General features: G+C 35.8%; 5 protein-coding genes, 1 long non-coding RNA gene and 1 pseudogene across 6 annotated transcripts; 3 read left to right on the top strand and 4 right to left on the bottom strand.

The window, feature by feature from the left end:
• The first annotated feature begins 755 nt into the window (after positions 1–755).
• On the top strand, positions 756–2,810 carry LOC113769356. The gene is made up of 2 exons (XM_027313812.1): positions 756–1,673; positions 1,950–2,810. Exons 1-2 carry the CDS (start codon positions 756–758, stop codon positions 2,808–2,810), a joined length of 1,779 nt encoding a protein of 592 aa, XP_027169613.1.
• A 10,654-nt stretch (positions 2,811–13,464) lies between these two features.
• Positions 13,465–14,238, top strand: LOC113769357. Its single transcript, XM_027313813.1, has one exon. It carries the CDS (start codon positions 13,465–13,467, stop codon positions 14,236–14,238), a length of 774 nt encoding a protein of 257 aa, XP_027169614.1.
• An 8,975-nt stretch (positions 14,239–23,213) lies between these two features.
• Positions 23,214–26,931, bottom strand: LOC113769358 ((-)-germacrene D synthase-like). Its single transcript, XM_027313814.1, has 7 exons — positions 26,854–26,931; positions 26,360–26,630; positions 25,868–26,240; positions 25,536–25,754; positions 25,308–25,446; positions 24,508–24,756; positions 23,214–23,818 (listed from the first exon to the last, which is right to left on the bottom strand). Exons 1-7 carry the CDS (start codon positions 26,929–26,931, stop codon positions 23,501–23,503), a joined length of 1,647 nt encoding a protein of 548 aa, XP_027169615.1. The 3' UTR covers positions 23,214–23,500.
• Positions 26,932–32,916: 5,985 nt separating this feature from the next.
• On the bottom strand, positions 32,917–36,522 carry LOC113768488 ((-)-germacrene D synthase-like). The gene is made up of 7 exons (XM_027312868.1): positions 36,382–36,522; positions 35,860–36,130; positions 35,305–35,671; positions 34,967–35,185; positions 34,730–34,871; positions 34,380–34,628; positions 32,917–33,388 (listed from the first exon to the last, which is right to left on the bottom strand). The coding sequence occupies exons 1-7, from the start codon at positions 36,520–36,522 to the stop codon at positions 33,068–33,070; spliced, it is 1,710 nt and encodes a 569-aa protein (XP_027168669.1). The 3' UTR covers positions 32,917–33,067.
• A 7,914-nt stretch (positions 36,523–44,436) lies between these two features.
• Positions 44,437–110,835, bottom strand: LOC113768226 ((-)-germacrene D synthase-like). The gene is made up of 8 exons (XM_027312498.1): positions 110,378–110,835; positions 109,861–110,131; positions 109,310–109,676; positions 108,972–109,190; positions 108,738–108,876; positions 108,388–108,636; positions 107,651–107,980; positions 44,437–44,669 (listed from the first exon to the last, which is right to left on the bottom strand). Exons 2-7 carry the CDS (start codon positions 109,958–109,960, stop codon positions 107,660–107,662), a joined length of 1,395 nt encoding a protein of 464 aa, XP_027168299.1. The 5' UTR covers positions 109,961–110,131; positions 110,378–110,835; the 3' UTR covers positions 44,437–44,669; positions 107,651–107,659.
• LOC113769359 lies at positions 79,157–82,839 on the bottom strand (annotated as a pseudogene).
• Positions 102,982–105,711, top strand: LOC113768227. Its single transcript, XR_003468063.1, has 3 exons — positions 102,982–103,107; positions 105,345–105,413; positions 105,505–105,711. It is a non-coding gene; the product is annotated as an uncharacterized LOC113768227 (long non-coding RNA).
• Positions 110,836–124,597: the final 13,762 nt, after the last annotated feature.

Here is a 124,597-nt window from a genome sequence, read left to right on the forward strand (position 1 = left end):
TGTTTATAAAAAAGGATGGGTTTTATAAATTTTTTCCTTTTTTCTTCTTAGTCGTTTCTCCATCACTAAATCCGAAGAACTATCAATGTTATCCCTAATCTCTATCCTAATCAAATGTCAAACTGGTAACAATTTTTTAGACAACTTTTAATGTCACTCAATTGTTTTGTAACTCTTTTTTGGTATCAAAATCAATAATAAATCAACAACAACCTAAAAGCAAATGGCCCAAAATCACTTTCAAACTATGGTAGTTCCACTGCTAAACTAATGCACAAATATTTTAAAAAATCATATTAATACTTTCTTCTCTATCTTAAAAGAATTTATATCCCCAATAAAGTACTATAAAATAGCTTATTATAGCGATAGATGTATTGTTATAGTTGATTATCAAACAACAAAATATTAGCATGAAAAACTTGACACTTATTCTGTAATATCCCAATTAGAAAACATTACAAGATTGTTGAGTCGGTGGTTAGTCAGGGAGTATTTCCACGTAAGCAATTGTATAGATATGGAGAATCTCATTAGTAACCGCGATTTGCTTTGTATAAATAAGGGAAATTAGAGAAGTGTCAGATAGTTGATTTTTGTTGTAAACAATTCTCATCCTCTCAATAAAATTCTCTCTCTTCTCTCCCAGTTTCTTCTTCTTTCCCTTTTCTCTTTCTTCAACCCTACACCGAGTCATTACAAGGTGGTATCAGAGCTACCTTTGCTCGGCCTGATCTGAGGTAGGTAGTTCCACCATGGCGGAAGGAACAAGATTTAAAGGTCTAGAGGAACAGCTTAAAAGACAGGAAATCAGAACCCAAGGAATAATGGACAACTGGACAGCGACGGAGAAGCAATTGAGGGACGTGATGGCGGCTGATCGGCAACATTTGGAAGAGAAAATCGAATCTTCCAACAATGAATTGAAGAACTTAATTGCAGCTCTATCCAATCAATTCAGAGCTGCGATGAGGACGGTTCATGGTGATAGAGGAATTTTGCAGACACCTACAGGGCATTCGGACAGGCAAAATCACTTGGGGCGTACGGAAGAAAATTTCGGAGGAAATAGGCAGTTTTTGCAATTGGCCATTCCAAGGATGGAATTCCCAGTCTTTGATGGAGGAAACCCGAGGGAATGGATCCGAAAAAGTCAAAAATATTTCCATACATTCCATATTCCTGATTCTCAGAAGATGGATATGGTGGAGATATTCTTGGAAGGAAAGGCAGACATTTGGTATCAGGGGTTCAAAATCAGCAGGGGAGTGACCATTTGGGAAAATTTTACTGTGGAACTCATTAAAAGGTTCGGGAACGTGAAGCAATTGGATCCTGTGGAAGAATTTAGCAAGCTGCAACAAACTTCGACCGTCCAAACATATCAAGAGAAGTTTGAGGAATTGATGGTCGAAGTGGCGATTGTGGTACCATCCCTTCCAGAATCTTTTTACATTTCCTGTTTTCTTAGCGGATTGAACGATGAGATCAGGTCGATGGTAAAGATGCATGACATAGGTTCTTTGAGTGAAGTCTTTAAAAAAGCTAAACTCCAAGAATCTGCAAATGAGGCTTACGCCAATAAGTATAGCCCAGTAGCAAAATTGCTACTTTCCCATCAACGAGCAGTGGGGGAGGGAATTTCAAAGGCGGTGGAGCCTCTACTCTATCGGGTGACCCAAATAGGAAATTGGAACCATTTACTTTTAAGAAAATCACCCCAGTAGAGATTCAACATAGGAGGGGCAAAAGGGTTATGTTTCAGGTATGGCGAGAAGTACACTCCTAATCATAAATGTAGGAATAAAGAGGTGCACATACTGGTGGTGGATGAGGTTGTTGAGGCAGTAGAGGAGGAAATGATTGAGGAAGAGATTGAATACCAAGGAAGGAAAACTGAAAATCATGTTAAACTCACCCTACACTCCATTTCTGGAATTATGGTGTAGAACACCATCAAGGTACGAGGAGACTGGTTGGGCAGTAAGGTTTCAATCCTGGTAGATGGGAGTAGTTCCCATAGTTTTATTAAGGCTTCAGTAGCCTTTCAACATCCTGAGTTGATCAGGAAAATTAAGCCCTTTAGGGTGAAGGTAGCTAATGGAGATAGTTTATTGTGTAATAAACGGATACCACAGTTGCAATGGGAAATGCAGGAACATAAATTCTTACATGATTTCTACATACTAGATATAGAGCCTTATGATATGATCATTGGTGTTGATTGGATGAAAGCATACAGCCCTCTTACTTTTGATTTCAAGAAATTACAATTAGTCTTTGACAAGGAACAGGAGTTGGTTACCCTGCAAGGAGATTCAGAGACTGTTGGTGTGAAATTACATAAGGGGTACAGAGCATCCAGGATCCATAACAGGCATAGGAGGCAACTTTATGATCCACGCATCTTTCTACTGAGTATTGGCAGTGAGGTAGCTAACAATCATCAGGTAATTCCTGAGGCCATTACTACTCTCTTGACTCAATTTGATGATGTGTTTAAAGAACCCCACTCCTTACCTCCCTCCCGAGAATTTGATCATCATATTACACTAATCCCTGATTCTAAACCCTTTAAATTAGCCCCCTATAGATATCCCCACATGCAAAAATCTGAGATAGAAAAACAAACAACCTCCATGATAGAATCTCGGATTATTAGAGCCAGCTACAACCCTTGCGCTTCCCTAGTGCTATTAGTTCGGAAAAAAGATGGCACTTGGAGATTATGCATTGACTATAGACAGCTCAACAACATCACAGTGAAAGACAAGTTTCCTATACCTATTATAGATGACCTCTTGAATTAATTGTTTGGAGCCAATTTTTTTACAAAAATTGATCTTCACGCCGGTTATCACCAAATACAAATGAAACCAAAAGACATTCCTAAAACAGCTTTTCGTACTCACCAAGGGCATTATGAATTCTTGGTAATGCCCTTTGGGCTTACCAATGCTCCAGCCACCTTTCAAGCTCTCATGAACTCCATTTTTGCTCCCTATTCTCAGAAAATTCATATAGTCTTTTTTGAAACCTTGAACACCTCAGACACAGCCTTAGAAATTTAACAACTCACCAACTTTATGCTAAACTCTCCAAAATGCTCATTCGGTTTGTACTCAAGTAGAGTATCTTGCCACATAGTTTTATGTCAGAGAGGAGTCGTAGAAAGGTCATAGGGAGACTGGTAACTGTTGAGCCTAGGGAAGGAGAAAGATACTACTTAAGGCTTTTACTCACACATATTTCGGGACCAACATCGTTCGATGACTTACTGATGGTTAGAGGTCACAAAACAGCCTCTTTTAGAGAAGCCTGTTTGCAGTTAGGATTGCTGGAATCTGATTCGTATATAGAAGAAGCATTACAAGAAGCTACTCATTTCCAGATGCCTTATTTGTTAAGGTCTTTATTCACAATGCTTCTATTTTATTGCTCTCCGAAAAATCACAAACATCTTTGGCAATCATTCGAAGAGCACCTATCTTCTGATTATAAACGAAGTTTCACGCATCGCCACTGCACACCGATAGAGATTAAAAGAAAAGTTCTTCAGGATATTAATGCAACATTGGAGCACATGGGAAAAAACCTTGATGATTATCATTTCCTTGAAGATTCCTTTACATCCTGTTATGGTGAGCGGCTGACCAAAGAAATTCAAAGTGAAACAGCCATACCGAATGATCCAGAAGATCTGCTTCTTCCTCAAAAATTGAATTTTGGCCAGAGGTATGCATTTGATTTAATTCTGGATTCAATATCTAGCTCAAAAGGTCAAGCTTTCTTTATAGATGGTCCAGGTGGAACGGGTAAAACTTTTTTATATCGCGCGCTTCTCGTTTTTCTTCGTTCACAAGGATATGTCGCAATTGCAGTTGCCACATCTGGTGTCGCAGCATCTCTCCTCCCTGGTGATAGAACTGCATACTCATGGTTTAAGATTCCTTTGGATTTTTCAAAACAAAACTTGTCAACTAAGTAAGCAGAGCAGTGTTGCAAGGTTGATTGTTGATGATAAATTAATGTTGTGGGCTGAGGCTTCAATGGCAAAAAGAGAATCAATTGAGGCATTTCATTGTCTTCTTATGGATATAATGGAATCTGATGTACCATTTAGAGGAAAAACTATTGTTTTTTGCGACGATTTTTGCCTAACCCTGCCAGTTATTGAACACCTACCTGCAGTAGATTTGATCGAATCAACTGTTCTATATTCACATTTATGGTCTCATATGCGTAAGCTACAATTAGGAACAAATATGAGAGCTGCCTTAAATCCAGCGTTTTCGGCTTTTCTGTTTAGAGAAGGAGAAGGTGTTGAACCTGTTGATGAACATGGTCAGATATCTCTACTACCTCATATGGTTATTCCTTATCATAACAAAGAAGAATCGCTTGACAGGTTATAACCATATAGTGCACTATTAGTAGTTCATTCTGTCTATGTATTTTGACTGCTTGTCCTAATTACATGTAAAATCTTCCAGATTACTTGGGACCGTATTTCTTGATCTAAATCTGTATTCATGTGATCCTTATAGAATGATAAATAGATGTGTACTTTGTCCAAAAAATAGTTCAATTGCTGAAATTAATGAGATGATGATTGCAAAATTTCCTAGAAATCTTCACAGATATATAAGCTGTGATAAAACTGTTGATAGGAGATACCAGGCAGATTATGAGGACTTTCTAAATTCTTTGAATCCAAAAGGTCTGTCTCCTCATGAACTTTTAATCAAAGAAAACTGTCCTATAATGCTTTTGAGAAATGTGAATCCCACGGATGGTGTTTGCAATAGCACACGGTTAATCTGTAGAAAATTGGCTGAACACACAATTTGTGCCGAAATTATCTCTGGTCCTCCTAAAGGGAAAAAGTTTTTCATTCCAAAAATTCCTTTGCAGACTTCTGATATCGAAAAGAATGGTATTCCATTTATACGGACACAGTTTCCTGTCCATTTATGCTTCGCAATGACAATCAATAAATCTCAGGGTCAAACTCTTGACTATGTTGGAATTTACCTCCGTGAACCTGTCTTTTCTCACGGTCAACTTTATGTTGCTCTCTCTAGAGTTAGAAATTCTTCTACAGTTAAAGTTTTAATTGCTCCGGGTACTTCTGATGACGTCAAAGTTGATTGTAAAACAAGAAATGTTGTCTTTCATGATATCTTTCGATTCACTAACATATGATAAATGAGGTCTGATTACCCAAACCATTGATTACTTATTAGTTTATCATTTAGAGAATCAAATACTGTTGCTGATTTCCAATTGTACTTCTATTTTTTTTAAAAAAAATTGTAGGATGCAAGATGTTATCCCAATCAAAGACGTCCTGCTTGGTCTCAAGGTTGGACCTGCAAAGTCATTGTGCAAGAGAAGCAGCAGATAACTGGATCAGCAATGACGCTAAAAAAAATAAAAGTTTATTTTGCTGGATTCAGAGGTCTTCTCTCTGCTGCTATGATATATACTTCTTCATACTACATGGTTAAATATTTCATTGCTAAAAGAGCACATTAATATGCTCCATATATTTCCGTTGTAATTAAGGGATCTTCTGTTTTTATCAACAGTTCAATGCATGCATAACTGCTTACTTCGTGAATATTTTCTATGTGCATAGAGATCGCAGGTAGAGGGGATTATGTTCAATAATGACATTCCAAAGATCAGCTCTCATCTTCAGATTTATAAAAAGTATCTGATTTCAAATGCCATAGTAAGGCTAATTCCAGAAAAATAACAAACTTCTGAACTGTAGATCCAGTGGGTTATCACCAGCGGAACAGTCATCGAACTAGTCAATGATGACGACGATATTCTGCCTGTGAAGTTTGACTGTACAGAATTCAGTGATCTTGTGAACTTCATGGATGACAAAGAAAAATCAGTTGGTGAGCTTCAGCATTGTAATTTTTTCATTTACTCACCAGTTATGTTCATTTTTGCTGATTGATATTGTATTATTCTGCACCAGATGTTCTTGCTATAGTTGTTAAAGCACTGGATGTTAAACATATCAACAGAAATGAAAAAAATTCAGTTGTTTAGAAATTCGTCATTGTTAACAAAGAGTAGGTTTTTCCTTACAGATTTCATGTTTATTAAATCATAACTTTTATTTTTCTACTTTTTTCAAAATTGATCTTTTCCCTGTATTAGTGCGCAGACTATTTGTCTTGTCATTGTGGGATGATTTTGTAACTAACGAAGGTCAGCAAATGACACGTAACATCCAGAATCAACCCGTTGTTGTTTGTCGCAGGTTAAAAGTTAGCTTTTACACTGGTATGCAGTTTAACATTTGTATAATATGTCTCTTACATTTAAACGCTCAGTGTTCATCTTTTTCCTTTGATCTCCATATATCTTCTTCTTTGCAATCTTTCCCTGACAACTGACCATCTTTTCCCCCAGGAGTCGCGCTGTCTACCTGGTTTGACTCTGCAATTCTTATAGATCCTCCTATAGAAGAAACTAGAAACCTAAAGAAATGGTTACTAATTACTCCTTTTACTTTGTCCCTGTCTTAAACATGCTCGTCGTATGCACTTGTAATTATTAATAAATTTCTGTCCTTTTACACATGGTTAGGAAAAATGCTCAGCTCCTTAATGACCTTGTTACTGATGGAGCTTACATGAAATACAATCCTGATATGCCTCTTAAACCAGATCAGAAGATAACTAAAATTATGCTTTTAAAATCTACACAAAAGGTCGGACTTTTCTGCATTATGCGATTTACTACCATTTTCACATACATTTACCAAAGCTGCCTCTTTTTTCTCTTCCATTGTTATTTTTATACCAGAGCTCCTGGGTCAAAGTATCTTTCTCGTTTGAGCACATCTTCCAAAAATTCTGGTATATGGGATGCAAAAAATGCTTCCGCTCTACAGCAGCTCCACATGAAGTGGTTTTTACATGCAATTCCTGCAAAGAAAGGCATCTAGCTTAACCAAGGTCTTTGGTTATACACTCCATCAGTTTTTTTTTCCTTTTTTTTTATCTCCCTCCCTTTTCATACTAAGATTTCTTCTTACTCGTTCTTCGTCTTGTTCCTATATTTCTTCTACTTAGCTTTTGTTAATATATACAGATGTCGATTCAACATTGATTTGACTGATACAACAGGCACAGTCACTGCTTCCATTTTTGGTGAATTAGCTAAAAATTTGCTTACTTTCACCGGATTGGAAGCAATGGAGCACTTCACTCTGGTTAACATCTGTATATATTATAGTGTGTATATCTTTACATATTTTCCCTTCACGTACTATTCTATACTTATAATTCTGATACTGTATTTCTTCTGTGTTTTAACTACCAGAATATTGAACTTCCCTTAGAAAAGATTCATGTTGAACTAAAACAGAAGATTTTTCTGGCTCATATTAGACCGGTTCAGTCTCAGCTGGCTGATGCAAAGTAACATTATACAGTTATATATTATTGTGAAAGTACTGACCAACTAGAAGCTCAATTGCTAGATATCCAAGAAAGTCCTGATCATGTGTTAACCTATAACGAAGTTGCAAACAGTGATTCAATAGCTTCAGGTCCTATTACTAAATTTGTGCATTCCACCTTTCACATTACATATCACAGTTCATTATAATCTAAATAATCCGTGTTACCCTTTTTTTATATAGCAGTAAACAATATTTGGTTCTTCTTCAAGAGTTAAATCATGCCTTGCTAAAAGATTTGAAGAGTCAGAAGGTGACTATTCATTTGCATCGCCGCTTGAAGATGCCAATTCACCTAACAGAGCCAAATTATCTTAGACCTGCACGGCCACTGCCCCCTTAATCCCGTTGGCCTGTTATTTTGTTCACCGTTCCAGATGAACGATGCTGCTTGTTTTGTGTTACCCTCGAGATAACTCGTTCCATGTTAAACTTGTCTTGGCACTCTACTTTTATTACAGCTGTATTTAACTGCCTCTGATTACATGTTATCTCATTTCAGATGAATGATCCTGCTTCTTTTGTCTTAGACTGCACATAACCCATTGCATGTTGAACCTCTCTTCGCACTCTGCTTTTGTTACAACTGTTTTTTACTACCTCTGATTAAATGTTATCTTCTTATATTTTAAGCATTGATACTTAGCTAATACTTTCATGCCGCTTCTATGCATTATCATGCCTTTTGCTATGCCCCGTATATTGCTTTCAAATAACATCTTATACTTCTTGTCTCCCAGACAGGATTAATTTCCACGTTCAATAGTTACTGTGATTTCACTTACCTTGGAATATATCATCTTCATTTAATTAAATACTCATGTATATAAATCAAACATCACGTTAAATGTGACAAGGCATTCTTTATTTAATCTACAGTATACATTAAATAAAAAATCAAAATTTTCTCCCTATTTAACTTTAACATACACGCTTTTTTTTAGCCTTCGCCCTCAAACAAATTTTATCTTCCCCAGTAGCATAGTCCGACTACAAAAATCCAATTGTCTCTTTCCCTAGGCCTTTATCCACGACAAATTGATTATAAGGAGCTTTGACTGTTTCTTTTCTCTCTTTTTGTCATTTTGCTTATGAAAACTCATAGATAATTCATTGTGACAAGTTATTAGTGTCAGTCTGGACAGACTTCAATTCAGTTGTCTTTCACAAATAAGTCAGTACACCTACTATTACTGTCAGTCTGCACAAACTTCAATTCTATTGTCTTTCAAGAAACGTGTGTTCCACACATTATTCTATGTTTCTCTTTCATAACTTTCCTGCACTGCATGTTGACAACATCTATTTCTTAATATATATCACTACCAAGTTCGTTCACTTTCAAGCACATTCGAATGAACACACCTCATATAAGTGATAAGTTTCCTCTTTGATATGTTCATTGACTCATAAAACCATCTTAACTGGTTCTTCCTTTTTTCTACATTCTGTCAACTAAACTCTTTGCTATTTATAACACCAATCCTGCAATATTTTTCTTTAGACTGGATCAAAATCGATGGCAATAAACATTCACAGCGGGAATTCCTCCAACCAGTCACCTAATATTTGCAATGTTACTGAAGGTTGTTTTTTGTTCAAATGCAACCAGCATAGAAAGGTAAAATTTTTTTCCCATATGTAAATGTATGAACCAGCAAATAAACTTCTATTCCTTAACTTCATTGTTTACACTTTCAACTTGCAGATTCTGGCCTCCAACTTTCACTATATGCTGAAACTGCATAACAAAAGTAGCACAACTATCATTTAAGGAAATGAGAGTTGGACTGTTCAAGTTACAGGCCAAAAATTTGGAGTTAGATGGACAAAATTCCAAAAAAATAATTTACTTAACAGAGAGAGCTATATACTATTGCGTCACATCGAAAACTTAAAATTTGATGTTATTCAATTCACTGAACTTAAAATGCACACTTATCTTAGTTGGACAATTCCTCTTGCTAATATTCTCTAATTGCAGTATTCTGTAAATATTCATGGTCAGTAGAAACAATATGCTTTTTCCTACCCAAGCTACCTAAAAATTTATTCTGGCTTTTTTACTCGCCGGTTCTCATCTCAGGTGATATCAAGCCTACATATATTCCATATCAACATATATGCTCTTCCATCAAACCAGATATAACTCATGATATTATGAATTCCATATCTTTTTACCAAGTTTATAATGAAAAGAACAGAGACAAATTTGTGAGTATCATTCTTCTCTATTTTTTGTTTGTATATTTTTATTACGTATTTTTACTATTGTCGTTTTCCTTCCATATTAGAAAATACCAAAGTTCGTTAGCATTTTCCTAAATAAAACAACAACGCCGGTAATTACTCTCAGAGCTGGATATAGACTTTTTCAAGTAAAGATAAACGGTCGGGCGTTCACCGACAACTGGCCTTCATTTGTTCTGCAACATGATTTGCAGTTCAACGAAAAGTTCATACCAGAGACTGTTAATTCATTTACCGTGCAGATTTACAGGATAGACGGAGCCGAAAAAATTTTCCCCTGGTATCATAACTACTATGTACATTCTTATCTTTGATGTGTAGTTTGTAAAATATATTCAACTAAAAGTCCAAATGTTATTTATAATCTCTTCTTGCAGTTTGATCTTCAACCTTATTTTGATTGATAATGTCAGTGCCATCTTCTCTCACTTTTTGGCAGTTCATTAATTCAATATTCACTCCCCATAAAATTCTCGCCTGATCCCCGCTAAATAATTACAAATCTTGACTGCTTCCCAACTGCTGTACTTTATGGCTTACATAATTAAGTAAGTGAATTTCAATTAGCACTGAAAACACGAACTGTGCTGTCAACTTCAATTCCGCTTGGGAATGAAAAAAGGTAAGCTAGAAATGCAATTTAGGCTCATTTTCCAAACTAAACTTGAGCATATCTATCTCGGTTGAGCTCAATAACACTCTAAATTTAAAATGTGTTTTACCTTTAATTTTAGTTTTCTAAATAATGTATGTAAAATGAAGTGCATTGTGCAGAATGTTGCTTTTAGCCTAATCAATTGGACTATGCATAATTTTCAATTTCCTGAATTACATCTCAACTTTTCTTTGCGATTAGCCGGTGTGATTTCACCGTTGCGTTCTTTAAGGGTGTATACCAATAATGTTGCCATAGAGACAATACTTACTAAGAAATATAAAACACTGTCCACAGCTGCATTGAAAGAAAACAAGGAATTGAGAGAGGATCTCATGGAAAGAGATATAAACAAGACTATTACACTCCAAATAGTCTATCGAAAATTAAACATCCAGTCTATACGTGCTGCTTTCCAAGAATCTGTTGGGAACAGATTAAAAAAATTTGGACGGCCCAATAATAAAAAAACTTCTTCGGTAGCTTCCAAAATAAATTGTAAGACTTTAGACAGTCCACTTTGTCTTGTTCGCACCACAAAATAAATACTCATTAAAGGCCTCCATCAACCCCTACTTACTGGAACATATATTGCCTTCCCCTCGCTTGACCATTTGCTGTCACTATCCTCTCCAATCCTTCACCAGTCAAAAGCTTCCCAAGGGTGAAAACACAACAAATTTCCTCTTTCTGACGAACAACAGGTAACTTTCCATGAATCTTTAATATATTTTTCACTAATAGATGAATCCTCTACTTGCAAACTATCCAATCCTTTGATTGTTTCCACACTGCTTCTCCATATTGTGCACAGCTTTTTGCTTCTTCAACATTTTGAATGTTCAGATTTAACCCTTCCAGAAAATTCACATTGTTACTTTCTACAACCATATATGAAGCCCAGCTTATATCCTTTAATAGATCGTCCTTGTAAATATATAGCATGTGTACTCAAATATAACATATATCATTGCATGATCAGTTATACTTAAACCAATATTATGCTTACTTACAGACCACCACTTTACCGCTTTTATCACTTTGTGCTAACACCTTAAATTCTTTTCAGTTACATGGACAATGATGTGTTTCTTTCATGGACACTGACGGTCCATATTCACCACAAAGACAAAGATTGTACAAATACGACTTACTTACTCCTACTGACCATAAAATGCTCGCCGCTACAGCTTTACAGCGAGATCCCAAATACTATACCTATAAATATGATGATGCATTCATCGAACAACATTCGACCTTGATTGAAGATGTTGGACTTCTTGATGTTAAGAATACTATTTCCATTCCTAAGTGGTTAGAACATGTCCTGATATTTGTTTTCCCATATCCACCAGGTAATTATAAATTCAAGCCATTTAATACTTGTTTTACAAAAATGCTATTTTCTGACAAACTGCTATTTCGATGACTGTTATTTCAGATGCTGCTCTTCCTGAGTTTATACCTGATATCTATGGTCCACAACCATGCTGTTTTACAATTTATTTTACAAAAAATAAGCGACTGGTACTTCTCTGATGCATACTAATCACTTTTTTCCTTTCACAATATTCTAACAACTATAGCTAGCGATATTGTTAATTGCACAGCATGTTCCGCATGACCGTATTCCAGTGATACAGCAGTGCAGACAACCATTCCTAACCGTCAAAGCAAGAGATGCACATTGGATTATCTCCTTGACAAATTTTCAATTTGGTGAAGGCTGGAACGACTTTGCAGCAGACCATGAACTTAACATAGGTGACATCGTTCTGTTTAAGCATTTAGGAAACATGAAGTTCAACGTAGCCATCTTTACCAAAAATTGTCAACAACAAACGTTTCCCTGGACTACACAACTAACAAAAAAAAAACAGTCAGATCCCTTCTTAGGGATGCACTTTGATAAGGCTAACTGCGTTTATCAACAAGTTATCACCGGCTTATCAGATGACTTCACACAAGATTTAACTTTTTCGGCATTTTACCACCGTCTGGCTCTTACAGATGTTCTTCATCCGGTGTATTTTGTCTTTATATTATTGCTATCATAAATTATTATCCAACGAGTCTAACCTATAGTATATTTTCGCAGAAATTGCCCTTTAAAATCAGCAAGCCGGATCGGCACAAGAGCTCCACTTTAGTCATTCATCTACATCGACAAAAAATCCATGCTCACCTACAATGCAATAGCAACTGTGTTATGGAAGCCTGGATGGAATTTCTGCAACAAATTCATGCAAGACTAAATGAACTCTTATTCTCCTCCCAACAGGAATGCTCATTCTTCCTCCTAGCGGTGCAATTGATAAGACCTCATCTCTCTAAAGTGAGAGCATCTCTCTCTAAAAATGAGAGTTCCCCTCCTCGGTGTAGGAGCAAACATTTTTCTTTTTAACTTTTCGCACCACTTTCCACCATCCGTACCAAAGCCCGCCTAGTTTTTGAAACTTTTCGAAATTCAAGAACGCAATTTGTAAAAAGCATCCGAGCCAAATTAGGGGAAATCCTGGAAAGAGTTAGGCTGGGATCACCAAGGAAGATAGAAAGCATCGGGGAAGCTTCAGTCTAATAGTTGCGTAGTTGCTCCTTCCTGTTCTTTTGTTTCTTTTTTTTTCCACGACCTTCGATTTCCTTTTGGCTATTTCTGTTGGTTTCCACCTGATACAAAGGAGTAGGAAGCTCATATGGTCAGCATCTAACCCATAGAAGTCCAAAACTCTAATTAAGGGAAGTGGACGACTTTCTCTATTTTTTTTGCTTCTCAGTCCGGCAAATTTTGCTCTGTTTTTTCAGCTTTGTCTGTTTTACTTGCTTTAGTCTAACGTCTTTTTTAGTTTTTGTGCTCCTGTATATCATCTTGTAAACTCAGGTGAAAGGGTCGTTTGTTCATACGGATATAGTACTGGGAACTCAGTGTGGTTTTGGGAAGATGGAGGAAGCATTAGCAAAGGCCCTACAAAGATTTGAGCTATCGGAAAAGGAAGTGGGGGGAATAGACTTGAGCAATGATGATGTATAACAGAGTGTGTAGGATTGTAGAGGAAGCTTGGTAGGAAGACTTATGGGAGACAAGATAGCAAACTTTACTGGGGTGAAAAATTTCACTAACCACGTTTGGGGTTATCCCAAAAACTTACGAGTTACTGAGATAGGCCCAAACGTGTTCCAGTTTCAGTTTGAAAGGGAGGAGGATAGGGAAAAAGTGTTGGCAGGAGATCCTTGGATTTTGGACAACCAGGTTCTAGTGGTACGAGAGTGGTGTGCAAGCTTTGAAAAAAAAGTTGAGAGCTTTAGATACACCAATTTTTGGGTTCAAATATGGAACTTACCGGTACATTGGATGAGTAATGCAGCAGGAAAGAAAATAGGGGGAGTGTTTAGGAAGGTGAAGGAGATTATGCTACCACCAGGGGGTGGAAAGGAAGGGAGACACATGAAGATATTTGCAGAGATAGATTTACTACAGCCACTGGTTAGAGGGACAGCAGTGAAGCTCAATGGAGAGATGGTTTGGATAGAATTTAAGTACGAAAGATGCCCTGACTTCTGTTACAAGTGTGGTATTATAGGTCATGGAGATAAGAATTGCAGAATGGAAATGAGGTCTATTTCATCTCACAAGGAGGCACAATTTGGACCATGGATAAGAGCAGGAAACATAATGGTGTCTCCTCTCAGGGGTGAGTATGGAAGGGAACTAAATCTTAAGGGGCAAGCTAATATACAAGAAGGGGTAGGCGTAGGAGGAAAAAAGGGGAATGGGTTAAGGGAGAGAATGTTACAGAAAGAGACAATGGGACCAAGAGAAGAGGGTGGAGGAAAGGAAGGGAAGTAAAAAGAGGAAACAAGTAGACAAGAGGGAGTGGGGGGAAAGGCACTAGTTATAAGTGACTTGGTAAGGAAAGAGAGGGAGGCAAGCAGAACTGAGGAGAGGAAGGGCATTCAGGTTAAGGGAAAGGGAAGACAGGTTCAGGAGACGGAGGATAAGATAGGGGAGATGAACGGTTACATGGATACTAAAATGCAGGTAGGCGAGATTGAACATGCAATGCTGGAAAGGCCAGAAAATAGAGCGACTTTACAACAGGCAAGCATAAAGGAATGCCAGGAAAACAAGAGTCAGCAAATTTCTGTGAAGGTGGAAGACAAAAGGCAACAACAAAGAGGCTTCCACAAGATCAAAAGAATCCCATTGGGATAGATAAAAGATAACACTCAGGTGGGGGAACAAGGAAGTAAAAGGAAGAAGTCTATAGTAAATGAGAAGAGCGAGCCAATGGAAGAGGATGAAGAGAATGAACACTACAGAAACAAGGGAAAAGGAAAACCCAGAAAGTGACTAAAATAAGGGAACTGGAGGCAATCCCGTCAAAGCCTCCACAGTGCAAATGAAGGTTTTGGTGTGGAATTGTCGAGGTGTGGGAGGACCCTTGACAATTCCCTAACTAAAGGAGGTGATAAATCTCCACTTTCTAAGTGTTATCTTTCTGGCTGAGACAAAAAACCCGAAGAAAATTATAGAAAGGGTACAAAAACGGCTAAAGTTCGACCACTGCTGTGTGGTAGACTCAAATGGAAGGGCAGGACGGTTGGCAATGCTATGGAAGGAAGAAGTAGAAGTGGTGAGCATTAAACAGGAGAGTTTCCTCATAGAGATGAAACTAAATGATAAGGAGTCAGGTAGCGAATGGTGGCTGGTGGGAATCTATGCTAGCACAGACGAGAAAACAAGAAAAGAACAGTGGAAAAAGATAGAGGAAAAAAAGAGGGAGTAGGGGGAATATTGGGTACTGGTAGGGGACTTTAACGATATAAGAGGTGGAGAAGAAAAATGGGGAGGGAGAGGGAGACAAGAAAGTAGTTTTAAGGAGTTTAACAGATTCATTAAGGAAAATGAGTTGTTAGATATAGGCTTTGAAAGGAAACCATGGACATGGTGTAATCAATGGGAAGGAGAGGGGGAAGTAAAAGAGAGATTGGATAGATGCCTTGCAAGTGTTAACTGGTACCAAATGTTTATAAGAGCTGTGTGTAACCACATAGAAAATGAAGCATCAGATCATAGCATGCTTCTAATGGATACCAATACCAATCAGAGAAAAGTGAAAAAAAAGTTCTACTTCGACCAGCGGTGGGTCAGGAATGGGGAAATCAGAGGGGTGATAGAAAGAGCTTGGGGTTCGGAGCATCAACGTTCGAGAATGTTTAAGGTGACAAGAAAGATAAGAGAGTGCAGAATGGCTTTGTTAACATGGAAGAGGAATAACAGCTTGAACTCAGGAAGGCAGATTACGGGGATAAAAGAGAAAATTCAGGAGTTAAAGGTTAGCAACAATTTAGGAAAGAGGGGTCAAATAGCAGAATTGAAGTTGCAACTTAGTAAAGCATACCGAGAGGAGGAACTATATTGGAGTCAAAAGGCTAGGACACGGTGGCTACAGGAAGGAGACAAAAACACTGCTTTCTTCCATGCTAGTGTCATGACGGTGAGAAAACATAGGAAAATCACATGCTTGCAGAAGGATAATGGAGAATGGTGTAAGACGGAACAGGAGCTGAGGGAGGAGATGTGTGGATATTACAAACAGCTGCTTACTATTGGGAATGCAGATCAAATAGAGGAAACACTGCATGGGGTTCCCACTACTATATTAAGACAGATGAATGAACACCTGATCCGACCTGTGGGGGAACAAGAGATACACAAAGCACTCTTCTCTATGCATCCAAATAAATCACCTGGGACAGATGGTATGTCTCCTCTTTTTTTCCAAAAATACTGGCACATTGTTAGGATAGATGTGGTGAATGCAGTGGCGAGTTTTTTTTCATACGGGAAACATGCTGAAGGTTGTGAATGAAACTTTGATAACTTTGATTCCTAAGGTAGAAAATCCCATCAATTTGACCCAATACAGACCTATTAGCTTGTGCAATACTCTTTATAAAATCATTTCAAAAGTGCTAGCTAATAGACTTAAAGTTGTGTTGAACAAATGCATTAGTGAGACCCAGTCTAGCTGAGTAGTGAGACCCTCAAAATGCTCTTGGATTTGGCAAAGCCTAGCTGAGGTGCGAAAAGAAGTACAGAATGGTATCAAAAGAAAGATAGGAAATGGCAAGGCTACGAGTATCTGGGAAGACTGTTGGATTCCAGACAGCAAAAGTGGGAAACCAACAACACCAAGACCACCAGGTTGTCATTTAAAGCATGTGTCAGATCTTATCATCAACAACAGATGGAATGCTGTCTTGATATTCAGAATATTCAGCCAACAAGATGCTGAAAGGATACTGAGGATACCCATAAGCTTTACAGGGAAAGAAGATGGGCATTACTGGATACACTCTCAAACTGGTCAATATACTACTCAATCTGGATATAAGAATTGGATGAAGGAAAAGGAGCTGGAGAGTATAGGAAGGAGGGATGAAGCTGGGACAAGCTATGAAGGAGCTATAAAGAGAGCTTGGAAATCACTTTGGAAGCAGAAAGTGTGCCAAAAAATGAAAGTATTTATATGGAAATGTCTGCATGGAGGTCTCCCAGTGAGAGGTGAAATTTACAGACGAACGAAGCAAGGAGATCCTAAATGTGCAGCGTGTGGTGAAGAGGATGAAACAGTAGAACACCTGTTGCTACAATGCAACAAAGTAAAGGAAGTTTGGAAGCTAGCGCCTGTACAATGGGATGGAATACAGCATGTATCAAACTGCTTCATCAAATGGTGGACTGCAATCATGGAAGCTCAAGAAGAGAGAGGAGGAGAGGACCATGCGAACCTCACCATAAATATTCTCTGGCAGATTTGGAAGGCCAGAAACGAGAGGGAGTTTGAATGCAAGGAAAAGGAACCTCATAAAGTAATACAAAAAGCTGTGAAGGGTTGGATGGAATTTGATGAGGCCAACATAGGGAAGGAGACAAGGAAGAACACTCAGGGAACAGAAATTCTGGAATGTGCTGAGCAAGATCAAAGGTAGAGTGAGAACCAAGCCAGGCTGATAATCAAGGTCCACACTCACCAAGACAGAAGGCAACAAATGGTGGGAATTGGAGTCACTGCTACTGACTTGGCAGGTTGTCTACAAGCGAGCTGGGCATTAAGGGAAAGAATGTCAGGAGACACAAAGCAGGACCTAGCTGGTGCGGTGAGACTTGCACTATTGAACGCAATCAATCAAGGCTGGATATGTATTAAAGTGGAGCTGGAGGATAGTGAGCTGGTAGAGTGCATAAAACAAACAAGGACAAGTAATCAACAGATGGCTACTCTGCTGGAGGATATACAATCCATAAGTAATCTGTTCCAAAAGTGTACTTTCTCTTTTGTTGAATCAGGATTCGTAGGAAGTATCAAGTTGAGCATGTATGCTCTAAACATCTTTGTTGATGAGGAATGGGTGAATCCCAATTTGAAGTGCTAGGCACTAATGTTTTGGTAGGACTTTTGTCCTGGTGAATGGACCTTTGTCCAAATATGTACATGTTTGAGTAATTTATAAAGCTATCGTTTCGACAAAAAAAAAAGAGACCCAGTCTGCCTTTGTTCCGGGTAGACAAATTGTTGATAACGTTCTCATTGCACATGAAATGATGCATTTTTTGAAAAATAAACGAAAAGCAAAGGTTGGATTCATGGCTATTAAGTTTGATATGTCTAAAGCCTATGACAGGGTTGAATGGAAATTCATAGGAAGAATAATGATGCATATGGGCTTCTGTCCTATTTTTGTTAGGTGGATCATATCTTGCATATCCTCAGTTTCTTATTCTTTCAATCTTAATGGAGCTAAGGTGGGTTACATAAAATCTAGTAGAGGATTAAGACAAGGGTATCCCCTTTCCTCTTACCTTTTCCTTATTTGTGCGGAAGGTTTGTCCCATTTGATAAACACAAAGATTGACAAAAAAACAATGACAGGAATCAAGGTGAGCACGAATAGTCCACAAATATCACATTTGTTTTTTGCAGACGATTCTCTGATTTGCAGCAAAGCTACGGTCCAAAAGGCTAAACAGGTACAAGAGGTGCTAAAGAGCTATTCAGTGGCTTCTGGACAGTTAGTGAACTTTGAGAAATCAGCCGTGTACTACAGTAGGAACACCCCAAGGACTAGGAGAGCAGCAATCTGTGAAGTAATGGGGAACTTAAAAGAGGCAACTAATGGCAGATATCTGGGACTACCAATAGCGATAGGAAGGACAAAGAACCAAGTGTTTGGCTATATCAAAAGTGCAGTCACCAAAAAGCTGAAAGTTAGGCAAACAAAATGTTGAGCATGGCTGGGAAAGAGGTACTTATAAAGTCAGTCATATTAGTGATGCCAAACTATGCCAGTGTGCCAAAAGGACTGTATTTGCAAGAGTATAGCAGTAATGAGCAGGAAAAGAAACTTCACTGGATCAGTTGGAAGAAACTAGCCAATGTCAAAGGAAAGGGGGGCTGGGATTCAGGGATTTAGAAGCTTTTAATAAAGCTTTACTTGCTAAGAAACTTTGGAGAATCATTTGCTCTCCAAATTTGCTTATGAGTAAAGTAATAAGAGGCAAATACTTAAAGGATAAATCCCTGGACAACCACCCTCCCAACTCAGCGTCCTGGGCTTGGAAAAGTATACACAGTGCATGGAAATTATTGGAAGGAGGACTATGGAAGAGAGTGGGAGAGGGAACACAGGTCAATATATGGGAGGATAGATGGGTGATAGGGTCAGAGACAGGACGAACTTCAACAACTTGTCCTCCAAATTGCCACTTACAAATAGTCAGCCAGCTCATAAGTGAAGGAAGTTGGAATGAGGAGATTTTATAGCAAGTTTTCAACCGAGAAGAGAGGGAACACATAGCTAGTATACCTCTTAGTATGTTTAAAAGACAACATGGATATTTCTGGAATTTTGCGAAATCTGGAATCTATACAGTCAAGACAGGTTATGCGAGAGTTATGCAGGCTAGCAGTACAGTAAAGAGTAGACAAAAACTGGAGGGGGAAACAAGCTGGGAGATAAGGAAGCATAGTGTTTGGAAACAACTTTGGAACCTGAACCTAAAGCACAAAATCAAACACTCCATCTGGAAGTGTTTGCAGAATGGTATAGCTGTGAATGATGCTATCTACAAAAGAACTGGAAAAGGGGATAAGGTCTGTACAGTTTGTGGGGAAGGTGAAGAAACAGCTGAACACATGTTTTTCAACTGCCCAAAAGCACAACTTGTGTGGAAGATAGCACCGGTCAGATGGGAGGATCTGAGAGACTTACAGAGCAACTTGTGGAGATGGTGGGAGGCTGTTGCTCAGACAGGTTCAAAGGAGCTAGGGATGGAACATATAGTTTTGATAGTGAATATTCTATGGCAGATCCGGAAAGCACGGAACAAGGTGGTTTTTGAACAGCAAAGGAGTGGAGCAAATGATATAGTCCAGAGAGCACAACAAGAATGGCTCGAGTACGAGGACGTGCTGCAGCAAGAAGGGGCGATCAAAAAGAATGAACGGGTTGGGAGTCAGATGGAACAGGTGATGGTACCACGAGTTGAAGGAGTCATCCGAATCAGTACAGATGCAGCACTCAACGCAAGGATGATTAGAACAGGAAAAGGAATCGTGGCACGGCATTGGACAGGAAAGATAATAAGAGCTAAAGGAGTAGTAGAATGGAAGAAAGGTGAAGCTCTAGTAGAAGAAACATTAACCTTTAGATTAGCTCTCCAAATGGCACGTGAAGCAGGCTGGAGGAAGATAGCTATCCTATCAGATTGCAAGACGGCCACAGATCACATTAGATGCAACAATGTATAAGATGGGACTCTGGCAAACATCTTGGAAGACATTGCGGATCTAATATAGGTTTTTGACTATTGCACAATATCTTGGGTGCCTAGAACATTGAATATAGCAAGTCATAGGCAAGCACTTTTTGCATCAAAACTAGTTAATGACATAAATTGGGAAGGTGACTTTCCATGTTGGCTGATAGAAGCCAATAGATTAGATGAAAGGGTTGTTGCCCCTTTTGTAAGTAATCCTTGTAGTATCGAGTGTTAATAGCTATAAAAGCTAATATCGTTTGTAGAAAAACAGGAATGCTCAGCTATCAAGTCATCATCTGTGCTCAAAACGGAAGCGAAAAATACGCTGCCAAAAGCACAAGGACGGTGCTTCAATCATATGAATTTGAGACAACACTCCTACTTTAATCCATCCCCTTGCAGAAACTCTTTTATCCTTCTTTTGTATCCGCCTATATATGTTCTATATTTGTTTTTGTCTAAAGAACTCCGCAGTCATTTACCTATAGCAGTACCCATCTTCCTAAGTTAAATCTATAAATTTTCCGCTTTACAAGACACGACCGACGGTAACTATGAAATAGCAAAGAGGTGACATTACTAGAAAGATAATTTAGTCCTGATATATAGTTTAGTTTACTCTTTGTACAGCAAAATAAAAAAACAATCGCAAAACAAAAATTTTTTTACACTAACTATGAATTAGCTTAATTCCAAAACCAATGTCAAGTAAATAATGAATTTTTACCAACAAATTTACCAGCCATCGCTGCTCTCCTTTGGTAAGCTTTCTGATAATGTGATGAAAACAGTTCCAGAACCCGGCCCGCTATTCAGCTACCAGTCCTCAACAGGGAAGGCCTAAACATCTACATAAAGCCCCCTGCTGTACAATTTCAGGTTTCCCATGTAGACGCTCACGGGATTCTCAAACACCAGTGGTCTATTGTTTATCCGTTCCCAATATAGACACATGTAAATACATGAACCACTTTGTAAAGCCTGACACCACACACTCTATCTTAGCTATCTCCTATACCACGCTGCATCTCTGTCAATCACTTTAGAACCCAATTCATAAATTTCTTCTCTTTCCAACTGTTTAAGGCTGATTTTCACAGACAACATCTCCTGCTCCAACTTTCTCCCTACCACCACAGCGCCCTTACTCTTAAGGTAATCTTCTTTCCCCTCTTTTTCCTTATTTTTCATTTTCCTATCCTCTTGCACTTTTTGATACCATATCTGTTGATTTTTTCCCTTCAAATTATTCTTCTTCTACTTTTGCTATCTTTTTTTTTACCTTACTCCATGTACTTACTGAAAGAATCTGCATGCTTATCAACTTATCTAATTTTTACTTTCTTTGTGATATTTTAATATATACATTTTAATGATAATTCTCTACTGATATCCCCGCCGGAGAATACCCATACTATTGGGTTGCCATAAAAAAAACACATATTCAGCGAATACAGGAACTACAACGACCTTCTCTTCCACTTTCTTTCCAGTTGCACCCCTTTGCCATGTTGGACGCAATTGCTAATACAAATCATTTGATAAGTACACAGACCACTTCCCTTTTATTTAATTAATTTTTTGCCGAACAAGATAAACCTTGTTTTGTCAATTATTTTAAATTATTTCTTATATATAACTGCAATAGATATCATGGGAAAAGTATTGCATGTCCTACCTAAAAGAGAAACAAGTGTTCGAGGAAAACTGACCATCAGTGGAGATTATGTAATTGCTGATCAGAGATTACGATCCATTTTTTTTATTCACATTTTCATAATGCCTTTCAACCATACTATAGAATAACAATTACCATTCTTTTTTTTTATATACTTGTAAAGTCTCCGTCCATTACTTCTCACTCTCTCCAATCAAATTGAAGAGGAACATGGACCTATTATTGCTTCCCAACATAAAGCCTTTCCAGTTCTTATTGCTATTAGGATCAAAGTCACAACGAAAAAGTGTAAGCAAACATATTTCTCTCTTTCGTAAATATTTTTATACATTTCATTTCACACAACAATTTTTTTGCAGAACACCAGATCTTAGCTTATCAACTCAGCCATCATCTATGATCCTCATAAATCCAGACGTTCAAGAGGCAATAGACCTACATGACTGGTACTAATTGCAATTTTCTATCATCTACTTTTACTATTGAAATCCCTAACTAATTTTTCTATATATGAATCAGGTTTTGTGCTAATTCTACCCAATCAACACAACTGCTAACCAACACAAGTTATACTAATCCCAATGTCCTTCTTCCGTCTCCCAGTGATAATCAAATCATGGATATTGCTGCTACAAAACAAATTGTGAGACTCCAGACTCCTCTTTTATTCAATGCTATTGTGTCCACATTTAATTCAACAATAATTATATTTTACACCGTTCCTATGCCTGCTTAATAGGAAGTTGGCACAGCATGGATTAGAGGTTCTGCTGAGATAGACTATAGAGATAATAAAATGTACCATATGACATGTCCTAATTGTCAAGAACCTCATTATTCTACACATACAATGCAAACATTCTGTCAGCATTGTGAACACGGTGTCCAACTATTGCCCAGGTTCTTTACAACCTCTTGCATTATTCGTAATTCCTCAAATTCATAATTGAACCAATTTCATCTTTCTATAACTATTATCACTTTTCCCTTTGCAGAGCATGTATTTCAATTTCACTTTCTGATCGAACTAGTTCGCCATATGCAACCGCCATGGATATTGAAGCTGAAAAATTACTTGGATATTCAACAGCTGAACTTTATCATGCAAACCAACAAGTAATTATTTATTCCCTTTATTTACACACAAAATTTTTACCCCTCCTTTTTCATTCTAACGATTAACATTATTCTTTCTTCTTTGACTGTCAAACAGAATATTAACATTGTCAGCCTCGTTGCACCAAAATTACATGGAAGAACAATTATTTGCTGCATTCAACCTCCTTCTTCAACAATCAGGCCGTCTCAAGCAACTGCGTTCAACATTATCACTTCATACTTTTTGGATGATCTTCTAGGCGTTCATCAACTCAACTTCCACAACCTAAACATTCAAGATGAAAACTAAACTTGTTTGATTTTCATATTTACAACGTCTGTATAATTACAACCTCTTTCCAGTACTACTAATTTTAGCTAATATTCTTGTATAATATAGTTCCACTTTATAGCACTAATTTTCATTCTCGCCAACATTACTAACTAAACATTAACTGGACATATATACCACGGTGCACAGCGCGGTGATACCACCTAGTATACTACTTATTGTAAGGGAATGGGCTCAATGAACAGAGAATTAATGTAACCACACATGGTTTCTCCCACGTGTGTGTATTCGTCTTTATGCTTATAGAAAACATTAATCACACGTGCCAAGTTGATAACTCGAAAGAGAATAGGTTTGCTAGGTACAAATTCGGCTGCTGTAGAACTACTAGTTTTAAGCAGTTGTTGGTTCAAGATCTTCCATGCATTCTCAATTTGTTCATAAAGTTCATTGCATGTTTGTTGCTCCGTTATGCCTTGCTGTGTCATATAGCATTCCACCGCTGAAGCAATGTGTTCCCTTTTCTGTTCAAACTGCAAGTATCACTAATTACATTTTCACATTTGACATCGCATAACAAAAAAATTAGTGGTTTTCTTGCAACCCTAGTAAGAAAGATTTTTACTTTTTACTTTTAGCCGATTGAGGAATCTCATGGCTATCTACTGAGTTGAGCCACAGCTGCTACTGTGTTATTATGGGTCAAAATCTGCTAAATTCAAGCTCAACTAAGGGGGAACTAGCCCCAAAATTGGATGGAGATGAAGATGAGACTGGCTGCTCTAGGATCAGACTTTGATTGTCTCCATGTATCTATAGGCCTGTAACATATTCTTCTATATCCTTCCTTACCAATTGAAGACTATGGAGTCCATCTTAGCCATATATCTATAGGTGCTTTTAAACTGAGTTTTGTTTGATCCCAACCTTTACAAGATATATACAAATGTACCCTTTTATTATTTCAACAATGTAAGCAAAATTCTATAGACAATGCTTAAAAAAAAAAAAGAAAAATCTACAGACAATGAATTTGTACAAGTAATTTGAAAAATGAGAAATCTTTTACATGAATATAAAGTTGTTATTACAAAAATTCAGATGGATCATTTGAACAATTCTTTTTCTTTTAGAGTAAAATAGCTCAGAAATTGTAAACAATTAAATATCATTAATGTGTAAACTATTATATCTTATGGATATTAATTAGATTGGATTGTACCTTGTACCCAACAATGTCATCCCTTAGTCTGGCAATAATTGATGCAGCTCTCACGAACTTAGGAACATTGAGTGCCCAATCAAAAGCCTCCTTCTTGACAATATCCCCCATGCCTAGGAAAGATATTATTGTAAGTGTAGGGTATCCTGAGCTTGGTACTCCATTTTTCATATACTCCTCTAGTGTCGGTATGTAACCTTGGTGCAGCCACTTAGCCTCAACAAAGTAGGCACGAACCAGCATCTTCATCTGCAAATTAGTAAGAAGCAACTAAATCAGCTATTTCAATTACAAGAAAGACAAACTATTGCATGATTGTCGAATTTGGACAATATATTCTATTTGTATTTTTTTGTGCTGATCTCTTGCCCAATCTCTCTCTCTCTCTCTCTATATATAGTTATGTGTAATTCATATGGAACGCTATTATTAATTGAGTAAATCTTATATATATTGACCGTGTATACACTATCACGGTTGGATATACGACACATATACAAACTTTGAGTTTCAAATTCAAATTTAAATTATATATCATGCATCTAATGGTAAAGTATATACACTGTCAGTGTATAGAAGATTAATTCTTATTAATTTATATCTCACTCTCTGGTTTCTGGTCACATGTAATTTCACGTGCAACATTATTGCACCCATGGTAAATTTAAGGTGCGCTGGTATTAATTCATTGAGAAAATAGAAAGTGAATGAGCATTGACAGAGGAAGCCATGTATAAAACAATTATTGTCCCGTGACGAAAGGAGTTTGATATGTAGCAACAATTTGTGGAGGTTCATACTGCTTCCTTCGTATAATATGATTGATATGATCTTCCTTTTTTGGCCATCTCTTGCTCAATTTCTGCAAACACATCTAAGAGTGTTTGGTAACAAATCTTCATGTAATCTGGGAGTTGTTTTATGCAGCCAACATCCCATCTGCAGAAGTTGTTAGACATCAATTAAAACAAATTTCACTGGAAAAGTATTATATCTAAGTCAAGTTTAATGTTTTTAACAAATCAAACCTTTCGATTGCTTCTGTGAAGATTTCAAGTTCTTTGTAAGTCCCGTAAGCATCATAGACATCATCAATTACGGTTGCCATTGCTATTACTTTTGATAGAATCTTTCTAGCAAGACCATATTGAGGCTCAAAATACACCCCCACGATCCAGAAATAGCCCTCAACAATTCGATCTCTAGCAAATGGAAGCTTTCTTGCAAAGTCCACTTCTTTCCACCACCTGAATTACGCTTGCTTCAATTAATTGATTACAGATTTACATAATCTGCAGAACAGAATGAGTCTCACTACTCATTTATTTTTTTGAGAAACAATTATTTTGAAGAGACTTACAAGGATAATTCATGTAGCTCCTCCTTGTGCAGAGATTGTAGCATGTTGAAATCCAACTTAGCCAACTTTAGTAAAGTTATATTAGGTGAATGATCTTTTCCATACATGGATATGTAATTTCTGGCCTCCAATCTTGGTAAACCCCTCCAATTAGGTTGCATTAGTGCGTGACTTACTAGCTCGTCAAGTGGACTGTTTAACTTGTTTGATATTGACTGAAGATGATTACTACTAAAAGCCAAAGCATGATCTAATATGTCGTCGCCGTGCAATCTGAGATGAGTTGCTTCATAAAGTGCAAGAATGCCCGGCACATCATTAACCAAACCTTCTCCAAATTTACCTTCATCATCCACGAATTTCTTGAATATGTCTGCATAGAAGAAAAATGTTTCTCTTTCTTGCGTTTTGTGATAAAAGACGAGGAAAGAAAGTCAGCATTTGAGGATCTTGTGATTTAAGGTTTAAATCTTTTAGCTTATAACCCCTTACCTGATGAAACTCTGAATCCTTCTTGTCGTAGAATACGAAAATAGAGAGCAGCAGTATAAATGTGGTCAATGTTCTCCCAGTTCTGATGTTTCTCATGCATTTTGCGTAAAGCATGATTGATCTCCTCTTGAAAATGATATTCTACACCTAGTCGTTGAATCGCATCAATCAATTGCAGCTGTTGTGAAGGATTACTGGCAGTTGCACAAATTTCTGTTCTGACATCTTCCTTCAGCTGCTCAAGCTGCCATTTCTTAGAAGCCCATGTTGCCTGCAGAAAACAAAAATGTATAATTGATGAAGTTAAGGTTTCTTTAAATCATGTACGTAGTTGCTTATCTGCAGAATAAAATTATAATAATGATGAGGAAAAAAAATCAGCTTAAAACATGCAAGAAAATTTCTTAGAAGCATAGTATATTTGATAAGTCGCCAAGTTTGCTTTCCTTGACTAGGCTTTTTGTGTTTTAGCTCTGGCTAAACTATAGTAGTACCTTGTCGGAATCAGGGGAGTCGACGAGGAATTGATTTCCCCAGATATTGGGATGAAAATTTGCCAAAGGTTCAGTCATTTTGAAATGGAATAATCTAATTCATGACCTTCAACTTCCATTTTTAAACTTTTTCGGTTCAGTCAAAGACTATATTAGCTCGGATTATAGAACTGGTGACTATTCGAATTGCTTGGTTGCTTAGTTTTTTTTTTTTTTTTTTGAAGAGAATACTTTCAAAGGCAGGTTGCTTAGTGTGATGGTGTCTCAAATTGCATATTTATAGGCAAACCAGACTCTCAAATCAGAAGTATTTGTGCTCCCGTTTTTCTTAGTGTGATGGGTAGAAGAATAACTCAGTACTCCTGTGCTGCCCTGTCTACGCTAAAATAAGGCAGCCATGAACAGCCACAAAAGAATTCTAGGAATCTTGCATTGTACGTTTTCCACGTGACGTTTACAAATTGATGACATCAGATGATTACGTGTTGAAAAATGGTGCAGCCAAGCTTTATGGACTACGTGGCATTTTTTCTTCATGCAGCTAGAAATATCAATGAATCGAGTCTTATTTAAATCTAATCCAGACCTAATGTACTTAGATAGAATTTGAATTTAATTTCTCAAATTAAATGCTATCCAGATCTAGACCCTGTAAAAGAGTTATGATAGGGTCTGATTTTTTATGATTTATATCTGAATCCAAACCCTATTCAGCCTCAACCAAATCTATGTGTGTGTATATATATATATATATATATATATTAGTAAATTTATAAAATATTCTAATATTCTATAATTATTACAGTAAGATTTCATTATTTTTTTAATCTCATTCTAGTTGTCATTGTAATTAGTACAATTTTTTTTAGAAAAAAAAAAGAAAAAGTAAAGGCCAATAAATGAAGGATTTGACGTAGATACAGTTGAAGTTTTAAAAATAAATAGAAGTAGTCGATAGTAGTTATTTTCTTGAGTTTATAATATTGCATTCAACTTCTTGAATATTAATTTTATTATTTAAAAATAAAAATTGGATGGTGTTTATATTTTTTTTGAAGTTTATATATTTTTAATATATTTTTATTTTAGTGCGTTTACAAAAATACAATGGATACCCATTAGATACCCAAATCCAGGAGGGTCCGTGTTTGGACTTATTTTCACGTAGTGCAATGTTGCACTACTAATGTATCAGTGGACTTAGTCCAACTTGTATATACTTTGATAACTATGAATAAAAACTCCTATCGTTTTGTTAAAAAAAAAAAAAGATAATTACGTGTTGAAAAATGGTGCTACCAAACTTTGTCGGATACGTGGCCATTGTTTCTTCACCCATTTACTGTCTTATTTGTTATTTGTAGCAAGGCATGTTAATCGATCAGATCTTATTCAGATCCAACCTAGACCCAATGTAAGGGTAAAATTTGGATTTAATTTCTCAAATCTAGATATTACCTAGACATAGATCCTGTAAAAGAGTTATAAGTTTGAGTAGGGTCTAATTTTCTATGATACATATTCAAATTCAAATCTATACCAAACCCACCCAGATCCATGTGTGTGTCTATATATATATTAGTACATTTATAAAATATTCTAATATTCTATGGTTATTGGATTGAATACAGTAAGATTTCATGATTATATTCTTTTTTCAACCTCATCCTAGTTGTCATTGTAATTAATACAATTTTTTTCGAAAAACAAGAAGAAAATGTGAAGGCAAATAAATGAAAGATTTGACGTAGATACAGTTGAAGTTTTAAAAATAAATAGAAACAGTCGATTGTAGTTATTTTCTTGAGTTCATAATATTGCATTCAATTTCTTGAATATTAATTTTATTATTTAAAAATAAAAATTGGATGGTGTTTGTATAACTTTTTTGAAATCTATATATTTTTAATATATTTTTATTTTAATGCGTTTACAAAAATACAATGGATATCCATTCGATACCCAGATTCAGGAGGGTCTGGGTTTGGACTTATTTTTTCAGGCCTGTAAGGATTTGGGTCTAGATTTGAGTTTGGGTCTAACTAAATTTAATGGGTTTGATTCTGAATCAAAGAGATCCAATTCAGATGATTTTGAATCAAAGAGATCCGATTCAAATCCTACCCATTGACATACCTACTTGTAGCTCTACTATTGTTTTGAAGGCTTTAGCAGTCAAAAAATTCAGCAACAACTCCTGTACAAATGGTGCTTTCATGTGACAGAATTTTTCTAATAAATAGGGAGCTTTTCTAAGGATTTTAACAGCCCACTGTCACATTTCTTTCCAAAGCCATCCGAGAGAATTGAGAGCTCAAGTTAGAAATCTTTCTTGATTGTTCAATCTTGAGTTTCTCTTTTGTATTTGTCTCTCATTTGTTTTAGGCTAGAAATTTATCATAAGCTTTATATTCTTCTTCATTATAGTAGATTTTGCTCACTTCCTCTTGTGAATGTAGATCTAATTGACTGACTCATGTAAAATTTCAGGGTTAATTCCACTTTGACCCTCCAAATTTTGGACGATTACCCACTTAAGTCCCTAAACTTCAAAATGAGACACTTAAATCCCTAAACTTATAAATACCTCTCACTTAAGGAAAATTGTTAACAAATCCTGAATGCCGTTGGTGGTCGAAGTGTCCCATTTTATAAGGGTTTAGGGATTTAAGTGTTCCATTTTATAAGTTGAGGGACTTAAGTGGGAGGTATTTATAAGTTTAGGGACTTAAGTGTCCCATTTTGAAGTTTAGGGACTTAAGTGGATAATCGTCCAAAGTTTGGGGGGACAAAGTGGAATTAACCAAAAATTTCATGTTATTGTCTTTCATTATTTTTCTCCACATCTTGTTATAGCCTTTGTTTTCACTGTTTGTGAGTTGTCAAATTAACTTTTCATAATTACCTGGAAATAGATCCTAACAAACTCAAAACAAGGTTATTCCGAGCTAAGTTTTCTAACAACCATTATGACAATAATGAAAACATCCTACCTATTAAAAGCGACCAAGGCTGAGGAACAATGCCGTGTTGTCCCTCCCTGGTGTTCTGCTGGTTGCTTCGTGATTTCCTCCAATTTTAGGGGCAATTTGTGCGTGTCGTTTTTCTTGCTGTCTGCTTTCTATTTTTTCACCGTTTTTTTTAACGGACGCATGTGTGTGTTGGGTCGATTGTTAATGGCCAATTGAATCTCTTATGACCAATTGATTATTGGTCTGCTAGAATTTGTGCGAGGAAACAATATGCATCTGGAGTGTCACAAAATTGGCAGAAAAAATGGAGGATTTTAGGTGATGGTTTATCAAATCCGTTGATGTTCACTTCATGATCACTTGGGGACAATTTTACTTAACAAAATTTGCATTGACTTTATAAAATTTTGATGAAAAACTTGAAGAATGATCAACTTCTATGATGATTTTTTTAGTTTTTTCATAGTTTGAGTCAAATTAAAGGCTGTGCTTAATCATTTGAAACATGGAATATTGCTATTGACAAGAACATATAAAGAAAAACACAAAGACAAAGGTCAAACTGGGCTGCTCTAGAAATGCCTAACGAATCCGCTAATGCACTATCGCCTTCAATTAGGACTCTTAGAACTTTTCTCGCTGTCAAGTTCAGAATTCAAATCTTGTGCTTAGCAGTTAGGGACAAAAAAAAATGTGGGGAGAGATGAGAGTGTTAAAAAAATAAAAATACAAATAAAAATAATTGTACTATTGCCCTAATAAATATTGTATTTGTTAAAAATTTCTGTTATCACAATTAGCAAGAACCAAGACTCTGGCGTAACATTTTGATATCTCAAGAACAAAGTGAAATTTTTTGAAAATCCGATATTTACAAAGCACAATCTTAACCCTTTTCCCAACTTTTTTTTTTCCTTCTCTTAGCCAAGGGATTCATATTATGAATCCACTTCGCATCAATTCTAAATTTGAGATCTTGGGTTACTCAACAGAATCCATCATTAAAGTCGAGGATAAGTGTAAATGTTGATGGAATTTATTTGTAGAAAAATAAAGGAAGCCTTCATTTGTGCAGGATAAAGAATTTTGACAAAATATAACTTATGGATTATCCAAAATGTCACAAGTTATGCTGCAGATTCATATTGGACAGGTCAAAACTTATACCTACAATCATCCTTTGAGACCAAAGGAGTTGCATTTCTGTTATCGCTACCCAACCATAAAACTGCTCCAGCCCAGAAGAACATTACAGAATCTAGGTCCACGAAATAATAGCGACCAAAGGGTGTCCTGCATACTTAGAAACAACAAGATTTATCTCTAACTTGGCCCTTTGAAGAGAAAATCTGGCTGACAAGCAATAAAATCAGAAGTTGAACTCTCCCGTTGCCTGAAGAAATAAGGGAAGATCCACCAAGATTTGTTGATGTTCAGTAAAGGTAAGAAACAAAAGGGTAAGAGATCTTAAGAATGTGATAAGATGGATATAACACATAGTGAACGTGATAATGTATATAGTTTTGTCAAGGATAGCAAAAAGATTGTCCTAATGCCATTGAAGTCAGGATCAAAATCTAAGTCTAATCAATTGAATGGGACTAATTTGTTATTTGTTGTTCCTAAAGATTTTAATTTAAATACGCATGCGGAAAAACCGAAGATGTCAATACTATTGAAGAGATTCCTGTCTTGGCTGTGAAATCTTGTGTGATGTAAGAGACATGAATGCTTACCACCTATTGCTTGATAGACCGTGACAATATAATATGAATATAGCATGCAGTGGACGTGATAATGTTTATCGTTTTGTCAAGTGTAGCAAGAACATGGTCCTAACATCATTGAAGCGGGGTTCAAAATCTAAGTTTAATAAATTGAATGGGACTAATTTGTTACTCATTGTACCTATAGATTTTGATTTAAATACATGTGCCCTTAGATTTTGATTTAAATTGAATGGGACTAATTTGTTACTTTGGCTTGGTGTCCCTTTATCCATGGCGATGTTGGACACATTTTGTAGTGGGATTGGTTCCGTTAAAGAAATCCATTGGGAAAACGTAGTTAAATCTCTGAGTGGCTTCCATACCAGCTGTGGTCGATCACGCATCTGCATCACTTCTGCAATGGCTCTTTTCAACTTTAACAAGTGTCCCGATTTTATTACATGCAGCACGGCAACAGCAACAGGCATCTCCTGGTTCTTGTATAAAACTCCAAGGTACTTATTTAACATCCCACACTCCATATTGACGGCTATGGATCTGGGGAAGGGGACGGAAGACTAGCCTGGGAGGGAGGTGGACGGGGATGACTCAGACGGGTGGAAGGCCGAGGCGTAGGAGTACTGGCTCTTGTTCACTGCCTGATCATTCCTTAGATTATCGGATGATGCTCAGATGCCAACCAATCGACCTGAAACCGATTGATGGTCGTCTCACCCCACTTGCTGCCCAGAAAACAGACGGCAGAGAGTCTGTAAAATTTGGTGGTGTTGTTGTCGCAGAAGCCTCTTGGCCAAAAATTTGATGATTCCGAATTTCATACTTGAAGGGGATGCATTATCGATTATCCGGCTTCTTAGAGATAAAGACGATGATTTTTCTATATTCAATCTTTAATTCCAATTCATTCCTATATTCAAGGCAGAAAGCCTTTTTTTTTTTTTAAATTTGTCTTTACATAATAAAGTTTCTCCATGAAACAAATAAGGGTCATGTTAATCAATAACAAGGTATTAAACTAAAATCATTATTGGGATACCCCAAGAAAACAAGATTAAGTGATGCTCAATCAAGTAAATTTGTAACTGCAAATGATTTGAGAGTAAAATGAAAAGATTAATAAACAAAGAGAAACCAAACATGAAGAATTTCTTTATTTCTTCTAGGCTCATACAAGATTATGTGTCTATTGACTTCAATAGGCTCGTCAAGATCTACTAATATAGAATACAATCCCTTGTTTAACATAAGAAGACATGATAGAAAAGAAAATCCTCAAAATACAATCATGCAATCTATTAATCAAATAAATAACAACTTTGAAATTCACACATGTACTCTACTGACCAACTCACAAAACTAACTACTACAAATAAGGGAATGTCAATGCATTCCACTTTTATTCCAATAAAACTTCATCTTTTTCTTCCCCTCAAAAGAGATTGTATGCTCAGAGTGCCATTAACGACTTCCTTAGGATCAATTTTATTATATCTTACAATGGATATTAATTACTTATACGGGAACGGGCTTAATGAACATCGAAGTAACGTAACTTCGCATGACTTCTCCCACGTGTGTATACTCATCATTGTGCTTATAAGCAACATCTATCACACGTGCCAAGTTGGCAACTCGAAGGAGGACAGCCCTGGGAGGAACAAATTCTGCTGCATCAAAACCAGTAGCACTAGGTTTAAGGAGTTGTTGGTTTAGGAGCTTCCACGAATCCTCGATTTGTCGGTAAAGTTCCTCGGATGCTTGCTGCTCTGTTACACCGTGTTGCTTCATGTAGCATTCCACCGCTGAAGCAATGTGCGGCCTTTCTTGTTCAAACTGCAAGTGTCCAGCATCCAAATATTCGTAGTTGACGTTATAAAATGGAGAAGGAAAGAGGGTTTTATGCAATTCTAGTACAATTTTTTGTTTATAAGTTTAAAGGAGACCTATAAGAAAAGGAATAGGGAAAGAAAAGAGTTTAAAAGTCGAACAAGATACGTTATAAATATATGGTTGTTGCAAATATATAAATTGTGGATACTACTTTATTGTTTCTTTTTGTATTCTAAGCAAAACAGTTTAAAATTCTAAGCAATTACAAATAACCAATGTCGAAATGGTTATATAGATGTACTGTTAGTAGCTTGTTAATTAAGGCCTTAAATTCATATTGGGTTGTATATCAAATTAGCCCAGAATTTTCTATAGTTGATCCATATTTTTAGCAGGTCAGAAGGGTCTAAATCACAATTACATTATTGCATAGATGCCATGGTTCGAAGACTCGGCCGAGACTGAGACAACTCGGCCGAGTCGTTACCGTCTCCGCTCTCACCGATATCATACTGTGACGAAACGATACCGAGATACTCAACTTGCCGAGACGTCACCGTGAAGGGTTGAAACGGCCGAGTCACACCGAATCATCTCGAGTCAATTCGAATTTTTATTACTTTTACTAATTTTTTAATTATTTTTGTTTATCATATTTTTTACAATTTTTAAAATATAAAATATTTCAAAAATTCGCGTCTCGCCGAGACAGCGACCGATATGCCGAGACCGATGTGGAACGGTCCAGGCTGCGACCGCGACTTTGAACCATGATAGATGGTGGTCTGTGATACCATCTTCAAGATTCTATTCAAGATTATTGACCAGGTGATTGTAGAGGTTGATACTTGAAACATTGCTTTCCCTTCCCTATTTCGAGATTCAGATATTTTTTAACCAAAAAAAGTAGCAAAAGAAAGGAAAGAGACCACACTCTTTAAGGGCGCGATTTGCTGTGGGTTTGCTTTCCAATAGATAAGAATTTGGTTTGTACCTTGTGCCCCACAATGTCATCCCGAAGCCTGCAAATGATTGATGCAGCTCTTATGATATCAGGGTCATTTGATGCCCAATCGAAGCTCTCCTTCGTGACAATATCCCCCATGCCTAGGAAGGATATTATCGAAAGAGTGGTGTATCCACTGGTTGCCAATCCAATTCGCATATATTCCTCCACTGTTGGTATGTACCCTTGATGCAGCCACTTGGCCTCAACAAAATAGGCACGAGCCAACAACTTCAGCTGCAAATTAGTGCAACAATATCAACTATTTCAATTTTAATAATAACCTAGGACGAAATCAATTAAGGAGTTTGAATGTATGAATTTGAGTATGCTCATACTGCTTCCTTGGCGTAATATGTTCGATATGAACTTCCTTTCTTGGCCATTTCTTCCTCAATTTCTTCAAACAAATCTAAGAGTGCTCGGTAACAAATCTTCATATAATCTGGGAGTTGTTTCATGCAGCAGCCAATGTCCCATCTATAAATGTTGTAACACATTATATTACAGCAAATTTTGCTGCATACCTAGTGTGTGTATCATTACAGCCAAGTTTAAGAGTAAACATTTCAAACCTCTCGATTGCTTCTGTGAAGATTTGAATTTCTTCGTATGTCCCATAAGCATCATAAATATCATCTATTATGGATGTAATGGCAATAACCTTGGACATAATCTTTCTAGCGAGAGCATATTGAGGCTCAAAATATACTCCCACGATCCAGAAATAGCCCTCAACGATTCGATCTCTAGCGAATGGAAGCTTTCTTGCAAAGTCTAGTTCTTTCCACCACCTGAGGTACACTAGCCAGCAGTCGTACATTAATTCAATAATGTTCAAGCTAATCCAAACAATAACATAATTTTTTAAGTTACCTATTATTAGAGGCACAACTATCTTCAAGAAACTTACAAGGAAATTTCTTGTAGCTCTTCCTTGTGCTGAGATTGTAGCATGTTAAAGTCCAGCTTAGCCAGCATTAGTAAAGTTGTATTATGTGAAGGAAAATTTTCATACACGTCTATGTAATGCTTGGCCTCTAGTCTTGGTAAACCCCTCCAATAAGGCTGCATTAGTGCGTGGCTTAGTAGCTCAGCAACTGGACTCCTTAACTTGCAAGACCGAAGATGATTACTGGTAAAGGCCAGGGCATCATCTAAAATATTATCCTCGTGCGTTCTGAGATGAGCAGCTTCATAAAGTGCAAGCATGCCCGGTACATCATTAACCAAACATTCTCCAAACTTACCTTCAGCATTCAGGAATTTCTTGAATATTTCTGCAAATATAATGGGAAAACGATAGATGGTCTAATGTTGTGACCAAAATATATATATATATATATATATAGAAACTATTCAATTTTGTGGTTTTCGTGATATGGGACAAGGAGAAAAATGTCAATTGCTTTGATGTTTCTATGATTTAAGGTTTGATAGTATAACCTTGTTGTTCTTTGACTCTTACCTGATGAAATTCTGAAACCTTCTTGTCTTAGAATTCGAAAACAGAGAGCAGCAGTGTAAATGTGGTCATTGCCCTCCCAATTCTGATGTTTCTCATGCATCTTTTGCAGAGCTTGACCAATTTCCTCTTCAAAATGATATGCTATGCCTAGTCGTTGAATCGCATCGATCAATTGCAGCTGTTGTGAAGGATTACTAGCAGTTGCATGAAGCTCTTTCCTGACTCTTTCCTTTAGCTGTTCAAGCTGCCCCTTCTTAGAAGCCCATGTTGCCTGCCAAAAACAAGTATATGCTCCCCTCGATAAAGTCAAGGTTTCTATAAATAGTGCGTAAAGCTGCTTGTCACCACAATAATAATCATTATTTATTTTGGCGACATTGGTAAAAGGGCTGCATAAAACATTCGTGAAATTTTCTTAGAAGTTCGAGTATGTTTGATGTATAATGGGGGTATGTTCGAGTATGTTTGCTAACTTTTGAATATGATTTTAGTACTATAGTTCTGGCTAAAATATAATACTACCTTGTCAGAATCAGGGGAATAGACGAGGAATTGATTTCCCCAGATATCGGGATGAAAATTGGCCACAGGACGATGAACATCACGAGGAAAATCACTTTGGATTGAAATGGAATTAGCCAAGTCAAGACCTTCAACTGCCATTGTTTTTGTTAATCGAAGACTTGAGGAAGCTAGCTCAGACTGGGGAACTGGAAGATAATTGAGCTGCTAGCTTTGAACGACGTTGTTGAAGATCGCATATTAATTTATAGCCACGACCATTTCTCAAATCAGAGATCTCTTCCGCACACTTATTTTTGAAATTGACAAGGGCTGTTTGGTTATGTGCTAAAGCCGGCCAGACATGCACAGCCACAGAAATTCAAGTAGGAACCATGCATTTGACAAATTGACGGCACCAGATGATTTTCTGATAGATGGATTCATAATTGTAAATGTGCATTTTGTCACTTCAATCGCTAAAGGGGAGTTTGTACTGTAAAATATACATTATACTCTATTTCTTTGATTACCTACCATTCAATTGAATACACTGTAATTATACTCCATCTTTGGGGGGGGGGGGGGGGGGTCTGTTCTGCGGGATTGGATTTATTTGGGGATATGGGAAAACTGATTTTGTCGTTTTGATGTCAGTGGATATCAATTCCGATAGAGGATTTGTGGTGAGCAGTCCACGAGGGGAAGAGTAGGTAATTGTTGTTTTCTTCTAATAGATGTCTATTTAAATATTTTGAACAATTTATTTCTTAAAGATCTAACTCAACTCCGGTAAAGGCGAAAGAACTCCTATCTGTTGGCGAATAATTGAAATAATTATTGCATCGATGATCAGTTGTTTGAACCACCGTCAGAATTATTTCCTTGGTTAGAGCTCATTTATTCTTGAATTAAGTTTAATTTGCTTTAGTTTAATTGTTTTTAATTTGCATTGATTGTTTATTTTTATTTTCAATTGTCCAAACTCTCTCGATTAATTTTCACTTGGAAAGAAATAAATTCTCCTCCTAATTCCTGCGGAGACGACCTCACTTAGTCATTATACTTGTTTACATCTTCGAGAGTAGTAATTTATTATTGCATATGCGCGACATCTATCAATTCTATTAACACCTCTTTTCTTTTCCAAAAGAGATTATTCACTAACGATTATGCTTTGAGTACCATTTTTTTTCCCTTACAATCAATTATGTGGAGGACAGCCTTGGGGGATTACAAGATTGGAATATTGAATTGACGTAACTTCGCATGAATTCTCCCACGTGATATTGTAAAATAACACGGTGCTCTTTGTTTCCCAACTCGAAATTAACTTTTCACCCTCTTTGTTTTTTTCAAATAAATTAGGGGCTGGCTCTCCCACCCCTTTTTTTTAAAAAAAAAAAAAAAAACTTTTCAAAAATTTTAGCTGCTCCAATAATGGTCCAACAATAGTAAATTACACCAACTCATTTGACAGAAATACAACCAGTAATATTCCAAGGAAACTAATTCAAATGGTTTGAAAACTAAGAAAATTGGAAGACGGATGGCTTACTTGAAGGGAAGAAATATATAACTGAAATCTATGCAGTCAAATGAAAACTCATACACAAGTAATGAAGAAACGGTGACAATTTTTCTCCAGTGGGAGGATAAATTTGGTACACTGTATTTACCCTCTGGGACCAAAAGACTGAAATCATCAAAGGGTAAAAATTTTAGTTGTATAATTATCGTTTCATAACTAACAAAGACAGGAATTTAGTTTATGCCAAATAGGCATGACACTTCAGGGGGTATTTTGTTTAATTTGTGAATATAGGTGAATTGAAAATTTTGTTTAATTTTAAGTATATTTACCCTTTTGTATACATAATTAAAAATAAAAAAAATTGGAATGGTTATTCTTCCTTTTTTTCACTTTAAGAGATCGAAAATCATAAAAATAAAGGAGTTTTCTCAAATTTCTTTTTTTCACACTTATCAATGCTAGGAAAAAAAAAAGAGATAGGAAAGAAGAAGACAAAAAATTAGATTTTGCAAAAAAACGAAATAAAGAAAAGTCTAACATTATCGTATTACTTTAATGTTGTCGGGATTAGAATTGGAATTTGGTGGTAAACAAAAAAATGAAATAATTTTAAAATAATACAAGTATTTAATTCTTTCTTATTTGTAATTTTTAAAAAAAGAATTGACCCCTCCCCCTCCCCCTCCCCTTCCCCCTCTCCATCTTTCTATTTTTTTTCAATATTAATAAGATTGCCAAGAAGAAAGAAATTAATATTTTGACTTTTTTTCTTGATACTAAAAAGGAGAAGAGTCACTCTAAATTTTTTATTATTTTTATTATGCAAAGAGGAGGGTATTTTCTTTTAAAATTTTTTAACTTGCTAAGTTGGTTTAATGGTAGGATAAATTGTCTAAAAAATAACTCTAGGGGGTAAATTGATAATGAGACTATATTTTATGGGGATAAAGTGATAATAATTTTAAGAATTAAACATGTCTTTTCACTTTAATTAACAAACTCCGTTAAGTTTAACCGTTAGTTTTTGGAGTAAAGTGACTAAAAGATAACGTTAAGGGAAAAATTGATAGTAGCATCAAATGTTAAGGGGTAAAGTGATAATAACCCTCTTGATAATTCTAGTTATTAAAGGCTGTGCTTAATCATTTGAAACATGGAATATTGCTATTGACAAGAACATATAAAGAAAAACACAAAGGCCAAACTGGGCTGCTCTAGAAATGCCTAACAAATCTGCTAATGCACTATCGCCTTCAATTAGGACTCTTAGAGCTTTTCTCGTTGTCAAGTTCAGAATTCAAATCTTGTGCTTGATAGTTAGAAACAAAAAAAAATGTGGGGAGAGGTGAGAGTGTTTAAAAAATAAAAATAATTGTACTATTGTCCTAATAAATATTGTATTTGCTAAAAATTTCTGTTATCACAATTTGCAAAATTTAAGACTGGCGTAACATTTTGATATCTCAAGAACAAAGTAAAATTTTTTGAAAATCCGATATTTACAAAGCACAATCTTAACCCTTTTCCCAACTTTTTTTTTCTTCTCTCGTCCAAGGGATTCATATGATGAATCTAGTTCGCATCAATTCTAAATCTGAGATCTTGGGTTACTCAACAGAATCCATCATTAAAGTCGAGGATAAGTGTAAATGTTGACGGAATTTATTTGTAGAGAAATAAAGGAAGCCTTCATTTGTGCAGGATAAAGAATTTTGACAAAATATAACTTATGGATTATTCAAAATGTCACGAGCTATGCTGCAGATTCATATTGGACAGGTCAAAACTTCAACCTACAATCATCCTTTGAGAGTTGAGACCAAAGGAGTTGCCTTTCTTTTATAGCTACGGTCTGTCAACGGGCCGGGTCTGGGTCAGAATTCATTATTTCGGACCCGGACTTGGCATGCTATCTTGGATCCAAATTCGATGGGTCTACCTGAAAAAAAAAATCTATCAAAGCTTATAATTTCTAACAAAAATGAGAAAAAAATATATTTGTAAACTAATTTCTAACTAATACAAAAAAAACCAAATAAGAAAAGAAATCAAATTGACCTTACTCAAATATATCACTCTAATCAAATTATATTGATAAATATATATATTTCAAATTATTAATCCATTTATATCCGGATCCGGGTCAGAATACTATATTCCGTATCCGACTCCTTTTTTTGTTTGACAAAACGGATCCGGGTCTAGATCTGGGTAACGGAATTAAATTCCTATCCGTATCCGCCATAATTTGACAGATCCGGTCGTCCGGATCTAGACCCGAACCGTTGACAGGCCTATAGCTACCCAACCATAAAACTGCTCCAGCCCAGAAGAAGAATCTAGGTCCACGAAATAATAGCGACCAAAGGGTGCCCTGCACACTTAGAAACAACAAGATTTATCTCTAACTTGGCCCTTTGAAGAGAAAATCCGGCTCACAAGCAATAAAATCAGAAGTTGAACTCTCCCGTTGCCTGAAGAAATAAGGGAAGATCCACCAAGATTTGTTGATGTTCAGTAAAGGTAAGAAACAAAAGGGTAAGAGATCTTAAGAATGTGATAAGATGGATATAACACATAGTGAACGTGATAATGTATATAGTTTTGTCAAGGATAGCAAAAAGATTGTCCTAATGCTATTGAAGTCAGGATCAAAATCTAAGTCTAATCAATTGAATGGGACTAACTTGTTATTTATTGTACCTAAAGATTTTAATTTAAAGACGCATGCGGAAAAACCGAAGATGTCAATACTATTGAAGAGATTCCTGTCTTGGCTGTGAAATCTTGTGTGATGTAAGAGACATGAATGCTTACCACCTATTGCTTGATAGACCGTGACAATATAATATGAATATAGCATGCAGTGGACGTGATAATGTTTATCGTTTTGTCAAGTGTAGCAAGAACATGGTCCCAATATCATTGAAGCGGGGTTCAAAATCTAAGTTTAATAAATTGAATGGGACTAATTTGTTACTTTGGCTTGGTGTCTCTTTATCTATGGCAATGTTGGACACATTTTGTAGTGGGATTGGTTCCGTTAAAGAAATCCATGGGAAAACGTAGTTAAATCTCTGAGTGGGTTCCATGTGGTCAATCACGTGTCTGCATCATTTCTGCAATGGCTCTTTTCAACTTTAACAAGTGTCCCGATTTTATTACTTGCAGCGCGGCAACAGCAACAGGCATCTTCTGATTTCGTTTTCCTTCTTGCATAAAACTCCAAGGTACTTATTTAACATCCCACACTCAGAAGTCGGACCTCCATATTGACGGCTATGGATCTGGGGAAGGAGACGGAAGACTAGCCTGGGAGGGAGGTGGACGGGGATGACTCAGATGGGTGGAAGGCCGAGGCGTAAGGGTACTGGCTCTTGTTCACTGCCTGATCATTCCTAAGATTATCAGATGATGCTTAGATCCCAACCAATCGACCTGAAACCGATTGATGGTCGTCCCACCCCACTTGCTGCCCCAGAAAACGGACGGCAGAAAGTCTGTAAAATTTGGTGGTGTTGTCGCAGAAGTCTCTTGGCCAAAAATTTGATGATTCCGAATTTCATACTTGAAGGGGATGCATTATCGATTATCCGGCTTCTTAGAGATAAAAGACGATGATTTTTCTGATAGAGGCCCTATAATTGATGATATCTATATGTCTTTGCTAGGCCAAAATTGCATTGATGTAAGTTGGTTTCCAAGAGAGGCAAACAAATTGGCGCATAATTTTAGTTTCTTTTGCAAAATCTGCCGATTGTTGTGACCCTTTATAGAATGTTCCTCCTGATTTTATTAAGCAAATCGTATAGCACGATTTCCAACCACTTCATTAATAAATATATATTCTATTTATAAAAAAAAAGGAAAAAATTAATTTTAGTATAAAAGTTCAGACTTCAAATTCACGAATTCCCAATACCTGATCTTACTATCATATTTTATTTATTGGTCTCAATCTTTATATCTCAACTAAACAGCCTTAATAAAAAAATATAAAATGTCATTTAAAAAATATGAATTAATATACCACATTCCAAAAAAGAAAATTGTACTATTCCCCTGATCTTAAAGGACAAGAGTTGGGGATAATTTCAGAAACCTCCCTTGAGGTTTCTAACAATTACAAACAATACCCTCTAATTTCAATAATTACATCTACACCCCTTATTTTCATGTTTCTAGTAACAGAAAAATCCACTCTGCTTATGTAAGCAAAAATATGCAATAAATATCCTAAAATGCCTCTATTATACTTAGGGGTGGCAATGGGGTGGGGGTGGATCCCTCATCCCCCGCCCCATTGCCTATTAATTCCCCCCATCCCCAGCCCCTGCCCTGCCCCCGCCCCACTTCCCCCGCGAGGTTAAAAAAATTTTATTATATAATTTATTATAATTAAATTTGAGCAAATAATCAAGTACTAAAATATCAACACATCATCAAATTATTATTCATTGTAATTTCACAATTGAAACTCATAAAAATAATTAAACAAAAGTATTTGAATACAATCTAATATGATAAAAAATATATAACTAAAATAATCAAGTTTTCACTTTTGATACAAATACAATCACTAAATTATTATTGTGTTTTTTTTTTTAAATTATTATTGTATTAAGTGTAGTTAGGAATTTAATATAAATGTATTAATAAATTTAGTATAAATAATTAATTTTAAAATTATTATTGTATTAAGTGTAGTTAGGAATTTAATATAAATGTATTCATAAATTTAGTATAAATAATTAATAATTTTTATTAATAAACATGTATAATTAGTAATATAATTGATAATATTATTATATATATAATTATGTACATATATATATATTTTGTTTCAAACGGGTAGCGGGGCGGGGGAATATACCCCCGTCCCCCGCCCCAGCCCCCGCCCCAATAATCCCCCGTGGGGCGGGTGACCGGCATTGCCACCCCTAATTATACTTTTTTTTTTAGGAATTTAATATAAATGTATTAATAAATTTAGTATAAATAATTAATAATTTTTATTAATAAACATATATAATTAGTAATATAATTGATAATATTATTATATATATAATTATGTACATATATATATATATTTTGTTTCAAACGGGTGGCGGGGCGGGCCCCGTCCCCCGCCCCAGCCCCCGCTCCAATAATCCCCCGTGGGGCGGGTGACCGGCATTGCCACCCCTAATTATACTTTTTTTTTTGGGTTGGTACAGTCGAACCAATCCTGACACCAATCTCTAATACCAATTGATTCCTATATTCAATCACCTCTGCCACTAGCTTTGGAGTTCCTCTTCTCTAATACCACTACCACATTCAATCACCACAACAGCATCAACCAAAACTCCTTTGACTTTCGCTGCCATTGCCACTATCCTTTAAACCCACATCAAGAACCAAGTACTCTACCAATGGATCCACCATTCTTTCATTCTTCACCATCCAATTAGTCCCAAAATAGATCATCCTTCACTAACACTCACAAAGCATAGGAACCATAACCAACAAATTACTCCAAAAAATAGAGAACTATTAGTAGTGCAATGTATCAGTGCACTAACCTAAATAGAAAATTAAAGAAATTAAACCTTTGAACGTCATCATGGAAGCAAGAATGAAGAGAATTATTAGCGACTACAACCTTCCACACTGACCATGGCCCTCAAATTCCCTACTTTATAATTCTCTTACCGGTGCCTGTTTTAAGCAATTTATAGTTATGATATATTAAACATGGCCTCTAATTTTGCATGAAATTCTTCTCTAGTTTCTTAGCAATAACACAAAAGCCACAAGTAATTGCAAAGGAACTTCAAAATCAAAACCAATATCTACAACTTAGTTGTCACTATCCGGGAACAGTGCGTATGTGTAAAGAATAAAAGAAGGACACAGCAATTGGTTCTAAATAATACAAGGGTTTACGGATTAGATGGAGGTAGAAATAATAGTGGCAATTGGTTGTTGGTCTATGAAGGAGAAGGGAAAAAAAATAGATGTCAAAACGGGGGAGCATGTCTTTGTAGTCATTAGGTAGCAGCATGTCTTTGTGATCCCAAATGGTAAATAGTTTGTTCTTAGGAGACAAACTACGTATTTAGATTGATATATCCAAATATATGTTAGTATGTTAACTCATCTACGTTTCGGTTAGTAAGTAAGAACTAAGGTTGAAAGAGAAATTTAGTTTTGAATACCTAAACAAACAAATATATATGTTAAGAAGAGAGAACATAACAAGGCAGAAAGCCTTTTTTTTTAAAAAAAAAATTGTCTTTACATAATAAAGTTTCTCCATGAAACAAATAAGGGTCATGTTATAATTCTATTAGTATATTCAGTGATTAAGTCTAATCAATAACAAGGTATTAAACTAAAATCATTTTGGGATACCCCAAGAAAACAAGATTAAGTAAAGCGCAATCAAGTAAATTTGTAACTATAAATTTCTTTATTTCTTTTTTGGCTCATACAAGATTATGTGCCTATTGACTTCAATAGGCTAGTCAAGATCTACTAATATAGAATACAATCCCATGTTTAACATAAGAAGACATGAAAGAAAAGAAAATCCTCAAAATGCAATTATGCAACCTATTAATCAAATAAATAACAACTTTGAACTTCACACATGTCCTGACCAACTCACAAAACTAACTACTACAAATAGGGGAAGGTCAATGCATTCCACTTTTATTCCAATAAAACTTCATCTTTTTCTTCCCCTCAAAAGAGATTATATGCTTAGAGTGCCATTAACGACTTCCTTAGGCACTACAACAAAAATGACCTTTCCTGACATGTTTATAAGGACACTTGCTGGTTTGTGTAATTATAGCACTCCTATCATGACACTTATTATCAACTCAATAATATATACTCTAAATTTTTTTTATTTTATCAGATACAAAAATAATAATGTGCTTTTAGACTACCTAACATGACACTTGAGAAAATGTGAGATGTATAAAAAAAAGAAACATACAAAACGGCATCGTTTGATTTTGGCGGAAGATTCATTTGCTGTAAAATACTCAAAATTTTCATTCTCCCGGCCAAAACACTTGGTTAAAACACTTGGTGAAAATTTTCATTTTCCGGCTCCACTATTTCCAGCCCCTCCTCCCCTTCTCTCTGTCTCTCTATTGTCAGATTCCGACTTAGTTGGTGGGAAAAATGGGTAGCAGCCAGGCAGCAGTTTCGTTCCTGACCAACATAGCCCGTGCCGCCTTTGGTTTGGGTATCGGCGCCACCATCCTAAACTCCTCCTTCTACATTGTCGACGGAGGGCAGCGGGCTGTCCTCTTCGACCAGTTCCGCGGTGTCATCGATGACACCATTGGAGAGGGTACTCACTTCCTCATCCCTTGGCTCCAGAAGCCCTTCATCTTTGACATCCGTACCCTTCTCCACACTTTCTCCTCCATCTCCGGCACCAAGGATCTGTAGATGGTCAACCTCACTCTCCGGGTCCTCTCCTGACCCGAGGTCTCCCGCCCCCTATTTTTTGAGTACGTTTAACAACTGATTTGGAAAATACTAAATGCATAGCAGAGATGACATCAATTGCTATATATCGAGCTTATAATCACCTATCATCAGTTGAGGTAGATTGGTGGAAGTTAACAATTGGAAAATATTCCAATGGGAGTGTACCTTTATATCATACTTCATTTGGCACACGCAATCATGAGTGAATTAGAAACTGATCATATCATCCGAGTTACTCATTTAAACTACGTAATTGATTAATCCAACTCTCAAATTCTTCATTTTCTCCTCTTTTTTTTAGGATTTAGGGGCATCAATTCAAGCACCACTTTCGTTTTTGGGTTGAATCCAGACAATACTTGTATGTGTGAATGTCATAATGTCTCTTTCTTTGTTTTTCCATGTTTTTTCTTTTTTTCGTTCTATAGAATATAGCTTATCAAACATTAACTCCAAGAAATTTTTTTTGAGGCAATTCATCGAACACTAAAAGCATAAGTGTAACTAACTGGTCCAAGTAGTCCACCGTCCTTTTGTGCATTAGCTTTATTCATCTCGGTTGTCTACTTGTGGAATGTGACTATTTTGTTATGGATTTGTTGTCCATAACTTGTTCGATAAAATGTCAAGTAGAAAGCAAACCTTTGGTGAGGTGCATAAAATGTTATGATTTCTTAGTAAATATCATCATAAATTGTTGTCTGGGTGTTATTGTTGCAGTATTCTAAATCATAATAATCTCAATGGAGAAATTTCTAATCAACTAACCAGTTGTTTAAGCCTTGCCACATTGTGAGTCCATCCTACCTTTGTTTTCTTTCATTTGAAGCATATGCAGTTATTGATAAATCTCTTCCACATGAATGTTTCTTATAACAATTTTGTTGGGGTTATCCCCGTAGGCAGAAACTTCTCAAGGTTTCCACCTGACAAGTATGTGGCAAGTTGGGCTTCATATAGGTGATGTCTACTTCTTTGCTTACCAAGAAGGAATATAGGTGATCTTTTGACATTTATTCCTTTTTCTTCCCTTTTCAGTTTCATTGGAAATCCACTGTTAAGAGGGAACTGGCTAGGTTCAGTAAGCAGTCTTGGTACTTCAAAATTCAAAGGTATGTTCCACGGTTTTAAAGCCAATTCAGAGTAACTTTTCTGCAGTGAAAAAGATGCCAGAGACAAGGTACTCTGGTTGTAATATTGGTGTTTTTGAGGTGCAGCAATATTCTCCAGGACTGCTGTGGTTTGCTTAATACTAGGCTTCATGACGCTACTGTCCATAGCCACCTTGGAACTAGGAAAACTCTTCTTGCAAAAGCTATAGCTGGTGAAGCAGGTCTTCCATTTTTTGCAGCTAATGGGAATGACTTTTTGGAGGCAAAAGATGTCCTGTTTCTATTTTTTTTCTCTGGTGCTTGACAGCGTTTTAACTTTCTTTATGAATTTGATTACTGGATTTATATAAGTATTTTGTACTATATGCATTGGAAGTTTGGCAATATTCGTTAGCCCAATGTCTGTTATAAATTTGGGATCTAGGGGTGGGCGGTGTGGGAGATGAGGAATTAAACATAACATTTATCTTGGATATGTCAGGTTTCCATTTAGCTGCAAAGTTAATATCCTGTGAAATTTGTTCTCAGTTATGTTTATTCTTGGTATATGCTACAGGCTAATTATGAATCGAATGCTCGGCTTATAATTAGTCATAGCATAGCTGTATGTCATATAAACATCAAACAAACTATGGATTGCTAGTTTACATTTTTTATTGTGAAGGGAAAATTGACTCTAGATGGATAACGAAAATACGTTGTAGTTAGAATTTTGCAAGTATGTAAGAAAGAAGGTGATTAACTCTAGTAAGCTAGTAAAAACAGAGACTTTGGCTGGGATAAAGGTGGGTGCTAGATGAGTAGATGTTCGAAATATATACTGACTCACAACCTCAAAACAAGATTTTTTATTGACCTCTTTGAGTGATGTTATTGGCTGCGGCTGGCTTAATTTCGTCCATCTCTTCACCACTCCCTTCTTTTTTCTCTGTATGTATCTTTCCTTTAGCTGCTCTAATGACCTTAATTGTAAAGGTGGTTCACGTAGTTCGGATTCAGCAATCTAATTGATTGTACTATGAGGAATAATTCTATACCGCATTTCTTAAACCTTTTATGCAGCCATCTCAGTTATATAATGATCGTATGTCTGATTTTTAGAACATCTGGACTGACTATTGTCAATGTTGTCAATTTGCATTCTAAATGAGGTGATCTCTTGAAGGGAAGTACTAGATTTTAGGCCACCAGAATGAAGCTTGAAAAAATGTAGAATCATAGTAGGCATCAGGATTCTTTGTTATTTGATTGTTGCCTATGAACATTTTGTGTGGGGCGTCCATCAGTTAATGTGGATACAAATTTTAGGAGAGTCTCTCTTAGACCTTTTATTGTTTCCCCATAACCAAAATCTTTTTTAAAAAGCCCCTTTTTTATAACAATATTTAAATATTTTTATTTTATTACATAAACCCTTTTACGTTTATCGTTTAAATATTGAGTTGGTCATACCACCACTTTCTTGGATTACCGAGCTCAGAAAAAGAAAGTATAAGAGAATACTCTGATTATGTTAATTGCCAATGTTCACAATTGAGAGGTACATTATTTGTCCAATAGCCATTATCGATTTGAATTGACTTCCACAACATTAAAGATATCGGCTATTCTGTCTTATGTTATGATACTTGAATAGCTGGGAACTAAATCTTAGACAACCTACTGTAGGTGGTAGCATCTGAAGTAGGTGGAATTACTCAAGGCATGGGGGCATACAAGGTACAAGTACCTTTTGATGGCAAGCCACAGACTTGTGTTTTCCTTGACACCCCTGGACATGAGGTAATTAATGATGTAGCACTGGTTCTAACTTTTAACTGCTTATTCATGCAAGTGTTTTTTTTTCTTTTTTTAAAATTTTTATGTCAAATGCTCTTCTTGGAGATTTTGCAGACATATCTTAAAAGGCCTTTGTCAAGATGAATTATCTAACATAACTGTAAAAATGGTTGGATAGGGATTTCGAGCAATGAGAGCTCGTGGAGCCAGAGTAATAGACATTGCTGTTATTGTAGTTGCTACTGATGATGGAATTCGACCTCAAACAGAAGAGGCCATTGCTCATGCCAAAGCAGCTGGAGTGCGAATTGTTATTGCTATAGACAAAGTGCGCTTGCATTCCACTGTGTGTTGGCTTGTATATCATTTAGTTTCATTTGCATTCTGCTTTTGATGTATGAAACATGATGACAAATCTCCTCTTGCTTATGGGAATTGGCATTTTCAGTTCTCATAATCACAGTACTGCTAAAGTTTGATGTTTTTAGATTTTTGCATCATAGCATATATAGTATCTTATATGCATTCTGTTCTTTGGGATAATTTTAAAAGTCCTTTGGGTTTCTGATTGACGGAATGTATAGCAGAGAGCATTACCTGCAGGTTGCTTCTATCTCAAAAAAAAGAAAAACTCCTGACAATTAAAAGTGTCAGCATAGAATTCGATATTCTAATGTTGTACTATACCTATCCTGACACTTTCAATTATCAAGAAAAGGGATTTTTGTTGGCAGATAGGATGTTATAACAGCATAGTTTTCCTGACATGTTGAATAGTATGAGTCTATCCCCACATTGGAAGGGACAACACTCGCCCTAGGTGTGAGGATAGATAAAGTGTCAGGTTAGATTATCTATACTGACACTTTTAAATGCCGTTAAAGGCCATTTTTGTTGTAGTGAGGATCAATTATCGTTTCGTCGCGGTCTCGTCTCGAACTAGGCCGAGACGGTGATGACTCGGCCGAGTCTTCGAATCATGGTCCCAATATACTACTTGTCATAGGGTCTTCCAGTGAACAACAACTGGAGCATCATTTTGATGTTCAGTTGGGGCAAAGGAGTTATGTCTTTCAGAGATGATAATACTTAGATCACAGAAAATGGGACCAATGGCTCTTTTGCATATATGATATTGTGATGAATAAAGAGTTACTGATGAAATCAAGTTGACTTGAAACCACGTATGAATAAAGAGTAACTAATGAAGCATCGATACAACTCGAGCACAAGCTGTGCTCAAATGAAGTATCAAAATTTTCATCTACAATTATGTAGGTTTGCCAAAAAGGATTATCAAATGCAACTGGAGAAATAGGAATGAAGTATCAATAGAAAGTTTTCATCAGCTTTGACTAAGAAATAGGATTATCACTTGTTAAATAGAAAGTTTATCAAACTCAATAAAAAGGATTATCAATTAATCCTGCAGAACCTGTTACAGTAAAGCTTTCGCTAGAGGAAGGGCTTGAACCTTCGACCTTGTGGTTAACAGCCTCACGCTCTAACCAACTGAGCTACTCCGGCAGGGGCATCACTTGGGAAATTAAAACTTATATGAATCTGACCTGTGGTTGTTGGCCGGTCCGTTTTCGAGGATGGAGGGTTATAAGAAGCTTAATTTGGTTGTTTTGATGTAAGTGGATAGCGGATTTTTGGTGAGCGGAATAATTGAACATAGTACAATATCACTACCGACAAGACCAAAACCACGACTATGAAACCTTGAACCAAGTTCTTTAATTCGTGGGGCTAAATCCTCAAAATATTGTCAATTGCTAAAAAAATCAACCAAATGCGGGTTTGCAAAAGCATAGCACCAAACTAACGGGCTCTAAATTTTTTTTTTTAAAGCTTAACGCAATTGGCCCACAAATTTTTTTTTTAAGAACCTGTCAAGCCGTTGTGCCATGGTAGCGCGATGATTGACAAGATTTTCCTTTTTTTTTCTTAAGAAACATTGTGTATAGAAATTCGTGAAATAAGAATTAGGGTCGGTAAAATCATTTTAACATGTTAAGGGCAAAGCAATTGTTAGGGTCGTGAATATGTTAAGGACAAAGATAAAGGCAAACAACAAACGAGGCGTTGATATTGTTCTTTTTTCAACAATGTTTTAAACTTCATCCATCTTGACATTGATTTTTGTGTTTAATCCAGTCGCTTTATGATTGAACAACATTAAATATTTTCAAAATTGAAAAGTACACGGTATTTTATGAAACCTTACAATACCAGAGAAGGGTACATTAATTTAATAGATAAAAAGGCATAAGTAACTCTATGATCAATTTGATTTTTTTAATCGTTAAATATGAGTATCGTATATCAAATAATGACCTATAAGAGCACATTTACTCTCTGTGCATTTTATAGAAACATTCTTTATTTCTACAAAGATACTATTAATTTTTTAACACAATTACATTTTATATAAATTTCTAAATATAAAAAATTGCAATTCAAGTAGTAATTTTTCTACTTCTATACAATTATAGTTGGTTTTGTAAACCCTAAACCCTAATTTGTAAATTGTAAACCCTAAACCATAAACCCTAATTTGATACAACTAAGTGATAGAAGACTATATGAACAAAGTTAATATTAACAAACCGTCACTTTGCTAATTTGTAAATCGTACAAATATTTATAATGTGTAAACCCTAAACACTTCTACGCTTGATAAAATGGTTTTACCGACCCTAATTCTTATTTTATAAATTTCTATACACAATTTTTCTCAAGAAAAACAAAAAAAAATGCGTACACGACGGGACAGACAAGCACGAAAAATCCTGTTAGCCGTCGTGCCATGGTGGCGCGATGGCTTGACAAGTTCTTAAAAAAAATTTTGTGGGGCCATCACGCCATGTAGCTTTTTTTTTTTGTGAAAATCTAGAGCCCATGGTGCGACGGGCATAGTTTGATGACTCGCATTTGGTTGATTTTTTCAGAAATTGACAATATTTTGAGGATTTAGCCTACCTAATTGACAATTTTTTTTTGTTATAGATCTAGCACGACTCTTGTAAACTACAACTCATGTATTTGAAGGCCTTTCTCAAATCTTAAAAATCAAAGAGGCAATCTTTTGTGATTGGTGATGATGGGTGAGCACCGTTGCATGTTGGCAATGAATCATTTTCTTGTAGTTCAAGCAGAGTTTGATTTACACTTCAAATTGAGGTTCCGGTGAAACATTGGGGAAGATTTGTCATAGAGGTCACATGAGATTAAGGTCTCTCAATTTCTAAAAGTTGAAATACAAGCATATACCTATTGAAAATTGAACCCACTTGTTGTAGTTCTCAAGTCCAAGCTACTCTAGCGTTTGTTAACAGAAAAATTAGGAGAATTGACGGTCATGAATTAAGTGATTCCATTTCAGTCCAAAATAATTTCCCTCGTGACATTCATCATACTTTGGTAAATTTTCATCCCATTATATGGGGAATCAATTCCTAGTCTAATCCCCGGATTCCGACATGTAATAATTTAGCCAAAATTAATACACAATGAACACTTGTTTTTATTATTTTAATTTTTTTCTCGAATGAGGAGGCAAGAAATCGTTTTCTAGTCTACTCTCCTGATTCCCAAAGTATGTTTGGCAAGACTAGCTACAAATGAACCATTGTCATCCCATACAACCACCCCAACGCCCAAAGAACCACAACAGTACTGAGTTATTCTACTCATCAAACAACACAACATTGTCAGTTAGAAAAAATGGTTTGCCATCCCAATACTAAGAAAACATGCGTGCCACAAATAAAGATCTTTGTCTATCAATCCTTTGTTTTGATGATCAATCAGTTAAAATGATGATTTGAACTAATATAGTACAGATAAAAGGTAGTAAAGGGGCATAGACACATCAATTAGGGGTGTATGGATATTATTGCCCTCACAAATAATACTAGCTTCATTATATCCTTCAAAGGGTATTCATTAACCATATAGACTAAGGATGAATGCCCGGGATCCACGTCGGATGTGGTCGTCCTCCGCGTGGTGAGATGGGATAGGCTTGATGGTGACGTGGCGCGAATTGATTGGTTGCCAAGTGTGCTCGTTGCACCTGATCTTTCCTTCGGCCACGGTCTTGCTTCTGTCTCTTTCCTTGGCAGTGTTTAACTCTACTGTGATTTTCTGCAGGCGGTTGGTTGAGGTCGTCAGCAACCTCTCTCAGTTTTAGCTTCCTCTACATCCTGAAGCTGCTCCCGCTCACACATTACTGTTTACTTTCCGCCCTTGCAGGTCTTCCCACTTGGAAACCCCGTCTTTCCTTGATACTATTTCTGTACTGCGGTTTTTTGCAGCCGTTTGGTTGAGGTCGTCAGCACCCTCTCTGCCCGCTCATCAGGCTCCTCTCTACCGGCTCCATCCTGCCACAAATTGATGCTCCTCTCTATCGACTCCTCTCTACGTTCTTTTCCTTCCTTCCTCCGCCACAAATTGATGTTCTACAAAATTTATCTTCCCCACACCTCATTTTTCCTCTCACCTCTTCTTCCTCCGTCTTTTCTTCTCCTTCTTTTTGCTACTATTTTGCTTTCTCCACGCTTCTTTTCCCCTCTTTCTCCACACCCTGCAGCTACTTCCGCTCAGAAATTACTGTGTCTTTCAATCCCTTACACGTCTTCTCCACCTGCTCTCTCCTCTTGCCTTCTGGACGATTAGGTGGTTGCCATCATGAACCATGTTGTTTCTTCTCATTACTTCTCCCCACAAAATCTGAAATTTGCTCTTTTGTTCCTGTTTTGCTGTTGTTGCTGCTCCTCATCGTTGCCCATTCCACTGCGCCAGGTGACCTCCCCTGCTCTTTTATTGATCTATTTTTATCTCCTTTGTACGTTTCCCCACCTTTCCTCCTCTGCGCCGCCCTCTGCTCGTTGGCTTCTGGTTTGCATTTTCTTTTCCCACCGACTGTTGTCCATTACAGCTCCAACCAATTAAATCCTCTTGGTTAGAAATAGTTCACCTCCGCTTTTCTTTGCACAGGCACCCCCCTCCCCTCTGAATTTTTGCTAAACCAAGCTGTATTTCCCTTTTGTTTCTCTTTTTTTTTTCCAGTTGCCTTTTATATGCTGCTCTTACACTCTTTCTTGCTTTCTTTTCCCATAATTTATTTATTGTTACTTGTGCCTTTGTACAGCTACTTCTCATTCTATCATAAGGTTTCTTTTCGACATCTTTTTTACTTTCGATTCGTTTTACTTATGTAGACCTGTTTCAGCTGCGTCCTCTAGCTTGTTCTTCTGTTATCCTCTGTTTATTACTTCAGGTATTTTCTCTTCTGCTTACTTTCACATCAAGCTAGTGTATTTTTTTCTATTCTTGTTGTTATTGTTATCGCTTGCTTCTCCATTTCCTTCCCCCCTTTTTACTGCTTGAGTTGTGCCATTGGATTACATGCTATGTTTTCTTCCCTTTTATACGCTTAACTTGAACTGTGTATTCTTGTGCTCCCTTCTGTTCGCCTTTTTACTGTCTTCTACGTGTTTTCTTACAAAGAAATTTTTTCGTGCTTTCTATTTTGATACCTTTCCAATGCACATTATCTAAGGATGGATAAAAATGCTAAGAGGCGTAAAAGGTATGTGAAAATTTCACATAGTCAGAAAGCTGACCTCCTTCGTCGCCGGTGAGAACACAACACTGCAAAAAGGAGAGGCACCACTGTGCCTTCTTCTGTTGAAGCAGTTCGATTTCAGAGGCCTAGCCAAAATAGCCGAGAGTATTTGTCTAGGACTCCATTAGGTTATACTCAAACTGGTGTTCTTTTGGTTGATGATGTGGATAGTTCCCTGCCGAGTTCGGTCTCTTTAAATGATAACAAGAATGATTTGCTGATTAATCAGTTAGAATATGTTACTTCAGATTCTTGTGTTACATCAACTTGTGTTCCATCGCTACTTTTTCAAGGTATAATTATAATTTGCATGCCCCTCATTTTTATATTCCCCAGCTTTTTCCCTGCCTCCTTCTATGTCATCTGTTTATATTTACTTTCTGTTAGTGGCCTATTAAGAACTCATTTCTTTTGCCTCCTGTTTTGGCTTATCAGACTTTTCTTGTATGGAATACAAATGCGTGTGCATTTCTACTCCATACCAGCCGCCCATTTGTACTCCGTACCAGCTATTTTATTCGGGTTTCTTAGTGATGCCTAGTTTGACTGTTTTCTTTATGTCCTTTGACAATTTTTCTGCTATTCACTTTCAGCAGAAACCTTTTATATTCTCAGCTATCAAAATAATGGATTTGGTATTTGTACTGGTGTCCACCATGTTTTATTCTGTATCACGCTGAATTCAAGCTTGTCAGTTTTAAGAAAAGATCCTAGCTGTTCAGTGTTACAAAGAAACCACCTACCTACTTCTGTTTATAATCATGCCCATTAGCCATATCTGTATACTTCTGTCATAATGTTCAGATCTTTCCAGGAAGCAATCTTCAGCATCCGCCTTCCGGATTAGCTCATCTAGAAAGTATTCCGACTCATTCTATTATTCTTCCTGTTGCTCCAAATTGTGAACATTGTGGTGCTAAATGCTTTCCTTCAGAACCTCTTTCTTTTTGTTGCTTTGAGGGTGAAATCTCTGGTGTTGCTCCTGCTATGCCTTATGCTCTTAAACGCCTATTCATTGGTAATGATGAGGAATGTGAGCACTTTAGGAAGAACTCCCGTACATATAATAATAATGTAGCATTCAAGTCTTATGGTGCTAGATATGATCGTGAATTGACAAAAAAAAAATAGAAGGGGTTTATACGTTTCGGGTCCAAGGCCAAGTGTATCACTTCTTGGATGATCTAATCTCTCCGTCTGATAAATCATCAGGAGCTCGCAAATAGAGTTTAGAATTCTGATAGGCTTTGGCCGACCACTCTCAAGCTGCTGGTGACAATCCTGCAAAAAAATCCTTATACCAGATTTTTTAAAGATCTTAGGGATGTTCCAGCCCTTGAAAGCCATACTATAGTTCTTAAGTGTTATTTTGGTCTAGATCAGCGTGTCTTTAATCTTCCTATTGCCTCTCAAGTGGCCGCTATATAGACCGAGATAAATGATGAGTTAGTTGAGAAGAGCTCCCACATTTAGGTTTATTGCCATTCAAACGCAAGTTATAGGGTCCAATCATAATATGCATGTTACGATCCGCTTCAATATCCTCTTTTGTTCCCTAGAGATGAATCTGGTTGGCATCATGGGATCAAGAGGGTATACTCAAAAAGGAAAAAACTATATACTTATGACCCGGATGTTCATGTTGATTTCTCTTCTGCCCAGAATCCTTCAGACTTATTCAGTATTGAAGATATAGGCATGTCTATTTCTTATATTTATACATTATTTCTGTTGAGGAGAAGATATCTTGATGCAATGATCTTAGTTCAGAAGTATGACAAACCTGACATGTTCCTTACCATGACTTGCAATCTGATGTGGAAAGAAATTCAGCAGAATCTTCAGTACCATGAAAAATCACAGGATAGGCTTGATTTGCTGGCTAGAGTTGTTAGTGCTAAGTTTGAAATGTTAAAGGTCAAGCTTCTTAAGAAACAGATTTTCGGAGAGGTTGCAGCCTGTATCTATGTTATTGAATTCTAAAAACGAGGCTTTCCACATGCTCATTTGCTATTTATTCTTAAATCAGGCAACAAACTATTGAATCCCGAATCATACAACAGAATTGTTTCTACCTAAATACCGGACCCTGAGAAGGATAGGCATTTATATTTCCTTATCATTAAGCATATGATTCATGGACCGTGTGATGACAAGGATAAGCAGAGCTCCTGCATGAGAGACGGTAGATGCAGAAATCATTATCCTAAGAATTTTGCACCTTATACAGTTCATAGCGAGGACACCTATGCATGTTATAAAAGAAGAGAGGCAACCCTAGGGGAAGACCCTCCTAGAACCTCCCAACCTTGTAATTATCAGAGTTGGATCTTTTCTCCCAACAGAAATTGAACTCGATTGTTCTCATGAACTCAAGACCTCTGACACACAAAGGTAATCAGCAACCTTAAGCAAATAAGGATGGATGAAGCGACACCACGATTAGGGAACAAGCTAATCGATAAAGTCAGATTTGAATCCTAAGCCATGAACTCAAGAATTCAGGAGTAAGTTCGATTAAGAACTTGAAGGAAAATTCCTCACGATTTCTGGTTGTAATAAATCTCCCCTTTACTCTTACAAGAGGTGCCTTTTTATAGGCTAAAATTAGGGCAAAATCCGGCCCACATAAACCTGGAAGAGATTCGGTCCGCATAAAAGAGCTTAAAGAGCTAGCTCTTTAAGGCTTTCCGATAAGGCCCGATAAGTAATAAAATACTCAACGCCTAACAACTACTAAACTAGACAGTCTTAAAACAACTACCAACTAAGCTAACAAGTATGAGATCATTCCTTCACTTCAAACGTACAAGTGAACAAAGTAACTTCATGGTCCATCAAATCTTCAAACCTAGCTTGCTCCTTGCTTGTATGGTGAATGATCAAGGCTCGTAAAGCTTCCTTCACCTTCTTGGATCTTGATCTTGTCATCGGACCGCCAATGTGGACCAAAGGATCCTTGACCCAAGGTTGAAGTTAATTATTGCACATCCGTATCCGCATCATTCCCTCTTTCCTCGAAAAGATTCGTCCTCGAATCTTCAAAGTCTCCTCTTGAAAGTGAGTTGTCCACAAATCGATGGTGCGCTTAAAGGACAGCAGTGTTGGAAGTAGACGAATGACTACGAGCCATGTTGCATGTCGTTTGGTCAGCTTCGGGAAGCGCTCAAACAAGGACATGCGCCAAGGTAGGAAAGAGCTTGTGTAAGGCGTGTGAAAATCCCAAGTGGCAATCCAAAACTCTCTAATTAGTCTTTGGTCATGGATCTTCACATTGACAGCTTGATTGTGCAAAGGTGTAAAATCCAGCACTAGTTGACATTGATTTGAATCATCTTGCTTGGATAAAATGGGAGTAACTTGTTGCATGGATGAGGCACTAAACAACTTGTGAAGGACAGCTTTGGGATCTTGCGTGACACACAATTTCTCATCTTCCAACATATAAGGTAGCAAACAATTGAATTTCACTTCATGAGGGTTACTCGAACTAGCACAAGTTGAAGTTGACAAATTGAGCACTTGGCCACCAGCTTTTAGTTGTGTGACTAAGCATGAAAGATCACCACCTTTAGTTGGAATAAGCACGAAATCAGGTTGTAAGTCTTTAATCAAAACTGAAAAATTTTGGACAGCTTTACAACCTACAAAAACAAAATAACCTTCAACTTGAAACAAATTAGAAATCGGGTAAAGAAGTAATGGTACATTATCAACTAAATGGTAAGAAGGTATAGAACAAGTTTTAAATGTGAATACTCCCTTTGCCACTTCATTATTCCTTCCACCAATTGATTCAACTTGAGGAGGCATTGCTAGCCTTTTACACTTTCCTTCAAAATCTGCATCAGAAATACAAGTGTTAGGATGGAAATTATACTCAAAAGAAGGTAAAGATGAAGAATGAACCATAGGTAGTAAATGAGAGTCAAAGTTTGGAATTCTCCCTTCATGGTTGGTTTGAATTGATTCCCCTTTGGTATGGACAGATTTGAATTGAAATTGTTCCATGAGGTGATCCCAAATAGATTTAATTCCTAAAAGACAAACTCCATGGAAACTAGTGAATTGTACAAGTGACTTTGGAATGGAGCATGGCATGACTAACTTCACTTGACTTTGCTTAATCTGCACAAATGAAGAAACACTAAATAAAGCAAAGGTAAGTTCGTTAGAAAAACAATAAGCCCTCACATTTTTGCTCAAAATCGTCTCACTTTCTCTCTTTTCTTCCTTTTTACCACTCATCTCATCAGATTTTTCCATCTCTTTATCTAGTTTAACGCCCTCGATTGTTTTCTCATCATCAACCTCCTCAACAAATGGTTCAATAGGATGAGATACTCCTTTGTTGGGAATAGGGTCAGCTATCTCCTTCTTAGAAAACTCACTTTGATAGCATCCATTTGACTCCATTTGTTTTTGGTGTAGAAGACGTTGATATGTCTCCCAAAATGACTCCGCATGAGGTGGTTCAACTCTAGGTTTAGTCCTAGAAAATGTTGAATGAACCTTCTTGTCATCTCTTGTATAAACTGGCTTTAAAGAGGTAGATTGCATGGAACCCATTCTCTTGAGAGATTCGTTCTCTCGTTGGAGCCGATTGTACAAGTCCGCAGTATAATGGGAGGGTACAAATCGTTTCCTCATCACTTGCTTCATTTCAGTCCAAGTGTCAATTGGTTGTTCCCTATTTCTCCTCCTTGTGGCACATACTTGCCCCCACCAAATAGATGCATAATCTTGAAATTCAATAGCTGCAAGTTTCACCTTTTTCTCTTCAGAGTAGTTGTGGACTTCAAACACTTGCTCAACTCGTCTAACCCAATCCAAGTAAGCTTCAGGATCATTTTTCCCATGAAAGGTAGGCATCTTGGTCTTGATCGAACCAAGATTGTCATCGGTTCTCCTGGGTCGGCCTCGACCTTCCCTCGCTCCCTCTTGGCTTCTCCTTGATCGAAATGAGGTGTGAGAATGATACCCCTCATCATCCGCATCATGATCAGCACTCTGAACACTCGAAACCCTATGGTGGGTATCTCCGGCACCTCGCATCTCAATGGCAGCCAACCTGTCGGATATTTGTGCCATCGCAAATTCATGTTTCTCCATCGCAAATTCATGTCTCTCCGCTTGTTTTTGAAGAGTTTGGAGCACCAGTTTGAGTGACACGTCGGTCTCAGACGGCTCAGGCATGTTCCCCTCTTGAGACATATTGTCTAACCTGCAAAACAAGTGTATCCTAGTCTACCTTGCAAGCACTCGTGTATCACTCAAGGAAACACACTCACTCTCAATTTTCCTTCTCGAAGTTCTTAAAACAACTCAAACTCTCAAAAATTCCAGAATTAATGACTCTATAAGCAAGTAACAAGACACCAAGCAGAATTTTGCAAATCTTAGAAAAAACTCTACCCGAAGCTGAAACTTTTTTTTTCTCTTTGAGCTGTTGCTTTGCTGAATTTCTGGTCAGTATTTTGGAGTATAAATGGTGCTTTTGGGGTGCTCAAATAATGTACGAACCAGTCCTCAAATTTCAGTCAAATCGGATTGCAAAACTAGCTCAACCGATTTTAGAAACTCAAGAACTCCCAAGGCGGTTTGGGCTAAGGTGTTTGGTTTGGTTTTGAAAACGGAATTGGGTGTGTTTGGGGCTGGTGAGGTCGTTTGGGGTCTTTGGAATTCAATCAAGATTGGAACTCAAGAGTTGGAAACCAATCAAGATTAGGAAACTCAAGTTTTGGGAAATCAACCAAGATTTGGAGATTAACCAAGATTTGGGAACCCACCAAGAATTGGAAACTCACGATTTTTTTGGAAACTTGATTTCCTTTGTATGAGAGCCAATTCCTTCTCTTCTTCCTTTTTTTTTTCTTTTTTTTTCCGGCTCTTCAAGGAACACAAATTCAGATCACACCAACAAGTTCAAGAAAACGGATGAAAGGTTATGCCAATTCCAAGAAATCCCTAGTTCTTGGTTTATTGTTCAAGAATTTTCAAAATAAGACTTGGTGGTCCAAGAACTTCAAGAATTTGTTCAAGAAGCTCAAGAACTTCCCCAAATTGCGTTGTGGTATTTAGGGTTTGCAAGAACAACAACCAATTCTCAAGAAATAGGCAAAACAGAATTTCAGCAATACTCAAAAGAAAATTCCAGCAATACTCTAGCAACTTGAATACTAAAACAAGATAAGATACGTGACTCTTTTTTTTTTCTTTTTTTGTCTTTAAACCCTAACAACCCAAACACAAATATAACAAACCCAAGAACTTGGACAGAAAACACAAAAAGACAACACCCAAACAGTTTTTTTTTTGACTCGGATGAACAGTAACGTGAACAGTACGCTACAGTATGATGAACAGTATTTCGGAATAGTAACGATGAACAGTAATCGCTACAGTTTTTTTTTTTTGACAAAAAGACAACTAACAAGATATGAACAACTTCAATTAAAAGAGAATTAACCTGATGCTCTGATTACCAACTGATATAGGCAACCCTAGGGGAAGACCCTCCTAGAACCTCCCAACCTTGTAATTATCAGAGTTGGATCTTTTCTCCCAACAGAAATTGAACTCGATTGTTCTCATGAACTCAAGACCTCTGACACACAAAGGTAATCAGCAACCTTAAGCAAATAAGGATGGATGAAGCGACACCACGATTAGGGAACAAGCTAATCGATAAAGTCAGATTTGAATCCTAAGCCATGAACTCAAGAATTCAGGAGTAAGTTCGATTAAGAACTTGAAGGAAAATTCCTCACGATTTCTGGTTGTAATAATCTCCCCTTTACTCTTACAAGAGGTGCCTTTTTATAGGCTAAAATTAGGGCAAAATCCGGCCCACATAAACCTGGAAGAGATTCGGTCCGCATAAAAGAGCTTAAAGAGCTAGCTCTTTAAGGCTTTCCGATAAGGCCCGATAAGTAATAAAATACTCAACGCCTAACAACTACTAAACTAGACAGTCTTAAAACAACTACCAACTAAGCTAACAAGTATGAGATCATTCCTTCACTTCAAACGTACAAGTGAACAAAGTAACTTCATGGTCCATCAAATCTTCAAACCTAGCTTGCTCCTTGCTTGTATGGTGAATGATCAAGGCTCGTAAAGCTTCCTTCACCTTCTTGGATCTTGATCTTGTCATCGGACCGCCAATGTGGACCAAAGGATCCTTGACCCAAGGTTGAAGTTAATTATTGCACATCCGTATCCGCATCATGATGGCCGAAAAATAAAGGTGCGCAAGCATGAGCTCGACAACAGATGGGTTATACCTTCAGCCCACACTTATTAGCTTTATTTGATTACCACATGAATGTTGAAATCTGCTCCATTGTTAAGCTTGTTAAGTACCTTTATAAATATATTTTTAAAGGTCATGATCTTATCAGCTTTAATCTTCTTGATCAAGAATCTGTTGGTAACATTGATGAAATTAATCGCTTCCAACAAGGACGTTGGGTTTCACCTCCTGAAACTTTGTGACACATATATGAATTTCGCCTAACAGAAATAAATCCAGCAGTTTATACCCTGCAGGTTCATCTTCTTGACCAGCAATTTGTTTCTTTTGATAAAAGTTCATATTTGTGGTATCTTTTGAGGAAAATTGATTTTTCAAAGATTATGCTGACTGAGTTTTTCAAAATGAACAAAATAAATGCTACAGCTCAGAATTTGAAGTGTTTATATAGAGATTTTCCTCAGCATTTTGTATGGACACCAAAAACAAAGACATGGTCAGAGAGAAGTCGTAGAAAGGTCATAGGGAGACTGGTAACTGTTGAGCCTAGGGAAGGAAAAAGATACTACTTAAGGCTTATACTCACACATATTTCATGACCAACATCGTTCGATGACTTACTTATGGTTAGAGGTCACAAAATAGTCTCTTTTAGAGAAATCTGTTTGCAGTTAGGATTGCTGGAATCTGATTCGTATATAGAAGAAGCATTACAAGAAGCTGCTCATTTCCAGATGCCTTATTTTTTAAGGTCTTTATTCGCAATGCTTCTATTTTATTGCTCTCCGAAAAATCCCAAACATCTTTGGCAATCATTCGAAGAGCACCTATCTTCTGATTATAAACGAAGTTCCGCGCATCGCCACTGCACACCGATAGAGATTAAAAGAAAAGTTCTTCAGGATATTAATGCAACATTGGAGCACATGGGAAAGAAACCTTGATAATTATCATTTCCTTGAAGATTCCTTTACATCCTATTATGGTGAGCGGCTGACCAAAGAAATTCAAAGTGAAATAGCCATACCGAATGATCCAGAAGATCTGCTTCTTCCTCAAAAATTGAATTCTGGCCAGAGGCATGCATTTGATTTAATTCTGGATTCAATATCTAGCTCAAAAGGTCAAGCTTTCTTTATAGATGGTCCAGGTGGAACAGGTAAAACTTTCTTATATCGTGCGCTTCTCGCTTTTCTTCGTTCACAAGGATATGTGGCAATTGCAGTTGCCACATCTGGTGTCGCAGCATCTCTCCTTCTTGGTGATAGAACTGCACACTCAAGGTTTAAGATTCCTTTGGATTTTTCAAAACAAAAAAACTTGTCAATTAAGTAAGCAGGGCAGTGTTGCAAGGTTGATTGTTGATGATAAATTAATGTTGTGAGATGAGGCTTCAATGGAAAAAAGAGAAACAATTGAGGCGTTTCATTGTCTTCTTATGGATATAATGGAATCTGATGTACCATTTGGAGGAAAAACTATTGTTTTGGCAGCGATTTTCGCCTAACCCTACCAGTTATTGAACACCTACCTGCAGCAGATTTGATCGAATCAACTGTTCTATATTCATATTTATGGTCTCATATGTGTAAGCTACAATTAGGAACAAATATGAGAGCTGCCTTAGATTCAGCATTTTCGACTTTTCTGCTTAGAGAAGGAGAAGGTGTTGAACCTGTTGATGAACATGGTCAGATATCTCTACCACCTCATATGGTTATTCCTTATCATAACAAAGAAGAATCGCTTGACAGGTTATAACCATATAGTGCACTATTAGTAGTTCATTCTGTCCATGTATTTTGACTGCTTATCCTAATTACATGTAAAATCTTCCAGATTACTTGGGATCGTATTTCCTGATCTAAATCTGTACTCATGTGATCTTTATCGAATGATAAATAGATGTGTACTTTGTCCAAAAAATAGTTCAGTTGCTGAAATTAATGAGATGATGATTCCAAAATTTCCTGGAAATCTTCACAGATATATATAAGCTGTGATAAAACTATTGATAGGAGATACTAGGCAGATTATGAGGACTTTCTAAATTCTTTGAACCCAAAAGGTCTGTCTCCTCATGAACTTTTACTCAAAGAAAACTGTCCTATAATGCTTCTGAGAAATGTGAATCCAACGGATGGTGTTTGTAATGGCACACGGTTAATCTGTAGAGAATTGGCTGAACACACAATTTGTGTCGAAATTATCTCTGGTCCTCATAAAGGGAAAAAGGTTTTCATTCCAAAAATTCCTTTGCTGACTTCTGATATCGAAAAGAATGGTATTCCATTTATACGAACACAGTTTCTTGTCCGTTTATGCTTCGTAATGACAATCAATAAATCTCAGGGTCAAACTCTTGACTATGTTGGAATTTACCTCCGTGAACCTGTCTTTTCTCACGGCCAACTTTATGTTGCTCTCTCCAGAGCTAGAAATTCTTCTGCAGTTAAAGTTTTAATTGCTCCAGGTACTTCTGATGACGTCAAAGTTGATTGTAAAACAAGAAATGTTACCTTTCATGATATCTTTCGATTCACTAACATATGATAAATGAGGTCTGATTACCCATACCATTGATTACTTATTAGTTTATCATTTAGAGAATCAAATACTGTTGCTGATTTCCCATTGTATTTCTATGTTTTTTTTTTAAATTGTAGGATGCAAGATGTTATCCCAATCAAAGACGTCCTGCTTGGTCTCAAGGTTGGACCTGCAAAGTCACTGTGCAAGAGAAACAGCAGATAACTGGATTAGCAATGATGCCAACAAAAAAATAAAAGTTTATGTTGCTGGATTCAGAGGTCTTTTCTCTGCTGCTATGATATATACTTCTTCATACTACATGGTTAAACATTTCATTGCAAAAAGAGCACATTAATATGCTCCATATATTTCCGTTGTAATTAATGCATCTTCTGTTTTTATCAACAGTTCAATGCATGCATAACTGTTTACTTCGTGAATATTTTCTATGTGCATAGAGATCGCAGGTAGAGGGGATTATATTCAATAATGACATTCCAAAGATCAGCCCTCGTCTTCAGATTTATAAAAAGTATCTGATTTCAAATGCCATAGTAAGGCTAATTCTAAAAAAAATAATAAACTTCTGAGCTGAAGATCCAGTGGGTTATCACCAGCGGAACAGTCATCGAACCAGTCAATGATGACCACGATATTCTGCCTATGAAGTTTGACTGTACAGAATTCAATGATCTTATGAACTTCATGGATGACAAAGAAAAATCAGTTGGTGAGCTTCAGCATTGTAATTTTTTCATTTACTCACCGGTTATGTTCATTTTTGCTGATTGATATTGTATTATTCTGCACCAGATGTTCTTGCTATAGTTGTTAAAGCACTGGATGTGAAACATATCAACAGAAATGGAAAAAATTCAGTTGTTCAGAAATTCGTCATTGTTAACAAAGAGTAGGTTTTTCCTTACAGATTTCATGTTTATTATATCATAACTTTTATTTTTCTATTTTTTTCAAAATTGATCTTTTCCCTGTATTAGTGCGCAGACTGTTGTCTTGTCATTGTGGGATGATTTTGTAACTAACGAAGGTCAGCAGATGACACGTAACATCCAGAATCAGCCCGTTGTTGTTTGTCGCAGGTTAAAAGTTAGCTTTTACGATGGTATGCAGTTTAGCATTTGTATAATATGTCTCTTACATTTAAACGCTCAGTGTTCATCTTTTTGCTTTGATCTCCATATATCTTCTTCTTTGTAATCTTTCCCTGACAACTGACCATCTTTTCCCCCAGGAGTCGCGCTGTCTACCTGGTTTGACTCTGTAATTCTTATAGATCCTCCTATAGAAGAAACTGGAAACCTAAAGAAATGGTTACTAATTACTCCTTTTACTTTGTCCCTATCTTAAACATGCTCGTCGTATGCACTTGTAATTATTAATAAATTTCTGTCCTTTTACACAGGGTTAGAAAAAATGCTCAGCTCTTTAATGACCTTGTTACTGATGGAGCTTACATGAAATACAATCCTGATATGCCTCTTAAACCAAATCAGAAGATAACTAAAATTATGCTTTTAAAATCTACACAAAAGGTCGGACTTTTCTGCATTAAGCAATTTACTACCATTTTCACATACATTTACCAAAGCTGCCTCTTTTCTCTCTTCCATTGCTATTTTTATGCCAGAGTTCTTGGGTCAAAGTGTCTTTCTCATTTGAGCACATCTTCCAAAAATTCTGGTATATGGGATGCAAAAAATGCTTCCGCTCTACAGCAGCTCCACATGGAGTGGTTTTTACATGCAATTCCTGCAAAAAAAGGCATCTAGCTTAACCAAGGTCTTTGGTTATACACTCCATCAGTTTTTTTTCCTTTTTTTTTATTTCCCTCCCTTTTTCATATTAAGATTTCTTCTTACTCGTTCTTCGTCTTGTTCCTCTATTTCTTCTGCTTAGCTTTTGTTAATATATACAGATGTCAATTCGACATTGATTTGACTGATACAACAGGCACAGTCACTGCTTCCATTTTTGGTGAATTAGCTGAAAATTTGCTTACTTTCACCGGATTGGAAGCAATGGAGCACTTCACTCAGGTTAACATCTGTATATATTATAGTGTGTATATCTTTACATATTTTCCCTTCACGTACTATTCTATACTTATAATTCTGATACTGTATTTCTTCTGTGTTTTAACTACCAGAATATTGAACTTCCCTTAGAAAAGATTCATGCTAAACTAAAACAGAAGATTTTTTGGCTCATATTAGACCTGTTCAGTCTCAGCTGGCTGTTACAAAGCAACGTTACACAGTTATATATTATTGTAAAAGTACTGACCAACTGGAAGCTCAATTGCAAGATATCCAAGAAAGGCTTGATCATGTGTTAACCTATAACGAAGCTGCAAACAGTGATTCAACAGCTTCAGGTCCTATTACTAAATTTGTGCATTCCACCTTTCACATTACATATCACAGTTCATTATAATCTAAATAATCCGTATTACCCTTTTTTTATATAGCAGTAAACAATATTTGGTTCTTCTTCAAGAGTTAAATCATGCATTGCTAAAAGATTTGAAGAGTCAGAAGGTGACTGTTCATTTGCATCACCGCTTGAAGATGCTAATTCACCTAACAGAGCCAAATTATCTTAGACCTACATGGCCACTGCCCCCTTAATCCCGTTGGCCTGTTATTTTGTTCACCGTTCCAGATGAACGATGCTGCTTGTTTTGTGTTACCCTAGAGATAACTCGTTCCATGTTAAACTTGTCTTGGCACTCTGCTTTTGTTACAACTGTATTTAACTGCCTCTGATTACATGTTATCTCATTTCAGATGAATGATCCTGCTTCTTTTGTCTTAGACTGCACATAACCCATTGCATGTTGAACCTCTCTTCGCACTCTGCTTTTGTTACAACTGTTTTTTACTACCTCTGATTAGATGTTATCTTCTTATATTTTAAGCATGATACTTAGTTGATACTTTCATGCCGCTTCTATGCATTATCATGCTTTTTGCTATGCCCTGTATATTGCTTTCAAATAACATCTTATACTTCTTGTCTCCTAGACAGGATTAATTTCCACGTTCAATAGTTACTGTGATTTCACTTACCTGGGAATATATCATCTTCATTTAATTAAATACTCATGTATATAAATTAAACATCCTTACGTTAAATGTGACAAGGCATTCTTTATTTAATCTACAGTATACATTAAATAAAAAATAAAAATTTTCCCTCTCTTTAACTTTAACATACACGTTTTTTTTTAGCCTTCGCCCTCAAACAAATTTTATCTCCCCCAGTAGCATAGTCTGACTACAAAAATCCACTTGTCTCTTTCCCCAGGCCTTTATCCACGACCAAATTGATTATAAGGCGCTTTGACTGTTTCTTTTCTCTCTTTTTGTCACTTTGCTTATGAAAACTCATTGATAATTCAATGTGACAAGTCATTAGTGTCAGTCTGGACAGACTTCAATTCAGTTGTCTTTCATAAATAAGTCAGTACACCTATTATTACTGTCAGTCTGCACAAACTTCAATTCTAGTGTCTTTCAAGAAACTTGTGTTCCACACATTATTCTATGTTCCTCTTTCATAACTTTCCTGCACTGCATGTTGACCACATCTATTTCTTAATATATATCACTAATAAGTTCGTTCATTTTCAAGCACATTCGAATGAACACACCTCATATAAGTGGTAAGTTTCCTCTTTGATATGTTCATTGACTCATAAAACCATCTTAACTGGTTCTTCCTTTTTTCTACATTCTGTCAACTAAACTCTTTGCTATTTATAACACCAATCCTGCAATATTTTTCTTTAGACTGGATCAAAATCGATGGCAATAAACATTCACAGCGGGAATTCCCCCAATCAGTCACCTAATATTTGCAATGTTATTGAAGGTTGTTTTTTGTTCAAATGCAACCAGCATAGAAAGGTAAAAAAAATTTTCCCATATGTAAATGTATGAACCAGCAAAAAAACTTCTATTCCTTAACTTCATTGTTTACACTTTCAACTTGCAAATTTTGGCCTCCAGCTTTCACTATATGCTGAAACTGCATAACAAAAGTAGCATAACTATCATTCAAGAAAATGAGAGTTGGACTGTTCAAGTTACAGACCAAAAATTTGGAGCTAGATGGACAAAATTCCAAAAAAATAATTTACTTAATAGTGAGAGCTATATACTACTGCGTCACATCGGAAACTAAAAATTTGATGTTATTCAGTTCATCGAACTTAAAATGCACACTTATCTTAGTTGGACAACTTCTCTTGCTAATATTCTCCAATTGCAGTATTCTGCAAATATTCATGGTTAGTAGAAATAGTATGCTTTTTCCTACCCAAGCTACCTAAAAATTTATTCTGGCTTTTTTACTCGCTGGTTCTCATCTCAGGTGATATCAAGCCTACATATATTCTATATCAACATATATGCTCTTCCATCAAACCAGATATAACTCATGATATTATGAATTCCATATCTTTTTACCAAGTTTACAATGAAAAGAACAGAGACAAATTTGTGAGTATCATTCTTCTCTATTTTTCGTTTGTATATTTTTATTAAGTATTTTTACTATTATCGTTTTCCTTCTATATTAGAAAATACCAAAGTTCATTAGCATTTTCCTAAATGAAACAACAACACCGGTAATCAGTCTCAGAGCTGGATATAGACTTTTTCAAGTAAAGATAAACGGCCGGGCGTTCACCGACAACTGACCTTCATTTGTTCTGCAACATGATTTGCAGCTCAACGAAAAGTTAGTCTTCATACCAGAGACTGTTAATTCATTTACCGTGCAGATTTACAGGACAGACGGAGCCGAAAAATTTTTCCCCTGGTATCATAACTACTATGTACATTCTTATCTTTGATGTGCAGTTTGTAAAATATATTCAGCTAAACGTCCAAATGTTATTTATAATCTCTTCTTGCAGTTTGATCTTTAACCTTATTTTGATTGATAATGTCAGTGCCATCTTCTCTCGCTTTTTGGCAGTTCATTAATTCAATATTCACTCCCCATAAAATTCTCGCCTGATCCCCGCTAAATAATTACAAATCTTGATTGCTTTCCAACCGTTGTACTTTATGGCTTACATAATTAAGTAAGCGAATTTCAATAAGCACTGAAAACACGAACTGTGCTGTCAACTTCAATTCCGCTTGGGAATGAAAAAAGGTAAGCTAGAAATGCAATTTAGGCTCATTTTCCAAACTAAACTTGAGCATATCTATCTCGGTTGAGCTCAATAACACTCTAAATTTAAAATGTGTTTTACCCTTAATTTTAGTTTTCTAAATAATGTATGTAAACTGAAGTGCATTGTGCAGAATGTTGCTTTTAGCCTAATCAATTGGACTATGCATAATTTTCGATTTCCTGAATTACATCTCAACTTTTCTTTGGGATTAACCAGTGTGATTTCACAGTTGCGTTCTTTAAGGGTGTATACCAATAATGCTGCCATAGAGACAATGCTTACTAAGAAATATGGAACACTGTCCACAGTTGCATTGAAAGAAAACAAGGAATTGAGAGAGGATCTCATGGAAAGAGATATAAACAAGACTATTACACTCCAAATAGTCTATCGAAAATTAAACATCCAGTCTGTACGTGCTGCTTTCCAAGAATCTGTTGGCAACAGATTAAAAAAATTTGGACGGCCCAATAATAAAAAACTTCTTCGGTAGCTTCCAAAATAAATTGTAAGACTTTAGACAGTCCACTTTGTCTCGTTCGCACCGCAAAATAAATACTCATTAAAGGCCTCCATCAACTCCCACTTACTGGAACATATATCGCCTTCCCTTCGCTTGACCATTTGCTATCACCATCCTCTCCAATCCTTCACCCGTCAAAAGCTTCCCAAGGGTGAAAACACAACAAATTTCCTCCTTCTGACGAACAACAGGTAACTTTCCATGAATCTTTAATATATTTTTCACTAATAGATGAATCCTCTACTTGCAAACTATCCAATCCTTTGATTGTTTCCACACTGTTTCTCCGTATTGTGCACAGTTTTTTGCTTCTTCAACATTTTGAATGTTCAGATTTAACCCTTCCAAAAAATTCACATTGCTACTTTCTACAATCATATATGAACCTCAGCTTATATCCTTTAATAGATCGTCCTTGTAAATATATAGCATGTTTACTCAAATATAACATATATCATTGCATGATCAGTTATACTTAAACCAATAGTATGCTTACTTACAGACCACCGCTTTACCGCTTTATTACTTTGTGCTAACACCTTAAATTCTTTTCAGTTACATGGACAATGATGTGTTTCTTTCATGGACACTAACGGTCCATATTCACCATAAAGACAAAGATTGTACAAATACTACTTACTTACTCCCACTGGCCATAAAACGCTCGCCGCTACAGCTTTACAGCGAGATCCCAAATACTATACCTATAAATATGATGATGCATTCATTGAACAACATTCAACCTTGATTGAAGATGTTGGACTTCTTGAGGTTAAGAATACTATTTCCATTCCTAAGTGGTTAGAACGTGTCCTGATGTTTGTTTTTCCATATCCACCAGATAATTATAAATTCAAGCCATTTAATACTTATTTTACAAAAATGTTATTTTCTGACAACTTGCTATTTCGATAACTGTTATTTTAGATGCTGCTCTTCCTAAGTTTATACCTGATATCTATGGTCCACAACCATGCTGTTTTACAATTTGTTTTACAAAAAATAAGCGACTGGTACTTCTCTGATGCATACTAATCACATTTTTCCTTGCACAATATTCTAACAACTATAGCTAGCAATACTGTTAATTGCACAGTGTGTTCCGCATGACCTTATTCCAGTGATACAGCAGTGCAGACAGCCATTCCTAACCGTCAAAGCAAGAGATGCACATTGGATTATCTCCTTGACAAATTTTCAATTTGGTAAAGGCTGGAACGACTTTGCAGCAGACCATGAACTTAACACAGGTGACATTGTTCTGTTTAAGCATTTAGGAAACATGGAGTTCAACGTAGCCATCTTTACCACAAATTGTCAACAACAAACGTTTCCCTGGACTACACACCTAACAAAATAAAAAACAGTCAGATCCCCTCTTAGGGATGCATTTTGATAAGGCTAACTGCGTTTATCAACAAGTTATCACCGGCTTATCAGATGACTTCACACAAGATTTAACTTTTTCGGCATTTTACCACCGTCTGGCTCTTACAGTTGTTCTTCAACCGGTATATTTTGTCTTTATATTATTGCTATCATAAATTATTGTCCAACGAGTCTAACCTATAGTATATTTTCGCAGAAACTGCCCTTTAAAATCAACAAGCCGGATCGGCACAAGAGCTCCACTTTAGTTATTCATCTATATCGACAAAAAATCCATGCTCACCTACAATGCAATAGCAACTGTGTTATGGAAGCCTGGATGGACTTTCTGCAACAAATTCATGCAAGACCAAATGAACTCTTATTCTTCCTCCCAACAGGAATGCTCAGCTATCAAGTCATTATCTGTGCTCAAAACGGAAGCGAAAAATACGCTGCCGAAAGCACAAGGACGGTGCTTCAATCATATGAATTTGAGACAACACTCCCACTTTAATCCATCCCCTTGCAGAAACTCTTTTATCCTTCTTTTGTATCCGCCTATATATGTTCTATATTTGTTTCTATCTAAAGAACTCTGCAGTCATTTACCTATAGTAGTACCCATCTTCCTAAGTTAAATCTATAAATTTTCTGCTTTACAAGACACGACCGACAGTAACTATGAAATAGCAAAGAGCTGACATTACTAGAAAGATAATTTTGTCTTGATATATAGTTTAGTTTACTCTTTGTACAGCAAAATAAAAAAACAATCGTAAAACAAAAAATTTTTTTACACTAACTATGAATTAGCTTAATTCCAAAACCAATATCAAGTAAATAATGAATTTTTACCAACAAAATTACCAGTCATCGCTGCTCTCCTTTGGTAAGCTTTCTGATAATGTGATGAAAACAGTTCCAAAACCCGGCTTGTGAGGACCCGAATTTTTCTCACTTATAATTCTATTTTTATGGTTTATTTATATATTTATTCACCCGTTTTCTCCGAATATTTTATTTCAACTTCTTTATACCTAATTGCATGGAACTATGACTTGCTTATAATTTTAAAGTGACTTGTTTCAAAATTTAATTTTTGAAAACTCGTTAAGTGAAAATAGTGAATACGCGATTGGAGTCAATAATCGATTCGAGAATACAATAAATTTGAAAAATTGGAGATTTGTACATTAGCCTTAAAATAGGTGTTTTTATGTTTAAGTGTCCAAGTGTTAGTTAGTTATACTATCGTTATAAGAATTTCTTGAAAATTTCATTTTATCGCGCACAAATCGGAAGTACGCCTTTTCACGCGCACAATTAATTGAGGGATTTAAAACCATTATTTTTAGACTATTGAGAGTGAATAATAATAGTATGAAAATAAGTGCATTAGAGGTATAGTGCACAAGTGAAAGAAACTCGAGAGGAATCGAGCACGAAACGCGCGCGGGGAGAGGGTTGACTTTTGAACGAATCGTAGCCACACATTAAAGCTACTCTTGGAAGCTTCATTTCAGACCAAAACCTCTCTCTCTCTTGCTCTCTTTTGGCCGGCCACCCTAAAAAAGAAGACAACTAAGTTCTTCAACTTTTCCTTAATCAAATCTTTACCATTTCATCTCAAATTTCACCTACACTTAGCCAACCACTTGGAGACCACCTCAAGCTAGGAAGAGAGCTTGCTTTCCACGGCTTTGTTGAGCTTCAAGAGGCCGAAAATTTCGGCTTTGTTCATCAAGAGAGGTAAACCACGATCAACTACAAGAATCTTAGTTTATGAAGACTATCTTGCACTTATAAGTTTATATAATCATGTGGGTAGCTTTATTTATGTTGAAAAGTTTGTGTGTGGGCTCTATGAACTCCCACTATGGTTTGATGGACTGATTTGTTGTGTTTTGATGTTATTAATGTTGGATTTGTGTTTAATCTAGTAGAAATAGGTTGTATTATTGAAGGAAAACTCAAAGGAAGTGATGAGGGAATTTTTCCATTTCTGCCCCTGTACATGCCGTGGCTCTTAGAGCAATTTTTTGTGATTCTAATGACTTTTTTATGATGTATACATGTTGTGTGAGTTGTGTAGAAAGTTTCATAAAAAAATTTCGGGATTTGGATGGGTAGATGTTGAGTTTTCGAAAGTCTAGTAAAACTGGAATTTTCCCGAAACTGCTTTGGCAGTGTTTTTCAAACGGCTATAACTTTTTGTTCCGATATCAAAATCAAGTGCCATTTATGGCACTGAAAACTAGACATTCCCAACTTTCCAACGGTATAAAATGCACATTCTGATTCCACCTGAGTAGTCCATACCAATCATTGAACATGACTGTCCTATTTCGCATCTGTACTGGAAGCTCTGTTTTGAGCTGCGACTTGATGCTCAATTATGAGTTAGTTGTGGACAGAATTTTAAAACAATTCCTTCTGAGAAATTATAACCTTTTAAATGTAATTTCCAATGCCACCAACCATGCTCAATTCCAATTTGAATTGAGTGAGTTATGGCCTGATTTTGAAAATGTGATAAAGTTGGAAATCTGGAAAAATCCCTTCCTTCATGCTGGCCGACAGGTTTAGCTTGATGTGGGAGGTTTTGTTTTGAAATTCTTGATGTCCATTGTTTGTCAAGTACTTATCAAATGTTTCTAGAACACTGGTTTCACAAATGAACCAAATTGGACTAATTTCATGATACAAAGTGTTTGAAAAGGAAAGAGACGCTTGAGTTGGCAGATTTGCTTTGAAAATTTCACAAACTTCAGTCATTTTGTTAACTGCCTTTCCAAGTGAGTTTTTGTATGAAATTTGGTAGAGATATAGTTCATATATAGAAGTTTTTGTGTACCAAAATTGGTGTTATTCTAAGACCATTTTGATACCCAAACGATGTCCCAAAGTTGCTCTTTAAATCTGGAAAATTTTTCCTTTGCTCTTGGCTGAATGGTCAAATCTGATTTGGGAAGTTATATTTCGAAAACCTTGATGTCAATTATCTCTAAATTGCTTATTGGATGTTTATGGAACCTTGGTTATAACATTTGAATTAATTGAGGTTGATGGTGTGAATCAAAGTTTTTTAAAAAAGGAAGGAAACGTGAGAAGGCAGATTAGCCTTGGAACATTTCTTGAACTTTAGTTGTTTTAATGACTGCCTTCCCGTGGGAGTTTTTGCATGAAACTTGGTAGAAATGTTGTTCACACATGGAAGACTTAGTGTATCAAGTTTGGTGTATTTCCAATGCCAAATTGATGGCCAAATGATACTTCAAAAATAGCCTTTCAAACTTGAAAAATGACAGAACAGTTTATAAATTGTGACCAAATTTGAGCTGCTATATTTTGACACTCAAAACTTTGATTTCAGTTCTGTTTGTTGTGTTTTAAACCTTGATTGGAGGTCTATTTGAGGGACAAATTTCGGAGGCCAGTTCACTTCTTGTGAATTTTTCCGAATTTTCAAAGTTTGCCAAAAAACATGACTAAAACTGTCTTGCCTGTTCAGATCAGCCTCTTTGAAGCTGAAAAATGATTGTTGTCTGATTTGAATCTTACAAAAGTGTCTTCTAAGAACTTTTAGTACTTTGAAACAAGATTCCAACGGTATAAGATTTTCCATTTTTCGACCTACTGAGTTCAAGATATGATTTTTCTAAGTTTGACGCACAAAACCAAAATTTGCCGATTTCTTAAAAAATGAAATTTTGGAAACTTAACTTCTTATCTTGATATTAATCTATCGTTTTGAACCCGATTTCGTGGAGGATATGAGTTTCCTCAGTAACTTTAAAATTCACACTTTTGAATCTTAACTTTCGATAAAATAAAACCCTTATGAAGACATTGACTTGAATTCTAAAGCAAGTATGCATTCTTTCTTGTTTGATAAGGAATTTGTGAAATTGCGAGGGTGATTATTGGTCACTTTTCTTCAGGCGATCAAGAAGGTCTCGAAGAGAATCCCGAAGTGGATCATTGACAACTTTCTTTACTTACTTATTTTGGTTGGTGAGTGTTTCATATAGGAATACGTGATTCGAATAGTTTTATGATATGTTTACTCCATGGTCATTATGTGTTTAATTGTTAAATGCTACCGATAATTGTTTCTATGGACTTTTCCACCATTTTGAGTCGAGTGTGTACCTTACCATACTCGTTCTCATTTAAGTAAAATATATTTGAATTATTCGACATGTAATACTTGAAATGCATATTTACGTGAAGTGTTTCAATGATTGATTATACTATGGCTGCATAAGTCGATGGGAGTGAATCTCCTCGACTCTTAAGTGGTACAAGTGGGAAACGGCCAATGGGCGACCCACTAAAATGATAAATCTTACCGTTAACTGAGATTGTTTACCGTTTACCGTTTACCATTCACCGTTTACCTGATTATTTACTTGATTACTTGCTTACTTGATTACTTGACTACTTGATTATGTGATTACCGTAAATTACGTGTTCACATGAACTTTTTCACAGTTTTACGGCGAGTGTGTACTTCATCTCACTCGACCTACAAAATTGATAAATTTTACCGTTTACTGATTTACTTGATTACTTGTGCATGTTGTAAGCTCTAAACTGAACTGGGCCTTGCCCTTAGTTACTGACCTACTCGAGCCAGGATTGGGCTCGTCGGGTAGGTTGGAACCCTGGAACACCGTTTCGGTATACTCCAGTACTACTACTGGAGGGATAATGTGATGGCCAGACAAACCGAGGGGATTCTGAAGTTATAAGGTGCAGTTGACCGAAATAGTTCCATTGGAATACCGTATCCTTCAATGTGTGTTTATTTTACATAATGATAACTGTTTCATACTAATGTGCCAACGTGCAACCCTGAGCTATACCTGTGATATGCTCAAATTACTTGTATAATGATAACTGTCTCATGTTAATGTGCCAATGTGCAACCTTAAATCATGCATTGGGTATGCTCAAATTATTTGATTTATTAGAACTACTAGAGTGTCTTGGAAACTCACTGGGTTGTGTAGTTCATTCCACGTTTTTATTTTCCTTAACAGGGTTCGAGACCAAAAGTGCTCGTGAATAGTGCTAGATTGTTATCTTTTGGAAAAAACTTTAAGTTGTATCACAGCAGATGACTGTAGTAAATATTCTTTTGGGTTGTATTAAACTTGAAAGCTGACTATTTGTAAGTATGAAGTGTTTTGGAGTACTTTAAATATATATATTGAAATTATTTGAAATATTTCTAGTTTTGAATTATGGATTGTACCGAATCCTGGCGAGAGTTGGGCAGGCGTCCCGCTGATACCCTTAGGTTCGCCCTTGGGAGAAGTGGGGGCGTCACACGGCCCGCTGTTCAGCTACCAGTCCTCAACAGGGAAGGCCTAAACATCTACATAAAGCCCCCTGCTGTACAATTTCAGGTTTCCCATGTATACGCTCACGGGATTCTCAAACACCAGTGGTCTATTGTTTATCCGTTCCCAATATAGACACATGTAAATACATGAACCACTTTGTAAAGCCTGACACCACACACTCTATCTTAGCTATCTCCTATACCACGCTGCATCTCTGTCAATCACTTTAGAACCCAATTCATAAATTTCTTCTCTTTCCAACTGTTTAAGGCTGATTTTCACAGACAACATCTCCTGCTCCAACTTCTCCCTACCACTACAGCGCCCTTGCTCTTAAGGTAATCTTCTTTCCCCTCTTTTTCCTTATTTTTCATTTTCCTATCCTCTTGCACTTTTTGATACCATATCTGTTGATTTCTTCCCTTCAAATTATTCTTCTTCTACTTTTGCTATCTCTTTTTTTACCTTACTCCATGTACTTACCGAAAGAATCTGTATGCTTATCAACTTATCTAATTTTTACTTTCTTTGTGATATTTTAATATATACATCTTAATGATAATTCTCTATTGAATTCACTAATCAAACTTCAAAAAAAAAAATTCCCTATACATCTTTTTCCCTTATATTTTCCCTACTAATTCTATACGCTGCTTGACTTTTCTATACACTAATTGCTTATAATCTAATCCTAATTATTCCTAACTTCAGATAATTCAAAATTTAGGAGCTGCTCAAGTTAATAACCTCATCTTACTGCAAGTTTTCCCCTCATGGAAAATACTATCGTTCCGCTCTTAACCATTGATCCAAATCAGCTAAATTGGATAACAATTGTCCAAGTTATTGAAAAAACACATGTCATGCGTTTCGGTGGACCTCAAACTCATTATCAGCAATATGCACTTGCTGATCCATAGGTTTCACGATTTTTCTTTTTCAAATTATTCTTTTCTTCTTCGTTTACATTTTAGCAATAGCTAACAATGCTAAAATACAGGAACTTAGAGTCAGTATGCATGTACCTGCAGACTATCTTCAACAATTTGCCAGCCTGCTTTTACCTTTTAAAACATACTACGTATCAAATGCAATTTTGCGTCCGTCCCTTATTGATATCCCCACCGGAGAATACCCATACTATTGGGTTGCCACAAAAAAAACACGCATTCAGCGAATACAGGAACTACAATGACCTTCTCTTCCACTTTCTTTCTAATTGCACCCCTTTGCCATGTTGGACGCAATTACTAATACAAATCATTTGATAAGTACACAGACCACTTCCCTTTTATTTAATTAATTTTTTGCCGAACAAGAAAAACCTTGTTTTATCGATTATTTTAAATTATTTCTTATATATAACTGCAATAGATATCATGGGAAAAGTACTGCATGTCCTATCTAAAAGAGAAACAAGTGTTCGAGGAAAACTGACCATCAGTGTAGATTATGTAATTGCTGATCAGAGGATACGATCCATTTTTTTTTTATTCACATTTTCATAATGCCTTTCAACCATACTATAGAATAACAATTACCATTCTCTTTTTTTTTATACTTGTACAGTCTCCGTCCATTACTTCTCACTCTCTCCAATCAAATTGAAGAGGAACATAGACCTATTATTGCTTCCCAACATGAAACCTTTCCAGTTCTTATTGTTATTAGGATCAAAGTCACAACGAAAAAGTGTAAGCAAACATATTTCTCTTTTTCGTAAATATTTTTATACATTTCATTTCACACAGCAATTTTTTTGCATAACACCAGATCTTGGCTTATCAACTCAGCCATCATCTATGATCCTCATAAATCCAGACGTTCAAGAGGCAATAGACCTACATGACTGGTACTAATTGCAATTTTCTATCATCTACTTTTACTATTGAAATCCCTAGCTAATTTTTCTATATATGAATCAGGTTTTGTGCTAATTCTACCTAATCAACACAACTGCTAACCAACACAAGTTATACTAATCCCAATGTCCTTTTTCCGTCTCCCAGTGATAATCAAATCATGGATATTGCTGCTATAAAACAAATTGTGAGACTCCAGACTCCTCTTTTATTCAATGCTATTGTGTCCACATTTAATTCAACAATAATTATATTTTACACCGTTCCTATGCCTGCTTAATAGGAAGTTGGCACAGCATGGATTAGAGGTTCTGCTAAGATAGACTATAGAGATAATAAAATGTACCGTATGACATATCCTAATTGTCAAGAGCCTCATTATTCTACACATACAATGCGAACATTCTGTTAGCATTGTGAACACGGTGTCCAACTATTGCCCAGGTTCTTTACAACCTCTTGCCTTATGCATAATTCCTCAAATTCATAATCAAACCAATTTTATCTTTCTATAACTATTATCACTTTTCCCTTTGCAGAGCATTTATTTCAATTTCACTTTCTGATCGAACTGGTTCGCCATATGCAACCGCCATGGATATTGAAGCTGAAAAATTACTTGGATATTCAACAGTTGAACTTTATCATGCAAACCAACAAGTAATTATTTATTCCCTTTATTTACACACAAAATTTTTACCCCTCCTTTTTCATTCTAACGATTAACATTATTCTTTCTTCTTTGACTGTCAAGCAGAATATTAACATTGTCAGCCTCATTGCACCACAATTACATGGAAGAACAATTATTTGCTACATTCAACCTTTTCTTCAACAATCAGGCCGTCGGGAGCAACTACGTTCAACATTATAACTTCATACTTTTTGGATGATCTTCTAGGTGTTCATCAACTCAACTTCCACAACCTAAACATTCAAGATGAAAACTAAACTTGTTTGATTTTCATATTTACAACGTCTGTATAATTACAACCTCTTTCCAGTACTACTAATTTTCGCTAATATTCTTGTATAATATAGCTCCACTTTATAGCACTAATTTTCATTCTCGCCAACAATACTAACTAAACATTAACTGGACATATATACCACCGCGCTGATACCACCTAGTATACTACTTATTGTAAGGGAATGGGCTCAATGAATAGAGAATTAATGTAACCACACATGGTTTCTCCCACGTGTGTGTATTCGTCTTTATGCTTATAGAAAACATCAATCACACGTGCCAAGTTGATAACTCGAAAGAGAATAGGTTTGCTAGGTACAAATTCGGCTGCTGCAGAACTACTAGTTTTAATTAGTTGTTGGTTCAAGATCTTCCATGCATTCTCAATTTGTTCATAAAGTTCGTTGCATGCTTGTTGCTCCGTTATGCCTTGCTGCGTCATATAGCATTCCACCGCTGAAGCAATGTGTTCCCTTTTCTGTTCAAACTGCAAATATCACAAATTACATTTTCACGTTTGACATCGCAGAACAAAAAAATTAGTGGTTTTCTTGCAACCCTAGTAAGAAAGATTTTTACTTTTTATTTTTAGTTGATTGAGGAATCTCATGGCTACCTACTGAGTTGAGCCACAGCTGCTACTGTGTTATTATGGGTCAAAATCTGCTAAATTCAAGCTCAACTAAGGGGGAACTGGCCCCAAAATTGGATGGAGGTGAAAATGAGACTGGCTGCTCTAGGATCAGACTTTGATTGTCTCCATGTATCTATAGGCCTGTAACATATTCTTCTATATCCTTCCTTACCAATTGAAGACTATGGAGTCCATCTTAGCCATATATCTATAGGTGCTTTTGAACTGAGTTTGGTTTGATCCCAACCTTTACAAGATATATACAAATGTACCTTTTTATTATTTCAACGGTGTAAGCAAAATTCTATAGACAATGCTTAAAAAAAAAAAGAAAAATCTACAAACAATGAATTTGTACAAGTAATTTGAAAAATGAGAAATCTTTTACATGAATATAAAGTTGTTATTACAAAAATTCGGATGGATCATTTGAACAATTCTTTTTCTTTTAGAGTAAAATAGCTCAGAAATTGTAAACAATTAAATATCATTAATGCATAAACTATTATATCTTATGGATATTAATTAGATTGGATATTACCTTGTACCCAACAATGTCATCCCTTAGTCTGGCAATAATTGATGCAGCTTTCACGATCTCAGGAATATTGAGTGCCCAATCAAAAGCCTCCTTCTTGACAATATCCCCCATGTCTAGGAAAGATATTATTGTAAGTGTAGGGTATCCTGAGCTTGGTACTCCATTTTTCATATACTCCTCTAGTGTCGGTATGTAACCTTGGTGCAGCCACTTAGCCTCAACAAAGTAGGCACGAACCAGCATCTTCATCTGCAAATTAGTAAGAACCAACTAAATCAGCTATTTCAATTACAAGAAAGACAAACTATTGCATGATTGTTGAATTTGGACAATATATTCTATTTCTATTTTTTGTGCTAATCTCTTGCCTAATCTCTCTCTCTCTCTATATATATATATATATATATATATATATATATATAGCTATGTGTAATTCATATGGAACGCTATTATTAATTGAGTAAATCTTATATATATTGACCGTGTATACACTATCACGCTTGGATATATCATAGTTGGATATACGACACATATACAAACTTTGAGTTTCAAATTCAAATTTAAATTATATATCATGCATCTAATAGTAAAGTATATACACTGTCAGTATATAGAAGATTAATTCTTATTAATTTATATCTCACTCTCTGGTTTCTGGTCACATGTAATTTCATGTGCAACATTATTGCACCCATGGTAAATTTAAGGTGCACTGGTATTAATTCATTGAGAAAATAGAAAGTGAATGAGCATTGACAGAGGAAGCCATGTATAAAACAATTATTGTCCAGTGACAAAAGGAGTTTGATATGTAGCAATAATTTGTGGAGGTTCATACTGCTTCCTTCGCATAATATGATCGATATGATCTTCCTTTTTTGGCCATCTCTTGCTCAATTTCTGCAAACACATCTAAGAGTGTTTGGTAACAAATCTTCATGTAATCTAGGAGTTGTTTTATGCAGCCAACATCCCATCTACAGAAGTTGTTAGACATCAATTAAAACAAATTCCACTGGAAAAATATTATATCTAAGTCAAGTTTAATGTTTTTAACAAATCAAACCTTTTGATTGCTTCTGTGAAGATTTCAAGTTCTTTGTAAGTCCCGTAAGCATCATAGACATCATCAATTACGGTTGCCATTGCTATTACTTTTGATAGAATCTTTCTAGCAAGACCATTTGAGGCTCAAAATACACTCCCACGATCCAGAAAAAGCCCTCAACAATTCGATCTCTAGCAAATGGAAGCTTTCTAGCAAAGTCCACTTCTTTCCACCACCTGAATTACGCTTGCTTGAATTAATTGATTACAGATTTACATAATCTGCAGAACAAAATGAGTCTCACTACTCATTTATTTTTTTGAGAAACAATTATTTTGAAGAGACTTACAAGGATAATTCATGTAGCTCCTCCTTGTGCAGAGATTGTAGCATGTTGAAATCCAACTTAGCCAGCTTTAGTAAAATTATATTAGGTGAATGATCTTTTCCATATATGGATATGTAATTTCTGGTGTCCAATCCCCTCCAATTAGTGCATGACTTACTAGCTCGTCAAGTGGACTGTTTAACTTGTTCGATATTGACTGAAGATGATTACTACTAAAAGCCAAAGCATGATCTAAAATGTCGTCACCATGCAATCTGAGATGAGTTGCTTCATAAAGTGCAAGAATGCCCGGCACATCATTAACCAAACCTTCTCCAAATTTACCTTCATCATCCACGAATTTCTTGAATATGTCTGCATAGTAGAAAAATGTTTCTCTTAATTTCTTGCGTTTTGTGATAAAAGACGAGGAAAGAAAGTTAACATTTGAGTATCTTGTGATTTAAGGTTTAAATCTTTTAGCTTTTAACCCCTTACCTGATGAAACTCTGAATCCTTCTTGTCGTAGAATACGAAAATAGAGAGCAGCAGTATAAATGTGGTCAATGTTCTCCCAGTTCTGATGTTTCTCATGCATTTTGCGTAAAGCATGATTGATCTCCTCATGAAAATGATAATCTACACCTAGTCGTTGAATCGCATCAATCAATTGCAGCTGTTGTGAAGGATTACTGGCAGTTGCACGAATTTCTGTTCTGACATCTTCCTTCAGCTGCTCAAGCTGCCATTTCTTAGAAGCCCATGTTGCCTGCAGAAAACAAAAATGTATAATTGATGAAGTTAAGGTTTCTTTAAATCATGTACGTAGTTGCTTATCTGCAGAATAAAATTATAATAATGATGAGGACAAAAAATCAGCTTAAAACATGCAAAAAAATTTCTTAGAAGCATAGTATATTTGATAAGTCTCCAAGTTTGCTTTCCTTGACTAGGCTTTTTGTGTTTTAGCTCTGGCTAAACTATAGTAGTACCTTGTCGGAATCAGGGGAGTAGACGAGGAATTGATTTCCCCAGATATTGGGATGAAAATTTGCCAAAGGACGATGAGGGAAATCATTTTGGATTGAAATGGAATAATCTAATTCATGACCTTCAACTTCCATTTTTAAACTTTTTTCGATTCAGTCAAAGACTATATTAGCTCGGATTATACAACTGGTGACTATTCGAATTGCTTGGTTGCTTAGTTTTTTTTTTTTTTTTAAGAGAATACTTTCAAAGGCAGGTTGCTTAGTGTGATGGTGTCTCAAATTGCATATTTATAGGCAGACCAGACTCTCAAATCAGAAGTATTTGTGCTCCCGTTTTTCTTAGTGTGATGGGTAGTTTGAGGGGTAGAAGAATAACTCAGTACTCCTGTGCTGCCCTGTCTACGCTAAAATAAGGCAGCCATGCATAGCCACAAAAGAATTCTAGGAATCTTGCATTGTACGTTTTCCACGTGACGTTCACAAATTGATGACATAAGATGATTACGTGTTGAAAAATGGTGCAGCCAAGCTTTGTCGACTACGTGGGCATTTTTTCTTCATGCAGCTAGAAATATCAATGAATCGAGTCTTATTTAAATCTAATCCAGACCTAATATACTTAGATAGAATTTGAATTTAATTTCTCAAATTCAAATTCTATCCAGATTTAGACCCTGTAAAAGAGTTATGATAGGATCTAATTTTTTATAATTCATATCCGAATCCAAACCCTATTCAGTCCCAACCAAATCTATGTGTGTGTATATATATATATATATATTAGTAAATTTATAAAATATTCTAATATTCTATAATTATTGGATCGAATACAGTAAGATTTCATTATTTTTTTTAATCTCATTCTAGTTGTCATTGCAATTAGTACAATTTTTTTAGAAAAAAAAAAGAAAAAGTAAAGGCCAATAAATGAAGGATTTGACGTAAATACAGTTGAAGTTTTAAAAATAAATAGAAGTAGTCAATAGTAGTTATTTTCTTGAGTTTATAATATTGCATTCAACTTCTTGAATATTAATTTTCTTATTTAAAAATAAAAATTGGATGGTGTTTATATTTTTTTTGAAGTTTATATATTTTTAATATATTTTTATTTTAGTGTGTTTACAAAAATACAATGGATACCTATTAGATACCCAAATCTAGGAGGGTCTGTGTTTGGACTTATTTTCACGTAGTGCAATGTTGCACTGCTAATGTATCAGTGGACTTAGTCCAACTTGTATATACTTTGATAACTATGAATAAAAATTCCTATCGTTTTGTCAAAAAAAAAGAAGATAATTACGTGTTGAAAAATGGTGCTACCAAACTTTGTCGGCTAAGTGGCCATTTTTTCTTCACCCATTTACTGTCTTATTGGTTATTTGTAGCAAGGCATGTTAATCGATCAGATCTTATTCAGATCCAACCTAGACCCAATGTAAGGGTAAAATTTGGATTTAATTTCTCAAAGCTAGATATTACCTAGACATAGATCCTGTAAAAGAGTTATAAGTTTGAGTAGGGTCTAATTTTCTATGATACATATTCAAATTCAAATCTATACCAAACCCACCCAGATATATATATATATATATATTAATAAATTTATAAAATATTCTAATATTCTATGGTTATTGGATCGAATACAGTAAGATTTCATGATTATATTCTTTTTTCAACCTCATCCTAGTTGTCATTGTAATTAATACAATTGTTTTCAAAAAACAAGAAGAAAATGTGAAGGCAAATAAATGAAAGATTTGACATAGATACAGTTGAAGTTTTAAAAATAAATACAAACAATCGATAGTAGTTATTTTCTTGAGTTCATAATATTGCATTCAATTTCTTGAATATTAATTTTATTATTTAAAAATAAAAATTGGATGGTGTTTGTATAACTTTTTTGAAATCTATATATTTTTAATATATTTTTATTTTAATGCGTTTACAAAAATACAATGGATACCCATTCGATACCCAGATTCAGGAGGGTCTGGGTTTGGACTTATTTTTTCAGGCTTGTAAGGATTTGGGTCTAGATTTGAGTTTGGGTCTAACTAAATTTAATGGGTTTGATTCTAAATCAAAGAGATCCAATTCAGATGATTTTGAATCAAAGAGATCCGATTCAAATCCTACCCATTGACATAGCTACTTGTAGCTCTACTATTGTTTTGAAGGCTTTAGCAGTCAAAAAATTCAGCAACAACTCCTGTACAAATGGTGCTTTCATGTGACAGAATTTTTCTAATAAATAGGGAGCTTTTCTAAGGATTTTAACAGCCTGACGGGTATTTTACATACGTGCAAGCTAAAAAATATCGAATTACACCCGTTCACTGCAAGTATACAGATCAACTAGTAGTTTAGGGTATATATCGGGTCGATCCCACAAGGAAGAGTGAACAATTACCGGTATTACTAAAGCTTCTCTATTATTTAGACTATCAATAAATTATAACAAATTTAACCTACTGAAATTATACAAAATGACAAATGAAAGCTACTTAGGTTGTGGTATCCCTAACTACTCATGCAAGTGCTATATTTGGATCATTAATTACTACATCTAGGCTAGTTATGGTGTAATTTCCTTAAACATGTGAAACCTACTTTCGTAGTGAATCAACTATACTCATAACTAATCCATACCTATTTTCATGGTTATGAAATTAGCTACAAGTTCATTTCTTCAATGAAATTACATGAAATGAATCACTAAAAACCACATAAGTGCACCTCTACTTTCGTGAGTGTACTACCTATGTTTAGCACTTCTTGAACTAGTGTTAAATCTCAATTTCCATTGCAGAAACAACACCTTAGATAATCACAATTAATGGTACCAGATTAATCATGATTTAAAGAGCCAAAGTGCTAAATAACTTGCTCAAATCGTAGCAATCAAATAACCAAACAATTAACACTAACAATCATAGAAAGTTCAACCAAACCCAAGGTATAAACTTTAAAGACACATATTAAACACAAAATCCAGAACTTGTACATTAACTAAACTTGGAATCAAATACAAAAGGTAAAGAATTGGAAGGAATACAACCCTTGTCACATGAGCTTTCTTCCTTGCCTTCTTCATCCTTCATCTTCATCCTAATCTAGATAATAAACAAGAATGGAAAAGCTACACTACTCTATACTAAGCTAAACTAACACTAGGGAGATGAAAGAACTACATTTCTGCAGCTTCAAGCTTTCTCCCGTAGCTTTCTCTATTTTTCTGCTATGGACTCCAATCTCTCCTCCCTATGTTTTTGCAATGCATTTGGCTATTTAATGATGAAAGGTGGTCAAGAAATGAGGATTACATCTCCCTTTTACAGCTGGGAATGTTTCTCACATGTATAGCATCCCATGTGAGTTGGTGGAAGTGAAATTGAGTTTTACGCGTACAGAGCAGCCTTTTCTGACTCTGGTCTGCTACAGTGATCCGAGCTGCTACAGTACCTCGGATCCGTATGGATCCGAGCTCGGATCCACTAACCCAGAAACAACCGAAGGTTCGGATGAATAGTGGATCCGAGTGTGGATCACTTGCTCTGTTTTTGGCCCAACTTCAACCAATCTTTTCTTGATGTTAGAGGCTGAACCAGCTCATGTCTAAAACACGAAAGTTGTAGCCTTTTGAGTTATCTTTCTAATGCATCAAGAATCACCTCATTTGGATCTGTGTAGGCTGAGATATGACTGAAATACCCTTGCCTGCTCATTGCCCTGTTCCAGTTTCGACCAGTAGAAATTTGCTATTGTAATTCGGCATTTTGACCTGGAAAACCTTCAAACTGGATTTAGATGTCTTCACCAAAGTTGTAGATCTATCGCTTATCTTCAAATTGGTTCAAGAATCATCTTAATCCGATCATTGTAGCTCAAGTTATAGCCGAAATACGAAAATGTGTCAAAACTGTCAAAATACACAAAATCCAAGTAAAAAGTGATAAAAACCTCATTTAATCACTTAAAAGCATTTTTCACCAATTATAGCCAAAATGATTCATATTCTACCAATAATATAACTAAAGTGACTAAAAATAATATAAAATATCATACAATTATTACGTAAATTAGTCACTTATCAAACTCCCCCACACTTGAACCATTGCTTGTCCTCAAGCAATAAAAATACAAACCAACAATGATCCAAAATTTGAAAATAAACATATGTAGCATTTCAACTTCATTTCCTCAAAACAAAGTAAATAACCATTATGCAATTATTCAATTAAGTTCAAGTACTCATAATATCGAGTAAAGGAGAGCCAATTATACCACCATTATAACAAATTCAAGTCAATTTCTCATCCTTAACCAATTTCATACGCAAGTAACTCATATGGCCAATAATATGCTTTCTAAACCCATGATCATCTTCTTATTTATCTTTAAAGAGGGATTTATTTATATAATATAGCTAAATATTACTTAAGTTGTGAAAGTATCTTTTTACGCGAGGATCGACATTTTTAGATGAAGATCACCGGTTACTCAACACTTCACATACTCAAGTTGCTTTGCATACTCTTAATTCAAGTACCGTTTTACTCGAAAGTCGACATTTGTAGATGAAGACTCCCGGTTACTAAGTACAAGAATCATTGGAGTAGAACAAATCTTATTCTATTTTTGTCTTTTTCTTTTGTTTCTTCATTTTTTTTTTCATTTTTTTTAAAGTAAAGATAATAACATTCCCTCGAAAGCATAATCATGAGAAGAGTATTGCAATTATTGACCATATTTATCACTTAACTTATAAAATCCAATAAAGAGAAGAAATTTCATCAAATATGCAAAAAAAAATATATAGGCATAATTTTCTCCACTTTAAAAGATATACTTTCCTACAAATGCAAAAATTATAATCACATAATAGTCATTTCCAAGTTAAATGAGAAAAGAAGTGCTTAAACAACATATATTTATCTCAAATGTAGAAGGAATTTGAACTACTAATGGTATGGAACTTGTTACCCCTTGAATAAAATCGAAAAAATTTAAAAATTGTTGAGGCAAGTTTGCAATTTTGGACAAGATTTTGGAAAAATTTTGAATTTTAACACAAGTCCAATATTTGCAACTAATAAGTCAATCACATACAATATATATAATCTCAATTCTCCCCCCACACTTAACATACACATTGTCCTCAATGTGTAAAAAGGAAAATCAAGATAAAGAAAGTAATACTCCCCTATGATGTGATTGAATATGAAGCTTCAAGGTACGTTGTTCGCTTGTCTTCATTGCTTCATGAGTTCCATTTGGTAACCATTAGTGATATAAACCTAAAAATGGAAAATGAGAATCAAAAGTGAAAACAAAGGCTCAAGACATCAAAACGGCGATCCGTAACTTCAAGCCCTTGTTTTGGTGATGTACCTATAAAAAATACACAATAAGCAACTCAAGGTACAAGAAAATATATGAGGAAAAGAAGAAAAAGAGAATCAAGGAAGCTGCATTTTTTAAAAAAAAATGCTCAGAAAACGTGAGTAGAAACGCGCCTTTAACTCGCGTTTTTTTAAGGCGCGTTTCTTCCCAAAAGTTGCAGTACTGAAAACGCGGTTCTGTGAGAAAACGCGACTTCAAGTCGCGTTTTCAATGGCGCGTTTTCATCTTTGATCCAGGCAACAAAACGCGACTTCCATCAAAACGCGACTTAAAGTCGCGTTTTGAAGGCGCGTTTTCTGTTCTGCAGGTGCAGAATCGAAAACGCGATTCTGTGAACACGCGACTCAGAGGCGCGTTTTCTTGAGAAACGCGTTTTCTGCTGCGAATTTTAGCAGAAAATCATCTTTTGAAAATTTACAAATAATACCCCAATCACTCAAAATGCATCATAAATCATTTGTTTGTAAAATTTATCAATGTGCACACATGTAAAACATTAAAAACATGCATTTTAGCCCCTTTTAACGGATCAAAAACAACAATTACTCAAATCGAGGGGTTGAGTTCCTTGATCAAATTTCGCCTTTTTCACCTCATTTGGTCACTTTTGCTTCCATTTCCAATACCTACAAATGAAAAATAACAAAATAACTTAAACACATACTTCAAACATAAAATCACCCCAAAATAACATAAACTTAAACAAACATTGGGTTGCCTCCCAATAAGCGCTTTTATTTATAGTCGTTGGCTCGACTATTGAACCTCATTTTTCAAGGAGGCTTGGTTAAAGAATAATCCACCATTTTAGGCCGTGGTGGATCATTAAATGGTGACTTTATAGTAAAAGTCACATGTTCTAATGATGTGAGAAATGAAAGTGACTTACCCATCCCAAGTGTTTCATAGATATTACCTTGAATATGCACCACTTGAGAACTTACCAAAGGAAATGTCATGAGAGTATCTTGGGCAGGAATACCTTTAGAACCTATACTTTCAATGCACTCCTCAAGAGGGGTGAAAAATGAGTCATTAAAACTCACCTCTTGAGGCTCAAAATTAGTTTCAAAGGTATTATCATGTGAAATGGATATTTGCTCATTGAAATATAATTGAGATTCATCATTTTCATCCAAATGCAATCCATTTTCACATACAACATTTCCACCATTCATGCTAGGATCATTTTGCACATTATTAGAAAAAATAACTTCACACAATACATTCAATTGCTCATGTATATCACCAAAGTGAGAAGCTAATTCATCTAACCTTTCCTCAATCCTATCAAAACGGTCAGAAGTTGCATTTGCTAGCTTTTCTATTGCTGGTTCAAATTGATTAGAATAATTTTTTGCAGCTAGCTCCCAAAATGCATTAGAATCATTAGCTAATGGTTCATTCTCTAATTCCCAAGGCAGAGGTGCATTAGCTAACTTCTCTATTGCCAACTCCCAAGATGGTTTTGATTCATATAGGACACTTTCAGATTGGTAATCATAAAAATAAGGAGACTCACTATAAGTACATTGATTATCCCAACCATAAGTAGGAGAATTGCTCCAATTAGCACTATATTGATCAAAACAAGGATTGTAATGCTCTAATTCATCATAATAATCCACATTTTGTGCTTGCATACATGTGTTAGTAGCATGATAACCTCCACACAAGTCACAAATCACATGATAAGAATTAAAAACATTAACATTCCTTCTCTGCTCAATTTCATGCATCATGGTGTCCATTTGAACTTGTAACTTAATTACATCAAATTTTGCCTTTAAGCACCTTAAACCATCTTCAAAAGACATACATTCAGTAAATTCTTGGTTACCTCTGTTGAAGGAGCTTTGCACTTGGTAACCATCCGTTGCCAATCTTCCACTTCTCAAGCATTGTCCTCCAAATTGACCTACCCTCCTCATTACCTAAAATTGCTTTTAAACAACTTAAGAGCAAAATTAGTAAAAAGAATAGGTGATAAAACACATACACATATAAAATACTAAAATAACAGAAAATAACATTCACATTATAACTAATATTATGTCTAAACTAATAAAGTTGCTCTTCACACCGATATTGCCAAATCTTCCCCGGCAACGGCGCCAAAAACTTGACGGGTATTTTACATACGTGCAAGCTAAAAAATACCGAATTACACCCGTTCACTGCAAGTATACAGATCAACTAGTAGTTTAGGGTATATATCGGGTCGATCCCACAAGGAAGAGTGAACAATTACCGGTATTACTAAAGCTTCTCTATTATTTAGACTATCAATAAATTATAACAAATTTAACCTACTGAAATTATACAAAATGACAAATGAAAGCTCCTTAGGTTGTGGTATCCCTAACTACTCATGCAAGTGCTATATTTGGATCATTAATTACTACATCTAGGCTAGTTATGGTGTAATTTCCTTAAACATGTGAAACCTACTTTCGTAGTGAATCAACTATACTCATAACTAATCCATACCTATTTTCATGGTTATGAAATTAGCTACAAGTTCATTTCTTCAATGAAATTACATGAAATGAATCACTAAAAACCACATAAGTGCACCTCTACTTTCGTGAGTGTACTACCTATGTTTAGCACTTCTTGAACTAGTGTTAAATCTCAATTTCCATTGCAGAAACAACACCTTAGATAATCACAATTAATGGTACCAGATTAATCATGATTTAAAGAGCCAAAGTGCTAAATAACTTGCTCAAATCGTAGCAATCAAATAACCAAATAATTAACACTCACAATCATAGAAAGTTCAACCAAACCCAAGGTATAAACTTTAAAGACACATATTAAACACAAAATCCAGAACTTGTATATTAACTAAACTTGGAATCAAATACAAAAGATAAAGAATTGGAAGGAATACAACCCTTGTCACATGAGCTTTCTTCCTTGCCTTCTTCATCCTTCATCTTCATCCTAATCTAGATAATAAACAAGAATGAAAAGCTACACTACTCTATACTAAGCTAAACTAACACTAGGGAGATGAAAGAGCTACATTTCTGCAGCTTCAAGCTTTCTCCCGTAGCTCTCTCTATTTTTCTGCTATGGACTCCAATCTCTCCTCCCTATGTTTTTGCAATGCATTTGGCTATTTAATGATGAAAGGTGGTCAAGAAATGAGGATTACATCTCCCTTTTACAGCTGGGAATGTTTCTCACATGTATAGCATCCCATGTGAGTTGGTGGAAGTGAAATTGAGTTTTACGCGTACAGAGCAGCCTTTTCTGACTCTGGTCTGCTACAGTGATCCGAGCTGCTACAGTACCTCGGATCCGTATGGATCCGAGCTCGGATCCACTAACCCAGAAACAACCGAAGGTTCGGATGAATAGTGGATCCGAGTGTGGATCACTTGCTCTGTTTTTGGCCCAACTTCAACCAATCGTTTCTTGATGTTAGAGGCTGAACCAGCTCATGTCTAAAACACGAAAGTTGTAGCCTTTTGAGTTATCTTTCTAATGCATCAAGAATCACCTCATTTGGATCTGTGTAGGCTGAGATATGACTGAAATACCCTTGCCTGCTCATTGCCCTGTTCCAGTTTCGACCAGTAGAAATTTGCTATTGTAATTCGGCATTTTGACCTGGAAAACCTTCAAACTGGATTTAGATGTCTTCACCAAAGTTGTAGATCTATCGCTTATCTTCAAATTGGTTCAAGAATCATCTTAATCCGATCATTGTAGCTCAAGTTATAGCCGAAATACGAAAATGTGTCAAAACTGTCAAAATACACAAAATCCAAGTAAAAAGTGATAAAAACCTCATTTAATCACTTAAAAGCATTTTTCACCAATTATAGCCAAAATGATTCATATTCTACCAATAATATAACTAAAGTGACTAAAAATAATATAAAATATCATACAATTATTACGTAAATTAGTCACTTATCACAGCCCACTGTCACATTTCTTTCCAAAGCCATCCGAGAGAATTGAGAGCTCAAGTTAGAAATCTTTCTTGTTTCTCTTTTGTATTTGTCTCTCATTTGTTTTAGGCTAGAAATTTTATCATAAGCTTTATATTCTTCTTCATTATAGTAGATTTTGCTCACTTCCTCTTGTGAATGTAGATCTAATTGGCCGACTCATGTAAAATTTCGTGTTATTGTCTTTCATTATTTTTCTCCACATCTTGTTATAGCCTTTGTTATCACAGTTTGTGAGTTGTCAAATTAACTTTTCATAATTACCTGGAAATAGATCCTAACAAACTCAAAACGAGGTTATTCCGAGCTAAGTTTTCTAACAACCATTATGACAATGGTGGTTGTATCGTACCTATTAAAAGCGACCAAGGCTAAGGAACAATGCCGTGTTGTCCCTCCCTGGTGTTCTGCTGGTTGCTTCGTGATTTCCTCCAATTTTAGGGGCAATTTGTGCGTGTCCCTTTTCTTGCTGTCTGCTTTCTATTTTTTCACCCTTTTTTTTAACGGACGCATGTGTGTGTTGGGTCGATTTTTAATGGCCTTCTCAACTGCGGTTTATTTCGGTTTTGCCTCTGATGGATTCTAAGAAAAAATCTAGTGATTGTTAGGTCAGTGCTTTTGTGGTTTCATGTGTGTTTAGTGATTGTTAATGCCTTCCTAGCCATGGTTTATAAATTTACATTAAGAATTTAGTAAGTGTTTCGTTTGCATTCCCAACCAAAAAAATCTGCTCCAAATTTTGATTACGTTCTTGACCAGAAAAAAAATAAAGAGTCGCTTAAGTGACCACTTAGATAACACTATGTTTTGCAAGATATATTAGCTAAAAAATAGAAGCTTCCTTCATTGCACACTTATTTAATACTTTTTGGATACATTAATTATTACTATTTTTATTAGCAATTTGATGTGGGTTTGCTTTCCAATAGATAAGAATTTGGTTTGTACCTTGTGCCCCACAATGTCATCCCGAAGCCTGCAAATGATTGATGCAGCTCTTATGATATCAGGGTCATTTGATGCCCAATCGAAGCTCTCCTTCGTGACAATATCCCCCATGCCCAGGAAGGATATTATCTCCCAGGGCATCATCTAAAATATTATCCTCGTGCGTTCTGAGATGAGCAGCTTCACAAAGTGCAAGCATGCCCGGTACATCATTAACCAAACATTCTCCAAACTTACCTTCAGCATTTAGGAATTTCTTGAATATTTCTGCAAATATAATGGGAAAACGGTAGATGGTCTAATGTTGTGACCAAAAAACAAAAAAAAAAAAAAATATCAAGACTATTCAATTTTGTGGTTTTCGTGATATGGGACAAGGAGAAAAATGTCAATTGCTTTGATGTTTCTATGATTTAAGGTTTGATAGTATAACCTTGTTGTTCTTTGACTCTTACCTGATGAAATTCTGAATCCTTCTTGTCTTAGAATTCAAAAACAGAGAGCAGCAGTGTAAATGTGGTCATTGCCCTCCCAATTCTGCAATTGTCCAAACTCTTCCGATTAATTTTCACTTGAAAAGAAACAAATTCTCCTCCTAATCCCTGCGGAGACGTCCCCATTTGCCACTATACTTGTTTACATCTCTGAGAGTAGTAATTTATTATTACACATGCACGGCATTTATCAATTCCATTAACACCTCTTTTCTTTTCCAAAAGAGATTATTCACTAACGATTAGGCTTTGAGTACCATTTTTTTTTCCTTACAATCAATTATTGATTTATTACTTGTTATATTACTTGTCCGAGGTTGGGCTCAATGAACATTAAATTGATGTAACTTCGCGTGAATTCTCCCACATATGTATGTTCGTCAGCATCCATCAAACATGCCAGATTGACCACTCAATGGAGGACAGCCTTGGGGGGGGGTTACAAGATTGGAATATTGAATTGACGTAACTTCGTATGAATTCTCCCACGTGTATATTCATCAACATCTATCACGGATCCCAAGTTGACACCTAGAAGGAGGACAGCCTTGGGAGGAAAATTTCAGCTGCAGCAGATCCAGGAAGGAGTACTGGGGTCATGGAGTTTGTTGGTTCATGAGCTTCCACGCATGCCCGATTTGTCGGCAAAGTTCCTCAGATGCTTGCTGCTCTATTACACTGTGTTGCTTCACCTAGGATTCCACTGCTGAAGCAGTGTTTGCCATTTCTTGTTCAAACTGCAAGTATCAAATATTCAAATAGTCATAGTTGACATTGTAAAAAAAAAAAAGCAAATAGGCAACAAGATCTCCTCTCCAAGTTTTCAATCAGCTTGCAAGAGTACCGGTGAGTTGTGATGGAGTGTAAATATCAGCTGCATGGCCAGGCAAGCGGAGCCTGAGATGTTGCTTGTGTCTGCTTGATTTTTTTCTTTCCCTTTCCCCCTAATTTTTGGAGTGTGATTTGCATATGACGATTGTAAAAATTTGGTTCGAGAAGTACAAAAGACAGAGACGAGACAGATGGTGACCAGGGTCCCCGACTGCAATGTGACTCACCCAAATCTGGCTAAGGTAACCGAAACTAATTGAGCTTCTAACCAACAAAAATGTGGGTTTCGAGTTTTAACCACAAATACGCAAGTCACGGTTCATTTGAGCAAAGAAAGGCTGTCCAAACCTGAATGACACATGGCCTAAGGTTTTGTTTCCACGAGAGCGATATGCCCACCGGTTGTGCCAGACTGAGAGCAGTAGCTGTTTCACAAATTGATGGCACCACATAATATCTGACAGATGGATTCGCAATTGCAAATGCACATTTGGCACTTCAATCGCTAAATGGGAGTGTATACATCATACTCCATTTCTTTGATTACCTACCATTCAATTGAACACACTGTAAATCATACTCCATCTTTTTTAGGATTTTAATAACATGACAGACGTTTTATCTTTGAAAGTTGTAGAAAATGCGTTCCATTGATATTTGTGTAGTTTGGAATTTTAAATATTATTACAAGTACCTAAACATCCATGTAGAAATACATAAAATATAGGGATAAAAAGATAAGATATGATTGATTTAGAAAAGGTAACAGTCAATATTAGTTGTTTGAAAGTCACGTCGTCTGTCGCATTCATTTTTTTTTTTATTAGTTTACATTCAATTAAATACTATACACATATAGAATATTTGGCCTAACAAATAGATATCACAAGTTCGTTTTGCACACATAAAATTGTGCTTATCTGGTTGCTTGTGAAGTGATCAAGTGTGTCCTCTATCGTTTCCGAAAAAAAAAACAAAAAAGAAGTGATCAATTGTGTGGTATTGAGGTTAGTTTAGTGGAATCTCGGTCTTTCTGGGGATTGGAGTTATTTGGGGACATGGGAAGCCTGATTTGGTCGTTTTGATGTCAGTGGATATCGATTCCGATAGAGGATTTGTGGTGACCAATTCACGAGGGGAATAATTGAACGACAATCCTCAGTGATTGTTTTCTTCCAATAGACTCCGGTAAAACTGAAAGAGTTACTTGGTGATCTTAGGTAGCATGTCTTTGTGAGCCTAAATAGTAGTAAATAGTTTGTTCTTAAGAGACAAACTTCTGGTTTAGGTTCTGTTTGATAACTCAATTTAACAATTAAATTTAATGTAAATTTTGATGGGTCGTTGGTGGATCATCAAGGGGGCGGGGGGATATTGAGGGACTCAAATGGCCGAATGATATTTGCATTTTCAGAGGGATATACAGGTGTGACATCTCTGCAGGCTGAGGCTAGGGCGTTATGCACGGGGTTGGAATTATGTACTCTATTGGATGTAACAGCGCTGTTGGTTGAGGGTGATTCTAAAGTGGTGATTGATGCAGTACAGGGGAGTTGTGGCTGTCCGGCGTCTGTGGCAGCGATACTGCGCCGTATTGGCCAGGTTTCGGTCAACCGACTCTCATATAATCATATTTATCGAGAAGGAAATGCAGTTGCTGATTCATTGGCATTATTTGGTGGTGACACGAAGCAATTCACTCTATTTCATTCCTTCTGCTCTTTACCTAGAGTTGTAAGAGGTGTGTACAATGTTGACCGACTGGGAATTGGTTGCTTTAGGTATCGTAGGCGGTGTCCTCCAGGTAGCTCTTGACTGGGGTTGTCTTGTGCACTTCTCCAGTCTTGTATTGTTTTATTTCGAATCAATAAAAGGGTAGTAAAGCCCGCATTCTATTAAAAAAAATAATTAAATTTAATGAATTCAGATCTTAATATATTCAGACGCATTTGATAACCAAAGATTGAACATTTGAATTAATTAAGTGACACTAATTTTTTTAGACAAAAGTTGCTTTCAAAAATAAGTGATAAGCTCGCTTATCACTTATCACTAAATGTGATATACACTCAAATTTATTTGATTTAATACTTAGCGATTTAATAATTTAATGCATTCAAACTTCAGTTTTATCAAATGCAACCTTAGATTGATATAACCAAATATATGTTAGTTTCTTCATGTTACAAAATAAGGGTCCCATGTTCATTTATAATTCGATTTGTGTTTCCGGTGAGTAAGACTAATTAGTGACAAAGTATTAAGTTAATAAAATCATTATAGGTGTCCCAACAAGACAAGATTAAGTAAAGTTCAATTAGGTAAAGTTGAAGCTGTGACTAATTTGGGAATAAAATGAAAAGATTTTAGTAAACTTCAGTTTTATCAAAAATTTTAGCTGCTCCAATAATAGTCCAACAAAAGTAAATTACACCAAACTCATTCAACAGAAATACAACAACTAGTAACATTTGAAGGAAGTTATATTCTACTGGTTTGAAAAATAAGAAAATTGGAAGACAGATGGCTTACATGAAGGGGAGAAATATATAACTGCAATCTACGCAGTCAAATGAAAACTCATGCGCAAATAATGAAGAAATGGTGAAAATTTTTCTCCAATGGGAGGATAAATTTGGTACACTATATTTACCCTTTGGGACCAAACGACTAAAATCATCAAAGGGTAAAAATTTTAGTGGTATAATTATCTTTCCATAACTAATAAAGACGAGAATTTACTTTACGTCGGATAGGCACTACACTTCAGCAGTATTTTGTTTTTTTTGTGAATATGGGTGAATTGAAACTATGCTCTAGTTATAAAATGACTGACGCATCATCTTGGAATGTCACAAAAAAAAAATCGATCCATTGATACTTGTGTCACCTGAAATTTTAAATATTAGGAAAAATGTCTAAATATCATGATGGAAAATACCTAATTTCTAGCTACAAAGAGATACAATAATGATAAATTTAGAAAAATTGGTGGCTGAGACTGGTGTGTAACTTTTACAACTATTTTCCAGTCTTTATTAGTACTTTACATTCAATTGAAAACTAAACATATATCACAACTTCATTTTGCACGTATAATTTGTGTATATCTAGTTGCCTGTACTGTGATCTATAGTGTGATATTGAGGTTTAGTGGGATTTCAGTTGTTTTGGGGGGGGGGGGGGGGTGTCTGTTTCTGAGGATGGAGTAATTTGGGGTTATAAGAAGCTTAGCGTTGATGTAAGTGGGTCGCACTTTGGATAGAGGATTTGAGGTGAGCAGTTCTTGTGAGAGCAATAACTGAACTACAATAGTAACATAGTACAATGTTACTACTCACAAGACCAAATTCATGACTATGAAAACTTAAACCCAACTCTTGTAGAATACTGCTAATGTATTTGAAGACCTTTCTCAAATCTTGAAAAACAAAGAGGTAATCTTTTGTGACTGGTGATTTTGGACGAACTTGTTGGGATATAAGTAATCATTTTCTTGTGGTTCATGCAGACTCTGATTTAAACTTCAAAATGACGCTTCGGTGAAACTTTGGGGAAAGGTCTGTCACCGAGGTCACATGAGATTAAGGTCGAGGAATTTTGGGTAGTTGTAAGCAAGAAGAACAAAGGTTTTATGTTCTTGTCAAATTTGCAGAAGTTTGAGTCGTGCCAATTTTTAAAGTTGAAATACAAAGCATGTACCTACTGAAAGTTGAACCGACATGTTGCAGTTCTTCAGCCTGAGTTACAATGGTCTTTGTTATTTACCAAAAAGAAAAAAAAAACTAGAAGAGTTGAAGGTCATGAATTAATGATTCCATTTCAATCCAATATAGTTTCCCTCGTGACATTCATCATACTTTGGCAAATTTTCGTCCCATTTTCTGGGCAAAATAAATTCCTAGTCTAATAATCCCGGGAAATCAATTCTAGTCTAATCCCCTGATTTGACATGTAATAATTTAGCCAGAATTAATGCACAATAAACCTTTTTCTAAATTATTTTAATTTTTTTTTCTTGGATGAGAGGGCATGAATTAAGAAGCCAGGAGGGGAAGAGGGATTAGAACTTAGGGATAATTTCAAAAACCATCCTTGAGGTTTTTAACTATTACACTAAGCACTCTTGAGATTTCAAAAATTACACATACTTTTTCTTACCCATTGAAAATGACAATACTAGCATTAACATTCTGATAAAAATCCCCTGTTTGCCATGTTTATAAAAAGGATGGGTTTTATAAATTTTTTCCTTTTTTCTTCTTATTTGTTTCTCCATCACTAAATCTGAAGAACTATCAATGTTATCCCTAATCTCTAATCCTAATCAAATGTCAAACTAGTAACAATTTTTTAGATAACTTTTAATGTCACTCAATTGTTTTGTAACTCTTTTTTGGCATCAAAATCAATAATAAATCAACAACAACCTAAAAACAAATGGCCCAAAATCACTTTCAAACTATGGTAGTTCCACTGCTAACTAATGCACCAATATTTTAAAAAATCAGAATAATACTTTCTTCTCTATCTTAAAAGAATTTATATCCCCAATAAAGTACTATAAAAAATAGCTTATTATAGGAATAGATTTATTGTTATAGTTGATTATCAAACAACAAAATATTAGCATGAAAAACTTGATACTCATTCCTTTTGTAATTGTACCAATTTACTTTAGAATTGTTTATAGGGATAATTTCACAAACCTCCCTTGACGTTTGTGACAATATCACTTAGCACCCTTGAATTTTGAAAAATATCACTTGCCTCGCTCATTTTCAACTTTTTTTTTAATGTTATAAACCCATTTTAAAATATATTATTAAAAAACTCTTTTTTGGATAGATAATATATTTTCATTTCAATATAGCTCTTTTCTTGCGCACCTTTTTTGGTTTTCATAACAAATCTAGTTAATCCCTTAAACTTTTAAAAACTTCATTGATATGGTTCTGTAGTTAAGAATTATAGGATGTTAACAAGATTGAAAATATTTTAATAGCTTTCATGTTATTAGTTAGCACAATAAATATTAAATTTAAAAATTTACCAACACTTTTCAGTAAAAGAATAACTTCTTTTAGTCTTTGAAAACATAGCAAACGAGTAATAAACATAATTTAAAAATTCTTTTCTAGTTTTCAGAAATTCTAGATGAGCCATTTTCATAACAATTTGAAAAACTCCTTAAGTTGCAATAAACACTTTCTAGCTAATAATATTTTTTGGCTTGAAAACACCTTAAATACACTCTTAAAAATAAATTATTTATACCTTACTTATTGTTATATTATATTGTAAATTTTTGTCAATTTTTAATGTTTTCTTGAATTTTTTATATTTAATGAGTTATTTATTTTCTTGCATTTTAATGTGTTTTTTTCTCATTTTGCAGGTTTGTTTTAGGAAAAAAAAAGAAAAAAAGAAGAAAAAAAGAAAAAAAGAAGAAAAAGAGAAGATAAAATCTCTCCCTATCTCTTTCACCAAATACATTATTGATCCATTTTTGCACTCAATATCTCCATGCATCTTTCTTTTTATTTGGTGAGGAACTCATCATTTGATAAACAAAAAATTCCACTCATCATTTTTTGGACACTCTCTCGGCTCATTGGCAGATGGCCAGGACACAAACAGAAAAGGAAAAAAACTAAGAACTCACCTAGCTCTCGGTCTTTCTTCTTCTTTTCTTCAAAAGCTACACTAAAGAAGAAAAGGACTCCAACTTACTCCCTCAATTTCACTCACTCTCGGGTCTCTGTTTTCTCAGCTATACATATTATGATGCTTTTTGTTTATTTATTCTGATAGTCAGTAATCCTTAGTCGATGATTATTTACTGTTTGTTTTTTAGATTAAATGTGTAATTTATATTTTGGAGGATTATTAATCTATTTATTTGTTAGATTAATTAGATAGTTAGTAGTCCTAAGTCAGTAGTCAGTAGATGATTAATTCTTTAAAACTAGTGAATACTAAATAGTAAATAATGAATAAGAAAATGTAAATAGTAAATAGTAAATAATAAATAATAAATAGTAAAAGGTAAATAGTAAATAGTAAATAGTAAAACTAAAAGTAAAAAGTAAATGGTTAAAATTAAATACTAATAATAACTAGCAAATAGCAATAATACAATGTAAATTGAGGTAGTAACTGGTAATTAATAATACTTGTACTATTAATTGGTAAGTAACAATAATAATAATGGTAAATAGTAAAAAAACTATAATATTTAAAAGAAATAAGTTACACTAATTTATATTAGTGGTCAGAAGTTTAATAGAAACTATGATTAGTGAGTAATAAATAATAGCAAATTATAAGAAGGGGTTGGTGATTCAATTTAATTGTAAATAGTATTTAAAATAATTGCTAGTAAGTAATAATTTGATTAATACTAAAGACGAACCATTAATCATATAGTTTGAATAATACTATTTATTTGATAAGTTTATGTTTATTTATTCATTTGTAATTGGTGATTGTTTTATCAATGGTATTATTACTAATGAAGACGTTTGTTGAGTTAATATTAGTAATTATGGGTAGTTATTAATAACTAATAAATAATAAACTAACAATACTAGGGATTAGGTTGGCGAATTCTAGGGTTGGGCGTTTGCTTTGAATTTTTCTAGGGTTTGGTCGTTCCCTTTGAATTTTCTTCTAGGGTTCAGCCTCCATGGCTGGTTATCAGCTGGAGGGTGCAGGCCCTAGCCGCTCTTTCATTGAGGTATTAAGGGATAAGCATGCGCTTTCACTATGCAAAATCAAACCTATTACCCAGTACAAAGGGGAGCCGACTGTTTTATTTTCTGAGGAACATGTTGCTAACATGGCTGAGCCTTTCAAATATGCTGTCGTCGGTAAAATTCTGAAAAGCCAATTGCTCAATTAGAGTACGCTAATGCAATTGGTAGCCTAATGTATGCTATGCATTGTACTAGGCCAAATATTTCATACGCAGCTTGTAGACTCGCTAGGTACACTAAGAATCCTACTATAGAACATTGGAAAGCTATAGGTAGAGTGCTTGGATATCTTAAAAGGACAAAAGATTTAGAGCTTTCCTATGACAAATTTCCGGCTGTACTTGAAGGTTATACTGATGCAAGTTGGGTAACCAATGTATGTGACAAAGTGTCTACTTCTGGATGGATTTTTACGTTGGATGGAGGAGCTGTTTCTTGGGCATCAAAGAAACAAATCGTCATAACTTATTCCACCATGGAGGCTGAATTTGTAGGCTTAGCAGCTGCGTGCAAAGAGGCCGAATGGCTAAGAAACTTACTGTTAGACATCGAGTTGTGGCCAAAACCGATGCCATCCATTTCTTTGCATTGTGATAGGGAAGCCACTATGTCTAAAGCGTTAAATAGAATATATAACAGCAAATCTAGACATATAAGCCTAAGACATGAATATGTCAGACAATTATTGAATGATGGCATAGTCACAGTGGTGTATGTTAGATCATTCAACAACTTGGCGGATCCATTCACTAAAGCTCTCTCAGGAGATGTAGTGAAAGCAACGTCATTAGGAATGGGGTTAAAACCCTTTGTCTAGAACCACTAGTAATGGTAACCCAACCTCTCTTCTAACACTAATACTAGATGAAAGGTTTAAAGGGTAATAACAAGTTACTAATAAGTGGTTGTGAGCACTAGAAATTGTATTATACCATTCCAAGGTACTAGTACAGTTTGATACTTAAGAGGCTGAGTATCATACTCTTAATGAAGTTAAATATGGTTTCATAGTGCCTTGGTAATAAAGGCTTGAAATGTACTTCACCTATATGATCATGGGAGTGGTGTCGCTCCTAGCAAAAGTGGGGTTTTCTTTTGTAAATGATCATGAATCTAGGATGGAGCACACGGCCGGTAAAAGTGCTAAAATCATTTCGTGAACTATTCTCTGAAAAGGATATAATCTTGTGTGTGCTATTTCTGTTTTAACTTTAAAGTTATGGTTTAAGCAACATAGCCACCATAACTTGTTAGAACAAGTGAAATATTTACACTAAGAGAAGGGTTTAAGTTCACAAACACCTTTCTCTATGCAAGATAATATGAGTGCTGATTTAATTTCATTACAAACTAAGTGGGGGATTGTTGGTAATAGTTTGTTATGAGAAAGTTGAAGTTCAGTGTCCCACATTGAAAGAGGGCACCTTGGACCTTGGGGCTTTCTGATTAGGATAGAGTGTTAATTAATTGTCTAAAATATTTATTTTAGATAATTAATTAGAGGTGGTTAATGACAATTACATTTAACAGACATACCTGTGAAATGGTTAACTACCTATACACCTATTCAATAAAGATTGCATCATTTGATAGTGTCTTGCATAGGTGCTTCAATTCTTTAAAATAATAGGACTGTGACAGAATTAAATCACTTTTCATTGATAGTTCTTAAACTTTGTTGTATCCTAGAGGTAATTTGTCTAACACCACTACAACAAAAATGGTTTTTCCTGACATGTCTATAAGGACACTTTCTAATTTGTGTCATTATAGCAATCCTATCATGACACTTATTATCAATTCAATAATATATACTATAAATTCTTTTTATTTTATCTAATATAAAAATAATAATGTACCTTTAGACTATCTAGCGTGACACTTGAGAAATGTGAGAAAAAAAGTGGCGAAAATTTTAAAATTCAAGGCAAAAAAAGTGGCGGACTCTCGTGTAATTGTCTTTTACCATGAGAAGCAAAGCAAAGCTTTTCTAAGTGTTGAACTCTCACAAATCACCTCTACCTCATTTTCACTCAGACGCCCACTCTTACCTCTACCTCCCACCTCACTACTGCAATCTCAATCTCTTCGACGATTGAAGACCGTTGAAGAACCATGGCTCTCTGGCATGAAGACCAAGTAATTCTCCAAGTGTCTGCAGTGAAGGTTAGTTATTTCCCTCTCCTCTCTCTCTAAAATAATTTGCAAATATTTTGGCCCTAAGCCTGTTTTTTTTTCTGAAAATTTTTACCTTCATTCTTGTCGAATCTGCATTTAGGGTGTAATTTTATGGTTATTTACATGATTAATCTTTTCATCCCTAGAAATTTATTGCCCTAATTTTTAACTTGGGGGAAAAAATTGTTAAAAATTTTTGCCTTTCATCATGAATCCCCTAGATTAATTGCATCATCTGCCTCTTGGCCCACTTGGGAAGGACTTGCTACTTCTCAATCATTTTTTGCACAAAACCCAGCTACGGCTAGACTTGGCAGGGGGAGAGTTGAACAAAAATTGACCGGCGATTTGTTGTCATTGGTAGTGTAAAATGTTAACCATATTTTCTGCTTCTTTCCCTCATTAGACAAACCTACCCAACAAACTTAGAAAACATTAAATTAGATGTGTTTTGCCACTAGTTTTTGGGGTTGATTTAGTTTATCCAGCAAGCTAATTGGAGCTTTTGTATGGGCACGCAGAATTGGAAGTTGAGTACTAAAATGGATTGATTTTGTACTCTGTTTTATGAATTAAAGAACTTGCTTCTGCTTTGCAGCTGCATTTTTGCTTCTGCTTTGCAGCTGCATTTTTGCTTCTGCTTTGCAGGAGATTGGGTTTATTGGACTTTGTGGTTGGTATAAGAGGATGAGTGGTGTGATTATGGTTGTTGGCAAGTATGAGGTGGTAATTAATAGATGAAATTAAAGCTTCTAGGTGGGAAAAGATCATAACTTTTCTCTAGCTAATATTTAAGAAGTCCTGGTGTTCTTAGGTCTCTTGTTACTCCAACAGATCAGATGAAGGATCAGGAAAAGGAGTAAATCATCCGAGTTCTCTTTTGTATTGCAAACATCCAAGTTCGGAGACATAAAGGTTATTAGTGAAATCTCTTTCTCTCCCCCCCCCCAACACACACACACACACTCACTCACTTATTGCCTTTTCGGTGCATCCACTCTTTTGATATCTGTATGTCTCTGCTGGGAAATCCACATGCATTATCCCTCAAATCTAGCTGTTGAAAGCCATGAGAAAGCTGGGAGGAGCTTTTTCCTTTAAGAGAATTGTCTACTGTGCATGTTCTATATTTTTCATGAAATTCTGTTTTTGGCATTGTGACTTAAGACTTAGCAAGAAATTGTATGCTTCCATGGATGTGTATTTGTGTATTCATTCATGGTGGGTAACATGTAATCAAGCACCACATCGTACAGGTTTTATCAACTTGGAAATCATGGTTAGCATCTTCACAACTTGTGAACTTGTACCTTTCGCATTTGTCTTTCTTATCGTGTATATAATACCTGGCTTCGTGAGCATATAGCAGTTACTCCCAAGGTTGGTCTCCTCTTCTCATCATTACTTTTCATGGGACTAATTGGTGCTTTTGAGAAGTGAAGGTTCTTTGTACCTTGTTTCTATTAGCTACCAAGCTTTTCATTAGTGGTCGTGATTTTGAGGATCTTGTAGAATTATGCCCAATTGCAAAGTTAAATTGTATTAATGGATATATACTATACATGATTGTTGGCATACTAATTGAATAGGTTGCTGTCAGTGGGGTTTTCATTTTGTTTCACTGAGGGCCAACCCCAACCCCAAACTTGTTTAGCTGGGAGTTGGATTTCATAGTACTTGTCATGCCATTGACTTTGCTCATCTGAGTTCATCTTGTGAGGAAAATAAAATGTTCTGGGTAGTTAGTTCCTACAGTCTGGGCATTTAGTTTTGTTCTACAGCTTAATGCAGAAATGTGGTGGTTCTTTTCTGAGTCTCATTTACTGGCAAAATGTGCTTAAGAAATTATATGCTTTGATTTTTTCTGAATTTTTATTTGGGGATGTTTAAAGACGAAAGGTAAGAGAATTTGAATAGGGAAGAATACAATTTACAGGGCAAATTTATGCAATAATTTTGCGTGTAACATTTAAATGATGTTTTAGGAGAATTGACTTTGTTATAGTCAGCAAATTGCTGGATTTCTCCAAATACAAAAATTTACAATATTTGATATGTTTACTTACGATATAGTCTAGATGTGCCTCGGTGCTTCCTCCAAAGTTGCATGTTTAGACCAATTTGCTTCTGCTTATGATTGAAGTGGACATTTCTTTGCATTCAGAAGCGACGTTGCTTTAGATGCATGTCAGTATGCTGCGCGTTGACTAACTTGTCGCATTCAGTGTTTGGATAGGTGGGAGCATAATGGCATCACTTGGTTCCTTTCAGCAAATGTGGTTTTCAAAATCTGAGTAAGCTTTTACATCCACTTTACCTTTCAATATTCAACTTTTCTCCTTTTTTTCTCCCCATTTTCAGTCTGTTTTATCTCTCGATTAACAGGTTTGAGGAACATGGAGCTTCTAATGTTCAAAGAAAATGCCCGTAAAGTACTTTACTGGTGCGGACAATTATCACATTAGACAGAAATTCATGGAGTTGACTTCACTTTGATTAGTTAGCTGACGGTATGGGTTGCTCGGTTTTAATATCCTGCTTTATAGGCGCCCAAACAATGTACTATATATATATACATACTGTACCTCTCGCGGATCGTTGCTAATGTTGTACAATTATGTTACTTTACTTTTAGTTCAACAAATTATATTTGAGCATTGACTTTTGCTTTTAGATTACTATATGCATTCTGTTCTTTGGGATAATTTTACAAATCCTTTGGATTTTTTGATTGACGAAATGTATAGCAGGGAGCACTACCTGCACGTTGCTTCTATATCAAAAAAAAAAAAACTCCTGGCAGTTAAAAGTGTCAGCATAGCTCCGTTAAAAAAGCTCCTACTTATTACTGACTATAGCTATCCTGACACTTTCGATTATCAAGAAAAGGAATTTTCATTGGCAGATGAGATGTTATAACAACACAGTTTTCCTGACACATTTGAATACTACATACCTATCCCTACATTGGAAGGGACGACACTTGTCCTAAGTGTGAGGAAAAGTAAAGTGTCAGGTTAAATTATCTATACTGATACCTTTAAATGCCGTTAAAGGACATTTTTGTTGTAGTGCACAGAGGCAAATAACACTTTTAGAAAAGTGTTTTCACGCCTCAAAGTCTCTGCATTTGTCTAGTTTAGATTTGTTATTTACTATATTTTCCAACAATATTCAGTAATGGTAAGAAACAAAAGGGTAAGAGATCTTAAGAATGTGATAATATGGATATAACATATAGTGAGCGTGATAATGTATATAGTTTTGTCAAGGATAGCAAGAACATTGTCATAAGGCCATTGAAGTCAGGATCAAAATCTAAGTCTAATCAATTGAATGGGACTAATTTGTTATTTATTGTACCTAAAGATTTTAATTTAAATACACATGCGGAAAAATCGAAGATGTCAATACTGTTGAAAAGATTCCTGTCTTGGCTGTAAAATCTTGTGTGATGTAATAGACATGAATGCTTACCACCTATTGCTTGATAGACCGTGACAATATAATATGAATATAGCATGCAGTGGACGTGATAATGTTTATCGTTTTGTCAAGTGTAGCAAGAACATGGTCCTAATATCATTGAAGCGGGGTTCAAAATCTAAGTTTAATAAATTGAATGGGACTAATTTGTTACTTTGGCTTGGTGTCCCTTTATCCATGGCGATGTTGGACACATTTTGTAGTGGGATTGGTTCCGTTAAAGAAATCCATTGGGAAAACGTAGTTAAATCTCTGAGTGGCTTCCATACCAGCTGTGGTCGATCACGCATCTGCATCACTTCTGCAATGGCTCTTTTCAACTTTAACAAGTGTCCCGATTTTATTACATGCAGCACGGCAACAGCAACAGGCATCTCCTGGTTCTTGTATAAAACTCCAAGGTACTTATTTAACATCCCACACTCCATATTGACGGCTATGGATCTGGGGAAGGGGACGGAAGACTAGCCTGGGAGGGAGGTGGACGGGGATGACTCAGACGGGTGGAAGGCCGAGGCGTAGGAGTACTGGCTCTTGTTCACTGCCTGATCATTCCTTAGATTATCGGATGATGCTCAGATGCCAACCAATCGACCTGAAACCGATTGATGGTCGTCTCACCCCACTTGCTGCCCAGAAAAGAGACGGCAGAGAGTCTGTAAAATTTGGTGGTGTTGTTGTCGCAGAAGCCTCTTGGCCAAAAATTTGATGATTCCGAATTTCATACTTGAAGGGGATGCATTATCGATTATCCGGCTTCTTAGAGATAAAGACGATGATTTTTCTATATTCAATCTTTAATTCCAATTCATTCCTATATTCAAGGCAGAAAGCCTACTAATCAAATAAATAACAACTTTGAACTTCACACATGTACTGACCAACTCACAAACTAACTACTATAAATAGGGGAATGCCAATGCATTCCACTTTTATTCCAATAACACTTCATCTTTTTTTCCCCCCAAACAGAGATTATATGCTTAGAGTGCCATTAACGACTTCCTTAGGATCAATTATCGGTTTATTATATCTTACAAAGGATATTAATTACTTATACGGGAACGGGCTCAATGAACATCGAAGTAACGTAACTTCGCATGACTTCTCCCACGTGTGTGTACTCGTCATTGTGCTTATAAGCAACATCTATCACACGTGCCAAGTTGACAACTCGAAGGAGGACAGCCCTGGGAGGAACAAATTCTGCTGCATCAAAACCAGTAGTACTAGGTTTAAGGAGTTGTTGGTTCACGAGCTTCCACGAATCCTCGATTTGTCGGTAAAGTTCCCCGGATGCTTGCTGCTCTGTTACACCGTGTTGCTTCATGTAGCATTCCACCGCTGAAGCAATGTGCGGCCTTTCTTGTTCAAACTGCAAGTATCCAAATATTCGTAGTTGACGTTATAAAATGGAGAAGGAAAGAGGATTTTATGCAATTCTAGTACAATTTTTGTTTCTGAGTTTAAAGGAGGCCTATAAGAAAAGGAAAAGGGAAAGAAGAAGAGAGTTTAAAAGTCGAACAAGATACGTCATAAATATATGGTTGTTGTAAATATATAAATTGTTGATACTACTTTATTGTTTCTTTTTGTATTCTAAGCAAAACAGTTTAAAATTCTAAGCAATTACAAATTGAAACATTGCTTTCCCTTCCCTATTTCAAGATTCAGATATTTTTTAACCAAAAAAAGTAGCAAAAGAAAGGAAAGAGACCACACTCTTTAAGGACGCGATTTGCTGTGGGTTTGCTTTCCAATAGATAAGAATTTGGTTTGTACCTTGTGCCCCACAATGTCATCCCGAAGCCTGCAAATGATTGATGCAGCTCTTATGATATCAGGGTCATTTGATGCCCAATCGAAGCTCTCCTTCGTGACAATATCCCCCATGCCTAGGAAGGATATTATCGTAAGAGTGGTGTATCCACAGGAAGCCAATCCAATTCGCATATATTCCTCCACGGTTGGTATGTACCCTTGACGCAGCCACTTGGCCTCAACAAAATAGGCACGAGCCAGCAACTTCAGCTGCAAATTAGTGCAACAATATCAACTATTTCAATTTTAATAATATCCTAGGACGAAATCAATTAAGGAGTTTGATTGTATGAATTTGAGTATGCTCATACTGCTTCCTTGGCGTAATATGTTCGATATGAACTTCCTTTCTTGGCCATTTCTTCCTCAATTTCTTCAAACAAATCCAAGAGTGCTTGGTAACAAATCTTCATATAATCTGGGAGTTGTTTCATGCAGCCAAAGTTCCATCTATAAATGTTGTAACACATTATATTACAGCAAATTTTGCTGCATACGTAGTGTGTGTATCATTACAGCCAAGTTTAAGGGTAAACATTTCAAACCTCTCAATTGCTTCTGTGAAGATTTGAATTTCTTCGTATGTCCCGTAAGCATCATAAATATCATCTATTATGGATGTAATGGCTAAAACCTTGGACATAATCTTTCTAGCGAGAGCATATTGAGGCTCAAAATATACTCCCACGATCCAGAAATAGCCCTCAACCATTCGATCTCTAGCGAATGGAAGCTTTCTTGCAAAGTCTAGTTCTTTCCACCACCTGAGGTACACTAGCCAGCAGGCGTGCATTAATTCAATAATGTTCAAGCTCAGCCAAACAATAACATAATTTTTTAAGTTAACTATTATTAGAGGCACAACTATCTTCAAGAAACTTACAAGGAAATTTCTTGTAGCTCTTCCTTGTGCTGAGATTGTAGCATGTTAAAGTCCAGCTTAGCGAGCATTAGTAAAGTTGTATTATGTGAAGGAAAATTTTCATACATGTCTATGTAATGTTTGGCCTCTAATCTTGGTAAACCCCTCCAATAAGGCTGCATTAGTGCGTGACTTACTAGCTCAGCAACTGGACTGCTTAACTTGCAAGACTGAAGATGATTACTGGTAAAGGCCAGGGCATCATCTAAAATATTATCCCCGTGCGTTCTGAGATGAGCAGCTTCATAAAGTGCAAGCATGCCCGGTACATCATTAACCAAACATTCTCCAAACTTACCTTCAGCATTCAGGAATTTCTTGAATATTTCTGCATATATAATGGGAAAACGGTAAATGGTCGAATGTTGTGACCAAAAAAAAAAAAAAAAGATATAAAAACTATTCAATTTTGTGGTTTTCGTGATATGGGACAAGGAGAAAAATGCCAATTGCTTTGATGTTTCTATGATTGAAGGTTTGATAGTATAACCTTGTTGTTCTTTGACTCTTACCTGATGAAATTCTGAATCCCTCTTGTCTTAGAATTCGAAAACAGAGAGCAGCAGTGTAGATGTGGTCATTGCCCTCCCAATTCTGATGTTTCTCATGCATCTTTTGCAAAGCTTAACCGATTTCCTCTTCAAAATGATATGCTATGCCTAGTCGTTGAATCGCATCAATCAATTGCAGCTGTTGTGAAGGATTACTAGCAGTTGCATGAAGCTCTGTCCTGACTCTTTCCTTTAGCTGTTCAAGCTGTCCCTTCTTAGAAGCCCATGTTGCCTGCCAAAAACAAATATATGCTGTCCCCGATGAAGTTAAGGTTTCTATAAATAGTGCGTAAAGCTGCTTGTCACCACAATAATAATCATTATTTATTTTGGTGACAATGGTAAAAGGGCTGCTTAAAACATGCATGAAATTTTCTTAGAAGTTCGAGTATGTTTGTTGTATAATGGGGGTATCACAAGTTTGCTAACTTTTGAATATGATTTTAGTACTACAGTTCTGGCTGAAATATAATACTACCTTGTCGGAATCAGGGGAATAGACCAGGAACTGATTTCCCCAGATATCGGGATGAAAATTGGCCACAGGACGATGAACATCACGAGGAAAATCACTTTGGATTGAAATGGGATCAACTAAGCCAAGACCTTCAACTGCCATTGTTTTTTGTTAATCGAAGACTTGCAGAAGCTAGCTCAGACCGGAGAACTGGAAGATAATTGAACTGCTAGGTAGCTTTGAACGACGTTGTTGAAGATTGCATATTAATTTATAGCCACAACAATTTCTCAAATCAGAGATCTCTTCTGCACACTTTTTTTTTTTCCCTTAATTTGGGGACGTTTCCATTATTATTGAAATTGACAAGGGCTGTTAGGTTCTGTGCTAAAGCCGGCCAGCCATGCACAGCCACAGAAATTCAAGTAGAAATTCAAATGCTGAAGTAGCATTTGACAGGTTTCCACGACAGCCATGCCCACCGGTTGTGCCAGACTGAGCGTAGTAGCTGTTTCACAAATTGATGGCACCAGATAATATCTGATGGATGGATTCGTAATTGTAAATGCACATTTTGCACTTCAATCGCTAAATGGGAGTATAACTGTAAACTATACATCATACTCCATTTCTTTGATTACCTACCATTCAATTGAAAACACTGTAAATTATACTCCATCTTTTTTAGGATTTTAACAACATGACAGACGTTTTATCTTTGAAAATCAAAGGAAACGTGTTACATCTATACTTGTGTAGTTTTGAATTTTAAATATTAGTAAAAGTGCCTAAACATCTGGGTAGAAATACGTAAAATATAGAAATAAGAAAATAAGATATGATAGATTCAAAAAAAAAAACCCAATAGTCGAGATTAGTTGTTTAAAAGTCACAACGTCTGCCGCATCCCTATGTTTTTTATTACTTTAGATTCAATTAAATACTATAAACATATAGAATATTTGGCCTAACAAATGGATATCGCAAGTTCGTTTTGCACACATAATTTTGTATATCTAGTTGCCTGTGGAGTGATCAATTGTGTGATAATTTGGTGGAATCTCAGTCGTTGGTGGGTCTGTTCTGGGGATTGGATTTATTTGGGGACATGGGAAGCCTGATTTGGTCGTTTTGATGTCAACGGATATCAATTCCGATAGAGGATTTGTGGTGAGCAGTCCATGAGGGCAATAATTGAACTACATCGTAGGTAATTGTTGTTTTCTTTTAATAGACCTCTTTTTAAATATTTTGAACAATTTATGGGAAAAATACACTTTTCATCCCCACTGTTTGGAGCTTTGGACAATTTTGTCTCTAATGTTTTAGTCAAAACACATTTCAGCCTCGTTGTTTTATAATTTCAACTAATTTTGTCCTTAAAATTTCATTCAAACACATTTCATCTTCATAGTTTCATAAACTTGATCAATTGAGGACAATTGAATGCTTGCTAATCAATTTGGTCAAAATATCATGACATGATCAGCATGTCCTGTTATTATCAATAATTAATTCAATCACTGATTAAATGACATAAACATGTATATGATGCAATAAAATAATATTTTGCAAATAAATGACAATCCAAATAATTCTTTCTTTCACATTAATATTTTTCTCCAATTGGTTGTAATGGGATTGTTTGAAATATTTCTCCAATTGGCTATCATCAGATTTCTTCTCCACGACTTCGTTTCTTCTTGATCTTCTTGTTCGATTTGTAATTAAGAAGAGAGTAATGGTGGCTGAAAATCTCTTAGTTTCTTATTTTTTTGGTACTAAAAATGAGAAACTTGATTTAAAAAAAAAAAGATTTTTAAGGTTTTTGTTGATCCAATGTTTTTTTATGGTCAAGTAATGATATTCCATTCAAATTATTTGACAATTCATCAATTGTTCTCAATTAGTCAAATTTATGAAATTATGAGGATAAAATGTATATGCATGAAATTTTAGGGATGAAATCAATCAAAATTATAAAACTATGAGGATGAAATGTGTTTTGACTGAAACTTTAGAAATGAAATTTCCCAACATCTCAAACACTGGGGATTAAAAGTGCATTTTCCCCAACAACTTATTTCATAAAGATCTAACTCAACTAATCAACTCTGGTAAAAAGCGAAAGTGCCATTTGGTGATCTTAGGTAGCCGCATGTCTTTGTAAGCCTAAATAGTAAATAGTTTGTTCTTAAGAGACAAACTACTGATTTAGACAAATAAGGGTCATGTTATAATTCAATTTGTATTTCCGGTGAGTAAGACTAATTAATGACAAAGTATTAAGCTAAAATCATTATTGGTGTACCCAAGAAGACAAGATTAAGTAAAGTTCAATTAAGTGAAGTCGACATTGTGAGTGTTTTAACAGTAAAATGAAAAGATTAATAAACAAAGAGAAATCAGACATGAAAAAATTCTTTATTTCTTCTCAGAAGGCTCACACAATATTATGTGACTATTGACTTGTGTAACTTTCTCCCTCTCCTCTCGACTCTCAACTTTCTATCTACTCTTCTTCCTCGATAGAAGGGAGATCTTGGCCTTAAGCCAAGGTCTCCCTTTCCTCTTCCTTTGTTCTCCTTTCGTATTCTTTTGTTCTTACTTTAATAAAGTTTCTCTTAGCAGGGTATCCTAGTGAGAGGTTTCTTCTCTCTTAGGCTATCCTGGTGAGAGTTTTCTTTTCTCCTAAGCTATTCTGGTGAGAGTTTTGTTTAGTTTTTATTTTTTTGTTATGTATTTTCTCAGATCGAAGAATTTCTTCAAATCTATATGTTAGATCTAAAATTTCTTGGGTCTTCTCGCTAGATCTCAACATCAGTTTTGAACTTAAACCAGTTAGATAGCAGATCTGAGGGAATAGATATGCACAGATATCTATGGAGCGGTTCGTTCAATTGATCAGATTTGATGATTGCTGATTCGCAGTATAATCTTTTATATTTTGTAACTCTGTTAAATCTTATGATTTCTCAGATCAAATATATCTGTGACATGTTCAATGTATTTTCTGCCATTAGTGCAAATTACTTTATCAAGCAAATCGTGCTGAACGATTTCCAGCGAGATGATTAATAATATTAACTTATGTTTTATCAAAAAAAAAATGTGGCTATTGACTTTAATAGACACGTCAGGAACTACCAACATAGAACACAATCCAGCGTTTAACACAACAAAGAAAAAAATAAAAAAGAAAGCCCTTGAAACACAATTATGCAACCTTAATTAATTAAATAAATTTCAAATTTAAGCTTCACACATGTATTGACATGCTTAAAAAAGTAACAGCTACAAATAGGGGAATGTTGATTGCATTCCACTTTTATTCCATTAACACCTTTTTTCTTTTCCAAAAAAGATTATTCAGTAACGATTATGCTTTGAGTACTATTATTTTTTTTTTCCTTACAATCAATTATTGATTTATTATGTGTTACCAATGATATTACCCTTACGAGGTTAGGCTCAATGAACATTGAATTGATGTAACTTAGCATGAATTCTCCCACATGTGTATATTCATCAACATCTATCAAACATGCCAAATTGACAACTCAACGGAGGACAGCCTTGGGAGGAAATATACAAGATCGGGCTTAATGAATATTGAATTGATGTAGTAGTATCTTGCGTGATGGAGAAAGATGTGGCAGTGGTTTTTCCTTTTTTTCCCCCTACCATTGTGTACAAGCCTTATTGCTTTGATCAATAAAAGCTCCTATTATTTGCCAAAAAAAATATTGAATTGATGTAACTTCACGAATTCTCCCACGTGTATATTCGTCGACATCTATCACAGATCCCAAGTTGACAACTAGAAGGAGGACAGCCTTGGGAGGAAAACTTCAGCTGCAGCAGATCCAGGAAGGAGTACTGGGCTTAAGGAGTTTGTTGGTTCATGAGCTTCCACGCATGCCCGATTTGTCGGTAAAGTTCCTCAGATGCTTGCTGCTCTATTACACTGTGTTGCTTCACCTTGGATTCCACTGCTGAAGCAGCGTTTGCCATTTCTTGTTCAAACTGCAAGTATCAAATATTCAAATAGTCATAGTTGATATTGTAAAATAACACGCTGCTCTTTGTTTCCCAACTCGAAAATAACTTCTCAAAAATTTTAGCTGCTCCAATAATGGTCCAACAATAGTAAATTACACCAACTCATTTGACAGAAATACAACTAGTAATATTCCAAGGAAACTAATTCAAATGGTTTGAAAAAACGCTGACGATTATTGAAGAAACGCTGACGATTTTTCTCCAGAGAAAGGATAACTTGGTACACTATATTTACCCTTTGGGACCAAACGGCTAAAATCATCAAAGGGTAAAAATTTTAGTGGTATAATCATCTTTTCATAAATAATAAAGACGAGAATTTACTTCACGCCAAATAGGCATTACACTTCGGCAGTATTTTGTTTACTTTGTGAATATGGGTGAATTGAAGCTAAGCTCTAGTTATAACGTCGCTCAATTGATACTTGTGTCGCTTGAAATTTTAAATATTAGGTAAAATGTCTAAATATCATGTTGGAAAATACCTAATTTCTAAGAACAAAGAGATACAATAATGATAAATTTAGAAAAATTGGTGGCTGAGACTGGTGTGTAACTTTTAAAGTAACGACGTCTGTCACATAACTATTTTCCAGTCTTTATTAGTACTTTACATTCAATTGAAAACTAAACATAGAATATTTGGCCTATCAAATTGATATAACAACTTCATTTTGCACATATAATTTGTGTACATCTAGTTGCCTGTGCAGTCATCTATAGCCTGAGTTACAATGGTCTTTGTTATTTAGCAAAAATAAAAAAAAAAACTAGAAGAGTTGAACGTCATGAATTAAATGATTCCATTTCAATCCAATATAGTTTCCCTCGTGACGTTCATCATACTTTGGCAAATTTTCATCCCATTATTTGGGGAAATCAATTCCTAGTCTAATCCCGGGAAATCAATTCTAGTCTAATCCCCTGATTTGACATGTAATAATTTAGCCAGAATTAATGCACAATAAGCCTTTTTCTAAATTATTTTAATTTTTTTTCTTGGATGAGAGAGTAGGAATTAAGAAGCCGGGGGAAGAGGGATTAGAACTTAGGGATAATTTCAAAAACCATCCTTGAGGTTTTTAAGTATTACACTAAGCACTCTTGAGATTTCAAAAATTACACATACTTTTCTTACCCATTGAAAATGACAATACTAGTATTAACATTCTGATAAAAATCCCCTGTTTGCCATGTTTATAAAAAAGGATGGGTTTTATAAATTTTTTCCTTTTTTCTTCTTAGTCGTTTCTCCATCACTAAATCCGAAGAACTATCAATGTTATCCCTAATCTCTATCCTAATCAAATGTCAAACTGGTAACAATTTTTTAGACAACTTTTAATGTCACTCAATTGTTTTGTAACTCTTTTTTGGTATCAAAATCAATAATAAATCAACAACAACCTAAAAGCAAATGGCCCAAAATCACTTTCAAACTATGGTAGTTCCACTGCTAAACTAATGCACAAATATTTTAAAAAATCATATTAATACTTTCTTCTCTATCTTAAAAGAATTTATATCCCCAATAAAGTACTATAAAATAGCTTATTATAGCGATAGATGTATTGTTATAGTTGATTATCAAACAACAAAATATTAGCATGAAAAACTTGACACTTATTCTGTAATATCCCAATTAGAAAACATTACAAGATTGTTGAGTCGGTGGTTAGTCAGGGAGTATTTCCACGTAAGCAATTGTATAGATATGGAGAATCTCATTAGTAACCGCGATTTGCTTTGTATAAATAAGGGAAATTAGAGAAGTGTCAGATAGTTGATTTTTGTTGTAAACAATTCTCATCCTCTCAATAAAATTCTCTCTCTTCTCTCCCAGTTTCTTCTTCTTTCCCTTTTCTCTTTCTTCAACCCTACACCGAGTCATTACAAGGTGGTATCAGAGCTACCTTTGCTCGGCCTGATCTGAGGTAGGTAGTTCCACCATGGCGGAAGGAACAAGATTTAAAGGTCTAGAGGAACAGCTTAAAAGACAGGAAATCAGAACCCAAGGAATAATGGACAACTGGACAGCGACGGAGAAGCAATTGAGGGACGTGATGGCGGCTGATCGGCAACATTTGGAAGAGAAAATCGAATCTTCCAACAATGAATTGAAGAACTTAATTGCAGCTCTATCCAATCAATTCAGAGCTGCGATGAGGACGGTTCATGGTGATAGAGGAATTTTGCAGACACCTACAGGGCATTCGGACAGGCAAAATCACTTGGGGCGTACGGAAGAAAATTTCGGAGGAAATAGGCAGTTTTTGCAATTGGCCATTCCAAGGATGGAATTCCCAGTCTTTGATGGAGGAAACCCGAGGGAATGGATCCGAAAAAGTCAAAAATATTTCCATACATTCCATATTCCTGATTCTCAGAAGATGGATATGGTGGAGATATTCTTGGAAGGAAAGGCAGACATTTGGTATCAGGGGTTCAAAATCAGCAGGGGAGTGACCATTTGGGAAAATTTTACTGTGGAACTCATTAAAAGGTTCGGGAACGTGAAGCAATTGGATCCTGTGGAAGAATTTAGCAAGCTGCAACAAACTTCGACCGTCCAAACATATCAAGAGAAGTTTGAGGAATTGATGGTCGAAGTGGCGATTGTGGTACCATCCCTTCCAGAATCTTTTTACATTTCCTGTTTTCTTAGCGGATTGAACGATGAGATCAGGTCGATGGTAAAGATGCATGACATAGGTTCTTTGAGTGAAGTCTTTAAAAAAGCTAAACTCCAAGAATCTGCAAATGAGGCTTACGCCAATAAGTATAGCCCAGTAGCAAAATTGCTACTTTCCCATCAACGAGCAGTGGGGGAGGGAATTTCAAAGGCGGTGGAGCCTCTACTCTATCGGGTGACCCAAATAGGAAATTGGAACCATTTACTTTTAAGAAAATCACCCCAGTAGAGATTCAACATAGGAGGGGCAAAAGGGTTATGTTTCAGGTATGGCGAGAAGTACACTCCTAATCATAAATGTAGGAATAAAGAGGTGCACATACTGGTGGTGGATGAGGTTGTTGAGGCAGTAGAGGAGGAAATGATTGAGGAAGAGATTGAATACCAAGGAAGGAAAACTGAAAATCATGTTAAACTCACCCTACACTCCATTTCTGGAATTATGGTGTAGAACACCATCAAGGTACGAGGAGACTGGTTGGGCAGTAAGGTTTCAATCCTGGTAGATGGGAGTAGTTCCCATAGTTTTATTAAGGCTTCAGTAGCCTTTCAACATCCTGAGTTGATCAGGAAAATTAAGCCCTTTAGGGTGAAGGTAGCTAATGGAGATAGTTTATTGTGTAATAAACGGATACCACAGTTGCAATGGGAAATGCAGGAACATAAATTCTTACATGATTTCTACATACTAGATATAGAGCCTTATGATATGATCATTGGTGTTGATTGGATGAAAGCATACAGCCCTCTTACTTTTGATTTCAAGAAATTACAATTAGTCTTTGACAAGGAACAGGAGTTGGTTACCCTGCAAGGAGATTCAGAGACTGTTGGTGTGAAATTACATAAGGGGTACAGAGCATCCAGGATCCATAACAGGCATAGGAGGCAACTTTATGATCCACGCATCTTTCTACTGAGTATTGGCAGTGAGGTAGCTAACAATCATCAGGTAATTCCTGAGGCCATTACTACTCTCTTGACTCAATTTGATGATGTGTTTAAAGAACCCCACTCCTTACCTCCCTCCCGAGAATTTGATCATCATATTACACTAATCCCTGATTCTAAACCCTTTAAATTAGCCCCCTATAGATATCCCCACATGCAAAAATCTGAGATAGAAAAACAAACAACCTCCATGATAGAATCTCGGATTATTAGAGCCAGCTACAACCCTTGCGCTTCCCTAGTGCTATTAGTTCGGAAAAAAGATGGCACTTGGAGATTATGCATTGACTATAGACAGCTCAACAACATCACAGTGAAAGACAAGTTTCCTATACCTATTATAGATGACCTCTTGAATTAATTGTTTGGAGCCAATTTTTTTACAAAAATTGATCTTCACGCCGGTTATCACCAAATACAAATGAAACCAAAAGACATTCCTAAAACAGCTTTTCGTACTCACCAAGGGCATTATGAATTCTTGGTAATGCCCTTTGGGCTTACCAATGCTCCAGCCACCTTTCAAGCTCTCATGAACTCCATTTTTGCTCCCTATCTCAGAAAATTCATATTAGTCTTTTTTGAACCTTGAACACCTCAGAACAGCCTTAGAAATCTTAACAACTCACCAACTTTATGCTAAACTCTCCAAATGCTCATTCGGTTGTACTCAAGTAGAGTATCTTGGCCACATAGTTACTGTTCAGAGAGGAGTCGTAGAAAGGTCATAGGGAGACTGGTAACTGTTGAGCCTAGGGAAGGAAAAGATACTACTTAAGGCTTTTACTCACACATATTTCGGGACCAACATCGTTCGATGACTTACTTATGGTTAGAGGTCACAAAACAGCCTCTTTTAGAGAAGCCTGTTTGCAGTTAGGATTGCTGGAATCTGATTCGTATATAGAAGAAGCATTACAAGAAGCTGCTCATTTCCAGATGCCTTATTTGTTAAGGTCTTTATTCGCAATGCTTCTATTTTATTGCTCTCTGAAAAATCACAAACATCTTTGGCAATCATTCGAAGAGCACCTATCTTCTGATTATAAACGAAGTTTCACGCATCGCCACTGCACACCGATAGAGATTAAAAGAAAAGTTCTTCAGGATATTAATGCAACATTGGAGCACATGGGAAAAAACCTTGATGATTATCATTTCCTTGAAGATTCCTTTACATCCTGTTATGGTGAGCGGCTGACCAAAGAAATTCAAAGTGAAACAGCCATACCGAATGATCCAGAAGATCTGCTTCTTCCTCAAAAATTGAATTTTGGCCAGAGGTATGCATTTGATTTAATTCTGGATTCAATATCTAGCTCAAAAGGTCAAGCTTTCTTTATAGATGGTCCAGGTGGAACGGGTAAAACTTTTTTATATCGCGCGCTTCTCGTTTTTCTTCGTTCACAAGGATATGTCGCAATTGCAGTTGCCACATCTGGTGTCGCAGCATCTCTCCTCCCTGGTGATAGAACTGCATACTCATGGTTTAAGATTCCTTTGGATTTTTCAAAACAAAACTTGTCAACTAAGTAAGCAGAGCAGTGTTGCAAGGTTGATTGTTGATGATAAATTAATGTTGTGGGCTGAGGCTTCAATGGCAAAAAGAGAATCAATTGAGGCATTTCATTGTCTTCTTATGGATATAATGGAATCTGATGTACCATTTAGAGGAAAAACTATTGTTTTTTGCGACGATTTTTGCCTAACCCTGCCAGTTATTGAACACCTACCTGCAGTAGATTTGATCGAATCAACTGTTCTATATTCACATTTATGGTCTCATATGCGTAAGCTACAATTAGGAACAAATATGAGAGCTGCCTTAAATCCAGCGTTTTCGGCTTTTCTGTTTAGAGAAGGAGAAGGTGTTGAACCTGTTGATGAACATGGTCAGATATCTCTACTACCTCATATGGTTATTCCTTATCATAACAAAGAAGAATCGCTTGACAGGTTATAACCATATAGTGCACTATTAGTAGTTCATTCTGTCTATGTATTTTGACTGCTTGTCCTAATTACATGTAAAATCTTCCAGATTACTTGGGACCGTATTTCTTGATCTAAATCTGTATTCATGTGATCCTTATAGAATGATAAATAGATGTGTACTTTGTCCAAAAAATAGTTCAATTGCTGAAATTAATGAGATGATGATTGCAAAATTTCCTAGAAATCTTCACAGATATATAAGCTGTGATAAAACTGTTGATAGGAGATACCAGGCAGATTATGAGGACTTTCTAAATTCTTTGAATCCAAAAGGTCTGTCTCCTCATGAACTTTTAATCAAAGAAAACTGTCCTATAATGCTTTTGAGAAATGTGAATCCCACGGATGGTGTTTGCAATAGCACACGGTTAATCTGTAGAAAATTGGCTGAACACACAATTTGTGCCGAAATTATCTCTGGTCCTCCTAAAGGGAAAAAGTTTTTCATTCCAAAAATTCCTTTGCAGACTTCTGATATCGAAAAGAATGGTATTCCATTTATACGGACACAGTTTCCTGTCCATTTATGCTTCGCAATGACAATCAATAAATCTCAGGGTCAAACTCTTGACTATGTTGGAATTTACCTCCGTGAACCTGTCTTTTCTCACGGTCAACTTTATGTTGCTCTCTCTAGAGTTAGAAATTCTTCTACAGTTAAAGTTTTAATTGCTCCGGGTACTTCTGATGACGTCAAAGTTGATTGTAAAACAAGAAATGTTGTCTTTCATGATATCTTTCGATTCACTAACATATGATAAATGAGGTCTGATTACCCAAACCATTGATTACTTATTAGTTTATCATTTAGAGAATCAAATACTGTTGCTGATTTCCAATTGTACTTCTATTTTTTTTAAAAAAAATTGTAGGATGCAAGATGTTATCCCAATCAAAGACGTCCTGCTTGGTCTCAAGGTTGGACCTGCAAAGTCATTGTGCAAGAGAAGCAGCAGATAACTGGATCAGCAATGACGCTAAAAAAAATAAAAGTTTATTTTGCTGGATTCAGAGGTCTTCTCTCTGCTGCTATGATATATACTTCTTCATACTACATGGTTAAATATTTCATTGCTAAAAGAGCACATTAATATGCTCCATATATTTCCGTTGTAATTAAGGGATCTTCTGTTTTTATCAACAGTTCAATGCATGCATAACTGCTTACTTCGTGAATATTTTCTATGTGCATAGAGATCGCAGGTAGAGGGGATTATGTTCAATAATGACATTCCAAAGATCAGCTCTCATCTTCAGATTTATAAAAAGTATCTGATTTCAAATGCCATAGTAAGGCTAATTCCAGAAAAATAACAAACTTCTGAACTGAAGATCCAGTGGGTTATCACCAGCGGAACAGTCATTGAACTAGTCAATGATGATGACGATATTCTGCCTGTGAAGTTTGACTGTACAGAATTCAGTGATCTTGTGAACTTCATGGATGACAAAGAAAAATCAGTTGGTGAGCTTTAGCATTGTAATTTTTTCATTTACTCACCAGTTATGTTCATTTTTGCTGATTGATATTGTATTATTCTGCACCAGATGTTCTTGCTATAGTTGTTAAAGCACTGGATGTTAAACATATCAACAGAAATGAAAAAAATTCAGTTGTTCAGAAATTCGTCATTGTTAACAAAGAGTAGGTTTTTCCTTACAGATTTCATGTTTATTATATCATAACTTTTATTTTTCTACTTTTTTCAAAATTGATCTTTTCCCTGTATTAGTGCGCAGACTATTTGTCTTGTCATTGTGGGATGATTTTGTAACTAACGAAGGTCAGCAAATGACACGTAACATCCAGAATCAGCCCGTTGTTGTTTGTCGCAGGTTAAAAGTTAGCTTTTACAATGGTATGCAGTTTAACATTTGTATAATATGTCTCTTACATTTAAATGCTCAGTGTTCATCTTTTTCCTTTGATCTCCATATATCTCCTTCTTTGCAATCTTTCCCTGACAACTGACCATCTTTTCCCCTAGGAGTCGCGCTGTCTACCTGGTTTGACTTTGCAATTCTTATAGATCCTCCTATAGAAGAAACTAGAAACCTAAAGAAATGGTTACTAATTACTCCTTTTACTTTGTCCCTGTCTTAAACATGCTCGTCGTATGCACTTGTAATTATTAATAAATTTTTGTCCTTTTACACAAGGTTAGGAAAAATGCTCAGCTCCTTAATGACCTTGTTACTGATGGAGTTTACATGAAATACAATCCTGATATGCCTCTTAAACCAGATCAGAAGATAACTAAAATTATGCTTTTAAAATCTACACAAAGGTCGGACTTTTCTGCATTATGCGATTTACTACCATTTTCACATACATTTACCAAAGTTGCCTCTTTTCTCTCTTCCATTGTTATTTTTATACCAGAGCTCCTGGGTCAAAGTGTCTTTCTCGTTTGAGCACATCTTCCAAAAATTTTGGTATATGGGATGCAAAAAATGCTTTCGCTCTACAGCAGCTCCACATGAAGTGGTTTTTACATGCAATTCCTGCAAAGAAAGGCATCTAGCTTAACCAAGGTCTTTGGTTATACACTCCATCAGTTTTTTTTTTCCTTTTTTTTTATCTCCCTCCCTTTTTCATACTAAGATTTCTTCTTACTCGTTCTTCGTCTTGTTCCTATATTTCTTCTACTTAGCTTTTGTTAATATATACAGATGTCGATTCAACATTGATTTGACTGATACAATAGGCACAGTCACTGCTTCCATTTTTGGTGAATTAGCTAAAAATTTGCTTACTTTCACCGGATTGGAAGCAATGGAGCACTTCACTCAGGTTAACATCTGTATATATTATAGTGTGTATATCTTTACATATTTTCCCTTCACGTACTATTCTATACTTATAATTCTGATATTGTATTTCTTCTGTGTTTTAACTACCAGAATATTGAACTTCCCTTAGAAAAGATTCATGCTGAACTAAAATAGAAGATTTTTCTGGCTCATATTAGACCGGTTCAGTCTCAGCTGGCTGATGCAAAGCAACATTACACAGTTATATATTATTGTGAAAGTACTGACCAACTGGAAGCTCAATTGCTAGATATCCAAGAAAGGCCTGATCATGTGTTAACCTATAACGAAGTTGCAAACAGTGATTCAATAGCTTCAGGTCCTATTACTAAATTTGTGCATTCCACCTTTCACATTACATATCACAGTTCATTATAATCTAAATAATCCGTGTTACCCTTTTTTTATATAGCAGTAAACAATATTTGGTTCTTCTTCAAGAGTTAAATCATGCCTTGCTAAAAGATTTGAAGAGTCAGAAGGTGACTGTTCATTTGCATCGCCGCTTGAAGATGCCAATTCACCTAACAGAGCCAAATTATCTTAGACCTGCACGGCCACTGCCCCCTTAATCCCGTTGGCCTGTTATTTTGTTCACCGTTCCAGATGAACGATGCTGCTTGTTTTGTGTTACCCTCGAGATAACTCGTTCCATGTTAAACTTGTCTTGGCACTCTACTTTTATTACAGCTGTATTTAACTGCCTCTGATTACATGTTATCTCATTTCAGATGAATGATCCTGCTTCTTTTGTCTTAGACTGCACATAACCCATTGCATGTTGAACCTCTCTTCGCACTCTGCTTTTGTTACAACTGTTTTTTACTACCTCTGATTAAATGTTATCTTCTTATATTTTAAGCATTGATACTTAGCTAATACTTTCATGCCGCTTCTATGCATTATCATGCCTTTTGCTATGCCCCGTATATTGCTTTCAAATAACATCTTATACTTCTTGTCTCCCAGACAGGATTAATTTCCACGTTCAATAGTTACTGTGATTTCACTTACCTTGGAATATATCATCTTCATTTAATTAAATACTCATGTATATAAATCAAACATCACGTTAAATGTGACAAGGCATTCTTTATTTAATCTACAGTATACATTAAATAAAAAATCAAAATTTTCTCCCTCTTTAACTTTAACATACACGCTTTTTTTTAGCCTTCGCCCTCAAACAAATTTTATCTTCCCCAGTAGCATAGTCCGACTACAAAAATCCAATTGTCTCTTTCCCTAGGCCTTTATCCACGACCAAATTGATTATAAGGAGCTTTGACTGTTTCTTTTCTCTCTTTTTGTCATTTTGCTTATGAAAACTCATAGATAATTCAATGTGACAAGTTATTAGTGTCTGTCTAGACAGACTTCAATTTAGTTGTCTTTCACAAATAAGTCAGTACACCTACTATTACTGTCAGTCTGCACAAACTTCAATTCTATTGTCTTTCAAGAAACGTGTGTTCCACACATTATTCTATGTTTCTCTTTCATAACTTTCCTGCACTGCATGTTGACCACATCTATTTCTTAATATATATCACTAACAAGTTCGTTCACTTTCAAGCACATTCGAATGAACACACCTCATATAAGTGATAAGTTTCCTCTTTGATATGTTCATTGACTCATAAAATCATCTTAACTGGTTCTTCCTTTTTTCTACATTCTGTCAACTAAACTCTTTGCTATTTATAACACCAATCCTGCAATATTTT

Source organism: Coffea eugenioides, chromosome 4, assembly GCF_003713205.1.
Source record: "Coffea eugenioides isolate CCC68of chromosome 4, Ceug_1.0, whole genome shotgun sequence".
NCBI classification, from domain to species: domain Eukaryota; kingdom Viridiplantae; phylum Streptophyta; class Magnoliopsida; order Gentianales; family Rubiaceae; genus Coffea; species Coffea eugenioides.

Coding starts and splice junctions, on each gene's coding strand:
- LOC113769356 (XM_027313812.1), top strand. CDS start 756: ATGGCGGAAGGAACAAGATTTAAAGGTCTAGAGGAACAGCTTAAAAGA. Junction 1,674..1,949: donor TGGAGCCTCTACTCTATCGG/GTGACCCAAATA, acceptor ATTATGGTGTAG/AACACCATCAAGGTACGAGG.
- LOC113769357 (XM_027313813.1), top strand. CDS start 13,465: ATGGGAGACAAGATAGCAAACTTTACTGGGGTGAAAAATTTCACTAAC.
- LOC113769358 (XM_027313814.1), bottom strand. CDS start 26,931: ATGACTGAACCTTTGGCAAATTTTCATCCCAATATCTGGGGAAATCAA. Junction 26,241..26,359: donor AGGATTCAGAGTTTCATCAG/GTAAGGGGTTAT, acceptor TCTTCTATGCAG/ACATATTCAAGAAATTCGTG. Junction 23,819..24,507: donor ATGACATTGTTGGGTACAAG/GTACAATCCAAT, acceptor TGATACTTGCAG/TTTGAACAGAAAAGGGAACA.
- LOC113768488 (XM_027312868.1), bottom strand. CDS start 36,522: ATGGCAGTTGAAGGTCTTGACTTGGCTAATTCCATTTCAATCCAAAGT. Junction 36,131..36,381: donor ATTCCCCTGATTCTGACAAG/GTAGTATTATAT, acceptor TGTTTTTGGCAG/GCAACATGGGCTTCTAAGAA. Junction 35,672..35,859: donor AGGTTTCAGAATTTCATCAG/GTAAGAGTCAAA, acceptor TTATATTTGCAG/AAATATTCAAGAAATTCCTG.
- LOC113768226 (XM_027312498.1), bottom strand. CDS start 109,960: ATGCATGAGAAACATCAGAATTGGGAGGGCAATGACCACATCTACACT. Junction 109,677..109,860: donor GGGATTCAGAATTTCATCAG/GTAAGAGTCAAA, acceptor TTATATATGCAG/AAATATTCAAGAAATTCCTG. Junction 108,877..108,971: donor TTCACAGAAGCAATTGAGAG/GTTTGAAATGTT, acceptor CAACATTTATAG/ATGGAACTTTGGCTGCATGA.